A 144179-nucleotide genomic window follows, 5' to 3' on the forward strand; every position below is an offset into this window, starting at 1 on the left:
AAATAAATTGTATGTCTTAAATTGACCAAGTTTGTCTTTGTCTCATCCTGTATTCTCAATGCTTCCTCACCTTCCTCTTCATCATCATCATCATCATCATCATCTAAATCATCACCTGAATCATTCTCCCCTTCTGCTTCATTTGAAGAAGCATCTCCAAGGATATCTTTCTTTAGTTTTTCATAGGTTGCCTCATGCTCTAAGAAATCAGGATATGGCTTGAAAACATCCAAACCAACTTCCTGATCAAGTTCATCTTCTAGGAAAACTTCATGTGTTAACTGATCTTCTTTCTCTACAAGGTCCAATTCTGGATGCACAGCTGGATGACCCTCAAACTTAGCTTTGCGAATTGCTAAAAGGCCTTCAATTAAAAACCCAGTATTTTATATTAGGACAACAACCACATTGATTAGGCAAGTCAGATAAGGTCTCTCCAATGTTTAGGATACTGAATTCACATTACACACTCATGGATTACCCCAATTAGACAATAGTCAACTTAATATCTTATACAAGGATTGCATACCACAAAGCCATTAGATATGTTTTGAGATGAAAAAGAAGAGTTAGATGGTTTTGGTTCAATGATGATAATTTCTATTTTCAAGTAATTTGATTCGATATATTATATTGAAACATGATTTCATAACTAACATTTCAACTTCTATATAACTGTAAAGCGGAAAAATCGAACCCTAGTTGTTCTCCCCTCCCCAACTCCAAGGAGAGAGAAGGGAGGTCACTAGGGTTGATGGTTTTCACTTAGGAGAGACTTTACATTCAAAAGAGGGGTTGAAACCCACAAGATCCAATCCCACACAATGCAGGATTGGATTCTAAATGAGTTTCAAGGGTTAAGACATCAAGGATACCCTCTTTTGTAAAGAATGCAAATAGAATGATTGAACTAGGAATACATGTGAAGTAAGAAAGATTCGCTTATAAACAGAGATAGGGATACGGGATGAAGCTGTGGACCTGGAATTAGTAGTAAAATGTTGAGATGATGCTGTTCTGCAAATTTGAGTGAAAGTTGATGAGATGATGGTGCCCGGCGTGCACACGGTCCTCCGAAAAATCCGCAAAACGAAGGGGGATCTGTTCATCTCTGCACAAGGATTCCAAATCTTCAATTACAGCCGCGTACCTGCAACTTACAAATAGAAAAGAGAGGATGATTGGGGGGTTAGGGATTAGGGGTTTTCCTTTAGGTCAAACCCCGGTTTTGGAATTAACCAAGAAATGAGAATGCTGTAAATGTAAATGTTTGTAATGTAAACAAGTACTGATACCTTGTTGTAAGAATGTTTGTATTCTTACATGCGAAGGTGTAATGTATGTAGTATGTGATCTCCTCTTCAATGGTTGAATCCTTGTCTTGAATGCAACACCTAGCCTTGAATGGAGACTTAGAATGCTCAATTGCTTGAAGGAATGCTTGAATGCTTGAATGTTTGAATGTTTGAATGTTTGAATGTTGCTTCCGCCTTTTGCACACATATGTTTTTTTCTTCCTCCCTTTCTAGGAGAGGAAAAGTAGTTTATATACTTGTCAATTAGGGTTGAGAGACTGATTATCCCGACCTTAGGCCGACCAAGAAACATTATTTCCCGAATTGCAAACTTAAAGACCCGATGCCCAAAAGAGACCGGGCCCAAAATAGGGCCAGAGACCAGGGTGCTGGGCGCCATGGTCCTGGGGGACCAGGGTGCTGGGCACCCTAGTCCTAAAGGACCAGGGTGCTGGGCGCCATGGTCCCACCTCCCGGGATAGCAGGGTGCAAGGAGGGATCAGGCAAAGGTGCAGAAAAATGTAGTTTTTGGTGTCACAAGTAGGTATCGGGGTCTCCATTCAGGTTCAACGTTGCGTCGCCATCGTGAAGACCCAAATGCAATCAAAATTGCAAGTGTCGCAATTTTAGGACACTACAATAACTAGTTCTATAGCCCAATTTTCTTTCTTGCGAAGAAAGACCATGTCAGACAATATCAACGAACAACAAAATAAGGAGACAATTGCTAGATTGTGGTCTAACTTGAAAAGAAAAGGTGATGGAAAATGTTATTGTCCGTGCAAAATTTGTAAGGGGTTAAAGACTAGAAGACTTCTAATCAAAACAATGAGGAAACATTGTAGGCTGCATGGTCACATTGAAGGTGGACATGATTATCATCCATCGGTAAGTTTTCAATTATATCATTTAACAATTTATATACATAATAAATCACATGATGATGAGATCATGATCATGGTTTATTTATGTTTATCAATTTTATATAGGTCAAGCACCCCGAAGCACATGGTATGGATCAACACAACCTTGAGAGTATGGTTTTCAAAGTGGACGAACATGGAGGTGTGAATATCAAAGCTGAAGATAATGATCCCATGGAAGATGATGATCATGAGCCAGAAAACACAATTGAAGATGATGGTACAAATACATTGTTCCATGACTCATTTAGTACTCGTGCAACTAATTATGATGATGAAGATGACCTTGATGTTGTTCATGATGTCCCTCTACTTGAGAAGGCATCTGAGGCCCTTTACGAAGGCTCACAGGAAACTCTTCTCTCTGTTGTATTGTTGTTGGTGAACTTGAAGGTCATGAATGGTTTATCCAACATAACAATGTCACATATGTTAAGGTATGTCATATATGTCATAATAAACTGTGAATCATGTTGTACCATTAATATTATCTATATTAACAAATTATATTTTTTTGTTGTAGATTGATAGGTGAGTTTTTGTTACCACCATCAAATATTCTACCTCGCTCATATCGAGAATTATCTACCATTATGAAAGATATTGGAATGGAGTATCAAGAAATAGATGCTTGTCCCAATGATCATATTATATATCACAAACAACATGGATTTGGAACTGAATGCCCTAAATGTCATATCAGTAGATATCGAATAGATCAAATAACACAAAAGGTTCCTCGCAAGGTTCTTCGCTATATTCCCATTATTCCAAGTATGCAATGATTATTCAAGTGCACTGGCTTGGTACAATTTATGGATTACCATGCACGCAATAGAAGTCGAGATGACATTATTCAAATGTCTGTGGATGGTTCAGCATTTATGGATATAGAGGAAAAGTGGCCACACTTTAAAGAAGAACCTCATAATCTCAGGCTTTCATTTGCAACGGACGATGTCAATCCATTTGGAGAGATGAGATTTGTTTACTCAGTGTGGCCTGTTTTTGTTATCAACAATAACATTCCTTCATGGATGTCAATAAAGAGGGAGCACATAATGTTGGCAATGATTGTTCCAGGTATTTTATCATTTAAATATAGTCATCTAAATTTAATTATAAATATTGCAGTAAAATGGTCATAATAATTATGTAGTGTTTTTGTTCATTTGATTAGGTAAGTACCAAGTTAAAGATATGAATGTATATATCGAGCCTCTTATCGACGAGTTGCTGGAGTTATGGAATGGTGTCACTATGTATGACATCTCTAGACCAATAGGACAAAGACAATTTCAATTCCATGCGATGCTTCTATGGACAATACACAATGCCCTAGGGCTAACACATTTTTATGGTATGTTATAGTGTTTAAGTTGTGCATGAACATTATAATTCCAAAAATTATCATATTTAATCCAATTATACATTTTCTTGTAGGTCTTCAAACAAAGGGAAAATTTGCATGTCCTGTTTGCGGTCCAAAGATGAAATCTCATCATTCAAAAAGTTTAGGAAAGCAGGTGTTTGATGAGTATAGGCACTTTCTCCACAAAAATCATAAGTATCAAAATACTGAAAAACATCTTTTCAATGGGAAAGAAGAGAATACATCAAAGCCATGCAAAATAACACCTCACCTGTGGAAGCTGGAATATAATAGAATTAATCGTCAAGTTAATGCCATTCCATCTATTGGTTTGTCATAAAACATCTTTTCTATTTTGTTTTGTTTACTGATGATGTGATTGATGATTATGAAGGTTGTGAAGGCATAAATGACCACCTTCCTAAGGGACTAAAAATTTATCCCCAACAATTTAGTAGGCTGCCCTACTACGAGCAGTTACAAATAGTTCATTTGTTTGATAGTATGCAAATTGGAAAGAATATAACAGAGACAGTATGGAAAATATTGGATGGAAGGCGTGACAAAGAAAAAATTGTCAAAATATGTAGTGACATTCAGGATTCCAATCGTGCAATGATAAATGTCATTCAATCAAATAGCCATGGAGACCAGATTAATATAAGTGAGCTTCCTTGGTTATTAACAGACCAGCAAAGCAATGCTATAAAAGAAGTCATACGAAAAATTCGATTTCCCACAAGATTTGCTACGAACATAAACAACCTCATATAAAAGAAAAGTGAATTTGGGCCCACCATACGTAAAAGGTGGTACATCATATGTGAACTAACCCTAATCCACTATTTTGATTTCATATCATTGCTAGAATAGTTTTCCTTTGATCCATTTCTTGAAGTGTAATAAATGTAGCTTCAGTTCATTTCTGAATCTGACAGGTTTGTTTTTGCTTTAAAAGGCGGAATGACCAAGAAAAAGGGTTAAAAGATGAATTGACAAACCAAATGGTTGAGTGGTTTGGAAATGACACCTTTGACAAAACCAAGGTCCTTGAAAAAGCTGGCACATATCTAAAGTATGTGAGGGTCCAATACAGGACCCATTTGGAGAGGAACCTAAAGTACGAGCGTCCCCCCATGATTCCAAAGAGGGAGTGGAAGGACCTGATTTTGGATGCCAAGGAGAGAATTGAAAGGAAAAAAGGAAATACACCACTAGATGCCAGAAGAAGGTAAGGGATACTATTAAGAATGTAATTATGTACTAATTAATTACTCTTTATATTTATATCATCTAACATATTTCAAACTTTTTATAGACTGAGTGACACGTCAAAGGCAATCAAGGCAAGGCAAGAAAAGAACGGGCAACACAAACTCGGCTCTGGTGGTTACATGAAACTTGCTGCATGAATTGTAAGTATCTCATGTAAACGAAATATTGCATCAAAATATTAATAAATTACAAATGTTTTTTTTTTCAAACAATGCAAGCAAAATTCACGGTACCAAGCAAAAATGCAGGCCTCTGAATTCAATAGAGAGCCCATAGAAGATGACAAGATAATTGCCTACTAGCAAGGCTATTCAGTCGTGGTTGATTGGCTATGAGAATTGAGTGGGCATACACAACATTCGAGTGCATCTGTCACACAGGTAAATATGCTAAATCGAAATTGTTTCAAATTGAATACTTTACCAATAATCTAATTGATGTTGAGTTCCAACATAAAGTGACTATATTTGTTTTAAATAAGCAAGCAATGATAACAATGTGCATGTCATTGGAATGCAGCCTGCTAATCGTGAAACACCACTTGCTCATGAAGGTCCGGATGTGCATCCCAATAGTGGAGGTATTCATTTGCTATTCAAATTTATTTATTTAGCTATTAATACAATTAAACATCTTAATTTGTAATTAGAGTAGTAATTAATGTAGCCTTTTTTGTTAATATTTTAGAGCATGTAGTCGATGGTGAGAAAGTGGAGCATGATCTGGGTACACAACATCAAGAACGTGATATTCCCCACTCAGGTAGAGAGGACCACTGTTATTGCTTTAAACAAATAAAATTGCAATTGGTGTTCAACATTAATGTAACCTTTAGTATTTCAACTCCAGATGATCTAGAGGGTGTTCAACATGTTGAGGTTGAGGCTACACAAAATGATGTGGCCCCATCAGGTAAAGAGCACAACAATTATGTTCTCTAAATTAATGAAATACTTGTAACAATAATTTTTATTTTTTTAATTTAACCCATTTCTTTTTTATTGCAAAGGACCCCCCTTTGGTTTAGTGCCCTCATCCTCAGTATAGGACTAGGCATACATCAAGATCACGAGCATTTGGCGAAACATTTGTAGAGGGGGGAAATGATGAAGAAACCGATGTTCCACTTAGTCTTTTCATAGCTTCAAAGAAAAAACAAAGAAAGAAATGATTGTAATCTAAATTATTTGATAATGACTGATTTTTATGTGTTAGTGAATGTAATTATGTGCTAATTAATGGTTATGGATGATATATGTTAATTAATATTGATGAATGTTGCATGTTAATTAATGTTAATCAATGTTATGTGTTAATCAATGTTATGTGATATTAATGAATGAATGCTATATTTTATTAATGGTAGAAAGAATGAATGAATGAATGAATGTTATAAGATGTTAACGGGGAATTTAGGGTGATGTTAGGGGGGGGAGGGGCCAAATGAGCTTACACCTTCATGTGGTTGGCCCTATTAAGTAGAGAATATTAAACTATTCTCGAAACCAAGCGAAGCTCAACAAGATAACACACTTTCAATATTTCATTATGTTGCACAGTTAATCTTATTGAATAATATATATTGAATCTTAATTGTAGGGTCCAACAGAGCCAACATGAACAACAACACCACAAGTTGTTGGGTATAATGAACTCCCATATGGTCTTGTCTGTACACAAACAATATGAGTTGCTTCTAGTGTTGATATCCAAGGTGGGACTACAAAAGTTATGAATATGCCTCATCCTTGTAAGTTTTTTTATTACTTGTAAGTAATGAATATGCCTCACCCTTATAAGTTTTTTTATTACTTGTAAGTCATGAATATTTCTCTTTAGTTGATTAAAATCATTTCAGTGAATGCAAATCTTGATTATTATAAAGTGATATCTGCACTATCAATTCCAAATTGAAACCCTTCTAGTGCATGCATGTTGTTTGCCAAAATGCCATCTCAAAAGTATCAACAAACAAACATTGGCATTCACAAAATCAAGAAAGACAAACTGAAAATTAGCAGTAGAGCATTCAAGTAAACTATTTGTCAAGAAGCATAGTTGAAAAGGTGCAAAAGAAATTGGTTTCAAAATAGGGGTAGATCATTACAAATTGGCAACTTGGCATCACTTCTCTTCTTACTTCTCCTCAACCCTCTTGCTCTGCACTCTCACTTTTTTACCTGGCACCTGCAACTCTCACTCTCACATTCACAGTTGTCAGCTTCTTGCTCTTTGTTTTTGTGAGTTGAAACAAAAATAGGAGGCATATTTATAAAGTTGGTAGGGTTTGGGTGGGGCCCATAGGCTGTGACGGTTTGACCTTGGTCATGGAGTTTGAAAAAAAGTTCTGATTTTTTTAAATCACTTATGGGTTGTTGGGATGGTCAGGAGGCTCTTGGGAGTCCCTCAAACGTCTCAAGGATGTCCTAGAGATGTCTCAAAGATGATGGCATTGGATTGCACTGGAGTGGTAGGGGGACGTCCCATCCAATTCCCTGTATTCTAAAGGTGTCCCCATTTAAAAAACAAACAGTTTTGGGGGAGGAAATGTCCTTGTGGAAACAAGAACCCAGTGAAGACATTAAGAGGGCATGAAGGCACAACCAAGGGCCATTGAGTAGAAGGCAAAGGAAAAATCTTGGAAACAAGAGGAGGAGCACTTGGAGAAGAAGGTAGGGAAAATAACAGTTTGACCAATAGAGAAGCTGAACTCTGAGGGAAAACTACTAGAGATAGCAAGAAACTCTCTAGCCAAAGCAGGGGAGACAAAACCAACAATCTCTGCTTAGGGAGGAGCTCTAGACCCCAAATCTGAAGAAAGAAATAGAGCTAAAGTAAGTGAATTGGATAACAACAAGAATGTAAAGTGTACCCCTGATTTGCTAACCAAAATGCTCAAAATTAAATGAAAATCTTTAACCATGGTGCACCTAATCATATCAGCTTGAAACCATGCGCCTCATATTAGCCTCAAACCTATGCCCCTACTAGTAGGTGGTGGGGATAGAATATCATTCACTGTACATATCAATGATTGGATGATAATAATTTTTTTTTGATAAAAATTATCATCATCGGAATTACGGCGAATACCAAGCTTTCGACCGACGATGTAATCGGCGGACATACAACATTCTCATCTGTGAAATGCTCTGGAGTCGCCGCACTTTCGACTCAAACCACACAAACATCTAGCGATGATGTTGTATGTGCGATGACACTTCATAGTCAGACGATCATCGATGTCTTCGAATAGACCGATGACACAAGCATCGGACAAACAGCATCACCATCGGTGTGAAGTTCCAAATCGTCGTTGGCTTTGTGATGAAATCTACTGATTTCGATGATCGGAAGAGCATTCATGCCCATCGTCAGCAAAGTCCATGGGATTGTCATATTTCTGATGGGCAGGGCATCATCGAACAATCCGACGACGAGTCTTCGACAACCACTTTTGTCGGCACTCTGATGAAAATTAGTCACAAATCCGACAATTGGCCATCGAAAATCAGCTTCGAATGTACTAGTGTAAGAAATAAAGCCAAACTAGTGTGTGTAAGGGATATGCTCAAGAAGAAGAAGAAGACTATGGAGAAACCTTTGATCCAGTAGCTAGATTGGAAGGAGTTCAAATGCTTCTTGCATATGTAGCCTTCAAGGGATTCAAAGTGTATCAAATGGATGTAAATTATGCATTCCTGAATGGAATACTTGAAGAGGAAGTGTATATAGAGCAACCAGATGGGTTTGCCCTATCAAAAGATAGTGATATGGTGCGTAGGCTACATAAAGCCTTGTATGGATTAAAGCAAGCACCTAGAGCATGGTATGAATGTTTACACTCCCATCTTGTGAAGATTGGATTTGAAAGAACAAGTGAAGATAGCAATATCTATCTGAAGTTAGAAGGAGATCAGATCCTAATCTGTGAAGTGTTTGTTGATGACATAATTTTTGGTGGAGATGACAAGATGAGTCATGATTTTACAGATGAGATGAAGAAAGAATTTGAGATGTCACTTATCGAAGAGATTAAGTTCTTCATTGGACTTTAGATTCAACAAATGAAAGGTTGTAACTTTATCACTCAGTCCAAGTATGCCAAAGAGGTGTTGAAGACCTTTGGCATGGAAGACAACAAACCGGTTGGTACACCGATGGTGATCAGTTGTAAATTGTCAAAATAAGATGACTCAGCATTGGTTAATGAGAAAGATTACTGATCAATGATTGGTAAGTTGCACTATGTAGTACACAACAGACTAGATATTGCATATGCAGTGGGCATTACTACTCATTTCCATAAAAGTCCAAGAGAATCCCACTTGGTAGTAGTCAAGCGGATTCTTAGATATCTAAAGGGAATTGTAGACTATGGATTTTGGTATCCATACAGTAATGATTTCAATCTCAAAGTGTTTACATATGCCAATTGGGTTGGTAATGTGGACGATCGGAAGAGCACAACCAGTGGTGCATTCTTTCTTAGTGGTAGACTAGTCTCATGGATGAGTAAGAAGCAGAGTTGTATCTCTCAGTCTACAACAGAAGCATAATATGTAGCAGCATTTATGAACTGCACTCAGACAATTTGGATGAAGCATGTATTAAGTGGTTTCAAAGTTCCTATATCCGAACCGGTGAGCATCTTTTGTGATAACACAAGCGCAATTAATATTTCCAAGAATCTAGTATTGCATGCTAGAACCAAGCACTTTGAACTCAAGTATCATTTCTTGAGGGAGAAAGTTCAGAACAAAGAGGTTGTATTGGAACATGTTTCCAGTAAGGAGCAGTTAGCAGACATATTCACCAAGCCTCTACCAAAGGCTACATTTACCTATTTAAGAGGTGAATTAGGGGTGTTGCCCCTTCAAGAGGTGAACTAAAGGTATGTGCTCCACATCAATCAGGTATTGCATTGTCAAATCTTTTTAGGATTGGTGTGTTGAAGGATGCTATTCCTCAGGGGGAGAAGCATAGTGGAACATGGATGTTTGTGCCTCCACTTTGGCATTGTTGTCAAAGGGGGAGAAGATGTGAAGCAAAGAAGATATCTATAGTTTTGAAGACATAATATGGAAGAGACTGGGGAGAAGATGTGAAGCGGAGAGATACCTTTGTATATTGCCATCAATGCCAAAGGGGGAGATTGTTGGCATATGTGCAGAGCTTGATGACATGATGATATTGTATGTTGTCATTGATGTCAATATGCTAAAGAGTGAACCGGTATATTGAAGAAAGCAAACTGGCAAGAGAACCGGTATATGTGAAAAAGTGAAGCGGTATGTTTGTTCAAAGTGAATCGGTATGTTGGAATGTGAACCGGTATATGGAAAGTTTTGTATCAGGGTTTCATTTGGTATGACTACTGGTTGGTAGTCTTAGTTTCAGGGTTTTCGGTTGATGCATTTCAAGTCTATGTGATTCGACCGATGATATTCTATGATGGGTTAGCATTGAAATGGAGATCAGATCGTGTTGCCACATCAGCCTTGTGCACGTAAAGGATTTCCTTGAGGATCTTGCATGAAGAAGATTGATCCGATCTACCTCGGGAATATGCGAAGTCTCATTAAATGGTGGAGAACGTGTGATGGGTTATCAACTTCCATAAGTGGCAAAGAACAAATGATGGAGAACATCTTGAGATCTGTTCAAGACTATTTTATTCAATACAACATGTTTTGAATGGTCAGGATTGGACCGACTGTATTGATAACCTAAATGTTTAGGGTTTAGGGTTTAGGGTTTATGCTACCGACCTATCCATTTCCTATAAGGTCGATGATGATTTGCATTGTGAAGTTGTTGACAAATGTTATGTGTGTATCCAAGTGAAGAGATACTCAATTCTTTCTAGAGCGGAGAAGTGTGTTGATACCTGCAGAGTGTGATTGCAAAAGAAAAGGAACTAAAGTGGATTTGCCTTATTAAGTGCTGCTATCAGATCAGTGTTTTACCTGTTGACTTCTAACCATTTCAGTAGTTGGAAAATCTCTTAACCGAGTAGCTTTAACAGGCTTTCTGTAAATCCTTTAACGGGGTGACTCAAATCAATGAGTTTTTCAAACCCTCTTGCGAGGTAACCTTTAATAGGGTTCTAACCTTTAACCGCGTATTTAGCCATCCCTTAACTAGGTGATCCCTAGAAGGATCGATTCCTAGCATAACCTATTGTAAAGTCCTTAATCGGACTAGGATCCTAACAGAGCAGACTTTAGAAGAGTTTAAAGAACAACTTGTGGGTATTCATCCCCACTGTGGTTTTTCCCAGTTGGGTTTCCATGTGAAAAATCAGTGTGTCATGTGTGATGCTTTTTCATGTGATGATTAGTATTTTCTTTTAAGTGGTAATGCATGTTGATCTAGTGGTCTTTATACCTCTGTTGTATTACTTGTTTATACATATGGGTGAAATGGTAAGGAGATTATTTACTATTCATCATTATTCATCAGTCCTAAGGGGTCATATGACACTATATTATCCCTTATCACACCATAGGACCTATAACAACACTAAATAGTGTCCTAAGGGGTCATAGAACACCATATGACCCTTTAAAACACCATATGGTGTTGTTATGGATCATTGGTGTCCCAAGGGGTCATATGACATCCTATTACCCCTTAGGACACCATATGGTGTTGTTATGGGTCGTACGGTGTTTTAAGGGGTCATATGGTGTCTTAAGGGGTCACAGGACACCATATGACCTCTTAGGAAACAATACAGCCTCTAATGACACCTAAGGGGTCATATGGTGGGCTAATAAAATTATATATTAAATTTAAAGTTACGAATAGAACATCATACAATGAGACTCCAAGCGAACAAACAACGAGGCTTCACTAAAAAGCAAGTGTAAGAGCTTGACCTAACCCTAAGAGTACTACCTAAGTTCTAAAACATATGATGCTATTAAATTTGCAAGGTTATAAGAGTGATCTTGATTGTGACTATAGGAATTACACACTTGATTTATTTCATGGGTATGTACTCTTCCAAGTCGTTTGACAAGTGATGATCATCATATACTTGATTTATTTAGGTGACAGGCATTGTGTAACAACATGGGAACTCTTGCATACCCACCACTATCATTCTCCAGGACATCATCTATGTTACTCTCCCTCTTTCTCTTCCTACCTGTTGTTTCCTTCTGAAAAACATATTGCAGGTACTCTGACTCGTCATGTTGCTTTGTTAACACTATTTTCCACATCTGCTCTGCTCATTAAAAACACATTCGAGAAAAATATTGCTGCAGGTTTCCTTGTTTGTCACGGTAATACACCCGTGGTTCAATTTCAAACCCTATTCCTCCTATTCAATATACACACACAAATCCATCAGTCAATTTTCTTAGGAGAGCATACATGATAAAAATCAAAGAGGAAGTTGCAGACAAGAAATAAATTCACTTACTTCTATAGAAGTGCAGACACAGTTGCAGTGGGGTATGGAGGGAGGGAGGGAGAGAAGAAGAGAAAGAGGGATGGGGTATGGAGGAAGGGAGAAGGGGAGAGAGCAAGAGAGAGAGGGATGGGGTATGGAGGAAGGGATAAGGGGAGAGAGGGAGGGATGGGGTATGGAGAAAGGGAGAAGGGGAGAGAGGGAGGGAGAGAGAGAGGGATGGGGTATGGAGGAAGGGAGAAGGGGAGAGAGAGAGAGAGAGAGAGAGAGAGAGAGAGAGAGAGAGAGAGAGAGAGGCAACTTGTATGCATTTGAGAGGGGGAGACAATACACTTAAATGGGTATATATATACTTAATCTATTATATATATATACATATATATATAACAATACATATGTATATATAAATATTATATATTATATGTATATACACATATTATATATACAATATCATATTATACAATAGCAGGTACGCATTGTTTATAGTAAAAAGAGCGCATACGCGCTGCTTACACCATAAATACCCCGTACGCATTTTTTAAATCATAAGTACCTTGCACGTGCTTTTGACTGTTTAGGCTTGGAAATAGGCCTGGATGACAAGCTACGGTTTGGAAGTTTGATTTCCCTCCATTTCTCTCATTTTTGATGTGTTTTATTTTATCAACTTGGTTTATCAACTTTATCATCATCAGGTTTAAACTTCATCAAGTGGGTATTTCTAAAATTGCCACCATATTTTCACCCATTTTCCTAAGATTTCTAACCATATATTTTTTTTCAATTTGAACAACAATAACATATTATTATTGAATTTCTTTTACCAGTGTCTCCATAGTTCTCACAGACATAGGTGCACCATTTTTTGAATAAATTTTGATATACTTATCAAATTTAAAAAACTTTATATATTATTGTAGTGCACTTGATTCTTTACAATTTTTAAAAAATTGTATTTTCGATTTGTTTAGTGCAACTTATGCTTCACGCACGAATAGGTACCTAATTTTTCAGGATGTACTTGATTGGAAAAATCATAAAAAACAAAATACTCAACAAAAAATTATAAAAAAATACACATCTTCTAGTGCTCACTCTTAACTATCTGTTTGCCAAAGGATTTGTTAAAATACTAAATCTAACTATGACTTTTTTGATGCACACGTCAGACACTATGTTATGTTTTTCAAAACAAATCAGGGTCATTTTTTCGTGTGCGAAGGATTTGACCCCCTTAATCTTATCCAATTTTGAAAAAGTTTAGTAGTTTGGAAACTAGATTTAGAGTACTACAATATTTGTTCTTTGATTATCTTCATATCTTGAGTGGATGACTTTCAAATTTTGCCTCCAAGTTTAGGTTCACTTGATTTCAGAAAAAAAGTGTCCACTTATACCCCCCTTTTTTACCACCATCATTGTGCACTTATCCCTCAGTCATTGACCAGTGCTATTGATGGTCAAATTTTGGTTATAGAATCTGAGATATCAGTCTTAGAGAAAGATATGTACATGTTAATCTGACGTGCAAGGGAATTGAGAGGATTGGTAAGTCCTCGGTCGAACTTTTCATTACTTCATAAGAGGGAAAGTATAGAATTGATGGATAAACCCACACCGGTAGACCTAACTGAAGAAGAACTTCATGCATACATTCTTAATGGGTTTGTATCTATTTTGGGAACATTGAAAACTAGTTGGGATACTTACTTAGGATTTTTTAAGGGATCTTACCCGGATATATTCAAGTACATATAGATCCGGTATACACATTCTGATTTCATTCTTTCATTCATTTTCGCTAGCCTTTGTCATTGATGTCAAAGGGGGAGTGGTTGTTATGAAAAATGTTAAGGGACATCAGAAGTAATGTACAGCTTAGGAAGAGTAGGGTCAGGTTTGGGAGGAACCGAGACAACACTTCAGTGATCCATTTTTTCACATGAGTGTTGCCATCAATGCCAAACGGGGAGATTGCTAGCAATTGACACTCATCTGGTTTAGTTGTGTTGTCATTCATGGCAACACACATCATTTTGGGTTGGAATCTTAACCAGTACTCACCGGTATTGATGATTTGGCAATTGATATTCAAGTCATCCGACAGACAAGGGAAACCGACAAACTAGGAACTGATATATGAGGTTGACATGGGAGATTGATCTGACAGGTTTACACAGCAACAATCAGGGGCATCGGTCATGAAGTTTAATGTATTTATTTTTGTTTAGTCCGACATGTAAATAAATTATAATATCATTGTAAGCTAACATAAGACATTCATATTTATGATTGGGAAGGGTATTTAAGTCAGTCCAGTTAGGTTATCTAAGGTGATGAGCAATGTGCTCTAGGTTATTGGCCTTCCTACATGTGCAGGTCCCTATTTATTCATTTGGCCAGTGGATAGATATTGTGGGTCACCAATCCCACTGTGGTTTTCCCTCTTTGAGGTTTTCCACATTTAAATCTCTATTTTATGGTATATGTTCTTGTGGTGGCATCATTTCTACTTACTGTTATATTCTTTTGTGGTTATTGGTTGTTGGATTACTTTTTTAATAAAGTTAAAATTGAAATCACCGGTAGAACATTGATTCACCCCCCTTCTCAGTGTTCTTGGATTCCAATAGTATTTACAACAATATGTATTACAAATTTTAAGAGGTACAAAATAAAATGACTTACAAGATAAAAAATTATATCCAAATGAGAACACAGAGTTTCTTGTCATTAGAAACATAAATATCTTGTGACCAAGGTTGAAACAGAAGAAAAGACAACCTAACATACCATAGAACATTCTGGAAAATAGCCTAAGCATGGTTAACCTCAGCAAAATGAAAACCAAAAAAGCCTTTGGTAAGGATTTAAACACCATCATGATGGATTCTATGAGGGGTCCATGCATTGGCAACCTAATCATAGAGCATTCTTTTTTAAGGTGACTCTCCCAACAAAATAACCTATAAGTCTATGCTGCCCTAACCATTGACATGCTGAATCAAATTCTAGAATGGGTAAAACCACATCTATCATATTATCAAAAGCCATACCTCATGAAAAAAAATTGGCACAAATTTCTAAGGTTGATTGTTCAGTGGAGTAATTAATGTTGGACAACAAAAAATCAACAATAGTATCAGCTACTAGTATGAAGCTGGTTGAGGCCATTATCAAACTAAAAGTCTCACAAAAATTGTGTCATTATGAAATGACAAGAACGAAAAAGAATAGTATGTACAAGGATAATTGAAGGTTGTAGCAGCAAAGGATGGAGGAATTTTCATCATCTCGAACTAGCTTCTCACTTTGAGATGTGTTTTCCATGAGAAGCATTTTTGGTTTATTTTCTTCCCTTTCTTTTAGCTTTCATTGTTGGAGTTGATAGATTTGAAGAATGCATATTTTGTACTTTGATATTTGAAGGTAGGTAAGATGTTTTGTGTTTAACTCTATATAGATTGTTTGCCAAAGAGTTAACAATATTGTGACTAAGAATTATGTACTTATGATGGTTAGGAGATAACTTGATATATCCCCTTGTGTGTAGAGCTCAATATGGATTGTTGTCAAATAATTTGGTTCCTGTGTTTGGGAGTTCAAGGAGAAGAGAACTTGGGAATTCAACTTAGAACTACACCTTTATGAGGGTCATGAGGCAGCTTGATGGAGGTCAACCTAATTTAGTTTCTTCAGTGAAATATCTTCTCAAAATTATGTATTTTTAAAGTAATCAACATTTTTTTGATGTAAGTGTTAAGGAGGGGTCCCTTGGATAGGTAAAATGTGATATTTTAGAGGTTCATTTGTAGGAACAATTTAATATAGGGGGAATGTTAGCAAATGGTATTATAGGTAATATTTAAATCATTACATTGTTTAGATTATTCAAGTTATGTAAATGTAGTCATGGAGTAGGTCGTTATGTAGTTGAGAACTGTATTTTACCTATATATCTATTTGTCATTCATCAATCCATACTGAAAACATTTTTACCCTCATTTTTATCTCACAACAAAGAAGCTAGATGAGTAAGATTAATGGATGCTACAAATCATGTTTTTTTCTCCTTGAAATCAAGGGGATTCATTGGGTTTATAATTGAGAGTGTTAATTTGTACTTACATAATAATGGTAGATTAATTTATGATTTATGTTAGATACCTAATATTTGAGATCTATGAAAATAGTGATTGTAAACATTAAAAGAATAAAGGCCTTCATTAAAATGATTGAATAATTTACAATCTATATAAAATACCTAAACATAAGATAATATAATTATGTCCTACATTTAAAAAAAATGGTTCTTAATTTTATTTATGCATTTCATCCTCAAACCGATATATTATATAACCAACAAGCTTAGATTATCAACATCAATCATCCAACATTTCTCCTCTACAACTCTATAACATGAAATAAATTGTCACTTCAATGTTAAATCCTTTAAAATTTATATAACATATAATAAAATTTATTTTTTAAATGTACAAAAGTAACACATAATGTCTTTCCTCCCCGTGCTTGATGAAAAAGAAAGTACTTGGAAAGGATGAAGAAAATGAGAGGAACTATAAAGGAGCCTTTTAAGTTCCTTACTGAATAGTTGAGCAATGCACTCAAGTAGCCATTGGTTGGTTGGTTTTAGTTTTTTAGGTTATGTTATATTTTGCTAGGACATTTTATTGTCATGCTTATTTTGCTAAGACCTTTTTAAGTTGTATTTTTATGTGTTGTAAGTGTGTTGTTATTTGTTAATGTTATCAGTAGATTGTTAGTGTAAGGGGTCAGCACCCTTGTTTTATTGCTTCTAATATCAAAAACACGTAATGCCTTTCAAATGTCAATTTATAGATGATGTCCACTAAAACATTATTTTAATGAAATACAATCCATAAAAAAAAATATTTGTATAGCAATGGAAAGGTAAAAATGCATTAGACTAACTAATAAGACACATCTCAGCAAAACCTTGAAAAGTCCCAAAGCAAAACATTGATCAAAGACTATTTTTTTTTTTAAAAAGACAATAGTAACATTAAATTTATTGGATTGTGTAGAGGCGGAATTCTTCTTTCGAGATGTTCCTCCTCCGTGTGAGAGGAGACATCTACAATTCTCTAATTGTTTGGGAAGCCTCTATCTTATTCCATACTGAAGTATTTAACTGCATATCTAGCATCTAGGGAGGTCTGGAGGAGGAGGCTTTAATGTCGCCTTGTCATCTAAACCATCCTGCACAATAAACACCATACTCAATCCCCATGGCAAGTGATCATCATAGTGGCAGTGCAAATACCACGCCCCTGCACAAAACAAAAAACTCCATTACTTTCTTCACTTATGTCTATCACCCTCTACACAAAACCAGTTGAATTAGTAATAAAATATTTCAATATTACCTGGATTGTCAGCTTTGAATCTCAGTGCAACCCATCCGTTGATGGGCACTCCCACAGTATTGCGCAATGGAGGATCAATGATATTGAAATTAAGTGGGTCAATTTGGGCGTCGTAGTTTCCAAATCCCTGCCCAACAATATAAAAGCTGTAACCATGAAGGTGCATTGGATGGTTCTCTGCAAGCAAAATGCTTGTTCCCTGTAAAACCAATTGCACTGTAGAATTGAATTTAAGCACCTTCGCTTTAGTTGCCGGGACAGGAACCCAAAGGCTTGAAGTTATGTTTTCCCCAGTATAATTGAACTCAAAGGGTGGTCTTGAAGGAAAGTCTGAAGTGAAGACTCCTTCTATGTTAAAGTAATAAGCTTGGAGAATGGCAATGCTGGGCTTCACAAACGATATGTTGTTCATGCTTGCAGCGAATCTGAATCCATTTGGGCCTGCACAAGTCTGATTGAGGGTACAAGCAAGCAACCCAAGTCCCATTGTTGTCACCACATTATCATCTATTTGTTGAGGAACATCAATGGGGTATTTTGGTGTGGCAAGGCTTCTAAGAGACCCACTAAATTTAGTGGCAGTAGGAGTGTCGTTGTATGGCGGAAGAGGAGGGAGGATTGGGGATGAAGAAGATAGCATGGAATCTTCGTAACGTAAAATAGCTGTAGTTGTACTGTTGTTGAAATTAGCGGATCCCAAAGAAGTATATGATCTGGCTGCCATGAAGTATTCTCCTGGAGGACTGTTTGCAATGACAAGTATATCTGCTGTCTGGCCTGGTGTGATCATCATAACATCTGTATTATATGGCTTTGTGTATGCAGCATCCACGTTCACTACTGTAAAGTTATGATTTGCAATCTGGAAAAATAGTTCATTGTTCAGAGCTGCGTTGACGATCCTTACAAGATATGTTTGCCCAGCCCTAACATGAAAGCTAAAGGTTTCTGCATTCACCAGTATTGAAGGGTTTAGTCACATACCTGAGAATTATGAATCACCATTACTATTAACACTGTACATTATACTGTCCTGAAGCAGAAGCAGGGGACTCTGCCTAAAGATGTGGATGGTCACTTACAGAAGGAAAGTACTCTGATGAATCTGTTGATGGAAGCAAGTAGAAGTCAGGAGAACTGCTGGAAGTGGGTGGGGAAGGAGATTGATACCCTCAAAGAGGGGATTAAGGAGATAATTGATATCTTCACTGAGCCTAATAAAATGGAGAAGCTCATGATCATGACCCACAAGCTTTCCCATGATGTGGAAGTTATGAAATGTAATCATGAGCAAAGAATTGAGAAGGTTGAGCGGTCTATGGAGGAGATCAAGAATAACCTTAAGAATCTAGTAGACATAAGCAAGGAGGCCATGAGAAATAGTATGGAGGGGATGGAAAAGATAAATGTCATGGTGGTGAAGTACAGATCCAATCCTATTGACAGTGATTATCCTGGTGACAGTGACCGAAAGAAAGACCTAGGCGGTGAAGACTCTGTTGTGGGTGGCAATAAGGGTACCTCCAAGTTCATTATGGAGGACTCAGAGGAAATCAACAAGGTTACCATCCAGAGGAACAAGGAGCTGGTGCACTCGCTTAATTGAGTGTTTGTCTGTGCTTTGTTTTGTTGCCTGTTGTTTCTTTTTGCTTTTGAGTTCGGTCTGGGGTGTTCTCCTGTTTTGCTGTTGGTTTCTGTTTGGTTGGCTGATGACCAATTTTTGTAAAACTCTTGGTTTCGGGTCCATGTAAAACCCGTTTATCTTTATCAAAAACACTATACATTATATTTAATTATATATCCCTAATTATTCATCATATCGAGTCATATCTCTTGTAAGAGATGTCTTTCTTGGTTTCTTTTTATTTAAAGATCTTTGGCTTCATAAGTAATGTTATTTGAGCTTTTCAATTTTAACAATGGATAACAATTGGTGTCAGAATTAGGTTGTGGCATTGATTTCAAATATCATTACTGAATCATAAAGGGAAAATTGTAACATTAATCACAAAGATCATTACAAAAATTAAAAGGTTGTTTTGATCATAGAGGTCATTGCAAATGAAAAATAATTAAATTGGCTTCATCTTTATTAAGTCGAATAATACTAACAATTATATAAAATGGCATCATCAAATGATTTTATTTTTTTTGTCAGATCTTGTATCCATTGTTAACAATCTATAACAAGACATCTCACACATGTTCAACTACAAGAAAAATTTAGCAATAAATCATACCAAAGCACTTTCTTTGATAGACTTGTCTATTGGTGATACATTCATAGAATATTTGTGGAACGTAAACACTATAAGTTTTAGCACAAGAATGGTGTGAGGAATCATATGTTCTAAACCTAGCTATATAATCTAAGAATGAATGCATTGACAACCAATCATTTATCAATAGTCAATGGAATTTTAAATTGTATCATGAATGTAGATGAAACTATAGTTGATAAAGATCTTATATCCGTAACCTTTATTAGTCTACCAAAATAACTAAATAATTTCAAGACTATAGTCACATTAAATGGAAAATCAAGACAACCCTAAAATACAATAATGTAGAGAGTATTCTATTACAACATAAGGAAATGCTTAATACTTATAATGATGTTGAATCAACAATACTTTTCCCTTTATGTCAAAGTGCAAGAAAAACAAAGGAAAATGCATCATATTATGGATAATGATGGATAAAGGAAAAGAAGGGCTTGCTATTTACAGTTATTCTAGTCATTTTAAAGAGTACTATTTTAGAAAGAAGAAATATAATAATTAAAGTAAACAAGGAGGTATGATGGATGATGGTGGTATTGAAAATGATGAAATTCATGACTATTTTTAATAGATGCCTCAAAATATATTAAAATGATAATGTTTCGATTATCAATTTAGGTGCTCCTCACCACATGACTATTAATATTTTTTATTACGATAAGTAGGGAAAGGGCCCTCAAGCACATCACTAGTAATATTGACAACTTGAAAAAAATATTAAAGAAATCAAGAAGCAATATTACATTAGGAGATGGCTCACAATTAGATCTTACAGGAGTTAGCAAAGCTCATCTATATGTTCCACATCAAAGTAAAAAATAAAGTATTGATAATATTCTATTCGTTCTTAGATTGAATTTAATTTTTGAAAAAGGGATTTGTACGAAGCTCAATAGTGAGGGTAAAATTTGTATGTGATGGATAATGAAAGGAGGTTTATGTGATTTGAGGAAAAATTCTTTAGAGCCTTAATTCCAAGCTCTACTTCAATAAATCACTTATGGTATGAAAAAGTTAACCATATTAACCTTGAACTGCTAAAGAAAATTTTCAATAAAAATAATGTATGATCTTGAATGTTAGTGTACAAAAATTCTTATTTTTCCTATGTTAAGGAATATTTATTTTTTCCTACACACATTACTAGGCTTTCTTAGGTTAATTAAAATTTGTTATTATGAATACACATGAAATAATCTATTACTCTACATGTGTCACTCTCACTCACACTTGAGAATTTAAGAACCACAATCTATTTAGGATGTTGATTTTCATAACTATTTTTTTTATCTTCATCTAAGAATGTGCAACCATGTAATTTGGTATTTACCAAATAGGAAAAATAACTCCCACCTATTTTTTGATACTTGAATTTATTTCACTTTTCAAATGTATATGTCTCTATGTTCTATATGTATACAACACTTTGTCTCTTCTCTATTAGTCAAAAAGAGTAAAGCGAGCATTCCTTATACCCTCTTCCATTATGTCTACTAAGTTTTCACTTTTAAACATTTTATCTCCATTCCACCACTTTTAATTTTGATCATCTATTGACTAGAGTGCACATGATCTATGGTCAGAATTGTATCCTTGCTCAAACCCTTATTTATCATATAATATGTGGTATCAATTTTAATATGTGTTGTAGAGTTCATTTTATAGCTATATTTTTTGAGATATTTGAGACTAATAGTTGCCAATATTTTTTTCCAATAAATCTAACATGATATTCTCTTGCATCTTAAAATGAAAAGAAAAATTAAAATAATTTAAAAGAAAAACAAGTATCAAGAATACTCTAGTTTGTATATGTTGTTCTTGTGAAATATAAGTGATTCCAAATTTATGGTAATATTAGAGAAATTTTTTAGTTGTTTCATAATGTGTAGAAGGATTGAGAAAGTTGAAATTAGCTTTTGTTTCACCAAAATTAGATCAAAATAATCAATTGTAAACATGACATTTGAAGTGTGATTCCAAAAAGTAGATGATAGTTTAGATAATTTTCTCTGAAAAAAAACTTACCATTATGCTCAAAAGTCGTAAAAAACTTAAAGATTATTTATCAAATTATGAATTTTGAAGAAATTGGCCTTTCGGATAAGTTTTGTAGTCTCACACATTATACAAATAAATGTATATTATGATTATATGAGATTTGAAACAAATCATAGAGAATGTTACTCAATTGGCACCTCCACACCACCACAATGTCATTTATTTTTTAACAATGTGACCATGAGCAAGTGGCAACAACCTTGCAGCTACCTTCAATGATAGGAATAGGTAGCTCCACCAAGTTACACAATTCCATCTTGTTAGGACTACCAAGGTGCAATTGATGACACATTCAATTCCCCACTTATGAAAATTCTGTGGAAATATACTTTCAAATATCAAAGCCTTTTGGTAGGCAATTTTACACCAAAAAGCTAGAGAGTTATGGTTTAAAAAACGTAGTTTTAATGTAGAGTAATAATTTTTTTATCAATCCATAGTGGTTTTGGAATATATTAACTAAAAAAGAATATTTTCTTAGTATATTTAAATATTTTGATGATGATGTCTGTAAAGTAGAAAATTGGACCCTAGTGACTCCCCACCTAGGAGAGAGAAAGGAAGTCATTAGGATGATTTTCACTTAGAGGTACTTTAATTACATTCAAAAGAGGGGCTTGAATCCACTAGATCCAAATCCAAGGGAGACAAGGATGTGAATTCCAAGTGGATTGCAAGGGTTGAAGTTTGATTTACCCTCTTTTGTAAATGAGAAAGTTGACTTGTTGACTATGTGGAACAAAGAGAGAGATTGAGTGAAATCAGGAGCCACCGTTTCAAGATCGCGTTGTAACTTTGGATTTGAACTAATTAGATCGATACGAAGTTGACCTGCAAATTTGGAGAAAAGTCGTCGGGACCGTGGCAACAATAAACATGGTCCTCCACAAAATCTGAAACGAAAAGGGTTCTTCTATCTCTGCAAATGAAGCCCAAACCTACAATTACAGTTGTGCACCTACAACCTACACATAGAAAAGAGAGGGAAAAGGGTTGTGGATAGGGGTTTGCCTCAGTCAAACCCCAGTTGAGGAATCAACCTTGAAAGAATGTAATTACAAATACTTGAATGTAAAAAATAGAAATGTATACCTTGTAGATCTGCAACTTGTTGATGATGATTGCTTTGCTTCTTGAATGTAATCACAAGTGTTGCCTACAATGGAATGTAACATGATAAAACCCTAACACAGACACATGCTTGCAAATGAATGTTGTAATATTGCTCCACTAGATAAATGAAGAAGACTTGAATGCTTGAATGCTTGATGATGTATATTTTTGCCTATGCTTGCTTATCATCCTTTCGCTTGAATTTTGCCCCTTCACAAATGAGAAAACCAACTCCCTTTTATACATGCCTTAGAAGATTAATTCATCTCACCAAAGGCTGACATAGGGGAGATTTGGGATCCGAAAGTGCAGATAGGGCTAGGGGGGCCTATCTTGGGGCCATCCTAAGAGGGTGGGACAGGGGATCAATGCCCCTATCCTACCCTATCTTGGGGCCTGGACACGGTCATGAGGCTATCTTTGGGCTCAAATAGGAAGGGGTCAAGGGGTGAAAATGCAGAAAAGAGGTCTTGGTCAGGAAGGAGGGTGTTGTCGCCAAAGTGAGGACTTCGAGTGTAGTTAAAATTTCAGGAGGTGCAATTTTATGACACTACATTTAGCCCACACTTTAGTGGGAGTATGGCTTATGCCACTATTGTCGGTAAAGTAGAAGACATAGAGATGAAGATGAGAGATGTAGAGAAATACCACAAGGAGTATAAGATGTCACTAATATTGAGGAACAAAAGCCCCCAATCCTAGAATCTTAACTCACTCAAATATATTCAAGAGCACACAAAAACAAAAATGAACAAGACACACAAAACAAAAACAAAGTGCAAAAGACACATGACAAACACAAGATGACAAACCAACCAACCAAAGAGACCTCAATACTCAAATATCTCAACAACTAATTAAAACACAAAGATAAATGCCACAACATGAGCACGAGCAATCACATAAAAGAGAAAAGTTGACATCATCCATGAACCATCAATAGTAAAACTATGAGTTCATGAGAGAAAGAAGAGAGAGAACATGAATACACACTTTGGTGATCCATGAGAAGAAAGGTGAAAAAGAGAGAAACCATGGACACCTCACCCCTAAAACAAGGTGATCCATGGAGAGAAGGACATGGAAATCTAGCCCCCATACCCTGTCTAGGTGATCCATGTAAGGGAGGAGAGTGAGAACACTGTTAGTTCCACCCAACCTCAAGTGCGTGTGTGCAAGTGAGGTTCGGAATACCTCATAGGAGTCTATGCTTGATTACGCTACAACGTATTTATAATGTATAGTACAAGTGTCAAGAAAGGTGTGATATATTTCTCTAAGAGTATGTTCTCTGGTTCCGAGAATAATCACCCTGCATATGAGAAAAGTGGTGTCATCTCGCTCTAAGAGCTCATGCTCTGGTTTCGAGAATGACCCATTGTACAAGAGAAAAGAAAAAGTGAAGACGTCTCACTCTAAGGGTCTGTTCTCTAGTTCCAATAATGACCCACTATACGAGAGAAAAAAATAAGTGAATACATCTCGCTCTAAGAGTATGTGCTCTGGTTTTGAGAATGACCCATTGTACAAGAGAAAAGTGATGGAATCTTTCTCTAAGAGGCTTCCCTCTGGTTCCAAGAATGTCCCACTGTATAATGCATGAGAGAATTATGGTACAAAGGAGAAGTGTGGGTGCCCCCCCCTTAAGATGTCAACAAAGTTTAATGTTGATATCTTAAGGAAAGTAGAACAAGGATACCTACCTTCGACACCAAGAAGATATCCATTATGCAATAATTTCATAGAGCTATGCAAGAGAGGGAATACTCTTCAAGAAAGGATAATATAGTTGAAAAGAGATATTGTTCTGTAAGTGTAAAGGAGATCCTTGGAGGAGGAGAGATCTTTGTTCAAAAGACATCTACCCCCAAGAGGAGTTGTCTTAGACAAATATAACATCTTCTAGAACAAGAAAATGAAAGAACAAGAATGCAATCCTTCCTCCTAGTTCTAGATGAAAGAGATTCTTGATGAGGGATGACTTAATTTTAGCCCCCAGAGGGATGGGTGAATTTATCAAAGATGTAAATTACTAGGTGTAAAAGAGGTCATAGTGAAGGACTAACACCTCTTGTATAAGAGAGAATCCTTGAGCCAACAACCAACAACTATGCACAAGGAATGACATCAAGTAATATGACCTACACCATCCACTTAATAGGGAAAATTTGATCCCTAGAGAAAGACAGAGAAGGATCAATGCCCCCCAAGCTAAGGGACAATGAGATGAGCTTACACGATCTACTAAAGAGATTAAACATAAGAAAATGTGCAATGAACTTACATGAACACATGCAAGAAAAGACACTAGTAAAAGTAAAATGCATGTCTCAAGAAGTGATATTCTTCTAACAAATGAGAGAAAAAGAATCATATATTCCCCAAGGGGGATTAATCATAAAATCATACCATTGTAAGAAATGATAATCACATATGAAAAATGCAACCTCTAAAGGAAATAATGATGAATGAAAAAGAAACAAAGGGAAAGAAGCGAAAATCCTTGCCCACCAAGTGAGGAGAGCAAAGAGAAACATTAAACATATTTTCAGATGGTGATTATTTTCAAGTGATATGCCTTCCTAGTGGAATAAATCCTTTCAAAGAAGGGATACATACTTCTCAAGGGATCATTCCCTACTAAGGGGCATGTCATATTTGTGAATAATCGAAACTATAAAAGAGGTAATATTTCCAAGAGAATGAAGGAAAGAGAAGAAGTGTAGTACTCATTAAATATTCCCCTCTCCAAGCAAAGAGGAAAACCAAAGAATAGTTATATGCTCACATAAGAATAACAATGTACAACAAAAGAGATCTAATAATTAATAATGCACAAAGATAGAGATAAATGTATAGAAAGAAGAAGAAAAATGAACTTCATGTTGCTGCCCCAAAGTATGTTAAAGTGAAACAATACCACCACTAATGATAAAGAGATCTTGTTAAATGGGCTAATTATGCCATAGGGTGAAGAGAAACATAAAGGAAAAAGAAGTGCTACGGCACTATGTTTTTACCAAGAAATACAACTAGATCTGTTGTGAGACAAATTTGTGCAAGATCATATTTCAGTTGAACAAATTTTTTAAATGCATAATATTTTCCAAGAGAATGTGAATATGAATCATGAAAAATGCAATATTCAATACCTTTCACTTGCTTAAGATTTTTTTTTATTTTGAGGAGGAAAGGAAATGTTCTTGTCATATTTCAATCTCCAATAGATTCTTGTAGCTAATCTGTCATAATGGTAAATATTGTCTTCACATAAAGGAGAGGGTTTGTTAGGAGAAGAAGTTTCATTATCCACAATTCTAATTTTGCCACTATCTATGCCATCTTGAATAGACTTTTGAAAATCAGGGCAATCATCAAATTATGGTCATGGGTTTGATGAAATGAACAAAAATGATGCTTTGAAGAAAAAATATTCTTGCATTCTCTCTTGATTTATTGTTTTTGAAGATAATCTTAAAATTTTTGAAGCCTAAGGAATTCGTCCATAGAAAGAAGGGTGATACTTCCTAGGCCTCTTGTAGTAGTTTGTGTGAGAGGATTTATAGGGACACAAATTCCATGCTCAAATTTCCCAATTCTGTGTCATTTAAAACCTTATTTTGTAATTATATGAAAGCCACAACTATAAGAATGTTGCAATTGACTAGATGGAGGAACAAGATCATGTTTTTCTTTGAAATCTGATGTGTAAGGAGGCAAAAAAGGATTTGTAGATGAAGGAGGAGTATCATGTGAAATGAAAATCTCTTTTCCTTTATCAAGCTTATCCTTTTTGTGGATTGGGGAAGAACATCTTCATCATCTAAAAGCTCATTTTTAGTTATTTCTATGCGACGGGAAAGGTCATGAATAAAATGCATGACATAATCCTCCCTACATATACTTTGATGTTGAAGATAGGTCTTAGGAGAATAAGGAGGATCTAAAGATGTAAGAATGTTGATGTTTTGATTTTGCCCCCATTTCTCAAGGATACATGTAGACGAAGAGGATGGATCCATGTTACTTTCCAATGCTTGCTTCTTTTTAGAGAGATCATTAGTTAAAGAATTGGGTCTCATATCATACACACAAAATACCCTAGGAGAGGTACAAAGGTTAGGATCTCTACGTTTAGTATCTACAAAAGCTTTAAGGTAATTAACATAGGAAATGCATTTTGTTAACAATATCACCATAATGCAACATAAATGATACATGAAAGCTTTGATATATAACTGAAAAGAAAGTAATTTGGAAATCCTACCAACACAATATGACCAAGTGTTATGAATAAAGAGAAGCGATAGGAAATGAAAGAAACTCTTATCCGACACATGATTATAGTAATTATATGCAAAAATCAATGTAATCATATGTGAAAGAGCAAATAAATCCAATTTATTAATTGCCATTGAAAGTCTCTTTATTAAAATCTGAATTTGCTGGAAAAGCAGATCTAAAATTAGGACCTTTTATGAAAATCAATGTAAGATTTGAATGTGATGAATTTTGAATTTGTGTTTGACCTTAGAGAGTGTTAAAATTGATAAAGTATGCTGATTTTCTGGATTTGAGTAGAAAAATACAGTCAATTTCGTCTCCCAAAATTTTGGGAAAAAACGCCGAGGACCATGGCGAAAGTGCACACAGTCTGACCAACTTTTTAAAGAAATTTCAGGGATGATAGAAATTATGATTTTATTGCAGAATGCAAAAAAAAAGCCGATTTGGAGATTCTAGATCGGTCAAACATGCAGTGAAAGGTCAAAAATAGAAGAATCTTAAAAATTAGGGTTGTATGATTTAACCACTGAACTTTCAGATTATAGAGATAGATTTGAATTGCAATTTTTAAATAGAAATCAAATCTGAAACAAGTAATTAAAATTTTACACTTCACAAGCTTAATTTTCACAAAATGAAAAATTAGGGTTTTTATGCAATTAACCTCTAAAATTTTCAAATAGATCAAACTTGGAAATGAAAATTTGAAATTCAAATTGCAATTAATTAGATCTAATAATGAGAAATCATAATTAATATTCAAGACGTCGGGTTCACCAAAATGTAAAGTGGAAAATTGGACCCTAGTGACTTGCCACCTAGGAGAGAGAAAGGAAGTCACTAGAATGATTTTCACTTGGAGGAACTTTACATTCAAAAGAGGGGCTTAAATCCACTAGATCCAAATCCAAGGGAGACAAGGATGTGAATTCCAAGCAGATTGCAAGGTTTGAAGCGTGATTTACCCTCTTTTGTAAATGAGAAAGTTGACTTGTTGACTATGTGGAACAAAGACAGAGATTAAGTGAAATAAGGAGTTACCAGTTCAGGATCACGCTGTAACTTTGGAACTAAACTAATTAGACTAATACAGATCTACCCTACAAATTTAGAGAAAATTCATCGGGACCATGGAGACAATGTACATGGTCTTCCACAAAATCCGTGAAATGAAAAAGGTACTTTTGTCTCTACAAATGAAGCCCAAACCTGCAATTACAACTGCGCACCTGCAACCTACACATAGAAAAGAGAGGGAGAAGGGTTCTGAATAGGGTTTTTCTTAAGTCAAACCTCGGTTAAGGAATCAACCTTGAAAGAAAATAATTGCAAATACTTGAATGTAAACAATGGAAATATATACCTTGTAGATCTGCAACTTGTTGATGAGAAAACCAACTCCCTTTTATACATGCCTTAGAAGATTAATTCATCTAACCAAAGGCCGACATCGGGGAGATTTGGGATCCCAAAGTGCAGATAGGGTCGAGGGACCTATCTTGGGGCCACCCTAAGAGGGTGGGACAGGGGTGCCATGCCGCTGTCCAAGGGGTACAGGGTGCAATGCCCCTGTCCTGCCCTATCTTGGGGCTCGAATAGGGTCTTGAGGCTATCTCAGGGCTCAAACAAGAAGAGGTCAAGGGGTGAAAATGCAAAAAAGAGGTATTGGTCAGGAAGGAGGGTGTCGTCACCAAAGTGAGGACTTCAAATGTGGTTAAAATTGCAAGAGGCACAATTTTATGACACTTCAATGTCATTATAACATCATCATGACATCAACACATGCCATTTCCTCTTGTTTGAACCTTTTCCTAAAGAAACAACAAGGGACTCTAGCATTTCTTTCAACCTTGATGTCGATGCCTCCACCATAATATCTAAAGATGAATCCATATAATGTTTCCTTTTAGCATGCCTTCTATCAATTTCCTTCTGAATAGCCTAGAGAGTCACAAAGTTCTTAGAAATTTTATTTCTATGGACCATCATCACGTCAATCTCCCTTTTGAGGATTGTTTGGTTGTCTGGAAGCTCCTCAATAACCATTGGCATATCCTTCCAATCATTCTTATATTCCATCCTCTCGATGAGTCCCTTCAACTCCTCCTCCAACCCTTCCCACTTCTAAAGTTTTTTCTGCAAAATCATAGGCCGCCACCCAAACCCTCTTCCTTATGATCCTCTACCCAACCAAAAGCTCTTATGTCCACCTCAGCAAGGACCTCAATCCTATTAATTTTCTTCTTCACCACATTTATTTGGCCAAGAAACCAACAAATTATGGCTTTTTTTATTGTAAGCATCAAAGAGCTCATTTACCTTATTTACAAGGGATAGAAATTCCCATTTTTCTTGGGGACTTAGAAGTGGATGGGGGAGGAGAGCCAAAAGAGGAGGTAGAAGGAGTTGATTTTTCTAGTAGGGTTGTCTAGAGTCCATTCTTACCCTTTAGATGAGAAGGAAACAAAATCCTAATAAGCATTGTCATCTTCCTCCGACTCTTCAATAACACATTCAAGAATAGGGAGCTAGGGGGTTCTTATTTTTAGCCAGCCTACTAAGGTTAACCATGGTAAGGGTCCCTTTGAGCTTAAGGGTATAACTCATGTCTTTACCTTTAAGGTTATTTAAGAGTTCAACAAAGGACTACAGGGAAGCTCAAGGATTACTAGCCAGCCCACTAGTAGACATCATATTCAAATGAAAATTATATGGATGTAGAATAAGCCCCCAATGCAGGGGAAGGACATTTTTAGATTTAGAAATTACCACAAACTAAGAGATGGATGAAAGAAGCTAGTAAGGTAAATTTATCTTCACACCATAGGGAAGAGCTGAGTGGAATGTTTGAATCTTGAAAGTAGTGTGGACTCTTTCCGAACCCTAGGAAAGTCATCTCCATTGAATCCACTTTCCAGGTGAGCAATTTTCTCCCTTGGTTTTAGAATATTCAAAAAATCTACCTTGTAGTTTCCCTTAGGTTTATTAGTAAGCCATACATTATGTACAAGTAACATTAAATATTACTAACTAATTTTGAATGATATTAAATATTGATAATATAATGAGTAGACCTATTCTATGCAAATAAAATAATATATTATATATAAAAAAGCTATGACTTAGAGAACTCTAAAGATGTTGACATAAGCAAACATATCAAATGCTAAAAAATGACTCTTTTGTGTATTTTTCCATGTTTTACTAAATTACATTTTTGAAGACTTTCAAAGTGAAATTTGTCCTCAAAATTGTTGTTAGTCATTAAAATTGAATATCCAAAGGCATCAAATTAAATGGAATAAATTAGATCTCTTGGAGATCTTTCCATCAATGTAAAGAAGTCCAAATTTATATTTCTTTTGAAATTTTTTGTTTAGTAAGTTATTTTCTCATAGCACACTATTCATTTCAAACATAAAAGGCTATGGTGACTATTGATATTCATTTTAATTTTATATATTAAATTTTGGTTTAAATAAAAAGTGACTTTTGGAGGCAAACATCTCTTTTCATTAGAAAACCATTTTATCCATTCATATTTTCAATATATTATAGGATTATCACAATAGATATTGTTACTTGAATTCTCAACTAAATCTATAAATTCTATTTCCCCTAGTCCCGTTGATATTTCTTGTTGCATCCACTATTTGAATCCATATTAAATAAGCATCTAAATAAAAAATTAATCATATTTATTATATATTTTATTAAAAAACATTTTGTTGAGACTTTAGTCAGATTTAATAAAATCTATGAAAAATGTCAGTTATTAATATTATGTTAGTCTATTTAAAAAAAAACTATGTTTGGTAAACTTTTTAACATGACTGATGACATTGGCATGCCACACCCTTTGGTTCCACATGAAACTCTTTTTAGTTGGAGCTATGAACCAATGAGGCCACACATGGGGAACCTCATCCCACGGTTCAATTTATCAAACTCGTGAACTCAACGGCCCAATGAAAGAACAAGGAATGCAAACCAAGTGGCCCAATAGGGATTTAAACCTTGGTGGCTGCTTCACCAATGAAGTTTTTTAACTACAACACTACATGTTTGAAGACATATTATGTAAGTCTACGATTATGAAGATTAATAAATTTATTAGTTTTCTAAAAATATTTAAGAATTAATTGGTAAGGAAAAGAGAAAAGAAAATATAAATTAAGAAATAGAATTCAATAGTCAATAGAGACAACAAATTTAGATTCCTACTAATGGCTACCCACTCATCCTCTCACTCCCTAAATTCAAACCTCCATCTCCTTCCTTTCGTGGCTAATACCAATTATGTCTCCCTTGGTTATGGCTCTCTTATCTACATAATACTTGTAGACATTTCTAACTTAGAGCCATTCCCTCGCAAAAAAGTCTACTACAATGTCAATTTAAAACACTTCTATTGATTCTCCACTTAAAAATTTATTTTGTGGACTTTCTCTATAAACTCTTAAGGGGTTCCTCTATCCAACTTGTAAAATACCTCCCTTGTGCATCCCCTATTCTAGAGTGTTGAAGTAAATTTTATTTACTCTTACTTAAGTTCCACTTAATTAGATATTAGTTTTCATTATTTAATATTTCCTAAGTGCATTATTATTCATAGTTGAGTTAGTGATGGTTGGTTTCTACCCACCCTACCTATTCTTGCATCCTATTGAGACACATGGAATTTTATGTGCTCCCACCTCTCTTGCATCTTTCCTATATAAGAAAGGGCATTGTACAATTGTAGATATCTCAATATCATATATTGGTGATTTATATCTTTTCTCTGTTTGTGGAAGTTGTAGCGGTCGTTTCAATCCTGGCTTAAAGTTCATAACTCCGATATGGTATCAAAGCCTCTAGATTTTCTCTTCTTTCCATCAGAGGCATTCACCAGCCATTGAGATCTTGGCTATTGGAGCTATGTAATTATTGGAATTGGGAAATTTATTTGAAAAAATTCTATTTCACCTTATTATCAATTTTTTGATCATTCTCTGGTTCCTTAATACCATTTCATTTCCATTCTTCTGATTTGGTGATTGCTTAGGTATTTTATTTTATTACGACATCCAATATTTTACTAGGTGAATTATTTTATTGAATCTTTAGTGTTTTTTCTTTCAACTTGCAAAGGCTAGTGCATTCTTTGTCTTAGTTTTTCTCATGCATTGTATACAATCTATTGGCAGGCTTCATTCCATGATCCGAGATTGTGTTGCATCTTGTTGATTGTTTAAAACCACATTTGTTATATATGTTATTATAAGATTAGGCTCATGGGCCTATGGATGGAATCATTTGTGTGCTCAAATTCACCTTGGTGCACTTTATTTAATGAATGATATTGGTGCGAAGTTTATCATTAGTGGTTGTGATTCATTCTTTGGATCATTTTTATTTTGTGGCATGTGTAACCACCACCCTATCACCACCTCATTTCCCTATCAATGGGTCCTATATCACTACCCTCATCATCAAATTGGGTTTTTACTTAGTTTTTTAACCATGGGATATTTTTATTGTCATTTTGAAAGTTTATTTTGTGATGGCCTTATTTCTATATTTTTTAAGAATTGTCATATTTGTAAATGGTGTTTTCTCTTCATCCATCTTTAACTATTTTTAATAGGGGAAACTACAAAAATAGGCAATTTGGGAGCATTACTCATCTTTCATACCTTAATTTACTGCCTCATTTGTATGATTTAGATCCTCTACCTAGAACAACTAGTCAATAATTTTCTTGGAATTGCAAAATGACTCATGTCCTAGGAGCTAGTGGTGTGCATGTAAATGATGACATTATGGAGCCTATTGTTGATTTTGACTATCCTTATGCTCTTTGAACTAAAATTTGGAATTTCTATGGAGAAACTAATAGTTGGCCATTGTCAGATGACCCTATTTTTTATTGGTGTGTGTGTCTCTTCACCCTTTATAGAGAATACCGTATGATTTTGATAATATTAATAAATTTTAGACCTTGGATTATTTTGATATTGAGTTTTCTTACGAGGTTCTTGATTCTTCTTCTAAGATAGTTGATCCATCTTTACTTAAATTGACTCCTTATCTAGAGTCATTTGATTATTCCATCACTCGTAATCAACAAAAGCATCATTGTCTTTAAGACTTGGCTGAAGGATATATTGTGAGTTACTTGTTGTTATTTCTGGATTTGATTGTGTCTATGTTTTTTGCATCAACTTTTCAAATCACACTCGGTGATTCATCATCAAGATGATAGAGAGCAAAGGATGATTTCTCTACTCTTTTTCTCTCTATCATCTTGATGATGAATCACAGAGTGTGATTCGTAACGTTGATGCAAAAAACATAGACACAATCAAATCCAGAAACAATAGCAAGTAACATGATGGATTGTTACCCTTGATGGTCGCTTTGCTAGTATATTTTCTTATCATTTCATGATTCTTAATCATTTTAGGCATGGTAAAAGGATTTCAATTCCCTTTTATTTGTTTTCTTTCTTGAAGAAAATTCTAGCTAGCCATGCCAATAATCTAGTTAATCATGTGTTACATGAAGGATTAATTGTTCTTATCATGGAATATGCTAAGGCTAATGAGGTTAAGCGTTCCCTGGCTATCAAAACCCCCATATCGTCCACCAACCCTGAGGTGCAGGTAGTGTCGGCTAAAAATATGGAGGGAGAGGATAGTGGAATGGCCATGGATTAGCGGGATATTGAGATTTCAGAAGATCTTGACTACTGTCCCACTCAAGAGGAAGATCACGCCCACATGACCCCTAGGATTGGCAGTAGGAGGAGGAACAAACATCCTAGATGGGCGGCTATTAAATATAAGACTCTTGAAGCCAAACCACAGGATTCTGACTCACCAAAATATTAAAAAACTAAGTCGGTGAAGTCTGGTGATGACAAGGGAAAAGAACAGTAAATTAAGCTTGACATCCCTATTAATGCTGACCAAGTAAAACAGGGGATGGCCACTATTGATTCGAAGTTGGAGAAACTTATCAAGAATTCTATTAGTGGGCAAGAGAATTAGTTCCTGTGGGTTGGTAAGGAAATTAACATGTTGAAAGGGGGTATCAAGGGTATCATTGATACATTTACAGATAACCCTAAACCAAGTAAAATTGATAAGCTGATCCCGATGACATGAAAATTTACTAGAGATGTAGAGACTATGAAGACTGACCATGAGAGTATAATTGGTTATCTAGAATTAAGTGTGGAAGAAATAAAAGGGAGCTTGAGGAAATTAGTGAACATTAGTAAGGAAGCCATGAATAGTAGTATGGAGGGCCTCAAAAAAGTTAATGTGATGATTGCTAATCACAAAGCTCAGCCTTTATCCAGCATTCCGCCTCTGGAAACTAAACAGAAGAATAAATTATAGCATTCAAGTGTGCAAGGTATTGGTTCTCAGACTACGACTGGCCCATATACTAGAACCAGAAGTAGGAATCAAGAGAAGGGTACCTCAAGGTTCATTATGGATGATCTTGAAGACATAAATCAGGAAATGATCCAGAAGAACTCGGAATTGGTGCACTCTTTCCAGTAGGATGTTGGTGTTTTGTTTTGTGCTTAGCTTTTTTTTTGTATTTTTTTTATTTTGTGGACTCGGCCCCTATTTCATCTGTTGGTTAGCTGTTGGTTTTGGTTTGTTTTATGACTGATCTTTGTTTGTAAAAATTTGGGTTTCGGGTGCTTGTAAAACCCGTTTACCTTAATCAAAAACATGATGGATTGTGGAAAATTGATGTATTTAATATTGTGAGTTTTTCATCGCATGAGGTACATCTATTTTTCTTCTTGATTGGGATTCCTATTTCAAAAAAATAGGTTCGTTGCTTGTGGAGTTTCATATTTCATATTTCATATTTGGAGGATACTTTGAGGAGTTATATTTCCTCTTTGATGATATTTTATATTCACGTTCACATATTCATTTTTGGTGCTTTTTCTATATTAGTTTTTTTCATAATTATTGCCACCTCATCACCCTATCAATGGGCCCCATAGCACTACCCTCATCATAAAATTAGGTTTTTACTTGGTTTTTTAGCATCATAGGCTACTATTTATCATCAATTTGAAAGTTATTTTTTGATGGCTTTATCTTTTTGTTTTTTGAGAATCTTCATATTTTTAAATGGAGTTTTCTTTTCATCCATTTTTTATTCTTTTGAAGAGGGGGAACTAAAAAATGGTGAGATGGAATCATTACTCATAAAAAATGGTGAGATGGAATCATTACTCATCTTTTATGGCTTAATTTGTTGCCTCATTTGTATGATTTAGTTCATCTACCTAGCACACCTAGTCAACGATTTGCTTGGAATTGGAAAAATGATCATGTCCTAGGAATTATTGGTGTGCATGTAGATGATGACATTATAGAGCCTATTGTTTATTTTAAGTGTCCTTATGCTCTTTGGACAAAAATTTGGGATTTCTACGAAGATCCTAATACTAAACCATTTCCAAATGATCCACTTTAATATTGTTGTGTGCCTCTTCATCCTTGAGAGAGAATACCCTATGATTATAATACTATTAGGGAATTTGAGCCTAGAGGTATTTTGAGACTTCAGTTGAGGATGAGGTTTCTTTTGAGGTTTCTAATTCTTCTTCGGCGATAGTTGATCTGCCTTTACTTCCATTGACTCCTTATCTAGAGTAATTTGAGTCTTCCATTATTCCCAATCAGCAAGAGTGTCATTGGCTTTTAGATTTGGTTGAAGGACATATTGTTAGTAATTCATCGCATGAGGTATATATTTTTCTTCTTGATTGGAATTTTGATTTGACAAAAATAGGTTCATTGTTTGTGGAGTGTCATATTTCAGATTTGGAAGATACATTTAAGGGGCTATCTCTCCTAAGTTCGATGATATTAATTGCATTAATGTTGTCACATATTCATTTCTTGTGCTTGTTCTATATTAGTTTTTGCATAGTTATTGCCATGTCATCTCCCTATCAATGGGACCCATAGCACTACCCTCATCACCAAATTAGGTATTTAATTGGTCTTTTAGCCTCATGGACTATTTTTTATCATAGTTTTAAAAGTTTATTTTGTGACAACTGGTTATATTTGTGTGTTTTCGAAGAATCATCATATTTTTAAATGGCTTTTTCATGCATCTTTGATTATTTTGAAGTGGGGGAGCTACAAAAATTGGCAATATGGGATAGCTACTCATCTCTAATGGCTTAAATATTATGCCTAATTTGTATGATTTAGTTCCTCTACCTAGCACACCTAGTGAACGATTTGCTTGGAATTGCAAAAGGGATCATGTCCTAGGAGTTATTAGTTTGCATATAGATGATGATATTACAGAGCGTATTGATGATTTTGAGTATCCTTATGCTCTTCATAATGAAATTTGAGAGTTTTATACAGATCCTGATAGTCAGCCATTCCCATATTATCCTCTTTTATATTGTTGTGTACCTCTTCATCAAATGAGGATGACATTTATTCCAAGGTTCTCAATTCTTCTTTAGAGAGAGTTGATCCACCTTTACTTCCATTGACTCCTTATCTAGAGTCATTTGATACTTCCATATTTCCTAATCAACAAGATCACCATTATCTTTTAGACTTGGTTGAAGTACATATTGTCAATAATTCATCACATGAGGTATCTTTTTTTCTTCCTGATTGGGATTCCTATTTGAAACAAATAGGTTTATTGTTTGTGGAGTCTCACATTTCAAATTTGGAGGGTACATTTGAGTTGTTATCTCTCTCCTTTGATGATATCAATTGTATTCATGTTGTCACATATTCATTTTTGGTGCTTTTTCTATATCAGTTTCTACGTAGTTATCATCACCTCATCACCCTATCAATTTGTCCCATGGTGTTACCCTCATTATCAAAATAGGTTTCTACTTGGTTTTTAGCCTCATAGGCTATTTTTTTATTAGCATTTTGAAAGTTTATTTTGTGATATCTTTATTTTTGTATTTTTGAAGAATCGTCATTTTTGTTAATGGGGTTTTCTTTTCATCTATCTTTTATTATTTTGAAGAGGGAGAACTACAAAAATTGATGAGGTGGGATCATTATGAATCTCTAATGGATTATTTTGTTTCCTCATTTGTATGATGTAGATCCTCTACCTAGAACACCTAGTCAAGGATTTTGTTGGAATCACAAAAGGGATCATGTCCTAGGAGTTATTGTTGTGCATGTAGATGATGACAAATTATGGAGCCTACTATTTATTTTAAGTGTCCTTAGGCTCTTTAGACTAAAATTTGGGATTTCTATGGAGATTCTAATATTTTCTAGTCCCAGATGATCCTATTTGTGCACCTCTACATCCTTTAGAGAGAATACCCTATGATTATGATAATATTAAGAAATGTGAGACCTTAGAGTATTTTGAGACTTCAAATGAGAATGAGGTTGGTTTCAAGGTTCTTGATTCTTCCTTAGAGATAGTTGATCTTCCTATGCTTCCATTGACTCCTTATCTAGAGTCATTTGAGACTTTCATCATTCTTAATAAGTAGGCACATAATTATCTTTTAGACTTGGCTGAAGGACATATTGTTTGTAATTCATCGCACGAGGTATCTATTTTTCTTCCTAATTGGGGTTCCTATTTGACAAAAATAGGTTCATTATTGGTGGGGTCTCGCATTTAAGATTTGGAGGATACATTTGAGGGTTTATCTCTCCTCTTTGATGACATTAATTGCATTTGTGTTGTCACATATTCATATTTTTCACTTGTTCTATACTAGTTTCTACGTAGTTCTAGTTGGTAACTTTCTTGTTTGTTTGGGCATGTATTTTATTTGATTGTGGCATATGGACAAGGAGACATATATATGAGAAGTTTTTAGAGACATTATCATACTTTAGATTTTGCTTCGTACCAATTCCTATCCAGAATGAGAATCATACCTGCATCTATAAATGGTTTTGCTTCTTCCTAAGGGGAAATAATTTGTTTTCATGCATTAGAGGATATTTTATCTTCAATAAATTTCCATTATTGCAACTTACCATTCATTATTGGGGGCCTACCTAGTCTCTCTCTCTTTCTCTCCTATGTGGAGACTATTGATTCTATTTTCATGATGGATGTAGTTCCTAAGGGGCATTGTGGAATCCTCCATTCATCGCTAGAGGATTTACATTTTTCTTTTTTGGAGAGGAGTTTTGTCCCATGAGGTTTCCTCCTTTTTATCTTTTGTAAGAGATTAGTTGCATGATTAGGTGTACAAGAGTACCTAACAGGGCCTAGTTGTCATGACCCATATCATCATTATATCATATTGTATTTTACATTATAATTCTTCTCCCTAAGTTGCACTTAAGGAGGGCATTGGAGTAAATATTATTTAATCTTACTTAAGTTCCACTTTGGTATATATTAGTTGACATTATTTAATATTTCCTAAGTACATTATTATTTGTATTTGAGTTTGCAATGGTTGGTTTCTACCAACCCTAACTACTCTCACATCCTATTAAGACACATGGCATTTATCTTGATCTCACCTCTTTCCTATATAAGCCATATAATTGTACATTTATAGCTATCTCAATGTCATGCCATTTCTTGGTGATTTATACCTTTTCTCTGTTTGTGGAAGCTTTAGCGGTCATTTATACTGGCTCAGAGTTCATAACTCCAACATGGAGGTGGTGTGGCCAAGGAGATGTTGGACTTTATTTCATATTTTGGGAAGCTGGTACTTACTGACAAATTTAACCAACTATGGCCATCTCTTTCTACATTCCAATCCTTGATTTTTGAACAATGGAATTAATTGGTGTATGTAAAGTGGAAATTTATTATTGTTCTCGTAGTTTCTTTGTGATATTCTTTGATACTACAAATGATAGTTATGTTTTTATGTCATTGGGTGTTTGGAGATGGGGTTTGTGTGCCCTATCTCTTTTCCCTTAGACACCCTCCTTCAATCCCCTTACATATCCTATCAAGTTTTCACTTAGCTAAGTCAAGTTCCCCCACCTCCGTCTCTACTTCTACTCCACTTCTGGATATGAATCTATTGCTAACAAGATGGGCTACTTTATGAAAGTTGACCTAATGCCGGTATTTTCTCTCACACTTCCATTGCAAAAAATTTAGTGGATTTGGACCTCTCTAAACCAAATTTTGTTGAAATCACTCTTAAGATTGAAGAACTACAATTTAGATAGATCCTAGACAATAAAAGGATCTCGTCCAGGTGTAGATGTTGTTTTGCAATTGGGCACTTGACCTCATCTTATCCACATGACTCTGAGCTTCACTCCTCTCGTACCTGGTAGAAAGATGTTGAATGATGATATCTTATGGTTTTCTCGATAAAATCATACTCTACTATGGTCTCCCCTAGAAACTTAGTGCCACCCTCTCCAATGACACTTCTTGATCTACTAGATTGTGACAACTCAGCTTTAAAGGTCACTGCCCAGTTGTCCCATATCTAGTCAATTGATGTTGTTCCTATTTTAGTGGCCCTTTCTCCTACCTATATATCAGATTGTGTTATGGGTGTTCTTCTAGATCCTTTAGGAACTCTTTCAATTACTAGCCTTATTCCTTCCATGGTCCCTAATTCGCTCTCTCCAGACTGTCAGGTCTCCTTTCTAGGCTCAACAACTTGCATATCCAACTCATCTACTACTTTTGAGGGTTCTGGAAGTAGTGCTCCCCTTGCTTCTCTAAAGAAATATTTTTCATCTTGGAGAGTTGGACAACAAAATACAAAAGGTCACTTTCTTCTAACTTAGAATTCTCGGTTCGTTTTGTTGGGCCCACTTCTCGGTCCTAACTTTGACTTTTAGTAGTTTGTATTTTTTGTTTGTTTCTGCTTTGTGATGTTGTACATGAGTTACTTAGGTACAGGCTACAGCTCTACTATTTGGTCCCACAACAATTTCTCATTTTGGTGTTTATGATTTTATCTGTAATGAGTTGACATCCTTCCTCACTTACATTAATAAAAAACAACAAAACATAGATAAAGTAATGAAGGACAAAAGAAATATTTGCAAAATCATTGATCTGCAAAATGGCAAAAGATATTCAAAAGGATTAACCAATCATAAAAACATGACACAAAATTATAAATACAAACTAAAAATTAAAAACAAATCTCCAAACAAAACCGAAATCAACAGAAAATATTATTATTATGCTAAGAAGCATCTACAATGAAAGAATGGATTGAAAAATCTGTGTAAACAAAAGCTCTTTTTAAAAAAAACTGACATCTTAGTTGTTGCCAGTAGGTGTAGTTTTCAAGGTGCAAATGAATCGATTAATATTAGGTTGGCATTCTACAATTTGCATAACAACCCATAATCAATAAACATTGGCGAGAAGGATATGGTGCCACCAAGATTCCAATATGATAGAGTCGTTACACTATTCGTTTCATATATTGCAATATATGTTTCATCAGCAGTGGGCAATGTTCTTGGCACTGTGCCTGGTCTACAAGAGATGCCATGGCTGACCTTGGGACAATAATGATAGAAGTAATAGCTCTCAGCTTCTCTGCTAAGATGATTCTTAGGGTGCCGCCCCCATTCCCCTCTGCATAATCTCTAGTTTCCATTATGTTATATTTTATTTATGCTCGGTTACCTAAAACAATTATTTATATTATCCATTCTGGTTTACAAGTTAAGCTACTCTAAAAAGACACATGGAGGACTCTAAAATATCAAAGTAATAAGGAAAAGCTGGGAAGTAGTCAAAGTTTTAAAAAATAGATTAATCAAATCTTAATGAATATATATCTTTAAAAAATTAGAATTATTCCAATTCTATAATTGTTTTATTTATGTTCCCAACTACTTTTCTTACATTAAAAATATCTAAATTCATTTCTTTAGTAAATTTTTTAAAATGCTATTTGGTCAAAAGATTCTAATTTGTTTTTCTCCAATAGAATTTAGGCATTTATATGAAACCGCAAGTTTAGAAACAATTTTTAAAAGCTAATTTAAAAACAATTTAAAGAAATTAATTTAAAATTGATTTTATCTCTTCTCATGCAGCCAATACATGCATGATTAAATTTATAAGCATGTGTTATAATTTTAGAAATATCAATACATTCCAAATCTATATGCATTATACCATTAAAAAATAGAGGGTTCAAAAATAGTTGGACTCTGTGCATTCTAAATGCTAGATAGACTGTGAAAAATGAGATCAGACTTGGCCAAATGTCTTTCTTTGCATTTTCAAATAATTCATTAGTGGTACATTCTATTACATTTTTTCGCTTTTACAATTATGACAATCAAACTATCTATCTAACTAAATTTGAATCTATTAATTTTAATGCAATACAATTCTAAATCTCTTTAAATAAGTTTATATAATTTAACAATCTTTAAATTGATATTTCTCAACATATTTTACGGATTTTTTTTAAAATATAAATATGCTAATATAATTATAAATAATTAAAACAAATATCTAATCAAAAATATTAATACTGAAAATTTTCAAACAAAAGTAATATTATTTTATTTGGCTCTCAAAAAATTACAAAATATAAAATCCAAAAAGGTTAAAAAAGAGGGCCGCGGTTATTCTAGCTCCAAAACGGACCTTTGGTACTACGTGATAGCGACGTGGTAGTCAATCGTAGCCGTTTATTGCAAAATCGACGGTGTAAAACGCGCAACTAACAGGCATGTTAATAAATTCATACTGTCATTTTGAAGCCAAAATAGACACATCCCAAAAGAAAAAAAAAAGAGAAAAAAGAAAACTAGAAAATTCACCACAATCAAAGATCCATAATTTAGGACAATGAATTCTTTCAATCCATCTGTATGAATTCTAATATAATTGAATATACAAATAAATTGGTGTCCTCCATGATCTGGTTGCTGGAGTAGATAAATAAATACTTTAAACAATCTTTTTTATTAGCTGCTGCTTTCAACCTTCAATCATATACTTCCATTTCTTTGCTTACCTTTTGATACCTGCGTCTCGTTTTTATGGGCGTTGAAAGCTCAATTCTTCTGCCCTTCAATCATCCACTACATTATTTCCTCCCTATTTCGTTTTTCATCTTCTGTGAATGATATTTTGTTTTATCCTATTTCAGGACAAAAGCTTCAATTTGTAAGAGAACCTCTAATATATCTTTCGCCTGATAAGGTTGTCAATTTTTACACATGGTCTCCTCCTTTGAATAAATCATGCAGTTGATGTTATATTATTATTATTATTTTATGGATTTGACATCCACGACACTTAAAAATGTTGATGTCGTTTATAAAATATTCACTAATGGTGATTCCATTTATGAATTATTCACTTTATAACATTTCTAACTCCATGAGATTCAGTGAAACTCAATTCATTTGTTTGATGTGTATCAAAGAACCCATCATGGAGTAATCATCACTCTGAATATAATAAATTATTAATTTTACTCGTAAAGTGTGGAGGATGTTTAGATTGGGATAATAAGTGGAAGTTCTTAAGTTGTCCTTCCTTTTGGTATAATTCAAAACTCCATGTTTCACTTGGGTAGATTTCATAATGGACCTAACATCAATAGAGGGTTAATTAAGTGTATGTCTAAAGGGAACAATGAAAATATTATTGTTATCTGGAGATAAATCATTCTATTAAACACATCTTATCAAATTATTGCAAAAGTTTTTTATATCAAGATTAAATCTGTGATCCAAGTAATTCTTAGACTTGAACAAACTGGATTTATCAAAGGCAAACTTATTTTGGACAATCTCATGCTTTCTTGGGTGACTCTTGAATGGGCACAACGGTTAGGCCAAAATTCTTTGTTAGTAAAGTTAGACTTTGACAAAGCATATTACATAATTTGTTGGGATTTCATTCTCAAAATGTTACAATGGTTGGATTTTGGGCCTAAATTAGAAATATATATGGTCGTATGTTGTTTCGAGATGCCAATGCTCAGATTGTTATCAATAATTCCTTAACAACACCATTTGAATTACAACGGTCCATTAGATAAGGATGCCCATTATAAACGTTTTTATATATGCTTATGGTTGATGCTTTGGGTTATCTACTGCAAGAAGCCAATCATATGAAACTTATCAAAGGGATTCATATTCCACAAAATAAAGCTCTTATAAATTCTTATTTTGTTGATGATAACATGCACACTTTGCAAAATTCTAAAGAAGAGTTAGAGAACACCTTGGACTGCCGATTCTAGTTTTTAGTTAGCTCACAATAAGACTAATTTTATGATGTATCAATTCAGGTCTATTCCAAGGTGTATTATGAAGGAATAGAAGCAAATTAAACATGGGGAGATTACTACATATCTTGGCATACCTTTTGGTATAGGGGTCTCTCTTTCTGACATGTGGGACTGATTCCTTAATAGAATCCAAGTTAAGTTATTCAATTAGAGCAATAAATTTTTATTCCGAGCTATTTGTAAGTTGTTTTAAATATCCTATTATGATGTAAGTAATGTGTAATATTTTAATACTTTTGTTCCCTCACTAGAAAATTTAAGTATTATGCAACCTAAATGATCTCAATACCTTTTGATAACCATAAATATTGTTATCTCTAACCTTTACATCTAGCATAGATGGACCAGCAGTTAAACAAAAAAAAATCTATTTGTTCTTATAAAGAAAAAATTATTATTAAAATACAATTTATATATACATATATTTTTTAGACTCTAATATTTGGGTAACTTGTCCTATAAAATGTAGTGCATCTAGTAATTTTTTTAACATGATTGGTGACACTAGTGCAACATGCCTTTTTATACCATGCAGGCTTGGGGGAGACTAGACCTTGTGACCTAATGCCTACCATAAGAAGCTCTTGCTAATTGAGTGAGGCCCCCAACCCAAAATACAACTTATATTCAACTTTAAATGATCAAAATTTCATTTGAAAATCCTTCAAATTTCATGGGAAATACAACATATTTATTCTAGTTTCCTTTCATATTTGTGATAATGTAAAGTTGTTGATTTCAAGAAATATGGTTAGATGGGTGCATAATTTAAAACTTAATTAGGAATATATGATTACTTGACCTCTGGTTGGGGATAGGGAATCTCGGGCTACTCTTGCTTTTCCTTTTGTTGATCAACATTATTCTTCCTTGTGTAAGAGTGATACTTTGGATTGGGTTTTTATCCTAAAGGATTTTACTTTGTTTGAAGTAGTTATTAGTTGTTAGATGCTAAAAAGAATGGGTTGTGAGATCTTTCTTTGTGGAAAAAGATATGGAATAATTTTTTTTGACCCACATGTAATTTATTTGTTTAGCTCCTTAGTCAAAAGGAATGTCTTGTTGGAGTAAATTAGATTTATTCTATTTAATCTAATTAAGTTTACTTAGGATAGATAAGTTGTCACATGAAACAATCATTTAATATTGTTCATGTTAGTTATCTTAGGTGTCATTCTAGATAGAGATTAGTCAACATTACGCATTTAATGTTGTTATAGGTGTTGGAAAATGAACACTCCAATGAGAAATTGTAGGTGATTGAAGGTATTGTCATTGATGGCAACCTTGCAATCATGTGATACCAGTGGGCACCGGCACAGGCAGACTCTACACCGGCATGCAGAACACTAGCACCGAAAGGAAGAATATTGGCACCTTGGCCGACAACAATTTTGTATTAATGTATTTTGTAATTAATTGTAAAATATTTTTGTAAGCCAACTTGGCAGATTGTAAAATGACTCATATATGTATGAGATCATTGTAAATCATTTAATATAAGGACATGATGTGAAATATGAATAAAAGGTAGAAGACCTAATATGCGAATTATTGGTTAAGGGTTTATGTATGTAGCAGAGCTTAAACCGGTACTGAATCAAGCATAACAGATGCTAATCTGAAGCAGTACAAGACATTGGATTGGTATAATCCATTTATGTAAGTCAGTGTGACTTCTTTTGTATTTGAGCAGTGAGCTCTAGGCACTTGGCCTTCCTGCATGTGCAGGCCCCTATTGTAAGTAGTAATATTCTCTTATTAGCTAGTAAGTGAATATTGTGGGTCACAAATCCCATCGAGGTTTTTCCCACACTGGGTTTCCTCGTTAAAATATTGTGTTATGGTGTACTTTTTATGTTGTGGTTGTTATTCTTATTTGCTGCATTATTTCTGGTACCGATACACAGTTTTAATATGTTTTTCATGTTATAAGTTAATAAATTTATAATACCAATCAGATACCAATTTACCCCCCCCTCCCTCTCAATATCTTTGGGAATCCTAACAATTGGTATCAGAGCTTGGTCCTCTATTTTCAAAAGCCTAACAGCTTGAGGAAGATCTTGACATTGGTAGAGATGGAAAACTTGAGAAAGCAATTGGAAATAGCTCTTTCAGACTATGATGCAGAAAAAGTAAAGAATATCAAACTTGAGGATGATCTGAAAGCTGCACAGGACATTATTCAAGGACTTCAAGAAAATTTCACTATTGCAAGAAATAAAAGAAGAGAACTTTATGAAAAGATGCAGAATGATGAAGATGAAAAAGAAACTATTAATTATCTGGTGAACAAGCTAAGACAAGAAAACACTACAATGAAGAATGAGATGCACGATGTGACTATGATATTTTGTAAAGAAAATGAAAATCAGAAGAAGAATGAAGAAGAATTGGTTAGAAGACTGAATGATGCTTGAAATGAAAACACATGACTCAGTCATGAAAATGATATGTTGAAAACAAATCTGATGCATACACAAAATGACAGAACTGAACTCATGAGATAGAAAGAAATGTTCGAGAATGAACTAACAGCTGGGTTAGTGCAGGATCAAGGGGGGCCAAATAGTGGCGATGTGAAAAAAATAGCCTTCCTCACTCGCCTAAAAATGCGAAAATCCATGTTGACTTTTTGCTTGGCCTAGTAATTAACTATGCAAATCGGATATCCATTTTTTATTTGTAATTTTAGTTTAAAAAATATATTATATGTTACATATTATATAATATATAATCTATTATTATATTATATAATATGTATTATATAATATATTATTATATTATATTATATTATAATATAATAATATATTATATAATACAATATTATATAATACAATATTATATTATATATAATATAATGTATTATTATATAATATATTATTATAATATTATATTATATTATTATATTATATTATATTATATTATATTATATTATATTATATTATATTATATTATATTATATTATATAATAATATATTATATAATACGTATTATATAATATATTATTATATTATATTATATTATATTATATTATAATAATATATTATATTATACATATTATATAATACAATATTATATTATATTATATATAATATAATATAATATTATAGTATATTATATTATATTATATTATATATTATAATATATATATAATATAATACAATAATAGAATACAATATGTATTATATTATATAATATATTATTATATTATATATGTTATTTAAAAATAATTTAAGTATACAAATCGGATATCCGATTTTCTGAGACTTTTATATTTCGACAGTGACAGCCCATGAGTCATTTTTAACTCACAGGCCACACAATTTCATCAAAATCTAATATCTGCTCTATCCAATATCCGGTGTTTTGACAAAAAATTGCAAAAAAATAGATTCAGAGGTAAGAATTTTATCGTTTTGAATCATTTTCATTCATTTTTTGTATTTTTTGTTAATGTTTATTTGATTTTTCATTGAAAACTAGGTTTTTTAAAATCAAATACCTAATTGTTTAAATTTGTTAACTAAATTTAATTGTTTACATTCAATTAGGTTAAAAATGGGGGATAACAATGAAAACACTGACCAACCACAACTGCAAAAACCAAACCCTCATTTGCCAAACCCCCCCCTCAATTCAAGATTTGATTGCACAAAATTTGAATGAATTGAGGGGGATTGCAGAAGTATATCATAGGATCCCTCCTCTAAACCCAATGTTTGATCCTCTCACGTCGATCATAAAAAGTATGGAAACCATGACTGAGGAGCATGATGCCGCCCTTTTGTGGCAAGATTCTATGAGGGAAAAATATGCAGATGGCTTGTTGTATAAGGATATCAAGGATCTTGAGATATCCAAAGCCGAAATTTCCTCATTGTTTGTCAATCCCCGTACTAGTAAGCCCGTAGATCCCAAAAAAAAAACTTTCTATTAAATGGTGCACAAATGATGGGATTGTGAAAAACTTTTGGGATTGTTGGTGGATGGTTTTCGACAAACCACCCAACAACAATCTTGACATCCCCTTGTATTTCATAAAAAAATTATATGCTGAGTTTGTTTTACACAAACATGTGAACTACTTTGACATCCAACCTTTCTAGGGTGTAGGTTTAGGTATGCCCCAAAATAGACCTGGGGCAGTCAGAGTAGTGTAGGGCCCGTATGTTCCCCCTCCTCCTATTGATCCCCCACCTGCAGTGCAGCATCCTGATATCATTTGTGAGGCGGCTATTCACTCTTTGAGTAGCCTTTTGGTTTCTCAGGCTGCATCAGTAGCTCAACCTACTCTAGATGGTAGCGGTGCATCCAGTGGCGTTGACACATCATCCTCAGCTCCACACATATGCGTACCCCATAGTTGTGTCATGTGTGGGCAAGTTGGACAGCCCATCAATCCTCTTGTGGACAGTGCAGATTATGAGGTGCATGAGATGCATGATGCACTAGATGTTATTACACAAATTGGAGGATACCCTAGGGAGTCCTCACATGCTAGAGGCGAGGAGGCACCATCATCATACATTGATGATGTAGTGGTAAGATTTGTATTTTCACAGTTCATGTTATATTTTAATTAAATATTTATAAATTAGATAATATTAGGTACTAATTTTTATTTACATGGTCTATTTAATAGTTGATGACCGAGGATGAGTTGAGATAGATTCAGGAGGGCACCTTGTCATCCATTTCATTTGGCCTTGATGGCTTGATGGTACATATATTATTGCACCTAGTCGTTTGTATTTTATTGTACATACATGCTCATCATTTATATTGGTATTAATTATATTGTGTAGTAACTTTCATGTATATCTTATTTTACTCTTGTAGGGCACAAGCAACATGAGTTCAGGGCAGTGTGATTTAGGATCTGGTAATGCAGTAGGAGACAAGGGAAAGGTAATTGAATGCAAATATGATTGAATGAATAGTTTAAATAACTTATAGTGATTATACATGTCTAGATATAGATTGATAGTTTCATATACTTGTTGTGTATATATATAGAGAATTCTTGGCTTCACATCCTTGATGACTACACCCAGTATACCTGAAGAAGAAGAAGAAGAGATGCCTCAAGTAGATGTGTGTTTATTTTATATTTTGATTAGTAGATATAATTTGTTATTATCAGTGACAATTATATGCTAACTTGTATCAATGTCATATTTTTGAACATATGTAGGTTGTGTATGAAAATATTCAAAACATACCTCCTCTACTGAAGACATACATCAATCTGAGTCCTGCAAAGCTTAAGAGAAAACGTGGAGATGAGGTAAACATGAGTAGTTCAATTATAGTTCATTTTTATGTTAACTTTTTGAATGTGAATCATATAATATAACTAATATTAATTGTGGTTTGTTTTTCTTGTGCAGCATCCTTCAGAGCTGAGCAGTGTGGCGAAGAGGATCGATTTTGATGATCCATCAATAGCTTAGGATGTTATAGATAGTTTTGGGATGCTTACATGTCTAGTTGGCATGTATATTTTGTATATGGACATACATTTTGTTTCAGTTGGTGTTTATGCCATATTTGTGTATGGACATACATTTGTAATCATTTGACATTTTTATATATACAGAAGTTGATATTCGATCATATAAATTGTTGCTCATCTGTGCATGGTGTTATCATGAAAATCTTTAATCTTCATTCCAATAATTAACAATGGTTAATAATGGCTATTTAATGAACAATACAATTCATTTCATGTCATCGTAAGTGTTGTTTTTATAATGAACAATATAATTCATTTAATGAACAATACAATTCATTTAAGGAACAATACAATTTATGAACAATACAATTCATTTAATCAACAATACAATACAATTCATTCAATGAACAATACAATTCATTTAATGAACAATACTTGATACAATTCATTATTACCCTAAGCATGCTCCTATTTTCCCCCCCCACTCGATCGAACGCTTGGGGTCATACCCTACCGGTGTCATCCCTTGAGTGCCCTAAGTGCTCAAAATTATCAAACTTTGACGAGCCCTAAGTCAAAATCCATGGCACTTGTGAATGATCCGTCTGAACCTAAGGGGCCACGAGAGGGGTCCCTACAAAAGCCTATATCGGTTTTTCAAGTTGCCCTACGGTTTTATTAGGGCAGCAATTTTTTGGTTGGCGAAAAAATCATCAATCTCACTCAATGGAATGTTGTCGTGTGGTCGATTTCTCGTTCTGCTCATCGCGATGACGAACCATCAGCTCTGACATGTCTAGTTAGGCATTATTACCCTATGCATGCTCCTATTTTTCCCCCCCACTCAATCCAACGCTTGCGGTCATACCCTACCGGTGTCGTCCCTTGAGCGCCCTAAGTGCTCAAAATTGTCAAACTTTGACGGGCCCTCAGTCGGAATCCGTGGCACCTGCGAATAATCCGTCTGAACCTACGGGGCCATGAGGGGGGTCCCTACAAAAGCCTATCTCGGTTTTTCAAGTTGCCCTACGGTTTTATTAGGGCAACAATTTTTCGGTTGGCGAAAAAATCGTCAGTCTCACTCAATGGAATGTTGTCGCGTGGCCGATTTCTTGTTCTACTCATCGTGATGACGAACCATCAGCTCTGACATGTCCAGTTATGCATTATTACCCTACGCATGCTCCTATTTTTCCCCCCACTTGATCAAACACTAGGGGTCATACCCTACCGGTGTCGTCCCTTTAGCACCTTAAGTGCTCAAAATTGTCAAACTTTGATGGGCCCTGAGTCAGAATCTATGGCACCTACAAATGATCTATCTAAACCTACAAGGCCACAATAGAGGTCCCTACAAAAGCCTATCTTGGTTTTTCAAGTTGCCCTACGGTTTTATTAGGGCAGCAATTTTTTGATTGGCGAAAAAATCATCAGTCTCACTCAATGGAATGTTGTTGTGTGGCCGATTTCTCATTCTGCTCATCATGATGACGAACCGTCGGCTCCGACATGTCCCCTACAGACACCATATGATCCCTATAGACACCATACGACCCCTAACGACACTCATATTGTGTCTTACGGGGTCGTAGAACACAATATGACCCCTAACGACATGATTTGGTGTCTTAAGGGGTCCTATGGTGTCGTTAGGGGTCATGGTGTCCGTAGGGGCCATATGGTGTCCTGGGACACCATAGGACCCCTTAAGACACCAAATAATGTTGTTAGGGGTCATATTGTGTCCTACGACCCCGTAAGACACAATATGATCCCTAACGACATGATTTGGTGTCTTAAGGGGTCCTATGGTGTCGTTAAGAGTCATATGGTATCCATATGGGTCATATGGTGTCCCATGAACCCTTTTGACCTCTTAGCACACCATATGACCCCTAATGAGACCATATTGGGTCGCTTTGGGTTATATTATGTCCTAAGGGGTCATATTGTGTCCTAAGGGGTCCTATGGTGTCCCAAGACACCATATGACCCCTACGGACACCATATGACCCCTAACGACACCATAGGACCCCTTAAGACACCAAATCATGTTGTTAGGGGTCATATGGTGTCCTAAGGGGTCATAGGCCACAATATGACCCCTTAGGACACAATATGATCCAAAGCGACCCAATATGGTGTCATTAGGGGTCATATGGTGTCCTAAGAGGTCATAAGGGTTCATGGGACACCATATGACCCCTTAGGACACCATATGACCCCTAACAACATGATTTGGTGTCTTAAGGGGTCCTATGGTGTCCCAAGACACCATATGACCCCTAACGACACCATAAGACCCCTTAAGACACCAAATTGTGTCGTTAGGGGTCATATGCTCTCTCTCTCTCTCTCTCTCTTTATCTCTCTCCTCCTCTCTCTCCTCCTCCTCTCTCTCTCTCTCTCTCTCTCTCTCTCTCTCTCTCTCTCTCTCTCTCTCTCTCTCTCTCCCCCTCTCATTCTCTCTCTCTCTTTCTAAAATATAACTAATAAAATCCGATATCCGATCTAATCAGATATCAGATTTCTGCCATGTGGTAGTTTACTAGATAAATGGTGGCAACGGGAAATTCTTTGGGGACCACAAATTTTTGTAATAAAATCGGATATCGGATTTTATCAGATATCTGATATTTGTAGTCAAATTTTCAAATTTCAAATTTTCACTCGGGAATGCTTTGGTATTTGGCTTGGAAGTGACAAGCCTTGAAAGTCAACTGAAAAAACGTGTTTTTCAGTATTCCTTGATTTTCCAGACTTTACACTGGTGGCTGACGACTTTTTTTGTAGCCAAAATTGATAAAACTAAAAGGGTTTTTTAAGGACGTTCCCAGATTTCCAACAATATAAGGTTTGTCTTATTTCGACTTTAATAAATAATTATTATTTATTTTCTAATTAAATTCTAACAATAATCTTGATTGAAAAACACTCATAACTTTCAAACGATATAACATTTTTTCAAACCGAAACATGCGTCACATCCTATGCTTCATCTACTATAGGGAAAAATTAAAAAATTTAAATTTCATAAGGTTTTGACCAAGTTAAGGTGGTCAGACGTAGGAGTTTTTGAATTTCTGAAAAGCTGTAGTAAAAAATTCATAAATAATTATTTAATTTAAAAAAAAATTTAAAAAAATATGTGTCACATCCGAACATGAGTCTAATACTTATATTATAAATATTATAAAAAAATATTAAGATTTGATTGTGATTAGGGTGGTCAAACATACGTCTACTTCTTTTTTTTTCCTGAAATTTTAGTACCATTGCATTGAAATTTGAAATTTTCATCAAATAGGATTTTTTTTCTTGAAAAAACAACTAGTAGCTTAGAAACTACATTCAATTTTCTATATATTCTCTTCTTACATATTTTAAAAATAATGTTCACAACTTATTCAAATTTTCATGTCAAGTTGCATAACTCTGATTTTCTGAAATTTCATTGCCACTTAAGGGCTTGTTTTGGCACACCATGATCCTACACATACCTAGCTGCAAATCAACACAAGAAGAAATTCAAGAAAAGTTTAGAAGAACTTGTTGACATGCTGAATAATTAGAAACCTAATGGTGATACAAATGGCCTTGGCTTTGAAGTTGGTGAAAGCTCTAGTACTTCAAACAATCATGACCATAGCAAACCGGTAAGACAACCTAATGCTTATAAATTCAATGGGAAATGCTTTAACTATAACAAGTATGGTCATAGAGCAAATCAGTGTAGATCTAGAAATTATCAGAACACTAATACACCCTCCGGTCAATGCTCTAAGTGGAACAAAATTGGTCATAATTCAGAAAATTGCAGAATGAATGTAAGATGTTATGTTGGTGGAAGATTTGGACACCTATCTAATCAATGTAGAACACATACCAGCATAGGATATGGGAAAGCTATTAAAAAAAAAACAATGTGACTTGTTACACTTGTAACAAGATTGGACATATTGCAAAATTTTGTAGAAGTAAGGGACCACTGGCAAACAACAAAGGTCCTAGCTTGAAAGGTAAAGAAAAGGTTGAAGAGGTAAAGAAAGAATTCTCAAAACAATGGATCAAAAAGTCAGATTAGAATGTTGATGGGAATACTCCTCCATCGACAGAACAGAGTATCACTCCACCAGCAAGAGACTCTTCATCTAACTGAAGGAAAATCCTTTGGGGGTTTAGCAATAGATTGAAAAACATGTTATAATACCCTCGGTTGATGGTAAGAAGTTGAATTACTTCTATACCGGCAGATGAGTTAAGTTGTGACTTAGACCGGCAAGCATTAAATGTGGTGGTTGGAGAAAATAACATTATAAAGCAAGTGTTTTGGCTCCTTTTTCATTCACCGAGCATTCAAATCTTTGAGAGCGCAAAATTCCTAAGCGAAGGAATCCTTAGCGAAGAAGTGGATCAGTTCATCCAAGCATTCATCCTAAAGGCAGATTGAGGTATTTATAATCATGGCATCCTCATCCACTCCTGAATTTATTGCAAACCCTACTATGATTGAAGTAATCAAGCGCCCTAGACCTGTATTCAAGCTTGTTCCCGAAATTGCAAAGAAAGAAGATACCATAGGTGCATTTTCTCAAATTCCTAAGGGAGTAGTATATGCTGAAGACCCTAGGATATAGATACATTGTCATATAGAGGAATTAGGTGATGATGAGATCAAAAATATGTATAGGACTGTGATTTGTGATGAATCTGGAAATATCAAGTCGGAACATAAGATAGTGGAAATCCTAGGTTTTACTGAAATCCTTAGTATCCTAGATTTTCCCAAGGATATCATAAGAATTGTGCTAAGAAGAGTTCATGGGGAATTATTTTGGTTGGATTTGATTCATAAGATCACCAAGGAAGTCATTAAGGCAGTAACAGGGTTACCTTCCACTGGTAGCAGACCTGACAAAACCAAAAGAGTCTCAAATGACACAGTGATAGATCTAACCGGTGCTACTTTTGACAAAAGGTCTCTAAGGGTAAATGATGTGAAGGACATAAATATCAAATTTATCAGTATGATCTTAGGCTACAAAGATACACATGCAAATAGGTTAAACTCAGTGTCAAGCCTATGTATCAAAAGAGCATATGACATGGTTAACAATAATGCTAGAATAGATGTATGTGAATGTCTCAAAGATGAATTGATAGATAATCTAGGAAAGATAAAGGGAGATAAGAAAGGAACATTTAGATTTGGAAACTTACTTGTATGTTTACTACTATACATTACAAAACAAGTACCTGGTATTGGTGTAAGAGATTTTGGTTTTGACATACCGGTAGGAAAGCAACTATTGGATCTATTGAACAAAATGGGAGATAACAAGGAGAAAAACCTAAATGAACATTTTAGATAAATATCAGAAAGAAATTTGCTTTGTTATTAAGAAAGATGAAATTTGGATGAAGGCAGTTATCCCTAGGACTATCTGGGTAACTGAAATGGGCTATGAAATAGATGATAACATCATAGAAACATATGCAAAAGCCATCCTTGAAGCTCCAAAAGAACCCACTAAGAAAATCTTTAGAAATGTTGAAACAATTGAAAGTGGAATTAAGTCAAGGAAAAGGGTTAAGAAGGTTGAAGCAACAGTAAGGAAAGGAACCCGACAGGCAAAGGCAATTAAGGAAGATGTACTAAAACAAACTGGTATAAAAGAAAGTGAGTTGGAAGAACTTCAACCGGAAGCTCATCTTTCACCAGTTGGAACTTCCTCTGAGAATGATATACCAACGATATTTAAAAGGGTAGAAAGGAAAAGAAAACCCTCACCGAAACCCTCATCTACACCTAAGAAAACAAGGCAAAAGCAATAGGCAATGAGGCGTCCAGTGAAAAAGATGAATCCTAAGAAGAAGAAGGTAAAACAAGAGATTGCTCCACTGGATAAACTCTTAAGTGAAATAACTAAAGATGGAAATTTGAAAAACATAAGCAAACTGTACAATACACTTTTTGCTGACGACAAAGAAAGCATAGAGAACAATGTAATTTTACACTTAGATATATATAAGAAATTTTTTATGGAACTAGTTGATGAGATACAAAATGAACTATATAGAAGACTAGAAGCCAAACGGGTAGCTATTGTTGAGCTGGATAAGAAAATAAAAATTGAAAAGCTACTTGCAGTACATCCAGTCAACTCACCGGAAGAGATTGATCAATTGATTAGTGAGGCAAACCGGATTGTATTCTCAACAACTCACTAGCATGTAGCACTGATGGTAGGTAGAGTGAATGAAGTCTCTGAGGAAATAGCAGATGCATGGGATATATTCTTTGTAGAAAAAGAGAAACAGGAAGAATTACTAAGACACAAAACTATCAGAGTATATCAAAAGGACAAGGATAAGGGGAAAGGTAAGGTAGGTGGACCTCCCAACCTTAAAATAACTGATAATGTGCTCCCACCTCCTTCGAATACTCCACCAACACAAACTACACATAGTCAACTAGCCACTGAGAGTATGGAGACTCCACTAAAGGATACAAATCCTGAATCTGAAATTTTGTATGCTATAAGTATAGATACTCAAGAAGTAAATGTTGTCATTGATAGAGAAACCACTATGGATAAGAAGGAAGAAGTGACTACTAAGTCACCAGCTGCAGATGAGAGCACAAAGTCACAAAAACCGGTAGAGGTATGTACAGAAAAACAGGGAATGGATAGCACAGAGGCAAATACACAGAAACTGGAAGTACAAATAGACACTACATCTGAGAAACCGGTAGCTGAGAGCTTAGAGAAACCATCTAAGCCACTGGAACGAAACAAGTTAATGTTCAAGTTCAAACTGAGATAGTGCCATCGGCAAGAATTGACAAACCAAAACCTTTTCTGATAGAAATGCATACCCAAATAGATCCTCCTAAGAAATAGGGAAGCAAGGTTATCACTACAACTAGCCGTATGGAAATCATAAAAGCAGTTGGACAAACATCTCGTACTTCTATAGCAGAATTTTGGCCTACAAATGTAACAGAGGTCTTATTGGAATCAATAAAGAAACTTACAGAATGTAATGCAAAGGCCTATAAGGCTATTGATGATGCAATTCCCATTCTTAAACTGATAGCTCCTAAGTGCATTGTAGATAATACAGATTCTTTAGGTCAACTAGACACATTGTCTAAGTTCATCACCGGCAACATTTTGACTATTGATCAAATAAATGAGGACACATTTAAGGAGAGAATGATTAAGGAGAAAGAGAAATTCTCTGAGGAAATTGTAAAGAAGAACAAGGAGAAAATGGATACCTTATTACCGGAACTTGAAGAGATAATTTTTTATTTCAAGAAACTGTATAGAGACACTTGTAAAACAAATATTCTAACAGAAGATCTAGACAAAGAAATCAGCAAAGCACAAGATGAGATTAACAATATTGCTAACAATCTGATAGGCACATCAGATTCATTTTTGGAGATAGAAAAGAAAATTGCAGATCTTGAAGAGAAAATTAAGAAGTTTGAAAAAGATAAAGAGAAAATAAAGAATCTAGGTAGGACTCCACTAATAGCGAATGACAACCTTTGTCATTGATGTCAAAGGGGGATTAGTGAGATGAGAAAAATGATCAGAATAGGACATCATCAACTCAGGGGGAGCAGCACACATTTTGGTAAGACAATTTTGGCAAACCATTTTTGGATTTTTCTCATGAGTGTTGCCATCAATGCCAAAGGGGGAGATTGTTGGCAAATGCACACTCCAATGATAAATTGTAGGTGAGTGAAGGTATTTTCATTGATGGCAACCTTGCAATCATGTGATACTGGCAGGCACCGGCACAGGCAAACTCTACACCGGCATGCAGAACACCGGCACCGAAAGGAAGAATACTGGCACCTTGGCCGACAACAATTTTGTATTAATATATTTTGCAATTAATTGTAAAATGACTCATATATGTATGAGATCATTGTAAATCATTTAATATAAGGACATGATGTGAAATATGAATAGAAGGTAGCAGACCTAATATGTGAATTAGGTTAAGGGTTTATGTATGTAGTAGAGCTTAAACCGGTATTGAATTAGGCATAATAGATGCTAATCTAAAGCAGTACAAGACATTGGATTTGTATAATCCATTTTTGTAATTCAGTGTGACTTCTTTTGTATTTGAGCAGTGAGCTCTAGGCACTTGGCCTTCCTGCATGTGCAGTCCCCTATTGTAAGCAATAATATTCTCTTATTGGCTAGTAAGTGAATATTGTGGGTCACAAATCCCACCAAGGTTTTTCCCACACCGGGTTTCCCCGTTAAAATATTGTGCTATGGTGTACCTTTCATGTTGTGGTTGTTATTCTTATTTGCTGCATTATTTTTGGTTTACCAATACATGGTTTTAATATGCTTTTCATGTTATAAGTTAAGAAATTTATTATACCGGTTAGATACTGATTCAACCCCCCCCTCTCAATATCTTTGGGAATCCTAACAATAGGGTAGTCAAGTACCTACTCCATCTTTCTTGCCTATATAAGCAAGCTCATTTGTACAATGTAATATATCAATTCATTATCATTTCATAGCAATCTATTGTAGGCAAGTCTCAATCTTTTCTCTTCAATCTCATTGATCTTTATTTCTCAAGTTGCAACATTCTCATGTGTGTGGTTGGATAGTTTCTTAGTTCGATCCCTTGAAGTTTGGCCAACTTGATGATGGGATCCTAATCTCTCCAACATGTCTTGATTGGCAAAATCTTATAAAGTAGGAATTTCAAGAACCCTCTAATCTATTCTTTGTGGGTTTCATGAGGAAAATTATTCTAACCTTTTATTTGAATGTCCCTTGTCTATGGGTCTTTGGGTACATTGGTGGAGCTGTTGGAATCATCCTTTTTTCATGCTACTTCTTTGTTTGACTTCTAGGATCAATTGGGTCACTCCTACTACCACTTCATTTCTTGAGATGGCTCTGGATATTGGTCCTATTTTTCTTTTATGATAACTTTGGTTAGAAGGGAATTGTCCTATTTTGTAGGGACATTGAAACCTCATTGAGTATGTTTAGTATAAGATTTTAAATTTATTTAAAGACATGAGCTTGCTGCTAAATTTTATTTTGATCACACTATTACTCCTACTAATTACCCAATTGTTAAGAATTTGGGTGTTGGTAACTTTCTTGTTTCTACTATTTCAAAGCCCCAAACTCATCCTCCTTGAAAGTTTAACAAAGTTTTTCATTGGAAACCTCCTCCTAATGTTATTTTTAAATTTAACACTAATGGTTCCTCTAGGGATAATCCTAGTTCAACTAGGATTGAAGGTGTTGGCCATGATAGTTTTGACTCTGTTTAGTTCTTTTTTATCTATGGTTATTGGATTTAGTACCAATAATCAAATGCAAGCTCGTCTCTTCTTATTGCTTGGCAAAAAGCTTGTGCATTTTGTTGGAAGCATGGTAATGATGAGATGAATTCTATGATTTTAGCTTTAATTTTGAATATCAAGAATTCTAAGAGTTCTTCTTGACATCTTGCTTCTTTATTTGATCAAATTAATGATTTATCTCCATCTCCTTTCTTCATATCCCCCGAGAATGGAATTTAGTTGTTGATTCTCTAGTCAAATGGGCTTCAAACATCCTTAGAGAATGGAATGTCTATGAATGGGATTATTTTTCTCTTTGATCAAGCTAACCAATCTTTATATCTTCTTTAGAATGATGTAGGCTAATCACTCAACTTCATTATTGTATTTTTTAGGGTCATGTGTTCTTAAAGTTAGTTATATTGTGCAAGATCTTTTTTCCTCCTCCACGTTTTCCTTAGTGTGATAGCTATGACTATCTAGAAATCCATTTGTATTCACCTTAGAATTATTCCTTAATATATTTTATTCCTTTTTGCGCAAAAACAATTAAAAGTAAAATACTCCAATGTAAACATTGTTACCCCAATAGTTGTACACATAAGAACTAGCAATTCCAACTTGGTGTGTAATGGATATGTCGAAGAATTGTGAAACGTTAATTGGAAAAAATGTTGGACTATTTTTTGCATACATTTGTGCAACACATGAGGTCAATTGGTAGGCCATTATCAAATATTTTATTTGTGTAAAAAAGGTTTGAATGTAGAAGTGGTAGCTTCATATCAACTATGAATCAACTTATAGGGATCCAAACAAGATTGAAACAAAACCTCTAAATTAGGAAGATAATCAAGCTTCGTTGCCAATAGGCTTATGCTATGTTTGAGAGAGAGAGAGAGAGAGAGAGAGAGAGAGAGGAATATGGAGAGGAGAGGGAGAGATCAAGAAGGAGAGGAGAGGGAGAGATCAAGAAGGAGAGGAGAGAGGGATGGGAAGAGGTGAAAAATATAAATATAAAGTGGGAGAGAGTGGGAGATAATGAGAGAGGGGAAAGAGAGAGAGAAGAGTGGAAGAGAGGGGGAGAGGGAGCTTAATATATAGAGGGAGATACATAGCTAAATGTAGAGAGAGAGAGAGAGAGAGAGAGAGAGAGAGAGAGAGAGAGAGAGAGAGAGAGAGAGAGAGAGAGGAATATGGAGAGGAGAGGGAGAGATCAAGAAGGAGAGGAGAGAGGGATGGGCAAAGGTGAAAAATATAAATATAAAGTGGGAGAGAGTGGGAGATAATGAGAGAGGGGAAAGAGAGAGAGAGAAGAGTGGAAGAGAGGGGGAGAGAGAGCTTAATATATAGAGGGAGATACATAGCTAAATGTAGAGAGAGAGAGAGAGAGAGAGAGAGAGATGGGAAGAGGTGAAAAATATAAATATAAAGTGGGAGAGAGTGGGAGATAATGAGAGAGGGGAAAGAGAGAGAGAAGAGTGGAAGAGAGGGGGAGAGAGAGCTTAATATATAGAGGGAGATACATAGCTAAATGTAGAGAGAGAGAGAGAGAGAGAGAGAGAGAGAGAGAGAGAGAGAGAGAGAGAGAGAGAGAGAGTAATATGGAGAGAGACCAAATCATTATATGTCAAGCAAGAGTAAAGTGTGTTGTCTATATCATTTGTACAACTATAAAGCCACTCTAAGAATGGGGTCAATCTAGGAGAGTTTGATCGAAAATAAAAATATAACAATTAAACAAGTTACATCAATTTATTATCAATCGGTTCATTTTATCAATTTATAAATCACTTCCGCATGTCAAAACATTCTTTGTAATAGATAGAATCATTCTTTGTAATAGATAGAATCAATCTCACAAAACACATTTAACAAATAAAACTCTATAGTACACCAAACTTATGAACAATATTAAACCTAAAAGACTAAATCCTTTCATCCTTTTACATTTAATTTCTTAATTTTTAAAATAATAATTAACTTTTCTAATTCATGTTTCCAATGCTTAGCTATTTAGATTAATTAACAAAAAAGTTCCATCTTCATTGAGTTTTATTATAATAACGATAAATAAAATAATCAAACATGTTGAGTTGTAATATACAACTTTAAAATTATTAGGCATATGGTGGGTTGTACCTGGTTCCAAGTGTATCTACACAACTACATTAATAATTGGGACAAAAATGTAAGCCCTACAAAATGAAGTTGTTAGATTGTGATGGAGAAGGCATTACCGAAGGGGAAATGGAGTGACATAACACAATACATTTGTTACATCATCTTAAAACTCTTAAGTGTTTATTTGTTGTGATTAATAGAATATGATCTTACAACATGTCCAAGAAATAGCTCACTATCTCACGTATAATTTGTAATGCCAGTTTTGATATGATAGCATGTTATTTGAAATTGTTGAAGCCAATATTTCCATAAAAATATACTATTCATCGGACCTTCCAAGCGATAAATGTACAATGGATGCAATATAAATATAATAAAAACAACAAATAAATAAAATTACATGGTGCACTTGAAGATAGAACACCTATTAAGATATGGTTTCCTAGCTATTAGTATCATACTCATCGCTGAAGCTATTTCGCATAGAATATATTAAGTTTGGACATCTACAGTTGCTTTTGCTCTTGTTAAATTTCATCGTTCCTCTCTTAAATATTATCTAAATTAATATCTAAATTAATAGATGGCTTTGATTTATTGATTTGAATATAATAGAACTTTTTTTTTTCCACCATTCCTCTCTTCTCTTCTCTTCAATTTCAGTCAATATGTTTCTCTTGGCTTTTCTAGTGAAGATGAAGATGATGCTAATAGCGTTACTATTGCTGCTGAGTATGACTATAGTGGAATGCTGTAGGCGTGATGGAGAGAGAATCCTTGCATTAAGGAATCCCACTGGATACTTCCACAAGTGCTATCAGGAACACACTCAGACTATGGAAAGTCAGGGGTTTAATACCCACAGTGACGCACTTTGAATGGATTTCAAAAGGATGAAGATAGAGGAGGACCCATTGCATGCAGTTTTCAAGGCAGAGTGAGTGGACAAACATCCATTTTGTTGTCCCATCGTTTACATAGCATAGATTACATTATAGGAAATGAATCAATGGTTGTAGACAATGTAAACTGTCCATCTATGGTCTTGGATCGTTCATGGACAAATTGAGTAAGATAAGTTTTTGATATAATAATATTTTCTATTATGACAACAAAATCTATTTTATCAATGACATACTTATAGTGGATGATTATAATATTTAAGTTGTTAATAAATATATTTATGCATTTTTATATAACATTCATAAATTCATGTGTTGAAGTATGTCTACATATTGACTAACATTTGGTTTTCTTTTTATTTATGTACAGATTTGTTATTATTAATGATATATAATATAAATGTATTGCTAAACTAAATCTTACAACCACAAATACTACACCAACAATTTACCCCTGACCAGCTATTGACCACTCTCCCATATGGAAAAGATATTTATACCTGATTGGAATTCTTGTAGAATTGAGTAAGTATACTTAATCTAATACAAGTAAAAGAGTGATATTAACGTCATCTAAACATAGAAACTATTGCCTAAGCTTTCCCAGCAGCTGTCTAGAATGTATAAACTCTTTCCTAAAAATATACCCAGTCTTCGTTCTAGGATCCTAATTGCAACAACAAATTTTCTTTTATTCTATATTTCTATCATAACTTACTCTTCTTTTGTTTAGTTTTTTCTCTTAAAATCATAACTTTCTTGTGTAGCAAACTCAACCGGACATGCAAATTCTTTTGAATACCGTGAAGCTTTTCATTAGATTCTCATCTTGATAGTTCCTTGTACGCACCTGAACTGGAACATGGATATAGATCACCAGGTTGACCATTAATTGTAAAAGCGTCTGATACATTTGGCCCACCGCCTGTACGAATCGCCTCATTGATGACATCAATGGGATTGCTGTTCCACCATTCTCCTGTTCAACAGAATTACCCCTACATGAGCTCTAAAAAACTATTTACATTATGTAAAAAACATAAACACTGATATCTATGCATTTCACCTAAGAGAATAGTAACTTGGCCAGTGGGGGGAGGAAACGGATATGAAGTGCCCTTTTTAGGATAGATGACTATTGCTCCATAAACAGTAGCTCTCAGCCATGATGCATGACCGTGCCACCACAGAGTTCCTTCTAGATCAACAATTCTGAATTTGTATGTCATACTTCCTCCTGGTTGAATGGGACACTGCGTTATGTACTCTGGTCCGTCAAACCAACCTGTGTTTAACTGTCGCACTCCATGCCTGTTCGTTTACAAGTAGCTAATATCAGATTAAACTATACATTAAGCAACATATTAAATCTTGAGAATGTTAGTCAATTCTGAGTGTAACATTTTAAATCTAGAAATGTATTTTTAATGTGATCACATACATTAAGCAACATATTAAGCCTAGAAAATATCACTCAATTCTGAATATTTGACACTTTTAAACTTAAAAAAGTCAGCGTAATATGTATAGTTTAAGCCGTTCCAATTAAAACTAGAAGAAAATGTCAAAATAATTTTAAGGGTCTAGAGGCTCTGACCATACCAGTGAATGGTAGCATTATAGAGTGCTTTGTTGTGCACTTTAACAAGAAGATTGTCTCCATTATGAACATATAGGGTTGGGCCCGGTAGTTGTCCATTCACAGTGATTATCTCATGCTTGCTGCATAACTTCGTAACAGTAGTACTCTTTATCTGTCATAAAATTCCTAAGGATCAGTGATATGGATATCGGTTGAAAGTATCTGTGTGTATTGTAAATATAATGACCAAATAAGCCCAATGACCACCACCACGAATGTTACAAAATATATCCATAGTTTTATTAAACCTAATCTAACAACAGCCTTAGAGGTGATCCCATTTTACATTGTTACAATTATTAGTAAAATCTACAAATATGAATGAAGTGAATATCAATTGACATGAAACTATGTAGATCAGTCCCAGAACATCATCCCATAAACAGCTATAAAAACTATAAATATCATTATTATTGATCTCCCCAAATTGGAAATTTCTATCATACTAGTACGACCAAATGTCAATTACCCTCTCCACTTACATTAAAAGTGTATCTGTGTGTTCCTGCCCATATATTGACTGCAGGAAATGATAGCAAGACCAGTATCATGAGTAACCATTTTATCCAATGCACTGCTACTAGACACATTGTTGAGAATAATTCTCAACAGTTATTGTGTTGAATCAAAACATGCAGGTGCACACGATAAAAATGTGAAATATTAATCAGAGTAGGAGGTTGTAAACAGTTCAGCGAAGGCCCGATATGAGGCTCAAGGGTCGCAGTCACAACTGATTCTCAACTCACTTGGGATGTCCTGTCAACATACAAGCCTGTTAATTACTTAGCTGGCAAACCTTTTGGGTGTTGAAAGCAAATTTTAACTTAATAACTGTGATGAATAGTAGCCTCCCACCATATTCTTATCCATTACTGGAGGCATCGCAATTTGTGAAAATTTCACACCTACCATAAATGTCGAATTTCCACCTTGAAGAGCTTTTATAGATGATTCTTTGCACCTCTACACTAATCATAGATTGTTCGATCTTGATTCTACATACAATCTGTGTTCTCGAGTACACAAATAGTATTTCTTCCGATTCTTGTAATAACCTTTCATGCTTTTGACACAGAAGACGATGCTTCTTAATTATTTGTTGAGTTGTCTTGTTGAAGACCAAAAAGTAACATTTTGCATACCCAAAATAGGAATGTTTAACCCCAGACACTTATAGAGCACCATAGTAAACTATTTAAGGAATCGTTGCTTATTCATTGGCAAAATATATCCAATAAGATACGATCGTTTGATCTAAAGTTAATGTTGCCATGTGATAAATTAAATTGACATCTTTAATAACGAGAAAGTGAGAAATAATTGTGATGTGATCATCTGTTTTGCCCAAGGATAGGTAGCGATAGGCCTTGGGTTATGTGCTCAAAGTAATTATGGTCGTGATACATAACACATTCTACTGTGGGAAGGTGTTAAGGGTGCTTAAATTTGAAATCACTTTCTATCTTAAGTTTCAACCTTCAAAAATATAAAGTTAGGAACACAAAAATTTTAATATGAGAAATAGAAAGAGAAATAAAAAAATTCCTTCCACCAAAATAAAGGCATTATTTCTAGACTTAATAGTTTAAAGAGATGCAAGTTTTAAAAATATTTCATAAATTTAAAATGTATGACGATCATTTCACTAAATGCTAAAAAATAGTTCTTTGTATAAAGACCTAGGATGAAAGGGCAAGAAAATATTATCAGTACAAGTATAATGATTTTCTTGACTCACATGCTCCTCCAAAAAAGTGCTCGAAAAATGGTTAGTAAAATGTTTGAAATCCTTTCACCTAAATGTAAGTCATGGTACTCCAAGGAACCAAAAGTAACGTACAATTTTTAGATTGAATGCCAAGTCTTCTTATGTCAATAAACCTATATGTAAAATTTAGACAAAGTAGAGATTTATCTTGTCAAGAATGGAAGAATAAGGGCTAATAGTCTTATATAATAATTCTTGAAAGAAGTGATGAATTTCTATCACCAATCATTTCACAAAGTGTAAAGTGGTTCTAATAAAAATTTATAATTCCAACATTAGGCTATACTAATAGAAAATATGAACAAGTGTAAACTAGAGCTCTATAATTTCTTTTGAAACACCATTCAAGTTGTTTAATCTATGGAATAAACTAAGTATTTGATCATTTGAATAATTTTGTCTCTTACATTTTAGTGTAGTATCATACATTGATTCAACACCAAATGTATCCTATATAAGAAGAGATTTATCTCTTCTATGTCATTGTAATTGTCACGAATCATTTTATTTAATAATGTGCAATTTAAAGATGAAATGTGATGTTGAAATTTAAAATAGATTAGATCATTCATAATCTAGTATGAGGAAATATAGTATGCTTTTTACTTCTGCAATTGATATGAAATTCGACATTTAAATATTCTTTTGGGTTTGTCAATACTGATAAACTTTTGAGTGCAAGTAATGCAGGATGAGGTGAAGGAGGTTGAAGGTGAGAACACGAATCAGGTAGAATTGCTTTTAACTAAACGACTTCGATGGAAAAGGGAATCTCTCACACACCACATTAGGATTTATAATTTGCATCTTGAAAATATGGATGATTTAAATGACCTTATTTGAGTGTTTGTTCAAATTGAAATGATGAATTTGGAATGAGAAGTAGATTGATTTAAATGTTTATACATGTGCATTAATTGCATGATGTGAGTAGTGTTTGAATTAAATCTAAGTTGTGTGAGTGATTGTGAAATATTATGCTTTATTGTTAAAAGAGATAGAATGTATAAACGATTCAAAAATGAATATTGAGCCTAGGTTTAATGTTCTTTTTAGATATGTATAAATGTATGAAAATTGTACTTATGAGTTTACTTTTGAAAATTGAATAAGAGTATAATATATATATATATATGAGAAATTTATTCAATCATTTACATACATCAATATCCAATTATCGTGAAATTTGATTTCGTCAAGAATTTTGTTTATACATATACGTAATCATTTGAGATTAAAAATTTATATGCATTATATATGTGTGTGTGTGTGTGTGTGTGTGTGTGTGTGTGTGTGTGTGTGTATGAATTCTAATAATAATTTGATCATGTACTTGTAAATATGTATGTAATTATTGTATATGTATTTATGAAATTAAATTATGTAATGAAAATCTGATACATATATTTAATAAAAGAAAGGGTTTAATAAAAAATTTATTAAACAAAGTTTAATGTTTAATATTAATAAAAAGTCATTAAATATATATATATATATAATATAAATAAATTATAAAAAAAATCCATATTACAAATAAATTATTGTTTTATTAAACATGTTAATAGTAAAAGGTGGTGGGTTAAGGGTAAATGACTGTTTGAAGCCAAAGGAAGAGCTGCTTTGGTCAGTTTGTTAGTCGACTCCCTCCACCCACGGTAGCCATGGTCAAAACATTTACGCAAGCCAAGGCATGATGGGAGACTTAACACTCCCACTACCCTTGGTGGGTGACTTGGCATGCAACATGACTCTTCGATGTATAAGCTGAGAAGTCGGCAGTTAGTGTAAACGCCTCCATGATCCATGTTCAACTCAAGCAGCAATCAAAGCTCCAACTAAAACGGTTGCAAGTTTAAACAATAAAAAGACTCGAGCTTGCCACAAAACAAGGGTCATATTTAATTTAAAGACATGCGTGGAGATTTCAGTTATAACCAACTAATAAACATGACAATAGAAATAATGGTAACAGTAAATAAGGCCCAAAGGATAGCAACAAACATAGCTGAAGATTAGAATAAATAGACATATAAACACACACATTTTTTCATTCTTTCTCACAAGGAGAGGGGAGAAGAATAGTTGGATAGAGAGATAGTTGGATATAGAGGTAAGAATAGTTGGATAGAGAGATAGTTGGATATAGAGGTAAGAATAGTTGGATAGAGAGATAGTTGATATAGAGATAAGAATAGTTGGAGAGAGAGAGAGAGAGAGACTTGCGATCAAGGCGTGGAATCATTTGACGAAGAACGACAAAGTCAAAATCTTACAATCCACTCTAAGTTTCCAAGAGGTTAGAATCCTTTGTTTATGTTTTATTTATTTGTTAAATTTTGGTATAAAATGTGTAGAAATGGAAGTTTAGATAATCGATATGTATGTCCAAATGGGTAGCAATTTTTATTTTTTTATTTGAAATGCTTTGTAAACCATTGTGGAATAGAAGAAAAGAATTTAGAGAAAAGATGTTGTTAATATCGTATTTTGCACAAAAATAATTAGTTCTATTTCTATTTTAAGAATGTGTTTGCGTACTTTTGGTTATATATGAGATTAATTTCATACATGTATAACACCTTCTTTTGTATGTACTTTATTTAGTTCAAAGATTGATTTTAAGATTATTGCTTACAAAAGTTTATTGTTTTCCAAAATATGAAAGATTGTCTTTGATAGATATATATTAGACAAGTAATGATTAGTAAGGAAAAATGATATCTCTATTTTTGTTTTAAAAGAAAGATTGTATTCTCAATGGAATTTGTGTTTGAGGGAATCAAGCTAAGGTTAAGCTTGAGTTAGAAAATTTACCTTTTGGGACGGGTGCCAAATGTGGATGTTTTAGGGAGAATAATTGCTTTTTCCAACTATTATTTTGCTGTGCATGGCATATACTCAGCTGAGTTATTTTTTGAATTATCCATAGAAAATGATGGAAATTCCTTATTTATGCTCTATACCACATCCTAGTATGATAGCAAATGCTTTTTTCTTAGAATGAAGTAGGAAAAATGAAAATGCATATATTATCTAGGCATGCACCAGATTCCCTCTTGCTTTCGAATTCTTCAGTTAAACCAATTCGTGCAGGGTCGGGTATTCTTGATTGACCAAGAATTCTAAGGAAGCGTAAGCTTCAAGGTTGGGCGGAAAAAGTGCCTGATTCTTGTTCTCGTCTATCTTCAAAAGACAGAAGGAAGCGACTCAGACTAAAGATCAACGGATGCATCTTCTTGTATATTCTTAAGGCAATTTGGAAGCCTAAGTAGGAAATAAGAACTTCTTAGTATTGGATATTGTATTATTCATGTGCATTATTATGATATATCTATGAATGTAATTTATATCCATTTTCAATGTTTGGTTATATCTTGTATAAAATATGCTTAGAGATTGAAATTTAAGTTTATTTATGAATAAAGAGTAATTTAGGGTTAGATCCTAGATTGACTTCTTTATAGTAATTCCCCATCTTTTGATGCTTACATAAAAAATATAATGGTCTTATTATGACTCAAATTGGTCATAAAAAAAACTTATAGAGTCTTTCAACTATATAGGAAAAAAAAATTAAATAATAAAATAGAGTACATTTTTGTCAATAATTTCTTAAATCTATTAAGTAATGTTCAAATAAGACATGTCATTTCTATTTAAGTAGATTAGAAAATACATAAGATAATTATATTTGTAAAGGGGAAACATTTGTAGTATTCTGGATAGAAGGGATGACAATTCTCAAGAAGTTCCAACACTAATAGAAGAAATTAATACTAATCTAGAATCCTTGAGAGCTCATATTGGTATTAAATGAAGAGGAAACATAACTCAAACCTATTGGAGAGATTAGGAACCCATCTTGAAGACAACCGCACTTCAAGGGATCGAACTAGGAAACTATCCAAGCACACATGAGAATGTTGCAACTTGAACAATGATGAACAACAAGATTGAAAAGTAAAGCTTGAGATGAACTTGTTGTGAATGAATATGAATTGATGATCGATTGATATGATACAATGTAAAAATGAGCTTGCTTATATAGGCAAGTAAGGAGGGAGTAGTTACAACTACCCTATGACAAAATTAAATGCATAATAATGAAACATCTCTATCTAGAATGACACCTAAGGTAACTAACATGAATAATATTAAATAATTGTACCATATGACAACTAAGCTATCCTAAGTAAAATTAACATGTGTGAATATGTGCTAACTATGAACTAGTTAGGATATTTCCTTGTTCATGCCAACTCACCCCTTCAAGTGAAACTTATGGAGATGTTCTGGATAAAAATATAATCATGTGGTATTAGGACCTAACTCCACTTTCGGTCAAACATTAGAATGTGAAAGAAGTTAGAGGAGTGATTCTCCTTGACTAAATCTTGTGAGGGCGATTCAAGGGATACTTCCAGGGCTTCTATCCCTTCATTGCTATGAAATGGGATAAGTAAAGTGTTGGGGAATGTAAAACTATGATGAAAAAACAAAGGAAAGTGAATATAATAGCAAGTGAAATAAAATGGTCTATAATAGAATTAGGACAATAAGTACAAAAATGACAAAAAGATCCAATCGTGCACCTATAGCCAAAATCTGAGCTTGAACTAACATGATTAGGGTGTTGGGCACCTTGGTCTACTAAGCCACCAATATGGGGATCTAATTTTTGAGATAGCCTAAATAGTGGCCTAAAAATATGGATCAGAGAACATAGGACCAGGGTATGGGGGCATCCTAGTCCAAGGACAAGAGCGTGGGGCACCTTGGTCCTTGAAAACTAGGTTCAACTTTTTACATTGATTTTGCACTTGTTTTCTGAGGTCCTCCAAAAACTTCCTACTCTGACAAATATGTGTGACTACACTTGTAATTTGAAAATGGTATGGTTGTATCTATATAGCTGTTTTCCTTAGTCAATCCCCTTGTTTTGGTGATTTCCACCTCCACAAATAGTTGATATTGTAATTAAAAATGTGTGTGTACTCTTTATTCTTATGTGTTTGTAAGATTACTATGAGCTCAATGCAAACTAGAGTTTGCAAATGTATTAGAGAAAACCTTAAATGCTTGTAATGACAATGCTATAAATCACAATTGCAATGCAAATATAAAGAAATAATGTAAATCTGAAGCTCAACATAGAGACATAAGAACAACATGAAACCATACCAAATCCTAAGGAAGAGGTAGAAGCCAATCAACAGTCAATGATTCCCTTATTATTCTTTAATATATCCTAAAGCTTCTATGATTGATGAAGATCTTGATGAACAATTGATGAATGGATGAATTTTTAGATCTTATACTTTACACAAAATAGTACTTTCACTTCACAACAATCTCCTTCCAATTGTTGGATTAGGGATCCTCAAATGAGCAAAATAATTGTTATATATATGAAAGACTAAGTTTGATTTTGATAAAAGGATGACTTAGAATTGATGAAATTTGGCACCAAGCAGGATTTGGATAATTTAGAACCACCTTATTATCCTCCCGAAATTTGAAGATAAAAGTGCAAGACCAGGTAGTATACTACCTAGTCCTGGTAATATTTTTATGATTTTCTAAGCATGCGAGATAATGTGGTTCTAATGCCAAATCCAAATCGGTGGCTCAAACCAAGATGTGTAGATATGCGAAATATTCCTTGAAGATTCAAATTATGGTAAGATAAGATTACATCACTTAAGGTTACATAAAAATGGGTACACTTAGGATCAAGGGCCCAATTTTATGATATGTAAATTTATGAAAGAGGACTTAGGTTTAATTAAAATTAATAATTAAATGCCTAGATAATTCCTATAATGTATAATTAAATGGGACAGACTAAGGTGGGTGCTAACCTAAGAGTGGAATTGGACAATCTATTTAAGGGTGTACAATTTTTGACACTACAAGAGAAAAAATACTATACAAGACTAGTTATGAAGATGCAATATATGGGTCCCAAGAACTACGGAATGCTAGGTACATGTGCAAAACTAATCATGCAATTAATCTCTTACAAATAAAGAAAAGGAGAAAACCTCATGGGATAAAACTCCTCTCCAAAAAAGAGATAAAAATACAAAAATTATACAAATGAAGAATGAAGTGATGTATAGAGGTTCCACATTGATACCCTTAAGAACTACATCCATCTCAAGAATACAATTCAATTACCCCTCCCATGAAGAAAAATATAAAGACAACATTGCCTCCCAACAAACAAGTGTTATCAAAACCATAAAAGTATGTTTGACGTGAAAAAGGCATCCAATGGTGACAAACAACCTATCTACCCTTGGGAAGAAATAAATATAATTGTGCATGTAGAAGAAAATCCACATCCATAATGTAATGAGAAGTCTCAACATTGAAAGCTCGAAAGAAGAGTGAAATGCCTCCACAAATGTCTCAACAAGACTAGGAAAATCCTCAATAAAAGAAGAAACAAAGAATGAAAGAGACTCAAAATCATCCACCAATATAAAATATACAAAGAGAAGAGAAACCTCCTCAAGCATGTTCTCCAAATTTGAGGTAGAGGAATAAGAGGCCAAGTCTATAAAGCCTAAAATGAAACCAAATTCTGGAAGCCAAAATCTAAAAAACCAAATGATACCTATTGTATGCAATTCTTGGAATCCATATCAACTATCAACTCTAATGTAGCAAGGAATGGAGAAGTCATGAGAAGATCCACAAATCCATGAGGAATAATTCCATTACTCCCAATATTAGATGGAGGAGTCAAAGGAATATATGAGTCATCATCATCCTCAATGAAGTTAAAAGTATACACCCAATGACAATTATTAGCAAAACCCATAGCAAGAAAAGCACCATTAGAATCATAAATGTAAGTTGCATCTTCAATGAACTCAACTATGCTACCATCTCGTGTAACCTGGTAAATTGAATGTAGATCATGTGCTATCACATAAACATGAAAATAAATTATGTGCAACTCTAGTACCCAAGTCAATATCACTTACGGAAGCAAATTGTACACATTGATTGCTTGTAGTCAAGAGTTCAGGATATGGTGAGGGACCTAGAGAAGCTAGAATCATGCTTTCCCTTGAATTGGAAATTTGTTCCAATGTGCCAGAACCAAGAATCCAACCAATGTTCCTAAGGGAATGAGTGGTAATCAAGGCATAACCATCTCTTTTTTAATCAAGAGATGTATCCTCATATTTGAGAGTATGTGAACTTGGTGAAGAAGAAATAAAAATGTTATGTAGCTTGAGTAATTATTGCAACTTATGAATTTCTTTCTTAACAAATTCAATCCTTGGGTCTTCCATGAGATATACGAGAGAACAAAAGGACAAATTTCTAAGAGCCACCCTAAAATAGAGACTATTACAATTATCAAATGTCAAATTCTCTAAGTGAACAGACAATTTCAACTATGACAAATTGAAAAATAGCTTATTAAAGATATTAGTTTTCCACAATCCATTATTCTTCTCATTCCTTCTGGATTCGATTATATTTGAATTTTTGCATCAATGTTTTAAATCACACTCTGTCATCCATCATCAAGATGTTTTGATTAATAAAAGCGGGATAGGCCTATACTGTTATATATCTGCAAGGCGACACCTAGAGAACATGAGGGATGCACAACTAGAAAACTAAACCCCACTACAACAAAGAAAAACTCAGCAGAGCAACTCAAAAGCCAACAATAGACATAGAAACCTAGCAAAAATAGAAAGAGACAAAAACCCACAAAAGCAAGAACAACCAACTAATAAAGGCATAAAGAAATGCCCAACTGCATGGGGGAACCTTTTTCCTACCAATCTTGGCACAAACTTAATATTTTATCATAAAAGGACAAGTCTTCTTACTTGAACCAATCCTAGAGCCAGAGGAGATCAACGTGGAATCAAGGATATATTAGAGACCTCAAGGATTAGAATGTTGGGTTGTTGCAAACCCAAGGTGAATAAAAAGGTTTTAGGAAAGGGAGAGGGGAAGGAGAGGTTACACATGGCCCAATGAGGTTGGACATTTAAAAAAATGAATATTATACGTTTAAATAAGCAATGTTGACATGTAAGATATACACTACCACATAAGAATTAATAATATAAAGGACAAGAGATATTAATAGAAAACAATTGCTTGAAAATTATTAACTATGAATGCTTATATTAAAAGAATAGAGAAAAAAAATACCTAATAATATAAACCAAAAAAAACATAACATGAATAATATTAGCTATAAGAGGATTAAATGGATCGCTAGTTTATCTATTAGTAAGGGTGGATGTTAATGAAAACAAAAATATAAATTCGAAAGCTCAAAAATAACAAAAATAAAAAAAGATAATAATGAGTGCAATTAATTGTATTCTAATCCTTGAGCTCTCTAACATCTTTATGATAGAGTGTGATCCTAAACATTGATGCAAAAATACAAACACAATCGAATCCAAAAAGAACAACAAGAAGAATAGTTTATAAAGCTAGAACAAAGCACCTAAATCGATGATGACAGCTGGTAAGGGGCCATTGATAACGATTCACCAACATTGGAAGGTGTCGGTGTGATGGATAGATGGTCACCAAAAGAACTCCTCCAAATATTTGCAACCTTCGAAGAAAATATCTCAATCAAATAAAAATATACTATCACAACAATCGATGTAGCCTGAAAATGATGTCAATGCAGTCAACGAAGAAATAATTTGTAGCCAACAGTCCTATCACTTTATATATATCACTCCTACAAAGTTTAAATTGCCAAAAAAATGGCACCTCAATATTGTTAATTATAAACAAGGAGAGAAAACATAATACAATGAAACTAAAACAAAGATAAAGAAATAACACAAGGACGCGAGACAATGAGATTTATAATGGTTCACCATAAAGGCTATGTCCACTCTCAAACAGGGATATCTCTTGTATTAATCATTCTCCTATCTACTATATATATGGACTGCAGACATAATCATTTATAAAATCACCTTTAGCTGTGAAACTAAGAGTTGGGAGAAGGTGAATGGTCATGTGATCATTGGACTTCACATTCTTAACAATCTCCTCTGTGAAGTCCAACCACCACAGCAACCCCTACATCTCCATTTCTAATCTTACATTTGAACCAGACTCATGTATGCTTCGGATCAGCCTTCTCTAAATCAATTCAGAGTGAAAGACATAAAACAAATTTAAGTTCTTTGAAAGAACATCAATAGGCTTGGATTGGCCCTCCCGCAATCTAATCTCTAGCCACACTACTTTGATCAAAATGGAACTCTTCCTCCTCCCAGTCTTGGAACTCAACCCTAGCATGTTCTCTAGCCAACATTGCCATTTACTCCTCATGCTGAGCTTTTGCAATGATATCCACCATTTCTCCATATGCCTTTTGAATGATTACAGTGTAACTAGATTCTGCGCTGAGAACAAATTCCGCCAAGCCCAATATGGACGCAACACCCATAATCTGCAAATAAGAACTCACCAATCTCAGACAATTACTATTCACGACCTCAAGAAGCATGTAACCAGAGATTGAGCACGAGCCAATGCTAAATCGAGACCCCTGTTAAAACCAATAGATGATATCATAGTTGGGGCATGCATAGCCGCATTCTGGAAATGATCAGCTGAATTTGGATACGAGATACAAGCATCTCGAGAGGTAGCACCGTGATTTGGAGAATAAACAGAAGAAGAAATTGGGAGTGGCAGAGTGGCTTCCGCTGCATCCTTCTCAAACACCACGGACTTGTCTTCATGAATATGGGAAAAGCTGCTTGCTGCACCCAATGAATCAAAAAAGTCATGCATTAAGTCTTCACAAAGACTTTGTATCCCAAATCTCACGGTTGCCTCATGATGATGACCACTTAACCATTCAGAAACATTTGCAGTCTAGGTAAGTCGATCACCACCCACAACCCTCTCCAAAAACACTTGGTGATTCCAGGTGGTCCTATAGGGATACTAGAACTTCATTTTAGATTGTAAATAGGGCTTGGACTCTACCCCTCCCAATAATAGTACCCATTTCGTCAATGTTCAAAACCTCTTGATCCTCAAACCTGGAGATTGGACTCCCACTGCGCTCGCTTTCATGATGACTTTCTCTCACATAATAGTAATTTCAATCACAATGCCCATTTTTGTAAACAAAGGGCTCTGCAATGGGGCTACGCTCCCTTCCATAGTAGCATTCTCCTCTACTACGAGCTGGACTTCAGCTTGGTCATCCTCTTTACATTGTGAAGTGTTTGTGCAATTTGGGGATCGATCTCTACTACATTGTGCATACTCCCTTCTCTCATCTTTCAAATACCTCTCACCTGCTCCATTAGGGCCAATGACATCTACAGCGTTGGAATGACTATCAGTGCTTTTCTCGACAACAAACTCCATTGATTTGCCTTTTTCATCAATAGGCTCTTCAATCATCTTTGTCTCTGATGGAACGCACTCTTTGTCTTTATGATCCTTCCTATCTATGCGTCATCTATCATCTCTTGAAGAAGAATATTTGTGTCTATTGTCGTCCTCATCATCATGGGAGTTCCTTTTCATCTTTACCAAGGCCATGCCATCTACAGAGCCCTTTGAAGCCACAATTACTCCTAGGCTCCCTTGCCCTACTACCTCACTCCAATCAGCATCCTCCTCATCCAAGGAGGCAAAATTAGAAACAGATTCAACTTGGGTTTCCGATGGCATACACTCTTCCTCCCACATCATAGGGACCATCATCAATTCCAACCAAGGCATCATGGTGATCAACCTTCACCACAAGAATGGTAACAATTTTTTGGCCATTAATAGTTTGGCCAATACATGTCATAACTACCTCAAGAGAGGAGTAACAAAGAACCCCAACATCCTCCTTTTATTAATTAATAAGATACAATTGTGGTTCACCATTACTGGTTACATCCACTAGAAAGCAAAGAACACTTCTATTAATCAATCTTCGGTATTAAAGTACATCTATTTATACATTTATATTTAGGTATGAAATGAAGATTCTGGAAAAGATGAATGGTCATGTGATTGTTGGTCTTCACATTCCCAACAATCTCCTCCATGAAGGCCAACTGGCACAACCATGCATTGTGACATCCCTGCTTCCACTTCCATTCTCAAATTGCAAATAGCCTGCAAGATTTTAGCCTTGTGAATTCTTGTTCACAAACACTGCAGATAAGCCTTCTCCAAGGCACATCAGACTGAATAAAACTTAACCACTAAATTTGATAGTACCATTAATACCTACACTAATATATCCACAATTGATTATAACTCTTGTTCTAGTTGAAATCCTTTCTCTTGAGCAAGATCTTTTTGAATGTGTTTGTTGTATTCATCAAAAGAGGTTGCCCCAATGCACTATAGTTCACCTCATGTGAGACCTGGTTGTAGGATATTGGCCGCATCAATTGCCTCTTCTGTTGCACCTGTTCCAATTAAAGCATGGACTTCATCTATGAAGAGTATGATCTCAACACTTTGATTGATTTCATCCATAATTCTTTTTAGTCATTCTTCAAACTCTCCATGATACTTGGTACCCACAAAAAGTAGCCCCATGTCTAAAGAAATAACCCTTTTACCCTCAATTGTTTATGAAACATCTCTCGAAGCTATTTGCCAAGCAACTCCCTCAGCAATAGATGTCTTTCCTACTCCAAACTCACCCATCTCTATTTTTACATCTTCCACCAATGGAATATGGCAAAAGGCCTTTCCTCTATTTTCAAAAACCTTGTTCATTCCAAGCTTGAACCACTTCTCCAACCACACCCTCATTCATTTGTTAAGGCCTAAGGAGACTCGATCCCCTAGACCCCACCTTTTAGGATCATCCTCACAACCAACAATGGTAGTGGAAGTGTATTGAGTAGCTTGTTTGGTCACTTTGGCCCCATCACAGTTAGCAACAATAATCTTGTGTTCCCCTATTGATACCAAGACAGCAGTAGTACCTACAGTTTCTAATGCTATCGTCTTCTCACAATAGCATTGAATTCCTCCACTAGCTATGTAGTCAGTCATTTTTACACTCTAAACCCCCAGACAAAAACTCATTGTCCAAATTATGCCAGCAATTGGCATTTCAAAATCCTAAAGGTCACTTATATCGGTTTGAATTTGTGTGCCCACATTGTGCGGTGGAGCCACATTCAACTCTTTCTCCAATCTTCTCCTTATGTGCTCATGGGCCTTCTCAAAAGGTTGTATACCAATAGTCATGCCTCATGTTACATTCACCTTAGACACCATTAACACAACCCAGCCATTGGCATCCTTCTCAACTACCATATCTTTGGCAATCTTGGCATGAACTCTAGGAGACATAGACATAATTGTAAAAAAAAAAAAACAACGAAAACAAAACCCCCTTAGAATTCTAGGTCAAGGCCTCGGTCAATTCACCTTGTAGAGCTCTTGGTTGCAAACCGAAACTGTTAAGGGAGGTGGAGATCATAATATCATGCACAGCCTTGAGCCAAGGGCTCTCAATGGCCTCCTTGAGCTTTGTCATCCTTGTGCTCCTCAGATTTTTAGTCACCACGCACCTGCAATATCCTGAACTTGTTCTGCAATGCCATTGTGCTTTGAAAAGGCTTCCAGGAGAATGTCAAGAAGTTGCTTTTTGGTGACACTGGCCATCATTTTCCACATGGTCTCCACCTCTATCTCTGCTTCTTTTCCCAGGCCATTCTCGTCATTCCAGGACTCCACCACCATGTCGTTGCCACCATTTTCTTCAAACTTCACCTCCTTGGTGAATCCCTCTTTGCTAGGGTCGAATTCCCTTTGCCACAACTGGAGTGTGAAAATTCTATTGCAGTTACTGATTATTAATCTCCTATCTCATAAAGATTATTTAAGTGCAAAATACTGAAAAATGACATGGCCACAACTTCACAAATAAAAACACACGGAAAGGAATATGCAACACAGTGACACAATATTTTTGGACAATTGTTCCTAGAAAAACCCTGAAGCGAAAACTAGTACTGCAGATGAGGAATATATATTAACTATAGCAAATCAAGAGATACAAATATTGTTTGCCTCTTACTAGCAGAGCTTCAACGACCTCCCAATTTCTTCTGCTGAGATTCCACCCCGCTACTATCCCAACGCTATCACTGTGCCCTTGCTAACACTGCAAGACTACTTGCTAACACTGCAAGTTTCTCCACAAACTTCATATCCTCCAAATGACTCTTGACCCCTTTTTATACTACTCTCGTTGGAAAACCAACGACCGAGATTAATTCTCAATCAACAACTGAGATTAATAACAACTAAACAACCCTAACAAAATTGGTTTCAAGAAGTTTCTAAAAGAGATCAAATAATTAGCAAATAATTGTCCCTATCTAACAAAATTTGTTTAGAAAACAATTATTTACTAATTATTACATATGGAGAACCCGTTGTCCTAGCTAACCAAACTAACACTCCCTCTTAGTGAGGAAGTTGTTTTGCATGACACCCAACTTCTCTTTGAAGAAGATGAATTTTGCCTTCCCTAATGCCTTTGTCAGAATGTCTGCTACCTGTTGATCTGTAGGTATAAACTGTAGCTGAACAATCCCCCATTGTACACAATCTCTGATGAAGTGATATGTGATGTCTATATGTTTCGACCTATCATGCAACACCAGATTCTCAGTCAACTTGATGCAACTTTGATTGTCGCACTGTATCACTGTAGTCTCCACCTTCTAACCAAACAAGGCTACTAGCAACTTCCAAAGCCATATAGATTCACATGTCGCCATGCTAGCTGCTATGTATTCTGACTTAGCAAAACTCAAAGCCACAGACTTTTGCTTCCTGCTGAACCAAGAGAAAACTCCTGATCCCAGACTAAAACAACACCCTGAAGTGCTTCTTTTGTCTATTGTACTACCTACCCAATCTGCATCAGTATAGCCCATCAACCTAATTCCTTCACCTCGAGCATACCTAATCCCATACTCACTTGTACCTTGCAAATAATGCAGCACATGCTTTGTCATTGTCTAATGTACTCCCTTTGGCTCAACCATGAACTGACTAAGAGAGTTTACTACAAATGCTATATCTAGCCTAGTGTTGACCAAATAGATGAGAGAACCAATCAACTACATTAATTCGATACAATGTGCATAACCTTACCATCCCTTAACATATGAACAAGTGTGATCTACATCCTTCTCCCTAGATGTGTCTACCTTCCTCCAATTTGTGATCATAGGTGTAGACATGGCTTTGCAATCCTCCATCCCGAACCTTTTCAATATTTCTATGCAATATTTCCCTTGTCCAAGGAAAATCTCTCCATCTGTCTGCCATACCTCCATGCCTAGAAAGTAGTGCATAAGTCCCAAATCCTTCATCTCGAACTCTACTGCAAGGTCCCTCTTGCACTCTTCTATGAGCCCTAGTGAACCTGTTAGCATATGCCTCACTCTTCACAAAGCCCATTTCTAGCAAGTAACTATCAATGCACTCATACCATGCTCTAGGAGCCTGCTTGAGTCCATCCAAAGCTCTCTTCAATCTACACACGTGGGTCTTTTTGTTGTGTGATACAAAGCCTTCCAGTTGTTCTATGTATACCTCCTCTTTCAACTCGCCATTTAGGAATTTTGTCTTCACATCCATTTGATGGATCTGCCATCCCATCTGTGCTGAAACTGAGATTACAACTCATATAGACGTATACCTAGCCACTAGAGCAAATGTCTCCTCATAGTCTATTTCCTTCTTCTGAGAGAACCCCTTTGTCATGAACCTTGCCTTGTATTTCTCGATGTTACCATCTGCACCATGCTTGATCTTGTAGATCCAGCACGATCCAACCATAACCCTATCTGTTGGTCTAGGAACTACCTCCCATGCATCATTCTGCATTATTGAGGTATATTCCTCAACCATTGCATCTTTCCACACCTAATGTTGTGTAGCCTCCTAATAGCTAGAAGGTTCGCTATCTACCATCTAACTAACTAATGCAACATAGTCATCATACCTAGTTGGTTGTCTCTGTTGTCTACTACTCCTCCTAGGAGTACCCACTAACTCCTGAGTATTCTTTTTTGTCTGATGAACCTCATGGTTCCTACTCCCAACTGTAGAGGATGGAATGTCAACCTCCATGTCTTCTTGGTACATCTCTTCATGCACCTATTGCTCCATACTCTATGAACTCTCACTACCTGAGCCTATAGTGGTACTAGTGACTATACTCGAGCTTTGCTTCCCTTGACTTGGTTGACATATCTTTGGAGCTTCTCTCGGCTACTCACTCTGATGCTCTGCTGGCAAATCTCTGGACCTCCTAAATGCCTTGTCCTCCATGAACTTGACATCACGCTTGACTATAATCCTCCTGGTCCTTGGAATAAATATCCAATATGCCTTTGAGGTTTCACTGTACCCCACAAGGTACCCCCTCTCTGCAGTCTGATCTAACTTGGTATGTGTATCCCTTGGAATATGACAATATGCCAAACTCCCAAATATCCTGAAGTGACTAACATCTGGCTTCTTTCTTGTAAAAGCTTCCTCTGGTGTCATCTTCCCTAATACCTTATGTGGAACCTTGTTTTGTATGTATACTGTTGTACTACATGCTTCTGCCCATAAGTAGTAGGGCAAGTCCTGATCATGAAGCATAGCCCTTGCTGCCTTCGATATGGACCGATTCTTCCTCTCAGCAACCCCATTCTGTTGCAGGTTGTGAGGAATAGTCCACTCTCTCTTGATTCCTTCCCTGGTACAAAGCTCTTGGAATTCATTCCCTTTGTACTCGCCTCCATTCTCTGACCGAAGAACCTTTATCTTCCTTCCTATCAAGTTCTCCACAAGAGCCTTGAACTCTTGGAAGCAACTGAAAACCTCATCCTTGGTCTTCAAGAAGTATATCCAGGTCTTCTTGGAGAAATCATCAATAAAAGTAACATAGTACTCGTATCCTCTAAGAGACTTCGTCGACATTGGCCCACATATATCTGAATGTACTAGATCAAGAACACCCTCAGATCAAGCATCACTCCTTGGAAAAGATGCTTTTGCAAACTTCCCCAACACACATCCCTTACATACATCATTGTGCTTTGTGCTCACATCTGGAACACCTGTCACAATCTCATGAAGTAATTTAAGTGCTCCATGATGTATATGGCTCATTCTCCTATGCCATAACTCTCCAAGATCTCTAGGATTACTACTGCTCATGAAGGCCTTAGGAGCATCAAACTGCAACCTATAAAGTCGACCACTCCTAACTCCAATAGCTATGGGTGATTTCCAATCCTTATGCTTGATCAACACATGAGCCCCTCTAAAGAGTACATTGTAGCCTTTATCCTGAAGGAAAGATACGGAAATTAGATTCATACCTAAGCTTGGCACATGCAACACATCATGAAGGGAAATCAGCTTTCCATTCTCCCTCTGAAACTGAATAGTCCCTTTCCCAACTAGGTTGAGTTTGGACAAGTTCCCCATAGAGATCTAGATTCTGCTGTTCTCCTCCTTGTAATTGGAGAAATATTCTCTAACTCTTGTCATATGAAATGATGCCCCACTATCTATATACCAGACACTCTGTGAGGTTGAGCTAACCATACAAGCTATGAGTGCAAACTCATCCTCCATTCTACTATAGAGCTCATCTACGCTTGCTAAAGCTACCATCTGCTTCTTCCCTTTCTTCTCATTCTTCTTCCTTTGCGGGAAATTGCTGACATAGTGGCCAAATTTGTGGCATCCATAGAACTTGATCTTAGACAAGTCCTTCTTCTTCTCACTTTGTGGATTTGATCCTTTGCTAGACCCCTTCTTTGTTTTCCCTTTTCCTGCTAGGGCAACATTTTCTTGGTCCATCTTACCTTTCTAACTCTCACTATTGGATCTACTGACAAGACTTAGTCTAAGCTCCTCCTGAGTGAAGTCCCTCCAAAGTCAATCCCAACTTGGTAAGGTGTCTTGTCCATTAATAACTTGAACAAAGACATCCCACTACTTAGAAAACCCATTTAGGGCTATCCATACTAGCTCATCATCACCTGATTTATCTCCAACAGCTGATAACTCATCCTTGACAAGTATAAGCCTAGTGAGGTAACTTGTCACATCTTCTCCCTTGTTCATCCGAGTATTCCTCAACTTTTCTCTAAGAATCAGCTTCAAGTTAGTGGTCGCATTCTGGTACAGATTCAGGATGGCGTCCCACATTGCCTTCGTTGTATCCAAATCTGTGATATGTGGAACTATATTATCCTTAACACCATCAAGGATTATCCTCATTGCTTTGGCATCTTCCTTCTTATATGTTGCAAGAAGTATTGGATCTGTAGGTATAGTCACAACAGTGGTAACATATTCCTTGATACCATTCTCTTCTAGCAATAAAGAAATTTTGGCTTTCTAGACACCAAAATTTGAGGCTCCATCTAATTTGTCCTAATCTCTTAAACCTACTGAGGCCATCTCAAGGGATAAAAGAAATAATAATTCTAAAGAGGTCAAACTACATTTTATAAACCTTCGATTTTCTTTCCTTTGCCTAGGATAAACTTTTTCTACTTAGCTCTGATACCATGTGAAAATTCTATTGCAGTTACTGATTATTAATCTCATATCTCATAAAGATTATTTAACTGCGAAATACTGAAAAATAACACAGCTACAACTTCACAAATAAAAACACGCGGAAAGAAATATGCAACACAGTGACACAATATTTTTGGACAATTGTCCCTAGAAAAATCCCGAAGGGAAAACCAGTACTGCATATGAGGAATATATATTAACTACATCAAATCAAGAGATACAAATAATGCTTGCCTCTTACTGGTAGAGCTTTGACGACCTCCCAATTTCTCCTGCTGAGATTCCACCCCGCTACTATCCCAACGCTATCACTGCACCCTTGCTAACACTGCAAATTTCTCCACAAACTTCATATCCTCCAAATGACCTTGACCCCTTTTTATACTACTCTCGTTGGAAAACCAACGGCCGAGATTAATTCTCAATCAATGGCTGAGATTAATAACAACTAAAAAACCCTAACAAAATTGGTTGCTAGAAGTTTCTAAAAGAGATCAAATAATTAACAAATAATTGTCCCTATCTAACAAAATTTGTTTAGCAAACAATTATTTACTAATTATTACATATGGAGAACCAGTTGTCCTAGCTAACCAAACTAACATGGAGGACAATTCAAAACGAGGCCTGAACTAGAGTTGGTTTGGGGCAACTCTTCTGCCACATCATGAGGCTCATTATCCTCAATCTGGTCAAAGACTGGGGGTTCAACACGTTATCTTGGTTGTGGCCTATAATCAGCATCATCATTTATATCTTGATCACGTAGAATCCTAGGAAGCTTTCTGTTTGCAAAATACCTCTCCTTGCATCAAGAACAACATCTTGCACTTCGTCATCTAGATCCATAGGCTCATATTCTTCTATGAAATTGTCTGTACAAAGATTGTCTCCCTCTTCTTCCACTAAAATCTCACACAAAGGTGAATCAAATGTAAGATAACCAACTCCCACTTCATCATGAAAATCTCCAAAGCCACAAGACCAAGACATAAGAGCTTGACACCATTCTTCCCAATTTATTCTCTCTTCCATGTCACCTGCTGCCATCTTTCATCTCTACTCAAGCCAACCTAGACTCTGATACAAATTGTTAATTATAAACAAGTAGAGAAAACATAATACAACCAAACTAAAACAGAGATAAACAAATAACATAAGGACATGAGACAACGAGATTTATAAGTGGTTCACCATAAAGGCTACATCCACTCTCAAGCAGGGATATTTCTTGTATTAATTATACTCCAATCTACTACATACATGGACTGCACACACAGTCATTTATACAATCACATTCTACTATAAAACCGAGAGTCGCGAGAAGACGAATGATCATGTGACCTTTAAGCTGCACATTCTAACAAATATATCACAGCTTGGAGGAATAGTTACGATGTGGAGACAATTCACAGTCAAAGAAGATGAGTGGCGCAGGTCAAAGCAATACACGTCCCCAAAAAAAAAGCCTCTGTGATGTGCAGCCAGAGGAAAAGACCACAAAATCGATATAGATATTTGAATTATTTTGCAACCTAAAAAAATGCCACAGATCAATATAGTTATTTTTACCTTTCATAGCTTGCAGAAATAGATATTGCCTTCTTATCAATATGATGCCAACATTATAAATCGCACCATTTTACAAATGATCACACCAACTTTATACAACTTAAAGAAAGAGATATCGCAGTCCTTACAAAATCAGTCACTTTTGTTCAAAAAATACTACTACCTTTAGTGTCGCATCAATATTGCAAATCGATTATGTGATTAAATCACTCCACTAATCAAAATTGACTACAAAAACATTTTATCACGACAACTAGATGCGGTGGGGGAAAATTGATATCGCTTCTGAAGTTGGAGATAATATTCATATCGCTACAATCATATGTGAGATCGCAGGAGATTTCAATTTGAATATCACTACCGAAGTTGATCAACTACTAAAAACTACGAACCCGATAGGACCAAACAATTATAAATCTCTCCTTCAATCGCTGCAGGTATGAATGTTACTACAACTGACACCCGGAAAGAGGAAGATGTTGCCACTGTCAGGAACGACAACCGTGAGGCGATTTCTGAAAATTTTGAGAATTTTCAATACTGAAATGACGTCAACTCTACGAACTGAATTGTAGGAAAATGAATAACTGATCTCTTATCAACTTCTCAATTCTCTAAACAGGAAGGTAATTTTCTTGGACGAAGATCTGATATCATGTTGCAGAGAGATTAGGAGTTCAGTATGAAGTAGGTCACACTTCAAAGGATTGAACCAGGAAACTATCTAACTACATACAAGAATGTTGCAACTTGATCAATGATGAACAATGAGATCAAAAAGTAAAGTTTCAGAAGAATTTTCTATCCAAAGTAAACTTAACATGTTTGAATAGGTGCTAACTAAGAACTAATAAGGACATGTCCTTATTCACACCAACAAAACCATTCTGTCAAATATCAAAACATTTAGGATATCAAAATATTTGATTCTTCGGGATGATTTTTCAATACATTGCAATAGATTTTAAAGTCTTATTTTTTAATGTAAACCTAACCCATGAGAATATAAATTTTCACAAGTAGCCATTTTAATTACTAACAATTAACTAGCATTCACTTAATCTAGACTAACCAATTGATGCAATACTTACCAACATTCCATCTTCTTACATTAATCTAAAGAAGGTTGGAGCATTAGAGGTGTTGAATGAAACCCTTCTAGAGAATTTTATGAAGCACTTTCACCAATCCTCCTTGGTCACCTAGGAAACACAAGATTGACTCCATTAATTAAACACTTGATTGTAGAACATAAAAATTCCTATACAACATGAGAGAACATAAGGTGTATTGATACTCCTTGCACAATGAGAGAATAACTTTCCTCTGAAAATCCACGTCTTCTTTAGGTGTGTCAATATTCTTTCTTTGTGTTGCACGTGAGAGGAAAAATCTCCTTTGACTATCTCAATATCTCTCATCCAATGTTGTGGGAACAATCCCTCATTTGTTGTACAAAAGACCCTCAACCACTATAGATATATCAAGAGTACCCACATGAAAATCCAATACCACTCTTTGCTAAGGGACATAAATAGAAAAGAGTATCTTCACACAATGAATCACCCCTAAAAAAAAAAAGTATCTTGAGATGATAAAAGACCTCCTACCACCATTTTCTCCAACCTCCAATTAAGTTGTGCTTAGATCTAACCCACCATATGTAGCACTCAAACCTTCAAAAAATATGTTAATTGTCTCATTAATGGTCCCAAGCACAAACATTTTATCATATAATGTAATTACAAGTAAATATTTGTAACTCCAAAACTAAAACGCATTGACTTTTGTAAGGTGGTGAAAAATAGAGTTCCACCACCTTAATAAATAAAGCCACTAAATTCCATGGGATCACCTTACATTAAGGGAAGGTAATTGAACTTGATCGATGCAATATTAAGAGGACAAAATTCAGATTAGGTTAATTCTTCCCTTGTTAGAGTTGAAATTGAACTATAATTAGGGTTGATTTGGAATGCTAGATCTAGGTCAAACAATGGGAAATTGACATAAAACAACAGAAACGAAATATTTCAGATATCATATATGGAGTTGTAAACCTAGTTATGAGGGGGGGGAGGGATGGATCAGAACATGTGGCAAAAAGATCAAGTTGAAATGCTGAGATCGAAGGCAACAAGTTTCCTTGGTCCTCTAAATGTTAGGGGTAGACAAAATGGATATTTTCTAGATCAAGATGATGCATAGAATCCACTATCTAAAGGTCATTAGAAACTCTCAATATTGAGGAGAGTCAATCACAATAGTACTTCGCTTTTCGTGCCTACAAAATTTGAGTTAAACTATCATCGTCTGCACTACCTGATTCCTCATTTGCAGCTCTTGAGATAATTCCCTACATGGAAAAAGAAGGACATAGGTTTGGTTTATGTAGGTTTACCTTAAGTCAAACCCCAATTTAGGAATTAACCTTGAAATTTAATTGAAATAGAATTGAAATGGAATGCTTTCCTTTTAAGGGAAAGGGTAGATCTTATTTGAAAATGCTTGAAATTGATACCTTGATTAATATATGTATGCTTGAACTTGAATTCTTGATCTTGACTTCACCTTCTCCTTCAATGCTTGATGAATACTTGGATGCTTTGTCACATAGACTTGAATTGATTTTTCTATGGTGTAATTGATAGTTCACTTGTGATTTTCTAGTCCACCCAAATTACCAAATGAGGGGGGTAGGCTTCCTTTTATACCTAACTGTGCATCAAAATGTTTGAATTTTTGGAGCACGCCAACACGGAGCCAAATATACCACCCACATTAGGTGACCATAGTGAGGTCCTATTTTGGGTCCTAATTGGTATGACTAGGGCATCCTAGTCCTCTCAATCAAGACTCAAAAAGGGACAATGGCTGAATTGAGAGTTGAGAATGTAAACTTAAAGACGGCAAGAGTAGCATCAAAATAGGCATTGAGTGGTGGAGGCTAGAATGTCAAGGTGAGGGATCAACAAGGATGAAATTGTCTAAGGATAAATTTATGATGTTGCATTTAGCCCCCACTTTAGTGAGAGTATGAACCTATGTCCATACAGTAAAGTACAAAGTCACATTAAGAAACTTTCAGCAAGATACCACAAATACAAGACACACCAAGCCCCCAGGGACTTAGGATCTTATCAATATAATATCAAGAAAGAAAGGAGTAACACATGAAGAGGATAGAAAAAACATGACTGTACTTGGACCTAGTAAGCCTTGTGCTTATTATGATTCATGTAGGAATATTTTTTTTGAAAAATATTACAAAGCAAAAGGCTCAGTTTATAAAGTGATATGAACATTGAATTAAATTGACTTTAATAATGGGTACTACAACATGTACCAACATGTCATGGTGTATGAACAAAGTGTACAAACCAATTCTCATGGTATGTGCATGAAGTGTAACATTGAGCAAAGTGTATGCCCTCACATTAAAGCGAGTCTGTACACCTTACTAAGAGTTGTTGGCTAGTCGGTCAGCACCTCCTTGGGATTCATGACATGGCTTCCTCTCACCTCCCATGGATCCTTGTCTTTGGTCACTCTCCCATTCACTGATAGCTCAATCTTTTGGTGTAACAGCAGCGATGATTCCAACAATTAGCATCAGAGCATTGGGTTACGAGTTTGAATCCTAGGAGGTCACCCTGTGGTCTCCTTAAAAGAAGTTTGCGGAACCCCAGTCGGTGCTGAGGAGGGGATTGTTGGCTAGTCGGTCAGCACCTCCTTGGGATTCATGACATGGCTTCCTCCCGCCTCTCATGGATCCTTGTCTCTGGCCACTCTCTCATTCACTGACAACTCAAGCTTTTGGTGTAACGTCAACGATGATTCCAACAAGAGCAATAGCTTTAAGATAGCATATATGCATCCAAAAGGCAAGCACATTGCCACAATGAGATGGCCCCAAGAAAGAACAAATCAAAGGTAAATGGTCACATAACATATAGAAAAAAAACACATAAGGGATCTACTAGCTAGGGTCAATATGCACTTTTGATAAATAATGTATATCAAGATTAATCGCATTGAATTGACCTCATCCCCCAAAGGTGGTGGAACTACAAACATAATGGAAGAAGAGAACATAATATGAACAAAAAAATGTCTTTTTTATTCAACATGGAAGAGACCAAAAAGAGATCTCAACACTTTGCATTGTCCCCAAGAAGACAACATAAATGCATAATTATGAACAATAGCACATGTACAACATAACATTGATATGACATATAGAAGAATTAAGATACAAATAGAGGAATGTTACAACAAATTTGGCCTTTTTATTACCTTGCACCAATGGAGTATATATTGGTAGGATGTTTTAGAGTGGTTTCATCTCAACAAGATTTATAATGTAGATTCTAGGTTTTAGAGGATCATATAAAAATTTAGATAGTCAAATTTTAGTAATTAGCATGCTCCTATTAGAATTCTTTAGCTTTGTATCTAACTCTCTTTATCTTCCCAAAAATATATACCTATCTCTCTCCCTCTCTTGTCTCTCTCACCTCTCTCTCCCCTATCCAAGTATATCCTACCCTCTCTACCTTTCATTCCCTCCATACCCACATTTCTATCCTTGAATCCCTCCCTCTCTCTTCTTCTCTCTCACCCTCTTATTATCTCTCTCCCCTTCCTCTCCATTCTCTTGATCACTACCTATCCCTTTCATCCTCTCTCTCCCCATATAGAGGTATCTCCCTCCCTCCTTTACCTCACTACCTCTCCCTACCTCTCTCCTCACTCTAGGTTTCTCACCTATCTATTTTTTCACTCTTTATTTCTCTCCCTCCCTCTCCACCTTTCTCTCCCTCCCCCATTACCCCTATCCATTTATTAACTCTCTCTCTCTCTTCTCTCTCTCTCTCTAAACCTATATATCTCCTCACTCCCTAGGTCTCTCACTCCCTCTATGTCTACCTCTCCATACATCCCCTCTTACTCCTCTCTTTGTTCATCTATCTCTTCTCTTCTCCCTCCCCTAATCTCTCTTATTCTCTCTTCCACTCTTATTATATATCTCTATTGTCTAGGTCATCACCTCTCAATCCCACCCTCTCCCCCCTCTCTAGTTTTCTCCCTCCCTTTCTCTCCAACTACCAACCTCTACATATAGGTCTCATTACCCACCTCTCTATCTACGCCTCTCACCTATCTATATGTCCCCTCTATAGTTTTCTCCATCCCTCTTTACCCCTCCCCCTTAACCCTATCCCTTTATGAACTCCCTCCTCTTCTCTCTCTCCATTAACCCCTTTATCTCCTCCTTCTGTAGTTCTCGCACTCCCTCCATGTATACATCTCCATCCTTCCCCTCTTATTCATCTCTTTGTTCTTTTGTCTCTCCTCTTCTACCTCCTTCCCCTCTCTAGGTATCTTCCTCCCTTTCTTCCCCTCTCCATCTCTATCTAACCATCCATACATACCCCATATCTATCCCACTCTCCTACTCTCTATTATTCTCTCTTCCTCTTGTATTCTCTCTCTACTATCTAGGTCATCACCTCTCTCTCCCTTTTCTAGGTTTCTCACTCCCTTAGTCTCCACCTATCTACCTCTACATCCATATCTCATTACCCACCTCTCTCTATCCCATTCTATCTATCTCAATCCTCTCTCTCACCATCTATCTCTCTCACCTATCTATCTAGCCCCTCTATAGTTCTCTCCCTCTCTCTCCCCCTCTATCTCTCTCCCCTTTTACCCCTATCTATTTCTAAACTCTCTCCTTCTCTTCTCTCTCTCCCCTCACCTCTTTATCTCCTCCTTCCCTAGGTCTTTCACTCCCTCTGTGTCTACCTCTCCCTCAATCCCCTATTACTCCTCTCTCTCTTTATTCTTTCATATCTCATTTTATCCCTCCATCCCATTTCTAGGTATCTCCCTTCCTTTCTTCCTTTTTCCCTCTCTATCTCTCTCCCTCCTTACCCCCATCTCTCTCTCCCTTCCCTACTAATCCTTATTCTCTCCACTGTCTACTTCATTATCTTTCCATCATACTATCTCTTCCCCTCTCTAGGTTTCTCCCTCTTTCCCTCTCCACCTCTCTACATCTCCATCCATATCTCATTACCAACCTCTCTTTGTCCTCCTCCATCTATCTTAACCCTCTCTCTCTCTCTCTCCCTATATAGCTCTCTCATCTCTCCCTACCTTTCATTTCCTCCTTACCTTCATCTCTATCCTTCCATCCCTCCCTCTCTCCTCTTCAATCTCCCTCTCTTATTATTTTTATCCCCCATCTCTCTCCATTCTCTTCACACTCTCTTTTCCTCCCACCCTCTCTCTATCTCCCCCCTCTATAAGTCTCTTTATACCTCCATCTTTATCTCTCTACCTCCCCATCCATATCTACTTACACACCTCTCTCTCTCCAAGCTCTAGGTATCTCAGCTCTATATATCTCCCCTCTCTAGTTATTTCCCTCCCTCTCCAACTCTCTCTCTACCTTCTTACCCTCTCTCTCTATGTTCTTGAACTTCTCTATAATTTTCTTCTCTTTCTCCCTCACCTATCTACCTCTCTCCTCTCTAGGTATCTCACTCCTTCTATACCTCTCCCTCCCTCCCTCCTTAGCCCTCTCTTTCTCTTTGTTCTCTCTCCTCTTCTCTCTCATTCTCCTAAGTCATGAGAACTCCTCTTATATCCCCCTTTATCTATCTCACCCCTCTCTTCCCATCTATGTCTATAATATCTCTCTCCCCTTTAGGTGTCTCATCTCTTTATATGTACCCTCTCTAGTTCTCTCCCTCCCCCCTTACCACTCTCCTTTTATATACTTATTATCGGCTCTCTCTTCCCTCACCTCTCTATCTCCTTCCCTAGGTCTATCATTTCCTCAACCCTATTCCCTAAAACCTATACCCTAAAGATTTTTTCTATGAGTGCTTTGTTTTCTTGTATTCCATGCAATTTATAGTTGATGAACATACATTCCTACTATGTTTTTCATTACATTTTATGTTGTAAATAGTTTTGTGGAGGCTCTCTAAGTGAGTAACATATATTATTGTTGTATGGATCACTAAACACATAATTTAAACTTTCAAGTTTGCAAACTAAAGCATAATAGCCATACTATAGAATGTTGCCATTGTGATCTAGATAATTGAAATTGAAACTTTAGACTTTATCAAACTTGCAATCCAATCCTTGGATAAGATCATGGATTCAATCTACTATTATAAAAAATGGATCAAGGATATTCCTAAAGATAATTTGATTAATTTGAATCAAATTATGTTGTCAAAAACATGATGGTGCATTGGTGTTCCCCATTTCAATGGTCAAAATGGGTTTCTTCATTGCAGACATCTATTTCTAAGCGGTGCAGATCGTTTCCATATAATTGCTCCACTCAAAATTTAGGAAAGCATGGGAATTGTTGTCTAATAGTAAGAGTAAATGATAATTAACATTTTCTAAATATCAACTATGTGATAGGTGAGTTAACTATTGGTCGTTTGATTATTAAAGTACAAATTGAAAATCCTTCCTTAGTTTTTAGCAGAGTTTTTAATTATTAATTTCTTTTCACAAATATTTAAATATGCTTTTCATAAATTTAATATGTACTATTAATATTATTTAATGATCAAATTATTTTTTACATAAATTATATATTTTTAAATAGTTTTAATTTAATTTAATTTTGTTTTAATAAAAAGTATAATATATTATTAAATAATTTATAGTATAAATCCATTTTTAAATTAAAAAATTAATCATTTTTTAAAAAAATATTTAATTTTTTAATATATACATATGTTTCTTTTACACAACTTCTATGTCATTTCTCATCACATTGTCATTGCGATTGTGTTTCTCATTTCTTGTTTATGATAACATAGTCATTAATTAATAATTTATCAATATAACTAAAGTATATCCTAATATAATAGATTAAAATAGTCCACTCCAAAACAAAGAGATTTTGGGAGGAGGGGAGGTTACAGGGGATGAGGAGAAAGGCGATGGCGATGGGAATGATGACAGTGATGGCCATGGTGTGCGTTTTTGCCTAGTTGGTGCTGTTGCCCTCTTTTGGGCAGTCTTGGTTGTAGGCTATTTGGATTTTCCTCCTTGGTGCCCTACTCTGCGTCGAAGGGATTTTGTCTTATGTGCCACAAGTGATTGTATGATGGGCTCTTGCCTTCATATCGTCAGTCTTATTTGTCTAAACATATCTTTGGGTTCCTTAAGTTATTTTAGTGGAGGCTGCCGAGGATTAGGGTTGTTCACATTGACTTTGTTTGCGGGGGTGGATTTCGTCCATGCCTTTCACAGTGGTTTAGAGTATGCAGTTGATAGTGTTGAGGTGCTTATCGTTGGGTGGGTTGTCTTACTGCAACTGTTCTTCAAGTCTTGGAGGTGCTTCGACGGACAACAACCCCCATGCTCTGTTTTTGTTGCGACTTTGTGGCTTGTTCGATGGTTAACACAGGTGCTTCCTTTGATGTTTGTGGCGACTTCCTAGGTGGTTTGCAGGTGCATTGTTTATTACTAGGTCAAACTTGTAGGGTGTAATGAGGATGAGGATGCCATTGATTCCTCTGGCTCCTTTATGCCTCTCGTGCTTTGGGTTTCAGCCCTTTTATTTATTTTTTCTTCAAGTTTGCTTGCTGTTGTTGGGAAAATGTTATTTTCCTAGGTTCATTTGTTTGTGGACCTTGGCTTAGAGTTGATTTATGTTATGTTTGTTCTTGTTGCTCTTGTTGTGTTCGTGTGGACCCATCTTTTCAGTGTTATGGTTTTCTTCTGTGTTTTTTAGAATGAGTGTTTTTGAAAGGAGGTGGTGTGTGCTTGGGCTCTCCTTTCAGTGGATTCTTTGAAGGTGTTATGTCCTCTTCATGTTTTGAGTGGCCTAGTTCGACTTTTGGGCCTATGGTGCCCTCTTTGCTTTTGGTGGAGCCTTATTTGTTGTCACAAGTCCTACAAGTGGAAACTCCTTTTGAGGTGGAGTATGCTTGTGTGGGTGTTGGTTGAGGCCTTTGGGGCTATGGGTTCAAAATATTTCTTAGTGGAAGATGGTTTTCCTATTGGTGTGGATTTTTGGTTGTCAATGGTGCGTTGGAAGTGGTGGCGTGGTGAGGGTTGGTGACCCTACTCGTGTTTAACCAGAGAGAGCTCTTCTCCCTTCCTACTAGCTTGTGTGGGAGATTCTAACTTCTTCTGATGACTGTCATTTTTTGTGCCAGATGGTGCTTCTACCCCGTTATCCCTTGTTCTCTTGTGGTTCCTCTTGAGGGATGGTTTTCATATTTTCCTTCAAGATGGTTTTTCAAGTAAAAGGTTGTGGAATGCCTTTCAAAATCTATTGGTTATTTTTTTGTTCCCTTGGCTGCTTCGGTCATAGTTCAAGGGGAATTTCTAGACGGTTCAAGGTTCCTTCCTAAACCCCTTTGTTCTAATTTGATTCATTTTTTGTGATGGGAACCTTTTTCCCACCGGTTTGAGGCTCCGGTCAAAACCCTCAATTCAAAAAAAAAGAGCTTGTCCTTTTTTTAGTTTTGTGGTTCTAGTGGGCTCATTGCTTGTGAGTTTTCCCTTCGTGCACTTATGTGGCAATTATGTAAAGATTCAGGCATATCCTGCATTAATCAATCAAAACATATACTAAAATAATGCGTTAATGCTATTAAATGCATGAAATTTCCACAATTCATGATAGATTAGCTTTTTTATTTTTGGATTTGGTTGTTTGTTTGGTTTTTTCATCAACATTTCAAATCATGCTCCACGATAGATCATAAGAGTGAGAGCTAGAAAAGAAAAATGTAAAAATATAGTGAATCAAGCTAAATAAAAAATTCTCTCTCACCCTCCTCTTTTTATTCAACCTAATCTATTATATTTATGCCGATAGGTGTATTATAGTCACAAAAGATGAAAAAACTTTTGTCAATAAAGCAAAATTGATTCCATTTTCATTATTACAAAGTTTTTATTAGTATTTTCATTATTAAATTTTATAAAGGCAAGGTCATTTTACTTTAAAAGAAAAATAAAAAATCTGTCAATGTGCACCAAAACTCAATTTTATATGTCTCATACTATATAACTAAATTAACGATTAATAATTTCAAACAATGCTGTAAAACCAAAATTATTTAAATTATTAAAATTTATGTCTATTCATTTATAATATTTGTCAATCAATGTTGTGTGTTACATTTTCTAAATTTCCTTGAAGTACTATGAAAGATTTATTGAATCATTTCACTTCAAATTCATTATAATCAAACTCTTTATTATTATTTATGAATTTTATATACTCTCAAATTTGATATATCTTGACATATTTTACAGACTTTTTAAAATATAAGTATGCTAGTTTTACTTTACTCTTTCCTACCTCTCATCTCATATCATAGAACATGATCCCAAATATTGATTAAAAAAAACCAAACTCGCACAATTAAATCTAAAACATCAACAAACCAGCATTAAAACTATTCGTACGAGGAGAAAAATAAGGGTATTTTCTCCCCTACAATGAACAAACTCTAAGCAAGACCAACAAGCTTAGAATATCGCTTTCTTGCTCGATCACGCAAACGTTTGTTTTCACCTATTATTTCAAGTCGAAGAGGGAGATCATAATGCAAACGAAATATAAGACAAAAAGTGGACTCATGAATGGCAGCAAACTCAAGCAAAAATTCAAACGCAGATCCTGGGCCGTTGTATCTGCAAAATATGTTTCGTTTGAACCTTTTAACACGGCAATTTTGAGGACGTCGATTTGTACCGACTCCGCGCACAACTATTCCAACTCCACCAAAAATGCTCACCTAATATCAAATTCCCATTCGATATTGTAAACTACCTCGGAGAAAAAATTGCTCTGCACCCACTTTTGTTTTGCACTCGCTCCTATCTCTGCCAGCTTGATAGGAAGCTTGAAGAGTTTCTTCTGTGTTAATAGGTCAGGGATATATGAATTTAATGGCATCCTAAACAATGAGTGTCACGTCACGACTGTTGTTAATAGGATGTTTAGGAGGTGTGGTTATCTTGGTCGCAGCCATAGCCCTCCACATGAGCAAAACTCCATCAAACGTACACTACCATACTTTCAATGTAAACTCCTCATGATGCTCTCATTTTGCTTCTCATTTTAACTTATAATGGTCATTTTTTATTTAGCAATTGATGGCCTACTGGTTGCTTTTCTGCAAAATGACGAACTTTTTTCTTTTCTTTTTTTTCCCCTTAGTAAAATTTACTAATTATAATGCAGATTGAGGTGAGCACTGTTAAGAGGTTGTGCAAAGAGAAGAACATAGTTACAGTAAACGGGCAGCTACCAGGACCGACTCTGCATGTAAGGAACGGAGACACCCTGGTTGTGAAAGTCAACAACAGGGCACCATATAATGCTACCATTCACTGGTACATCTCTGGTTTATTCTATATATGAATTGCTGTTTGTAAATGTTAAATGTTCATCAATCAGCTAAATTCGAATCTAGAATCTTTTATTTGCTTCCTATTGGAGAGTCTTACAACTAAGCTACTGGTCTCTTAGGATCAGTCCGCTTTGGTTCGGGTGTAGCTTCTTTGCAAGATCCCCACTTAAGCAATTCCATAAAATGTTTGGGGCTTCATTGATCAATTAAGACTTGAATCTATAACCTTTTATTTGTTACTGGAGTGTTTTACAACTGATCTACTGATCCTTTTTTCTGTCGGGATGTGGCTTCTTTCTAACATCCTCTTAAACCACTCTAGAGAATATTTAGGGTTCCTAGCTTGACCTAATTCTCATACCATGTTGAGCTTTTCATTGATCAACTAAGGCTTCAATAAAATCTAGGACCTTCCATTTGTTATTGGAGTGTTCTACCACTAAGCTAGTCTACCTTTGGTTCAAGTGTGACTTCTTTCCAACATTGCTCCTTAGACCACTTTATAGAATGCTTGGGGTTTCTAACTTGACCACACTCTGATACTAATGTTGAACTCTTCATGTTCCAACTAGAACTCAAATCTAAGACCTTCCATTTGTTACTCTGAATCCTCTACCACTGAACTATTAATCCTGTAAGACAAACCGACAAACCCATCTTTGATCCCAATCTGACTTGTTTTCAACAATAGATAGTCAGTGTTGTACTAATCAATATTTATAGTTTTCTGTATTGACAGATACTTTATTCATGGCAGGCATGGAGTCCGTCAGATCCGTACAGGGTGGTCTGACGGACCAGAGTACATTACACAATGCCCCATTCAGCCAGGGGGGAGTTACACATACAGATTTTCAATAGATGACAAAGAGGGAACCCTGTGGTGGCATGCCCATGTCTCATGGCTCCGAGCTACTGTTCATGGAGCACTAGTTATATATCCTAAGAAGGACACTTCATATCCATTTGCTGAGCCCAAAGGAGAAGCCACTATTATCTTAGGTAAACACTTGGATATTATTTAAAGCAATATGCATTCATTAATTTTGCATTCTCTGAAATAGTTACATGATTGTGTGGAGCAGGAGAATGGTGGAATAGCAACCCCATTGACGTTGTAAATGAGGCTATTCTCTCAGGGGCTGGACCGAATGTATCGGACGCTTTCACAATAAATGGGCAACCTGGAGATCTATATCCTTGCTCCAATTTAGGTAAAACAATACTTCCTTAATATACTTCCCTTCGGCCCTTCGGGACAAAACTGAAGACAAACAAGTAATGCCATAGATGAAAGCTAACCTAAGATCAATCACTTAAGAGTTGTGATAGAATGATTGGAGATAGTGAATCCAACTTTAGCAACTCCAGACTGGAAATTCAATGGTCTCTGTTAAAAACTCCTGAATGGTCCAGTGAACCATATAAATTCTAAAATATCTTGACAAACCTTAGAGAATATTCATAAAGCAGAGAAAACGGGAAAAACAGGACTGGCGGTGTCATATTTGATTAGGAATGATATGAGAATTCTCTAATCTCCCTTTGTGGTAGGAAGCTTTAGGTGACGAAGTGACATTTTGGAGTCACTCAATGCTTTTTGGCCCCGGCTAGTAGATTTTCATACATGGATTGAAACAATTTGTCAAAGAACCTGTAAAGGTCAATAGAGGTTTCGCAGAGTTGAGGGCTTATTTGTGCTTCTATGTTAATTTGTGAAAGAAAGGCCGTATATAGTATTTAATGGTTCTTAGTTATGGGAGAAGTTAATATTAATTAAATTCTGGATTTTGGAGTCAAATTCAATGTTCAAGATTTGTTTTTGGATTGATATGTATTCTTAAGGGATATGTAATTTGTTAAGGAGGATGTTGTTTGTCGGTTCAAAAATAGATGGTGCTCTATGTTGAATTAGATATTTCAAAGAATTTCCCAGATCTAGTAATGGAATCATCCAATAATATAAATGAGAGAAAGGAAAGCATAACGATAGAAAATTAAAATTCTATTCAATAAGAATGTAAAATGATAGATAGATTCTAAAGTATAAATGATTTTATGTTAGAATGGTGGAAACTAATTAAAGGTAGACATTCATGTTAGATAGATCTAATTAAAGTTGGACTTGTATGATACAAGGAATGTAAATCAATCAAGATTAGATAATTGTCAATAAATTGTGTAAAAACTAGATACGTGATTGACCAACACAACTATCTAGGTGAGCTTATCTTAACTAAGTGCTTACAATGCAATATAGTTGTAAACTAAATGTAAGTAGAATAAGGAAGTTGGTTATGAATAGGTGAACAAATATGGAAAAAATTTGGGATATGAAAATATTTTGTTTGGGTGTCTAGATGTTGCTTCTAATTAGGTCTAATAGTCTCACGACATTAAAAAAATAAACGTGAAAATGTAAAATAGACAACATGATGACAAGGAACAAGGTTATCTCACTTCTTAGTTAAGACGGTTGCACTCAAGTCATCTAATAATGTGGAAGACAATAGGATTGGTTGTACAAAATGTTGATCTAGTCTAATGATCTAATTCAACATTTGATACTAAATTAGGTATTATTGTAACTATTGTCACCTACCATATATTTTAAATTATAGATTAGTCTTAGTCTCATTGGAAGATCTAGTAGGTATATTTGTCCCAAGAAAAAATAGAAAACTTTAGAATACTCAAGCCCTTATCTTCCAAATATTTCAACCAACATTTACTAAATTTGAGTGGTCATTAATTCTTACAAATGAAGAAGAATCTTGAGTGGCTTCTTATTATAAGGAGTTTGCAATGAACCAAATTTTATTTAAAGAGATTGAAAGTCTAAACAAAAATATATGAAATTTCTATTTTTAGAATCCATACTAACTAAATCTAAAAGTAAAAAGAAAAGAAAAATAATATATATTAGTTTTTGGATGGTTATTAATTATACTACATTTAATAATTTGTCTTCTTGTTTAATTCGTCAAGGTATGACATCTAATCTTTATTACTAAAGTAAAACTTAGATATAAATACATACTCTGTAATTTTTTAAAAAAATTTAATATTATAGTTATTTCTTTCTAAGCAAGGAGAGCTTTTAGTTTATTATTTAATGAGATATAGATATACAACTTTTACATAAATAATAAACTTTATAACAAGAGAACTTTTACATTCATACGTATGCTTTTTAAATATTCTTTTACTTTTGATAGTCTTTGGTGTTATATTGGAGGAAGCATACATGTTTAGATGGGTTATTCTTAAAGATAATCTAGTTTGATAATTACATGTTATTTGGCTAATGAAGGCAGGATGAATATTTACCCATTTGCTATATGAATGAAGTGTAAATTTAGAATTGATCTTTTGATCATTAAAGTAGATGATACTTAAGTGGAATTATTTAGATGTCATTTTTATATTGATATAGAAAATATATTGAAAAATAGAATATGAAATACAAATTATTTACAAGGAGGATATTCTTCATTATAGATTTCTTTAACAATTAATTTCTTTATTTCTTTTAGAGATATTTCAAACATTCTCCAAATTATAACAATTGATTTATCTTTATTCTTGTTATCTTTTATAAATTTTAAAAATATTAATATATTTAATCTCATAATCCATCTAAGTTTTTCACAGTTCATATTACCTAATAAGATTGTTTCTGAAATTATTGTGAATATTTTTCTGTGATTACATTTTAGATCACACCCAATGATTCATCATAAAAAAGAAAACGAAAAAATCAATTACAAAACATAGCCAACAAATCTAAAAACAACCCTATTAACCAGAAATCTTAGATAACTACTAATAGATTTATGGATGGTGATGGTTGCAGATACGTTCAGGCTTCCCGTTATGCTGGGGGAGACCTATCTCCTGAGAATCGTGAATGCTGCCCTGAACACACAACTATTCTTCAAAATAGCAGAGCATGATTTCATAGTGGTGGCAGCGGATGCTTGCTACACCAAACCCTACTCAACAAATGTTTTAGTCATCGCTCCAGGCCAGACAACAGACATTCTTCTCACCACCAATGCAGAAGTTGGACGATATTACATGACAGCCACACCCTATTCCAGTTCAGATCTAGTAAACTTTGATACCTCTGAAACTGCTGCAATTCTAGAATACCAGAATACATCTCCAACACTTCAATCTCCAATTTTCCCAGATCTACCCCTACCCAATGATACCTCTGTAGCAAAGTCATTCAGAACCAGTCTCAGAAGCCTTGATTCAACACTCTACCCAACAGACGTGCCATTAAGAATTCACGAGGATGTGATCTCCACAGTAGGATTAGGGTTGAACCCTTGTCCCCTAGGCCAAACATGTCAAGGTCCAAATGGCCAAAGGTTCACTGCAAGTATGAATAACATATCATTTGTTATGCCCACTGTTTCAATCCTTGAAGCTTACTACTCGGGCATTAATGGAGTCTTCACAACAGACTTCCCAGATAGTCCTCCCATAAGTTTCGATTATACTGCTCAGAACATACCCGCCAGTCTTTGGACTCCTGTGCCCGGAACCAAAGTGAAAGTCATTGAATTCAACAGTAACGTGCAATGGGTATTTCAGGGAACGAACATTGTGGCCGGTGAGGATCATCCCATGCATCTTCATGGCTATGATTTTTATGTGGTGGGAGAAGGATCTGGAAATTATGATCCCTTGCTCGATCCCGTTGATTTCAATCTTGTTGATCCTCCCAAGCGTAATACTGTGATTGTTCCAGTCAATGGTTGGACTGCCATAAGATTCAAAGCAGATAATCCAGGTAATGTTTTGGCTCATGAATTAGATTATAAAACTTTAGCATACTTAGAAGGTTTAAGCAATGGAGAAATGAATTGTGATTTTGTTGGTGCAGGAGCATGGCTTTTGCATTGCCACTTAGATGTGCATTTGTCGTGGGGTTTGAAAACAGTGTTGTTGGTAACGAATGGAAATGGAGTTCTGGATGCCTTGGAAACTCCTCCTCAAGACTTTCCCGTGTGTTAGGTTTAATCTTCCTAACACTGCTCCGATTGAATCTCTTCAATAAAAGTTCCACACATTTGTTCGACGAAGTTAGGCAAGTATTCATTTTACTGAGATTTTGCACAATGTGGGTCCGAGGCTCGCTTATGTTGGTTGATTTGTCAATGGTAGATCAACCTTTTCAATTTTTGTTTATTTTTTTATTAAAACATTATTCAATACTTTGATAAAGTCAAAATTCTTGTAGAAAAACTATAATTGTATCAACAATTTTCTCATTTAAATACACTAATCATAAAAGCTGTACTATTGTTGGAAAAGGCTATGTGAACAATTGAAATAGTATAATGGAATTTGAAATGTGAGTCAATGGAAGAACTGAAACAAAATGTTATAATTTTATACTAGTAATTAAATATTATTTTAAATGAGAAAATATGAAGTAACCAATCCATGTGCAAAGTTAGATCTATATCTATAAGTCTCTTTTATTAGTATTTGTGTGTATACTAAAATGTATATAATAAATAATTTTATGTAAGGTGTTAGGTTTATAATTGTATTCAATAATTTTACATAATAATGTTGGAAAATGTTGTTTTCACTTGATATAAAAGAAAATGGGTTTCTTAAGTCAATAACTTAAGAATGCTTCCAACCTCTTCAAGATGTGAAAATTGATTTTATAATTTTGAAAAAAAAATTATATTAAATATTTTCATTGGAATAGATATCATTACTTAAAATATATATAACTCAAAATGTGTTGCTAATGTGCAAAGCGAGGATGAGATATTTTTATTAGATTCTAGTTGTATTGAAAAGTATGAGTTTTATTTCATTGTGTGCATGAAAAAATAAATATAGAAAGAACTAAGAAAAAAAGGATAAGGGTTTTCTAAAACCCTAGTATCAATTGGGAGAAATCGATTTACTTTTGGTGGAAATTTATTTGTTTGTTTGTGATAGGAGAAATATTGCAATACATATATTTTCTATGATTCCTTAACATATTTATTTTTTGAATTATTTGTAAATGATTGGTTGCTTAAATGAAATCAGATTAAATTAGATTCATGTATTGGGGTTGTTTCTTTGGTAGAAGAGATTGTTTCTATTGTTTAAAGTTTAAATTAAAAAGAATTTTTTTAATTGAAATCAATAGTAGTTGTAGTTTTTTTTGTTTTAAAACTTTACAAAATGTTAAGAAAAAATGGAAACTATTTGAATGTCTATTTGATGTGTTGGATATGTACAATGAATGAGGATATTCTTATAATTTCAAAATTTGTATGTATTAAATTTGTAAAAAAAAATAAAAAATTGATGAATAATAGAACCTATATATTTGATAAAACTAAGAATTTCTTAAATTGCTATTTTTTTAATTTGGAACATCTGAATTAAAATTATTTCTTAGAAATGTGATTTTTCTATCAAATTAAAGTGTATTCCCCTTGGAATGCATATTTGTGTGTAAATTATAGATTTTATTTTTATTGGGCAATTTAGTAGGAGTAGATGGATCTAAGTGTTGCCCATCACATTTGCAATAGGGCATATTAAACTAATAAAATAAAATAAATTTGATATGAAATACATAATGTATAAGATAGGTGTATTGCAAAAAATTAACAAACACAAGATTAAATGAAAGGTATGTTTTAAATAGGACATCTAACATCTTAGATAAATAAGCAATAATCAAAATAATATTTAAAATGTTATATTATATTGGATAAGCATAACCATTATTAGTAGGAGACATGACTAAATACAATCATCATCATCATCATCATCATATATATATATATATATATATATATATATATATATATATAATAAAGGCATCATTAAAATTAAATATAATCCTCATTTATGTAAAAAAAAAAAATTGTGGTGTTATACAAGAATAAGTTTTACAAATGATAGAGAAATATTTATAAGACTGTGAAATATTGTATGATAAACTATTGTCATTTTGATATTGTATATGAGAATTAAACACTTTGTAAAGGAATATAGGAGGCTATGTTCCATCATATGACCTTTAGGGATGTTATTTCAATCATTTTTTGACTTATATATGGGTCATATAACCCTTAACTAACCTTAAACATACAATCATATCCCTACAAAAGCTATGATAAGGATAAAGTTATATAAAGAGAAAAGTGAATTTATGGGAAAAGGATAATAAGAATATTTGTGACAAGGTATAAGAAAAAGGAAAGATAAAAACTAAAAGGAAATTTGTTGTCATATAGGAGTATTTCCAAAACCTAAATAGAAAGATTCATGCAAAAAAGTATTTATAATCCACATGAAAATGAATAGATAAAAATACTATCAAGATGACACAACATACGGCCTAGGAAAACCCTCAAAATGAGAGAACTCAACATCCAAAAGCATCCATCTTTAATGTATTATCTGATGAACAAAGATCACAATACATTTATATAGTCTCCATGAGTAACTGTAAAGAATCAAGTTCTCCAAATGCACTACATATGAATAACCAAATAAGAATTGTGTAACCATATCCCAATCTAGGCTACCTCTCCTCACATGTGCAACCTACAATAAATGTTTAAAATACCCAACTAGCCAACAATCCAACCAACCCAACAACTACGTATGTGCTTTCTTTTAAAGAAATAAATGTGCATAAAACCACTGAGAAGCATGGCATAAACCATGTGATTAATACCATGATCTTATAAAACTATTTCTCTCCTCATGTATTTTTTGGTACTAAATTTTTCGATACCAGTTTTTTTCCCAATGTTATATACAAAACATAAAGTGGCCCCAAGAATATATAACCCATATGATGCATGCATCCATAGATTCCCTAGGTTCACCATAGATATATTAATTTTATCTTAATAAATTATTTTCATAACATTCTTCCACTTGTTGTATACATTGTATAATGGGTACAAACTAGACCTAAAACATCAACAACAAAAATCCATTTAGTTAACATGTACCATCAAGAAAATAAAATTATCCATGTGCTCCATCAAGATACTTACATCAATAATCAAGGTGACCACCATATTAAATATAAATCATCTCACCCTCCATCATGCCAATGCATGAAGATATTATTGCTCCTAAAGATATGCCACACTAAGTGTCACATAGAAACATAAGTCCTACCTCAAATTGATATCCAAATATTAAACCTATGCTAGAGTAATTAGGATATCACTGTTACCCCATTATTTGTTTTGAACAAAATTTAATGTGTATTTAATTTTGTTTCCCTCATTCGATTTGATCCGTCTTTATCCATGCACCTTTTCTTCCTTTATGTTTCACCTTTTCTGCCCCAATGAACCCGTCGATTGAACCTGCGTATTGGTTAGTTCAATCAGTGCCTTTGTGTGGGTCGCGACTTTGTTATGTTGTTAAGCGAGCGAGCGTGAATGTGTTAAGTTGGTCTTGAACTTGAACTTTTGAACCATTTCTAAAGCAGTTCAAGGTTCAAGGTTCAAAGTCTTCCTTTATGTTTGTTAAAATCCTTCGCTCATTCCCGGTGTTGTGTTGAGCCGCAAGTTGGAAGCTCTTTTGTTTTCTCAGGATTGAACTTGAACAATTGAACTTCTTGTGAAATGGTTCAAAGTTCAAAGGTTCATTCCAAGATTGGCCTCGAGGACATTAATAACACAAAAGGTGGCGCGGCAAAAGGAATATTTTTGGGCATCTTATAATTTAAAATTTTAATTTTGGAAAGAAATCATGAAAACTCAAGTCATTTGTGTGAAGTTGATGTGTAATTAAGAAAGTTGTCAGGTTCCCATAAAATCATCAGTTATCTCACACATTCGAATAAATCATTATGAGGCGTGTGTAGGTGTTACTCAGTTTTTTTGCTTCTTAACATGTGAATTCTCAAATTGTGAAAGTGGTAGTTGTTTTTGTTGGAGGAGCAAAAGACGCCGAAGGTAATTTCAACTCCATATTTCTTAGGGTTTCACAGATTTGACGATGGTAACAGGTGAGTTTTGATAATTACCCCTCCGCTGTGTTATTAGCTCAAAAAGCTGGTGTAGGAAAATTCTTTATTTTGGAATAGAATTTTGTTCTTTCTAGGAACTATTTGATGAATGTAAAAGTGGTCATTATGAGGCCAACTCTTCCAAAACTTGGTCGCACGTCATGCCTAGTTAGTATACTTCCAAAACTGGGTGACACTTCTTTGGCCCAAGCAGACTTAGGAGATTTCTTAGAAAGACCTAGAAACCCTGGGGCTGACTCGATGATGGAAAGAATAGTTAGAAGTGGCTTGATTGAAGTTGTTTCTTTCCCACTCCTTGTCTAGAATTAGTGATAGCATGTATGAATAGATATGATGCTGATAGTAGGTGCATTAGGACCAACAGTGGTGAATTGTTAGTAGAAATTAACAGAAAAATGGTGATGGCTGCAATGGGAATCCCTCATGAAAATTTGTATGAAGATTGCTCAATTGGTACCTCATATGCATTTTTCTCTGAGAAGAAAAGCACATATAAAAGTGTTATTGCAAGGAATTGGCTTGTAAAGGTTCAGAAAGGGGGGTCTGGGTTACCCAAGCCTCTTACAAGAGAGCATTTCATCACGGAGGTGCGGGATATTATAATATTATTGAACAGACTCAAATGAAATTCACACGCTTTCTATTGGGAAGATTGGATGTACTTTTATAGTCAGGTGTTGTTAGCTGGCAAGAAATATCTTGACTAGGCACAGGTTATTGTTGAAAGGCTCCATGAAGGTTTGAGTAACTTTGTTGGAATGTCTAGTTTTCACATGTCCTCTTATCTATTTTATATATTGGCTTGTACCAAAGAATGGAAAAGGTTGCATAATGAGCCTTGGGTGGATGACATGAAGGTTTATGATTATTACCCATACTTGCAACAACAAAGACATTCAGAAAATTTCACACAATGGAATGATATTTTTGCAGGAAGGATTGCTTTTAATCTGCAGGGAGACATAAATAAAACAATGTCAATTGAGGCCATGAGGTTGGTCAGTATATATGGAAGCTACTTTATCCAATTTCCCAGATTTACTTACATTAGAGTGGGGGGCTTTGAAGGTGAACCATTCAAATTGCCTAGGTATGCCTTTGATAGTTATGTGCTTATTTATGTGTGTAGACAGGTAGCCCACATTAACAAAAGGTTAGGGACAAAGGGTAAATCCAGAGTTTCCTTCCCGATTGAACTTGGATATTATAGTTGTAAATCTATATCTGATGCCTTTAACCTAGAATTAGAGTTCAAGAAAATGAATTTGCAGCCCTACATTGCCAGATGTAAGTTTGATAGCAGGGGATATGTTGTAGAACATCTAAATGTTGATGACTATTTATTCCATGAACCTCAATTAGAAGATTACTGGGGAAATTGTTGTGATGAATTTTAAGTGAGGAGGAGATTGTGGTCAAGATTCACTCTGTAGCAGGTTGTTACAATGAAGTTATCCATTAATGTTTAAGGAGTACAAGAAGAGGAAGGAGAAGATGTAATGGATCCTGAATTCAATGAAAGGGTTCAAGGGCAACCTATCCCTAAAATTGACTGGATAGGAGAGAAGAGGAAAATATTCAAGCCAAGTCCTTCAATGTCATAAGAAGAACGAAGAAGTGGTTAAGGGACCACAAATTTAGAAAGGAGTCGATTATCACTCCTAATGAATTAACAGTTGGTCCACTTGCTACCACACACATTCCCACTTCCTCCTCTAATGAAATTGTTGATGTTGCAGGTGCCACAAGGATAAAAATTGGAGAGGTTCAACCTAGAAGAGCAAAGAGATCCCCATTGAGTTCTTTAGTAGTTCGAATCACCTATTCAAGGAGCAAAAAGAAAAATAGGGAACCAGTGGCGGATCAAATTATTGTGGACATGGATTCTGGTGAAGAAACCTAGGTGATCATGGATCAACAAGTGTTAAATAACCTTCCAGTATAGGATACAAATGCAAGGAAATAACCTAAAAAATATCCAAATCTGATGAGCACTATGACTATTGTCAACCCACTTGATGATCAGACATCTCTACCCAAAGAAACTTCCAGTACTTCTCGATGGGTTGGAGCTTCAATTGGGAAAAAATATAGTATTGTTCCTATTACTATTCCCATGGAGGATATGGTAAGTAAGTGCCTTGGGAAAATATCCAAACCCAGGAAGCTCAAAACACAGGCAATGATGGAAGTTGATGATGAAACAGGCCACTGGGTAGTGGAAGTAGCTAAACCTATCTCAGATAGAGATCCAGAAAAAGCCACTGAGAATGATTTTATTGTTGAGAAAATTGATTTGAGAGTTGCTTCAAGGGTTGTGGATGCCAAACATTTAGAATCCTCCACTAAGAGAATGATATCTAGGACCTGGAAAGATGAAAAGGAAAAATGGAAGTTGAAACAAGTTGTAACTCATATGGTAGAATATATCAATGCCATACATCACCCGAGTCCTCAGCCCCTAACATAGATGACATTGTCCTTTGACCCCAAATCACCAATGAATCAAAAGCTATTGGATCAGGTCCAAAGAAGTTGCATTATAGCTGAAGTTTTTTATGAGTGGCTTGATTCCATAGGGGATCATGGCATAGACTACATTGCTAGCCTAATCAAGGTATATGATAACACCATAATTGTGAGTAAAGAGCTGGAACTAGAAGCTATCACACGGGATAAAGAAAGAACTAAATGGGTAGTAGTCTTGGCGTAGATGAATGATGTGAAAAAAATTGGCATCATGAAATTTCTTACTAAGAAGTCTGTAGATAACTTGGATAACAACGTGTTGTATGTATCAAGAAAGAATGTTGAATGGAGGAACTCTATGATCAAACAGGGTCATGAAGAATCTGTCAAGTTACTAAAAGGATTAAAAGAACATATTGATACGATGCAAAAGGATAAAAAATGCATCGATATACAACTCTTTAAGGAAGATGGATAGACAATTGAGCCAGCAATAGATATAGTCAAAACCTTTAAAGAAAGGGTGCATCTTGTTAAAGAAACAAAGTCTCTAACTACAGATGACTTTTCCAAAGTGGCAAGGATAGAATCAATGTTAGCAGTCTTCTTCGATCACTTGGAAGGACATAAAATCAAAGTTATGCAAGTGAACATGGACAAAGAAGTTTGGAAGCAGTGCATTCTACACATTGCACTCCCGCACTATCAAGTTATCCTTAATTTCTCAACAACACATTTGGAGTGGTGAAATTTATGTGGTACCACGATAAAATAGGACAAATCAGCAGCCTATTCTACCACGTTGGAGTCTTGATCAGTTTATGGATGAGTTGTCATCCTGTCTGTGGCCTTTGTTCATTTAAGTTTTAGCCAGTTTGAAACAAACAGTTTCGTTTATCTCTAGGGTAGAGTTTAAGAATTTGGGGTTATTTTCAAAAGAATTATTGGCCTAGAGGCTATAAATGTAATTAAGAAAGCTTTGTTAATGGTCCGAAAAACTTTGATTTGAATTAGCAAACTTAATTTTCTTTGAATTGCAGTGTAGACATTTGATATATGAATGGAATGATATATTTTGTATGGTCTTCAAATCTGTGCGTTTGAATGATAGAGCAATCTCTGCCGAGATGTATGCTTGTGTACATAATATTTTACTTCATTATCAGTTTTTCATAAGTCTGTGAATTCATTGTTTAAGAAAATTAGTGGTACATTTTTGTTTAAATGATTATAATCCCCCTTGTCCTGTGAGGCATGAGCGCATATCGATAAGAATTTATCCTACATTGAGTATGCTTGGTGAAATAAGTTTTACATTGAATTGAAATGTTCAAAGTTAAGTCTGTGGGCTTTACATTTATTCATAATTATCTTGTAGTATTCTTACTATGTTGACAAATGAATGTGAATGCCTTTCTCTCTTTCTGATGAAAAGTGTGTTTCTTTCTGAATTACTTGCATAAATATTCATTGAATATCTTATGAGGAGTTGCACTCTTATGCAGTGGGTAAACTGAAACTCGGTTCACCCAACTGTTGGTTTCATTTGCTTTTCATCAAGGGTATACATGAGTCATCTTTTAAATATATATATTAAAGGAAAGGCATATCTGTTAACCAACAATCACCTAATTAACTATTTAATTGGGTCACTTATTAATTAAATATTAAATTAAGTTAAACTTATGAGTGCTTTATTCAATTAGATTAGGCTAATAATAGCTCATTTTTTCTCATTGAATATGATGTGAGAACTTACCATTATCTAATTTAATATTTCTCTAGGGTTTATGTATAGGTTTTATTTGTCCTTTCTATAAGGATTCAATATATCATTGCAATTCCTAATATCTTGTGCACCATTGATGCAATTTTCAAGTTGTTGAGAAAATCAAGCTTTCTCTGTCTCCAGTTGTGATAGGTGTTTTTATTGCATGTGACTATTGAGCTTGTGGGATTAAATAAATAACTCGAACATGATATATAAGATTCCAATATATAAAATTCTATTCAAAATTTGAGTGATCTAGCCTTGACAAAATAGCAGCCAATAAAAAAAATTGAGATCTTTGACTCAATCTAACCTCATCATTGTATCTAGAGCAACCAAAAACATAAAGATTAGCTATAAATTTGCCAAAACTTGAGAAGTTGAAATCAAGGCAAAAAAAATAGCAACAAGATCTTTGGACAAGGATCCATGTCATACTTTTGTCATTTAATTTTGTATATCCATAGGTACAATAGATTTTTACTTATAGTTTTTAAAAATATTTCTTTTAAATTTTTTATAAAAAAATATGATATTTTGATTGATATATATTTTCCAAAAAATAGGAAAAAGCACTTGGTAAAAGGATCTATGTATGGAATATGATATTATTTGATCTTCTTTACATGTACTGACAAAAGTATGACATCTTGGCACTTGGAAAGGATCTATGTATGGAATATGATATTATTTTATCTTCTTTACATGTACTGAGTTTTTTGGCCTCTAATTTTTCATTTGAGGAGCTATCATGGATTTGGCCATTTGGTGGAATTTATTATGTGTTGCATTGATGTTTTGTCATTGATGCCAGCACTAGTTGCTTGGATGCTTTACCGGCACCCTTCTGGTCCCAGTAGGTTAAGTGGCTTTACCGGCATGATCCGGTAGGCTCCGATACAGTTTGGTGATGGAATTGACTTGTTCATGATGCTCATGTTCATATTTGGTCAGTTGGTTTTGGTTTGGTGATCGGATGCTATCCTGTTTGCTTAGGTGCTTAGTTTATGGTTCCGACGAGGGTTTCACCCATAGAGCTTTTCATGAAGATCTTTGATGAATTGCATAAGTGGTGTTGGTACAGCTTCTGGTGGAGTTTCAGGATGTTGTTGGTGATCATGTTCGAGACTTGGCAGATGGAGATCATTGTTGTAGCGTGTTGACCTATATTGGGTCCCGGTTGATCTAGGTTATAGACTGACTTTAATGTAACATGTGTATTGGACCTCTCGAAGTATTTTCAAGATGTCTTATGTGTTGGATATTATTTATTTGGTCTTAGGCCGACATGGGTTGTAATTATATAATTAGTTTATTATCTAGTGGTCAACCTAATTGTTTTTGATCGAGGGTTTGTATATATATATGTGTGTGTGTGTGTGTGTGTGTGTGTGTGTAAGATCTCATTGTAGATCATCATGGTTATTGTTAGAGGTCATGGTCAAGGAATGTAATGTATGGATAATGTAATATCATTCAGGAAGAGGATTTGGTCGATCATTGGAGATCGAATTGGGTTTATGTAAGAGGACTTAGTCCTTCGATATTGAGCTTAACCAGAATTGTACTCAGGCATAGGAGATGATATCTTTTGCAGTTCAACACTTCTTCAAATTGTAGTCTAGATTTCTATGTAGTCAGTGAGGATCCTTTTGTGATGAACAATAGGCTCTAGGTTGTTGGCCTTCCTGCAAGTGCAGACCCCACAATTGTAATTCACATAGTTACTGCAGAAGTATTATCTAATTGTGGGTAGGCTTCCCACCATGGTTTTTCCCTTTACCGAGTTTTCCACGTATAAATTTTGGTGTCACATGGATGTCTTTTATTTTGTGATTATTGTTTATGCTTAATTGGTTTAACTGCTATTCCGGTATTTGGTTTAAGCATTCTGGTATTAATGCTTTGGGTTCTGGTATTAAAGTTTAAATTGATAATGGTTCTGGTAATCTGTGACAACTAATTCACACCCCCTCCCCTCTCAGTTGTCTTTTGGTTATTTTAACTATCTAACAATTGGTATTAGAGCTTTGATCCTCTCTATAAAAAGCTTTACCGCTTGAGGAAGATCCTATGGCGACTAATAGTTCAAGTTCATCTAGTTCTTTTGGAGCTATCTTTCAGAGGGATATTTTGAGGCTTGATGGAATAAATTATATAGTATGGAAGATTCGGATTGAGACTCATTTGAGATTCTTGGCAAGGAGATTTGGGAGATCACACAAGATGGTATCACACCTTATAATCAAGGATCTGGCAATCCTCCTCTCGAAAACCTAGACAAGGAGCTTGAGAATGATTGTAAAGCAAGAGAAGCCCTCTTGTGTGCACTTTTTGATCAGCAAATAATGGGATTAACCGACAAATAATATGGAAAGGCTATATGGGATAAATTGGAGACTCTTAATGAAGGTGATCCTACAATGAAGATTGCTAAACTTGATCGTTACTGGGTGAGATATGAAAACCTAAAGATGGAAGAAGATGAAAGGATTACTGCATTCATGGAAAGGGTAAATGAGATTGTTATGGGAATTCAATGTTGTGGTGGAACTTTGAGCGAAGATGAAATTGTTTCTAAATTTTTGTGAGCCCTACCACTGGTTTACAAAATGAAAGCTACTACTATTATTGAGTTGAGAACAATGGCTAATACATCTGTCAAGAGAGATACTTTGGTTGGGAAACTATCTGCTTTTGAGCTAGAAGAATTTGGACCTTCTGGAGCTGTGAAGTCTAAACTTGTTTTTCATGCATCTACATCTACATTCGGTAAGAAAGACTAGAAAGCTTTGTATGCAAAGGAATTCGAAGATATGAAGAGATAAGATGATGAGTTTGAGCAACTGGAAGCACTATTTTCTAGAAGAGTACCTAAAGGACTAGTAGGAAGTAAGTATGAAGGAAAAGCACCTTTTAAATATTTTGCATGTAATAAGATTGTTCATTTTGCATCTAGATGTCCTGAAAGGAATTCAAGATTTGAAGAAAGAGTTAGAAGATCATTTAAGCCTAACCTTGGATATCAAAACAAGTACAAGTACAAGAAAAACAAAGACAAATCATGCTACATAGCGGATGAGGAAGGCATTACTGATTCCGATGATGAACTGACAAAAGACTCTGCTATTGGATCTGGAAATGGGAAGGAATGGGTGTTCCTAGCTATCAAAGAAGATGATTTGGAACTAGAAGAGAATGTACCTAAAGAGAGGGCACTTTCTGTTAAAATTGAAGACAAGGATGAATGGGTAATTGACAGTGGTTGTTCACATCATATGACTGGAGATAAAGAAAGTTTCTATCTTTGCAAGAATTTGATAGCGGTCTAGTTAGATTTGGAGATGATAAAGTATGTATGATCAAAGGAAAATGAACTATATCATTGGATGGTAAAAATAGTACTAACAATGTTTATTATGTTGAAGGTTTGAAGCATAATCTTTTGAGTGTAGGACAATTGGTAGATAAGGGATTTCAATTACAGTTCAAGGATGGAAAATGCAAAATCATTAACAGATCTAGTTTGGAGATTGCAACCGATACACAGACAAAAGGTAATATATTTCATCTAAACTCCAGTGAGAAGACATGTTTGATTACACAGATTGATGAGAGTTGGCTATGGCATAAAAGGTTGTGTCATGTGAATTTTGATTGCATTGTAAAGATCAGATCAACTAAGGCAATTAGGGATATACCTAAGATTATGAAGCCCTATAATCTGGTATGTAAAGAATGTCAAATGGGCAAACAGGTCAGAACCTCTTTTAGGAATATACAAGATAAATCAAATGATGTTCTTGATCTTATTCATACTAATCTATGTGACCCTGCTAGAGTTAAAAGTTTTCAAGGTGATAGATATTTCATGCTAATCATTGATGATTATTCTAGAATGATGTGGGTTACTTTTTTATAAGAAAAATATGAAGCATTTGAAAAGTTTAAAATCTTTAAGGCTAAAGTGGAAACTGAGACAGGATTGAAGATTAAATGTTTGAGGTCAGATCATGGTGGAGAATTAACATCCGATGATTTTAATAAATTTTGTGAGAAGCATGGTATAAGAAGACAATTTTTTTCTCCCCGGACACCTCAGCAGAATGGAGTTGTAGAAAGGAAGAACAAAACTATCTTGGATGTTGCTAAAACAATGATGATGGAAGCTAGTCTACCTCATGTCTACTGGAAAGAAGCAGTGAGCATAGCAGTTTATACATTCAACAAAGTACATATCAAAGGAGAAACTGGTAAGACACCTTATGAATTATGGTTTGGCAATACACCTACAATTAAGTGTTTCAGAATTTTTGGTAGTAAATGTTATATCACGACAGATGATATCATTGGAAAATTTGATCCTAGATGTGATGAAGGCATATTTCTTGGTTATTCTAATGAAAGCAAAGCATATAGATGTTATAACAAGAGATTGCTGAGAATTGTGGAGAGTGCTAATGTCAAAGTAGATGAGCTGAAAAGAAGTCAAATTAGAATTTATGAGAAGGAATCGACAATGGAATGATTATATCTGAACTAGTAGCACCTTTACCGGAATAGAGTGTTGAACTAGTTACTTCGGCAGTATCAGAGAATTCCACAGTAACTGAAGAACAAGGAAGAGGAACAGAGAGTCAGAAGACTCCTAGGTATGTGAGATTGAATCATTCAAAAGATTAGATCATTGGGGATAAGAGCAATGGAGTGATTATAAGAAGAAGACTGACAACTAATGAAGTATGTTTAATTTCACAAGTTGAACCGGTATCAGTAATTGAGGCATGTAAAGATGAATATTGGTTGAAAGCTATGGAAGAAGAATTAGATCAAATTGAGAAAAATTACACATGGACCTTGGTTTCTTGGCCTAAAAATAAAAATGTTATTGGAACTAAATGGGTTTTTAGGAATAAATTGAATGAGGATGTTCAATTTATAAGGAATAAGGCTAGATTAGTTTGTAAAGGATATTCTCAGAAGGAAGGAATTGATTATGGAGAGACTTTTGCACCTGTAGCTAGGATTTCTTGCATATACTGCTTATAAAAATTACAAGTTTTATCCAATGGATGTTAAATGTGCATTTTTGAATGGGGATCTTGATGAGGAAGTTTATATTATGCATCCTGATGGTTTTTCACTATTAGATGATACAGATATGGTTTGCAGGTTAAGGAATGCTTTATATGGATTGAAACAAGCACCTAGAGTCTGGTATGCATGGTTGGATAAATATCTTTTGAAGCTTGGTTTTACTAAGGGCAGTGTTGATAGTAATTTATATTATTAAATCATTGATGATGATATCCTGATTATTGAAATATTTGTTGATGACATTATTTTTGGAGGTGAAGATAGTTATGCATAGAATTTTTTAAGAATATGGAGAAAGAATTTGATATTTCTATGATTGGTGAGATGAAATTTTTCTTAGGTTTGTAGATTACTCCGACTGACAAAGGTATTTTCATCTGTCAAACTATTTATGCTAAGGAATTGTTGAAGAAATTTGGTATGGGAGATTCTAAACCGGTAAGTACTCCTATGGTTACAAGTGAGAAATTGACAAGAAAACATGTTTCTGCATCAATAAATCCTACAAGATACAAATCTATGATTGGAGGTCTGCTTTATTTGACTCAGACTAGGCCTAACATTATGAATGTTGTTTGTATTGTTTCAAAATTTATGAGTGATCCTAGAGAAAATCACGAGATTGCAGTGAAAAGGATTTTTAGAAACTTACAAGGTACATCAAAATATGGCTTGTGGTACCCTAAGGATGATAACATTAATTTATGTGCATATATAGATACTGATTGGGTCGGAGATGTTGATGACTGGAAAAGCACTTTTGATGGAGCTTTCTTTCTTGGAAAGAAGTTGGTTTCATGGATCAACAAGAAACAGTCATGTACTTCTTTATCTACTACTAAAGCTGAGTATGTTGTTGCTACTACTAAATGTACACAAGTTTTATGGATGAAACAAATGTTGAAGGATATAAAGGTGGATTATGATGCACCAGTAGTTATTCACTGTGATAACTCTGTTGCTATTGATATATCAAAGAATCCGGTATTTCATTCTAAAACAAAGCACATATCTATCAAGTACAAATTTTTGAAGGAAAAGGTGGAAGCAAATGAAGTTAGATTGGTTTATGTGAACACTAAAGAGAAGATTGCAGATATTTTCACTAAACCTTTTCCCAAGGAATCATTTGAGTACCTGAGAGATAGATTCAGAGTTTCTACCCCTCCGGTAGAGACTTGATTGATGCGGTTGGCATCAGTCCAATATGCATTATCAGAGATACTATTCATTCCAGCACTGATGTGGGATGCTACTGCTCAAGGGGAGTAGTCATCTTTATGTTTTAGTGGTTTATGTTCATGCTTTATATTTTTGTTATATTTCTACCATCGATGTCAAAGGGGGGGAGTGATATTGATGTGAAAAAGATAAAACAAAAAGAAAAAGAAAATTTCAAAGCAGGAGAGATATGAATAAGAAAAGTAAAGGGAGATATATTGTCATTCAGAACTGTATGTGGGAGATTGTTGGTTGCCTTCCAATGGGGGAGACTTGTTTGGTATTTCTTGGTACTTAGATATTTTTCACATCTAGTGTCACCATCAATGCCAAAGGGGGAGATTGTTGGCCATTTAGTGGAATTGATTATATGTTGCATTGATGTTTTGTCATTGATGCCAACACTAGCTATTTGGATGCTTTACCGACACCCTTTTGGTTCTAGTAGATTGAGTGGTTTCTAGTTGATTTCGATTTGGCATGATCCGGTAGGCTCTGGTACAGTTTGGTGATGGCATTGTCTTGTTCATGACACTCATGTTCATATTTGGGCAGTTGGTTTTGGTCTAGTGATCGGATGCTATCATGTTTTCTTAGAAGCTTAGTTTCTAGTTTCGGCGAGGTTTTCACCAGCAGAGCTTTTGATGAAGATATTTGATGAATTGCATAAGTGGTGTTGGTGCAGCTTCTAGTGGAGTTTTAGGATGTTGTTGTTGATCATGCTTGAGATTTGGTGGATGGAGATCATTGCTATAGCGTGTGGACCTATACTGGGTCCTGGTTGATCTAGGTTATGGACCGACTTTAATAGAACGAGTGGATTGGACCTCTCAAAGTATTTTAGGGATGTCTTATGTGTTGGATATTATTTGTTTGGTCTTAGGCTGACATGGTTTGTAACTATGTAATTAGTTTATTATCTGGTGGTCGACCTAATTGTTTATGGTTGAGGGTTTTTATATATAGATGTAATATCTCATTGTAGATCATCCTGGTTATGGTTAGAGGTCATGGTCAACGAATGTAATGTGAGAATAATGTAATATCATTCAGGCAGAGGATTTGGTCAATCATTGGAGATTGAATTGGGTTTATGTAAGAGGATTTAGTCCTCTGGTATTGAGCTTAACTAGAACTATACCCAAGCATAGGAGATGCTATCTTTTGCAGTTCAACACTTCTTCAGATTGTAGCCTAGATTTCTATGTAGTCAGTGAGGCTCCTTTTGTGATAAGAAGTGCGCTCTAGGCTATCGTCCTTCCTGCAAATGCAGGCCCCTCAATTGTAATTCACATACTTACTAGTAGAAGTATTATTTGACTGTGGGTAGGCTTCCCACCATGGTTTTTCTCTTTACTAGGTTTTCCATGTATAAATTTTGGTGCCATGTGGATGTCTTTTATTCTGTGGTTATTGTTTATGCTTAATTGGTTTAACTGATATTCCGGTATTTGGTTTAAGCATTCTGGTATTAATTTTTTGGGTTCTGATATTAAATTTTAAATTGCTAATGGTTCCAGTAATCTGTGACAACTGATTCACACCTCCCCCCCTCTCAGTTGTCTTTTGGTTATTTGAATTGTCTAACACTTTACATGTAGTGACAAAAGTATGGCATCTTAGCACTTGGAAAGGATCTATGTATGGAATATGAAATTATTTGATCTTCTTTACATGTACTATGTTTTTTGGGTTCTAATTTTTCATTTGAGGAGCTATCATGGATTTTTTTGTTCATCCTTCTATTGTCATCCTATCAAAGGTTCATTATGTTATGAGTCTTGGCAAAAACGTATCATGACAAATGTTAGGTGGCTTGATTTTTTTCTTATATATATGGAGTAATCCCTAAACTAGCCACATGAAGGGGTGACTACACTTGGAGGATTATCATTAACCATGTTGTAGGAGTAATTTTGTCTAGTGTTGATTTTAACACTATGTGTGCTTTATCATACATTGATTTTCCCAACACACTTTGGACTATATTTTGGGAGATCTATGGAGACCCTCATATCTCTCGATTTATAAAGGATCTTGCAAGACTTTTATTATTTCTCCTTACACATGTAGATTGTCTACCCTTTGATCATGACACTTTTGAGATGCTTGAGTTGATTATGTTAGGACTATAAAATTTTGCTTCTGGTTCTATAACCTAAGTGGGTTTCATTTTTTACCAAAGGGAGATTTTATTTGTTTGTTGCCTAAGCTTAAACAAAGGGATTTTTTATTTTTCTACAAAATTGTGATTTTATTAGGATACAATTTGTTTATTTCCTAGTATTCGCGACCCCATAACCCTTGTTTTAGTTGCATGTGATTAATTTTGTGCCTAAAATTTTTAACCCCATTTCCCCATTGGTTGCCATTTAAGTTTTACCTCTTATTCTACAGGCTTGCGGAAGTATTGTCTGGTCACCGGTAGTGAGTTCCCGCATCCCTGCGGGATGGCATGTGTTCATGAGGTCTTTTGTTGTGGGTTTGCGAAAAGGTGCTAAGAGACTGAAGAGTAGGGACTTGTTTCCCCTGTGGTCAAAATAAAGGATATGCAAGCACACGGAAGTAACTATCCATGATAGTTGAGCAGAGGTAAGCGCTTGTAGCCCCACAAAGTGGGAGAAAAGGGGAATAAAAAAACTATGGGTAAACGGAATATGAAAATCATTTGCAAATTATGGAGCCTACGATCCCATGAGGAGTGAGAGAGGATAGAAAAGTGCATGGGTTGGTGGATGAGTGCAAGATAAGGAATGATGAGGCTCTTACCTCTACAAAATGACTTCATGGGGAAATGAGAAGGTCATCGGCAAGCAGAATTTAAAAACACCAATACAGGGAACCTGTAGCCCTGTGAAGGTAAAAATAGAGTATGTCAATGAATGAGAGGGTGAGTGAAATGGGATTGTGTTTGCCGATAGTGCATCCTACTCCCCTGTGAAGATGAAGTTGATAAAAGTAAAAAAATTGTGCATATGCAGATTTTTGTAGTGACTTTTTTAGGAAGGATTCAAAATGTCGGTGGTGTATGTAGTTGCAAGTATTGGTCAAATCATTGATAATGCTTCAGGTTGACATGTCTGAAATAAGATTTGTTGTACCCTGATATATGAAATGTGTGATCGAGAGACATGAAGATCATTGCAAAATCATTTGTCCATTATGATTTCCAGATGGATAAGTAAATCTTGCATGCATATGGATAAGACTGAGAAATTCAAAACTATGGGGAGTAGGATTAAATGACTATATGTAGCATAAAAGCGGACTTCTAAGCTGGCAGTGAGAGAAATGAAAGTTTTAAAGCACAAAGCGAGAAAGTATAGCCTGCAATTACAAATAAGCTATTTTTAGAACCTCAACTTTCTTATAAAGAGTGGTAGACTGAATCCTGGATTAGCCTTATTGTCAATAATGTTTCAGTTTAGTTGTTTGAAGGAGGTTCAAAGAATGGAGATCTTATTGGCGGGGCATGATTGTGCATCTGTGAGTTCTAAATTTTATGATATGGGATGGATGAGTTTTCAGCAAACTATTTATAGCCAAAGGAGCCTTGAGAATGTAATGGATAACCAAAGGAGACTTGAGAGCCCTTTTTAGTTGCAAGGAACCTCTCAAGTGTTATCCAAAATTTTCCCTACACCACCAATTACACAGAGGCAGTGGAAGAAGAGTGGAAGATATTATTTGGGGGAGGTGGATGGTTCAGATGCAGCTTTGGTATGATCTTGCAAGATTATGGAAACTATAAATTTTCCTCTACTTACAATATTCATTTGTGAGCTCCTCTTTCCACTTTCATTGTTGCCAACCTAAGACTGTAAGCTCCTCTTTCCATTTTAATGGCTTCCAGCCTATAAGTATGAGTTACTCCTTTAGTTTTGGGGATTCTCTACTTCTTTTGTTGTATGATTCCTTCTAGAGGGTGTAGAGTTCCTTTGTTGGTGTCAACGATGCAAATCATGCTTGCATTGTGATAGATACATTTTGATGGTGGCATGACACAAAAAAGTTAGGCGACAACAAGAACTCATTCTTCATCTAGGCGATTATGATGCACATGTCTTTTTTTATGCTTTCTTTCTAAACTGATTAGGTGCTCCCTCTCTTGTTTGTAAGGTTAATGTGTCAATTTGCAAGGAGGCCAAATGTAAACAACTTGTATCTTGTGCATTCCTTGTGTTATAAAAGGAATATCAAGGCTATTGTAAAGGGTTCTGAATCTTTTTCCTTAGCAGAAGGTCGGGTAGTTGTGGGCTTATTTTATCTTAGGTTTTAGAGTTCTACTTACAGAAAAGAAGTATATCTTCTAATTGTAAATTTTCAATTAGTAAAGAAAGAAAATTCTTCCATCATTGCATGCTCAGTCTCCTAATTTATTTTCTGATTTCATACAAGCTAATGTGTTAAGGATGGATTAGTTTGTTTTTTATGTGTTCATATCATTTTGTGATTGCACTTACGAGTTATTCTCAAGGAGAACATTAAATTATGTATGTGAGTTATAGTGAGTTCGGTAAATATTTGTAGGATAAATAAGAATGGATGCATGTGATAGTATAGGAAAATTATGTTGATGCCAAGCATGAACATGAAGAAAATTCCCTAATTTGAGATCTTTTACAATGTGGGGTTTTCTTTTTCTCTATGGGCTTCGACTCTGTTTCCATGGATAGGCATTGGTCATACTGTCTATTACAGGGGGTTTCAAAATCTCTTGATTAAATTGGTTTACATTTTCTGTCATTTTTTGTCTTGAAGTGGTCAAGGGGTTATTGTCTTTTCCCTTGTGCATGCTTGACATCCCTTGCATTTTTTTGGGCATCACCAATGTTGTTTAATTTCTTAGATAGATTTCTAATGTTGTGGGATTAGGGATATGGGTGTGTTAAGTTCATGTAGGGTCCCCTGTTTTATCTGAGGAAAATCTACCAATGAACAAGTATGTACATCTATGAGGGTTTTTTGAGTAATATCCTGTATTTATTGGTCTAAGTAGGAAAACCCTCTTGAAATTGGTAGAGGTCGAAGTGAAGAAGGCCTATTTAAGCCTTGTTACTATTGGAATTTCCTATCCTCAATCTGTTGATAGTTTTGAAGCCACATCAAAAGTTCTCTCCCTAGCCTTAAATGTGATGAGATTATTAGGAGTGGGGGTTGCAAGAAAAAAAACCAACAAGATTGGCAAAACTGTTGGGGAGTCCTTGCTAAATCCATTGAAAAGAAAAAGTCAAGAAGTTGAAGAATTTGAAATTTATTTCAGATTTGGATCTTTCAGCTTGAAGAAGGTTATATTTGCAGCTGATCTAAAGAAAAATGGGTGACTCTGTTGGTGGGAGAAACCTAGAATGAAGATGAGCTTCGAACAAATTCCAGTTGTTTGAAAATTTTCCTTTACAAGGAGGTGGCAACTCTGTGAAGAAAGAACTTGATATTTGAAGAGGATCTTCAAAAGTATCAATAAGAAAGAAAGCAACAAAAACTGCAATGTTCCAGGTATTCTTCAAAATTTATGTGAAAATGTTAAGTGTTCCCTTCAAGCTAGTTAAGCACTGAAATAGGGAAATAGATGGTCGTTTTTGGTGCTTCTCATATAATTAATTGTATTCATTATACAAAGGGAAGCATGTACATTGTATCAATCTATGATTGAGACCTAGTTAGATCATGTATTACATAATTTTAATGTCTTATGTTGTAAAAGAATTCTAGTAAGAGCATAAATGTCTAGGATGTATTAGTAGTATAATCATCCTTGTATGGGTCTTGATGTGACCATACCAGGTAATAAATCTCAGTCATGTAATAGAAGGAGTTTCAATACTGAAACATATAGAGCCCTTGATTTTGAAGGCATTCATGGTTACCAGAATGCTATCCCACCCGAGGTGAGAAGTAAGCTACCAATATTTAATGGTTTAAGTTTGGAATCAACATCCAAGCATCTTCAGTAGTTTAATGATTTCATTGATAATTATGAAGTTGATCTTGAAGATGTGGTTATGAGGTTGTTTTTATAGTCTTTGAGAAGTGATGCCAAAGAGTGGTTTTCAAATTGGCCATCAAGGTCAATCAATACTTGGAAAGAATTTAAAGATGTCTTCAATGATCAATTTGTTGAAAGAGTATGTGAGTTATCAGTCTTTACCAAGGTTATGAATATTTATATCAGGAATGGTGAGCTAGTTCTTGAATTCAACCTCAGATTCATGAAGGCATTGAAGAAGATCCCTGAGAGTTGTAGACCTCAAGATGCAATGGCTTTGGTGGTGTATTTGGGTGCATATGATACAAAAATGAGTTATAGGTTAAGAAATGAAGGCCCAAAAAATCTACGTGAAGCTTTCCAAATTGCAATGAGCATTGAAATGGTTTCCAAGTATGGAATGATTAGAAAACTCAAACTTGATAAAAGGGCTTCATATGCAAGTGAAAAGTATAGTTCAAAGATTAATAATGGCATTCCTAATAATTACCAATCTATTTCCCCAAGTTGTATTTCATCCCAAAGTGTTGGTAATGGTTTTTCAAATGTGATGTCGGGGCCAAATAATGTTGAAGTACACATGGATGAAGTGAATATATTTTAATCGGTAATTATATCCATTGTTTCCCTACCAGATACATATTAGAATCCTTCAAGTCAAGTTGAGTTTTAGACCATTGATCAGCAGTGTACAAATATTCTTGACTCGCATGCACATATCCAAGCATTGATTGACACTTGAGCAAGAAGGATTGCCAAAAGGGAACAAGTTACACCAGCAACAATTCAGTTGAAGCCTTATGGTGTGCCTTCACTTCATAATATGATGAATAATATTTGTTTCCATAATGACTATCTTAGTTCATCTGAAATAGAGTCACTAATAACATCTGAATATGAAGGTGATGTTGATGATATTAGCGAGAGTTCTGAATTTTCCTATGATGATTCTTCTTATGAAACTAATTGTGAGACATATTTTTCTGTCATTAAAGATGATGAAATGATTGAAGTAGATATAATTTAGGAAGGAATGGAACCTGATACAACAGAGGAGGATTAGTTGATAGATTGTCCAAGTGAATCAAAATAATTTTCAGATTTTTACAAACCCCTTGTGGGTGTTAGGATTCCCACAGATACTGAGGAGGGGGGGGTGAATCAATATCTAACCAGTGAGTAGAATTTCTTAACTTAAAACATGTAGAACATATTATAATAGTGTATAAAAAACACATGAAAAACACACCATAACACAATATTTTAACGAGGAAACCTGATGTGGGAAAAACCTCGGTGGGATTTGTGACCCACAATATTCACTTACTGGCCAATAAGAGAATATTACTTACAAGAGGGGCTTGCACATGCAGGAAGGCCAAGTGCCTAGAGCTCACTGCTCAATGGGAAGTATCACTGACTTACAATGATGGATTATATAAATCCAGTATCTTGTACTGCTTCAGAATAGCATCTATAATGCCAGATCCAGTACCGGTTTCTGCTCTACTTCTTACATAAACCCTTAACCTATATTTTGCACAATAGGTCTGCCTTATTACATTCTACCATAATAATCCTTACTTGTTTTTTTTTGGCTCCACTTAAATGTCCTACAATGATCTCTTATATATATGAGTCATTTTACAATGTTGCCAAGTCGGCTTCTAAAGATTTTACAATAATAAACAAAATATATTATAACAAAAATCCTGTCGGCCTCTGTGTCGGTATGCTTCCTTTCTCTACCGGTGTTGGTGGTCTAAGTGCCGGTGTAGAGACTAATCTTGTTAGTGCTGGTGTACTGCCTTGTCGGTGCCATAGGATTGTAAGGTTGCCATCAAATGACAAAACCTTCAATCACCTACAATGTCTCATTAGAGTGTGCATATGCCAACAATCTCCCCCTTTGGCATTGATGACAACACTCATGAGAAAATTGAAAAGTGTATCCAAAACTTGTAATCCAAAAATGTTTCCAAAAATATGTTACCAAAAATATAAGAACTCCCCCTGAGTAGATAAGTCTTCCGCCAATTATTTTCTCATATTACTATCTCCCCCTTTGGCATCAATGACAAAGCTTGTCAAGATGTCAGTAGAGTTGTAGTCTCAACCTTGTAACGGGGTGGTTACAATTTGAAAAAGATCTGCCAAAATCAAGTTTATACTTTCCATAAACTTCTTGTTGTCCTTTATTGTTGTCTCTATTTTTTGAACTATACCGGTGAGGTGCTACATATGCTCTGTCGGTGTTCTCTGTCCTTGTACTAGTGTCTTAGATATTTCCTTCCATAATGATGCTAGATAGTCCAGTCTTGGACTCAGACTTAGTCTCAAATTATTTACCTTATTTACTATTCTCTCCTTTTCTCTTTCAAGCTTAAGTAACTCTTCCTCAAAACTTGTTATCCTTTGTTCAAAAACTGATAATGTATCAAGTGAGTTAACAAAATTGTCAGCAAGTTTATTTATTTCATCCTGTACCTTGCTCATTTTCTTATCTATGTCTACTATCAAAAAGTTTGTCTTACAAATGTCTCTATACAGAGTTTTGAATTCCTTTAGTAAGTTACATAGTTCTGGTCCCTAGTACACTTCTTTATTTGATCTTCAAAGAATTTTTCTTTTTCAATTTCCAACTTATCCTTCAATGCTTCTTCCTTTATTTTCTCAGCAGTCACTATATTTTTAGTGATGTATTTACCCAAAGTGTCAAGTTGGCTTAAAGAATCATTATTGTCTATGTTATAGTTAGGAGCTATCATCTTCAAAATTGGGATTGTGTCATCTATAGCTTTATAAGCCTGTCAACTACAATCTGTTATCTTTTTAATGGTGTCCAAAAGTACTTCAGTTACATTTGTAGATTTGTAACCTGCTGAGGAGAAACCTATATTCTAAATTCCACCAATGTATCAGTTGCTGATGGCTCACTAGCCATATCTGTCTTACCAGTTGTGTCCTGATATATCATAATATTGATTGTTTGAGTATCAACATCTACTATGTATAAAACTTCAGGATTAGGATTAGTATCCTCTATGTCCATACTCTCATCTGTCGATTGATCTTTAGTTGTTGTTACCGGTGGGGTAGTCAGAGGTGGTGGGAGTAAGTTGTCTTTTACTTTGATGCTCGGAGGTCCCCAACCTTTCCTTTTCCTTTGTCCTTCTCCTTCTGGTGTACCTTTATTGGTTTGGGCTTACTGTACTCTTCCTGTTTTTCTTTTTCAACAAGGAATATATCCCATGCATTTTTTGTTTCCTTTGTTATCTCTTTTATTCTTCTAACCATTAATCCAATATGCCGGTGTGCAGTAGAGAATACTGACCGGTTGGCTTCTACAATTAAGTCATCTATCTCCTTAAGTGAGTTTACTAGGTAAACAACAAGTACCTTTTCAATTTTGATTTCTTATCAAGCTCTACAACAGCTTGTCTTCTTGCTTCCAATCTTTTGAACAGTTCATCTAGTAGTTCATCTACCACTTCCATTAAGAACTTCTTATAGATGTCCAAGTGTAAAATGACACTGTTTTTAACTTGTTCTTTCTCATCTACTGACAATGTATCATATACCTTTCCTATGTTCTTGAGTTTCCCTTCTTCTGTGATTTCATTTAGCAATTTTTCAAGAGGGGCCATGTTTTGTTTAGTCTTCTTCTTCTTTGGTGTCAACTTTTTCTTTGGTGTTGTCTTTCTAACCAGAGACCTCACTGCCTATTGTTTTTGTCTAGTTCTTCTAAGCGAAGGTGTAGATCCCTGTGAAGGATCCCTTTTCCTTACAACTCTTTTGAATGTTGCAGGCATGTCATTGTCCGAAGAAGTAGCTACTGGAAATAGGTGAGTTTCAGGCTATAGAGTTCATAACTCATCCTCAGTGATACCAGTTTGTTTCAGTACATCTTCTTTAATAGCCTTAGCCTGTCTAGAACCTTTTCTCACAACTGCTTCAATCTTTTTCACTCTCTTCTTAGATTGAATTTGATTTTCTATGGTCTTGGCACTACCAAATACTTCTTCCTTAGGTTCATTTGGTGCTTCTAGAAGTGCTTTAGCATAAGTCTCAATGATATGATCATCGGTCTCATAGCCCATCTTTGTTACCCAAATTGTTCTTGGGTTGACTGCTTCCATCTAGATCTCATCCTTTTTTATCACAAACCATATTTCATCCTTGTATTTGTTTACAATCTTCTGTGACAATCTAATCCTTTTCTTCATCCTAGCCTTTAGTGCTTGAAAATAGTCATGAATATTCTTTTCTTTGTTTTCACCCATGTTGTTGAATAGGTCTGTTAACTGTTTTCCTACCGGTATATCAAATCCAAGGCTCTTATTGCCTATATCGGGAACCTGTTTGGTTATATGTAGCATCAAGGATACAAGTAGATTTCCAAATCTAAAAGTTCCTTTCTTATCTTTCTTGATTTTACCTAAGTTATCAATCAACTCATCTTTTAACCATTCACATGCATCAATTTTCACATTGTCCTTAACCATGTCATAAGCACTCTTAATGCATAAACTAAAAACTGAGTTAAGTCTGTTTGCATGAGTTTCTTTGTACCCTAAAATCATGCTAACAAATCTCACATTTATATCAGTCACATCATTAACCCTCAGAGACCTTCTGTCGGATGTTGCACTAGTTAAGTTCATTACTAGGTCATTTGAGACCTTCTTAGTCTTGTCTAGTCTGTTACCGGTGGAAGGTAACCCTGTTACAGCTTTCACAACATCCTTTGTAATTTTGTGAATTGAATGAAGCCAAAAGAATGAACCATGTACCCTTCTTAAAACTATCCTAATCACTTCCTTGGGAAATTCAGGAATGTAGAGGATTTCAATGAATCCTAAGGTTTCAACAATTTTATGTTCACATTTTACATTGTCGAAATTGTCACATATAATAGTTTTATACATGTTTTTAGTTTCTTCATCTCCTAATTCCTCTATGTTGCAATGGATGTATATTATGGGATCTTCTACAAAAACTACTGCTTTTGGAATTTGGGAAAAAGCACCTACATTGTCATCTTTCTTAGCTATTTCGGGAACTAGTTGAAATACAAGCCTAGGGCATTTTATAACCTCGACTACTAGGGTTTACTATGAATTCAAGTGCAGAGGAGGATGCCATGATGATAAATACCTTTTTATGCCTTTGGATGGATTGATTGCTGAAGGGTTTTGCCTCTTTGCTCGAAATGCCTTAGCTCTGCAAATTTCGCGCTTTTTGAATGTTTGGAATCTCAGTGAAGTGAAATGGAGCCAAAATCACAAATTTATAATGTTTATTTGCCATCTACCACATTTAATGCATGTCGGTTAAGTAGTCACTTAACATTGTCTACCGGTATAAAAGTAATTTCCAACTTCTCACCATTAACCGAGGGAATTATAGCATATGTCTCATTTATTGCCAAACTGTCAAGAAAATTTCTTCAATTTGATGAAGAGCTTCCTACCAGTGGAGTATTGCTCTGTCCTACCGGTGAAGCACTACTCTGTCCTATCGGTGGAGTGTTGATTGGTTCTACCGATGGAGGAGTATTCCCAACAATATTTAGGTCTAACTTTCTAATCCATTCTTTTGAGAATTCTTCCTTAACCTCTTCAACTTTTTCTTTTCCTTTCAAACTAGAACTTTGTTGTCTGTCAGTGATCCTTTACCTCTATAGAATTTTGCAATATGCCCAATCTTGTTACATGCAGAGCAAGTCACATTATTCTTTTGAATAGCTTTACCATAACCTATGTCAGTATGTGTTCTACATTGATTAGATAGGTGTCCAAATCTTCCACAAACATAACATCTCACATTCATTCTGCAATTTTCAGAGTTGTGACCAACTTTGTTGCATTTTAAACATTGACTGGTGGGTGTGTTGATATTCTAATAATTTCTAGATCTACATTGATTTTCTCTATGACCATACTTATTACAGTTAAAGCATTTTCCATTGAATGTATAAGCATTAGGTTGCCTTACCGGTTTGATATGATCCTGAGTGTTTGCAATATCGGAGCTTTCTCCAACTTCAAAGCCAATTCCAAAAGTGTCACCTTTAGGTTTTTGATTATTCAGCAAGTTGCCAAGTTCCTATGAGCTTTTCTTGAATTTCTCTTTATGTTGATTTGTAGTATCTAGTTCTCTTTCTAAGATCTCTTTCTGTCTCATCAGTTCATTTGATTCATTCTGTGTATGCATCATATATGTCTTTAATAGGTCATTTTCATAGCCAAGTCTTGTGTTCTCATTTGCTGCATCACTTAGTCTTTTGGTCAATTTTTCTTCATTCTTCTTCTTATCTTCAATTTCCTTACAAAATCTCATAGTCATATCCTGCACCTCATTCTTTGTTGTCATGTTCTCTTGTTTCAGCTTGCTTATCATATCATTAAGTGATTCCTTTTCATCATTCTCATTTTGCATCTTTTCACATAATTCTCTTCTCTTGTTTCTTACAATGGTAAAATTTTCTTGAAGTGTCTGAATGATATCCTGAGCTGCCTTTAGATCATCTTCAAGTTTGATGTTTTTCAATTTCTCTACATCATAGTCTGAGAGAGCTACTTCTAGTTGCTTCATCAGATTTTCCATCTCTACCAGTGTCAAGATCTTCCTCAAGCTGTTAGGCTTCTGAAAATGGAGGACCAGGCTTTGATACCAATTGTTAGGATTCCCACAGATACTGATAGGGGGGGGTGAATCAGTATCTAACCGGTGAGTAGACTTTATTAACTTAAAACATGTAGAACATATTATAACAATGTACCTGTAAGCAAGAAATAATGCAATAAATAGAATTAGAAGCAACCACATGAAAAACACACCATAACACAATATTTTAACGAGGAAATCCGGTGTGGGAAAAACCTCGATGGGATTTGTGACCCACGATATTCACTTACTGGCCAATAAGAGAATATTACTTACAAGAGGGGCCTGCACATGCAGGAAGGCCAAGTGCCTAGAGCTCACTGCTCAATGGGAAGTCTCACTGACTTACAATGATGGATTATATAAGTCCAGTATCTTGTACTGCTTAAGAATAGCATCTATATTGCCAAATCCAGTATCGGTTTCTGCTCTGCTTCTTACATAAACCCTTAACCTATATTTCGCACAATAGGTCTGCCTAATTACATTCTACCATAATAATCCTTACTTCTTCTTTTTTTTTGGGTCCACTTAAATGTCCTACAATGATCTCTTATATATATGAATCATTTTACAATGTTGCCAAGTCGGCTTCTAAAGATTTTAGAATAATAAAAAAAAAATATTATAACAAAAATCTTGTCGGCCTCTGTGTCGGTATGCTTCCTTTCTCTGCTGGTGCTAGTGGTCTGAGTGCCAGTGCAGAGTCTGATCTTGCTAGTGCTGGTGTAATGCCTTGCCGGTGCCATAGGATTGTAAGGTTGCCATCAAATGACAAAACCTTTAATCACCTACAATGTCTCATTGGAGTGTGCATAAGCCAACAGTGGGTATGTGCAGGATCATGGTGTGCCAAAAGAGTCCCTTAAGTGGCAATGAAATTTTTAAAAATTAGAGTTATGCAACTTGACATGAAAAATTGAATAAGTTATGAACATTATTTTTAAAATATGTAAGAAGAGAATCTATAGAAAATTGAATGTAGTTTCTAAGCTACTAATTGTTTTTTGAAAAAAAAAAATCCTATTTGATGAAAATTTCAAATTTCAATGCAATGGTACTAAAATTTCAAGAAAAAGATAAGAAGTAGGTGTATGTCTGACCACCCTAATCACAATCAAATCATACGATTTTTTATAAGATTTATAATATAAGTATTAGACTAATGTCCAGATGTTACACATATTTTTTATAATTTTTTAGAAAGTAAATAATTATTTATGAATTTTTTACTACATCTTTTCAGAAATTCAGAAACTCCTACGTATGACCACCTTAACTTGGTCAAAACCTTATGAAATTCAATTTTTTTTAATTTTTCCCTATAGTAGATGAAGCATAGGATGTGACGCATGTTTCGGATTCAAAAAATGTTATATTGTTTGAAAGTTGTGAGTGTTTTCAATCAGTCTATCAATCAGGACTTTTGTTAGAATTCAATTAGAAAATAAATAATAATTATTTATTAAACTCAAAATAAGACAAGCCTTATATTGTTGGAAACTTGAGAACGTCCTTAAAAAACCCTTTTCGTTTTATCAATTTTGGCTTTAAAAAAAAGTCGTTAGCCACCAGTGCAAAGTCTAGAAAATCAAGGAGTACTGAAAAACACGTTTTTTCAGTTGACTTTCTAGGCTTGTCACTTCCAAGCCAAATCCCAAAGAAAACCCGAACAAAAAAAATGGAGGGAAAAAATTATGTTTTAAAATCGGATATCCGTTTTGAGAAAATAAAAAAATAATTTTTAGTAAATTGAGCATAATTTTTACGTTTTATATCAAAATTTTGATTTTTTATAGGCGTTGGAAAAGTAATTCAGAGCTCTATGATATGGAATAGGTATATTTTAAATTATTTATTTTTAAAAATAATTATATTTTATTTAAATTCATCCTTCATTTTTAAAACATAAAAAGCTCATGACTTTTTCATATGATTTCCCTATTGCATGAATTTTTTGTAACAATCATCTCAAAAGAAACTAAATAAGTAATTAATAATAGAAAATTTAGAAATTTTATTGAATTTGATAAATTTTGATAAACCATTTTATCTATGTTTGTTCCTTTCTCCACCTCTCTCTCCTAAACCTATCACTCCTCCCATTTGTTTCTTCCTCCCTCTCTTTCGTTCATATTTATACATCTCTCTCTAGACCTATATCTCTAATTGTCATTAAATACCTCATTCATTCTCTCAAGCTCTACAAGGTGCTTATATTTCTAACTCTTCATAATTTCCTCCTCTATGTCACTCTCTCTTCCCTAAGATATAGACTAGTCTCTCTGAATTTCCTTCTCATCTCTAGCAACAAAATTCAGAGGGGACGAGGAGAGCCATAGGGAAGTATCAAAAAAAGGAGAGGGGGGGAGAGGTGAGAAGGAGAGAGTAACTGGGGGGAAAAGAGAGTGTGAGAGTGAGAGCTAGAGGTAATTAGGTGGTAGGAAAAGAGAGAGAGGGAGGGGGTGATTGGGGTGATGAGAGAATGAGAGGGAGAGTTTGAGATTATTTGGGGGTACGAGGAGAGGGGGAGAGGGGAAAGTATCAACAAAGAGAAAAGAGAGATGGGGATAGAGGTGGAGAGAGACATAGAGAGTAATTAGGGGGTGGGGAGAGGGGGAGAGGGAAGTATCTATAAACCCATAGGAGGATAGAGGTGATTGAGGGTAATTAAGGGAAAGAAATAATGTGAGAGAGAGTTGGGTGTAATTAGAATATAAGAAGAGAGGGAGAAGAATAAGTATCAACAAAAGGAGAGAGGGAGAGATGTGGAGAGAGGTGAAGAGAGTGATAGAGAGGATAATTGGGGGGAGTGGAGGGGAAGAGGGAAGTATTAACAAATAGATGGACTAGAGAGAGGGTAATCAGGGGGCTCTCTCCCTATCTCTCCCCCCTCTTCGTTTGTTGATACTCCCTCCCTCTCTCCCGCCCTCCCCTTCCCCTAATTAACTTCTCTCTAGACCTCTCTCTTTGAACCTCTCTCCTCATCTCTCCCTCTCTTCCTTTTTTGATACTTTCCCATCCCCCCTCTCCTTCCAACCCCTAATTACCCCCAACTCTCTCTAATTCTCTCTTCCCCAAATACCATCTCTCTATCATACCTATCCTCACCTCTAACTTTACCATACAACCCCATAGGTCTCGTTAGGGGTCATATTGTGTCCTTACAGGTCATATGGTGTCCTATGAACCCTTAGGATACCATATGATGTAGTTAGGGGTCATATGGTGTGCTAAGGGGTCATATTGTGTCTTAAAGGGTCATATGGTGTCCTATAACCTCTTAGGACACCATATGACCCCTTAAAACACTATATGGTGTCTTTATGGGTCGTATAGTGTCCTAAGGGGTCATTTGGTATCCTATGACCCCTTAGGACACCATATGGTGCCATTAGGTTTGTATGGTGTGCTAAGGGGTTATAAGATATCATATGACCACTAAGGACACCATATGACCCCTAAGGTGTCGTTAGGGGTCATATTGTGTCCTAAGGGGTCATATGGTGTCCTATGATCCCTTAGGACACCATATGGTGTCATCATGGATTGTATGGTGTCCTAAGGGGTCATATGGTATCATATGACCCCTTAGGACACCATATGACCTCTTAGGACACCATATAATCCCTTAGGACAATATATGATCCCTTAGGTGTCGTTTGGGGTCATATTATGTTCTAACAGGTTATATAGTGTCCTATGACCCCTTAGGACACCATGTGGTGTCGTTAGGGGTTGTATGGTGTGCTAAGGTGTCATATTGTGTCATAAGGGGTCATGGGGCATCATATGACCACTTAGGACACCATATGACCCATTAGGTGTCGTTAGGGGTTATATTGTGTCCTAAAGGTTCATATGGTGTCCTATGACCCCTTAGGTGTTGTTAGGGGTCATATTGTGTCCTAACGGGTCATATGTTGTCTTATAACACCTTAGGACACCATATGGCATTGTATAACCCCTTAAGATACCATATGGCATCGTTAGGGGTTATATGGTGTGCTAAGGGGTCATATCATATCTTAAAGGGCCATAGGACATCATATGAGTCATTAGGACACCATATGATCCCTCAGGTGTCATTAGGGGTCATATTGTGTCCTAAAGGGTCATATGGTGTCTCAGGAACCTTTAGGCCACCATATGATACCTTAGGACACCATATGATGTTGTTATGGGTCTTATAGTGTCCTAAGGGGTCATATGGTGTTCTATGAGCCTTTAGGACACCATATGGTGTCGTTAGGGGTCGTATGGTGAGTTAAGGGGTCATATGGTGTCCTATGACCCCTTAGGACACCATATGACCCCTTAGGTATTATTAGGGGTCATATTGTGTCCTAATGGGTCATATAGTGTCATATGACCCCTTAGGACACCATATGGTGTCGTGGGGATTGTATGGTGTGCTAAGGGGTCATATTGTGTCCTAACGGGTCACAAGACATCATATGACCCCTTAGACACCATATGATCCATTAGGTTTTGTTAAGGGTCATAATATGTCCTAAGAGGTCATATGCTGTCCCATGACCCTTTAAGACACCATATGACCCCTTAGGACATCATAAGGTGCTGTTATGGGTCTTATGGTGTCCTAAGGGGTCGTATGGTGTTCTATAACCCCTTAGGACACCATATGACCCCTTAGGACACTATATGAAGCTATTAGGGGCCATATTGTGCCATAAGGGGTCATATGGTTTCCTATGACCCCTTAGGACATTATATGATATTGTTAGGGGTCATATTATATTCTAAGGGGTCATATGGTGTCTTATAATCCTTTAGGACACCATATGGTGTCCTAACACCATATGACCCCTTAGGACACCATATGGTGTTATTATGGGTTATATGGTCTCCTAAGGGATCATATGGTGTCCTGTGACCCCTTAGGACACCATATGGTGTCATTAGGGGTCGTATGGTGTGCTAAGGAGGCATATGGTGTCCTATGAGTCCTTAGGAAACTATATGACCCCTTAGGTGTTGTTAGGGTTTATTTTCTATCCTAAGGGGTCATATTATGTCCTAAGGGGTAATATGGTGTCTTATGACCCCTTAGGACACTATATGACATCGTTAGGGGTCATATTATGTCCTAAGGGGTCATATGGTGTCTTATGACCAGTTAGGACACCACATGGTATCGTTATGGGTTGTATGGTGTTCTATAACCCCTTAGGACACCACATTATGTTGTTATGGGTCGTATGGTCTCCTAAAGGGTCATATGGTGTCCTATGACCCCTTAGAACACCATATGATCCTTTAGAACACCATATGACCCCTTAGGACACTAGATGATGTCATTATGTGTCGTATGTTGTCCTAAGGGGTCATATTGTGTTCTATGACCCCTTAGGATACCATATAGTGTCATTAGGGGTCATATGGTGTACTAAGGGGTCATATGGTGTCTTATGACCCCTTAGAACACCATATGACCCTTTAAGTATCGTTAGACGTCATTTTGTGTCATTAGGGGTCATATAGTGTCCTATGACCACTTAGGACACAATATGACCCCTTAGAACACCATACAATGTCATTAGGGATCATATGGTGTCCTGTGACCTCTTAGGACATAATATGACCCCTTAGGTGTTGTTAAGGGTCATATTGTGTGAAAACTGGTCATATGGTGTCCTACGATCCCTTAGGACACCATATGGTGTCGTTAGGGGTTGTATGGTTTTTTAAGGGGTCATATTGTGTCCTAAAGGTTCCTAGGACATCATATAACCCCTTAGGACACCATATGATCCCTTAGGTCTCATTAGGGGTCATATTTTGTCCTAAGGAGTCATATGGTGTCTCATGACACCATATGACCCCTTAGGATACCCTATTGTGTCGTTATGAGTCTTATTGTGTTCTAAGGGGTCATATGGTGGTATATGACCCCTTAGGACACCATATGGTGTTGTAAGGGGTCGTATGGTGTCCTAAGGGGTCATATGGTGTCCTATGACCCCTTAGGACACCATATGATCGCTTAAGTGTTGCCAGGGGTCATATTGTGTCTTAATGGGTCATATGGTGTCCTATGACCCCTTAGGACACCATATAACCCCTTGGGACACTATATGGTGCTATGGCTCATATGGTATCCTAAGGGGTCATATGGTGTCCTATGACCCCTTAGGACACTATATGACCCTTTAGGATGCTACATTATGTCATTAGGGGTCGTATGGTGTCCTAAGGGGTCATATGGTGTCATTAGGGGTCTTATTGTGTCTTAAGGGGTCATATGGTGTTTTATGACCCCTTGTGACACCATATGGTGCTGTTAGGGGTCATATTGTGTCCTAAGAGGTCATATGGTGTTCTATGATCCCTTAGGACACCATATAACCTCTTAGGAGACCATATGTACTAAGTTTCAAATAAGGAGAGATATAAGGGTGAAGAGAGATGAAGAGCTAAAGAGAGGGAGAAGAACTAAAGGACAAGGACATAAATAGAGATATAGATATTAAAGTGTGTGAAGTGAGAGGGAGAAAAACTAAAGGACCAGAATGGATAGAAAGAGGTAGACATATCAAGATATTGAAAAGGAGAGAGGAAGATAGAGATAAAAAAATGAAGATAAAAGGAGAGGGAGATGAATAGATATAGAGAAAGAGAGAGATAAAGAAAAAGATAAATAAATAAAGAGATGGAGAAAAATGGATAGAGAGGGGTAAAGAGAGTGAGATAAAAAAAAGGAAGAGATAGAGAAATATAAATAGTGCAAGAGAGTGAGAAAGAGAGAGATTATAGATAGGGAGGGAGAGAGAGAGAGAGAGAGAGAGAGAGAGAGAGAGAGAGAGAGAGAGAGAGAGAGAGAGAGAGAGAGAGAGAGAGAGAGAGAGAGAGAGAGAGAGAGAGAGAGAGAGGCACTATAGAGAAGGATGGAGGGAGAGAGCCATAGATATATAAAGAGGGAGTAAATAAAGAGATAAAGGTAGAGAAATGGAAAGATACTTCAAGAGGGTGATAGAAGAAGAGACAAAGAAGTAGATTAATCATGTATAGAGGAAGATATATAAAGATAGAGGAACATATAGAAAGAGAGATTGATAGGGAAAGAGATGGCTATGTAAAGATAGAGATAGAGATAGATATGGATAGAAATTGATAGAGAGAGTAATACAAATGGAGGGATAGATGGAGTGAATAAGTGAGAATTAGAGATAATGAGATATAAATATACATTAAGATAGACCTATAGGGATATAGAGATAGAGGGGACAAGATAGGGAGAGAAAGGAGGTGATAGAGACAAGTAATATATAAGTATAGGTAGGATAAGACGGATGAGGGAGATAAATAGAGATAAGAGAGATTATTAGAGAGAAATATAGAAATAGGAGTGACAATGATGGAGTGGGAGAGGGAGAGATAGGAATAGAAAGATGGAGATATATGAAGAGATGCATCTAACTTGGGAATTTATTTATCTAGATGGGATGAGAAAAGAAGTGACATAAGTAGAGAAGAAAGAGATGGATAAAATATATTTATATAATTATAGAAAGACAAGTGATAGACAAAGGAGGTGATAGGGAAAAAATGAGACTTTGTATGCAAAATTTGTGAGTATTTAAAGTTTTAAAATTGAAGGACTAACTTAAAATGATTATAATTAAATTTCTGGTCTATAATATCTTAAAATTACCTTATCCATTTGATAGGTCTCTGAATTACCTTTTCAACGCCTGTAAAAAATCAAAATTTCATTAAGAAACACAAAAGTTATGCCTATTTTACTAAACTATACTTTTTATGTTGAGAAAAATGAATATCCGATTTGAAAAGTATGACATCACAATAGTGACATCACAAATCAGATATCTGATATTAACAGATATCTGATTTGGTTTTGTATTACCAAATCAAATTCAAATTTTGGCCGACCCAAACAAAAAGTCAAAGCGGATTTTAGCGTGTTTGGAAAAGTTTAAAATGCATTTTTTTCTCCATTGCCACTTTTTGGTCCCTCATGATCTTGCATGTACCCATACAAATGATGAATTAGGAGAAGAAAGTCACACAGTGTCCTTCCATATAGAAACTGAAGATAGTTCTCATCATTTTATGAATCCATTATATGAGGATGAGACATGCCTAGATGGTGGAAGTGTTATCTCATTATGTGAAATGGATAATGATCCTGATGAAATTGACATATCTGATTTGTTAATGTTTGATGGCCTTACACACTATTGTGATACTAAATATGATAGAGATCAACATGATGCATACAGGCTTGAATGTAGTTTTCACAGTGCTAAAGGATGCCTTGATGTTGATCAAAAAGATTTACACACCCTTGCCCAAGATGGTTTGTATGAAGGAGATGGGATTAATAATGAGTATGCTTATGAGATGGGAGAGAATAGGGATGAATTTAACAAGGTAAATCTTGATGATCCTATCTATGTAGTAGAGCTGGAGTGTTTTCAATTTTTAGATCAAATTGATATTAATCTTATAAGATACAATAGTGTTAATGGTAATGAAGAACACCACTTTGAGAATGAGTGTGCATTATCTTGTGGGTACAAAAGCTTTATCTTAAATTGTCATACATCTCAAAAGGAGCATAAATTGTTAATATCCTTTAAGGTTGAATATGTTGACAATGATGAATATTGTGATTGGATGAAGGGTATTACTTACACTGTGTATGAGAAAATATCAGTAAATGATAGTGTCACATTGAGCCTATTATTATGCGATGAAAATTACACATTTGATCGAGGAAAAGATTGAATTTTCTTTTGGGTGGATTTGGACCATCAATGACGAAACAATTTTGAAAGCCCTATAGGTTTTGACTCTATAGCACAATGAATAAAGTGCTTGGTCTTCATTTTTACCAAAGATCTGAACCCTTATCTTGCTTGTATCTCCCAAGTGTCCCCAACTAGAGATGCTATTAGGACTGTAAAAAAAAAAAATTGGTTTTGTAACCTAAGTGGTTTGCATTTTTTACCATCAAATTTTATCTTTTAGTGGGGAGATTTTATTTGCTCGTTGTGCCTAAGCTTAAACAAAGGGATTTTTAATTTTCTTCTAGTCTTGTGATTTTCATAGGATCCCATTTGTTTATTTCCTAGCAGCCGCAACCCCATAACCCTTGTTTTAGTTGCATGTGATTAATTTTGTGCCTAAAAGTTTTAACCTTGTTTCCTGCTAGTTGCCTTTTAAGTTTTACCTCTCATCCTGCAGGCCTGCGAGAGTACTATCTCATTACCAATAGTGAGTGCTCGCATCCCTTCAGGATGGTATGTGTTCATGAGGTCTTTTTTGGGGGGTTATAGAAAGGTGCTAAGAGACCGAAGAGTAGGACTTTGTTTCCCCGTGTGGTCAAAATAAAGGAAGGATAAAGGATGTGTGGGTACACCAGAGTAACTATCCATGACAATTGAGCAAAGGTAAGCACCCGTAGCCCCACAAAGTGGGAGAAAAGAGGAATTAGAAAACTGTGAGTAGGCAAAATATGAAAATCATTTACAAATGATGGAGCCCGAGGTCCCATGAGGAGGAGTGGGAGAGAATAGCAAAGGTTGAGAGTTGGTGAGAGATAAGGACTGATGAGGCCCGTACCTCTACAAAATGACTTCATGGGGAAATGAGAAGGTCATGGGCAAGCAGAATTGAAAAATGCCAATACAGGGATGTTGATATTAACCTGTGACTGAGAGGGGAGGTGAATTAGTCAAAACAATTTATATAGAGTTCAAAATTTCAAGCTAACCGGTCTGCAACTACCATTTTCAAATTAACTTAAATTATTGCATTAATCATGAAGACAAGAACATTGAAGGAAAGAGATTTGCGTGCATCAAATAAAAATCACATAATACCAGTAATTATACGTGGAAACCCTCAGTTAGAGGGAGAAAACCATGGTGGGGATAACCCACAATCTCTTTTATTGCAGTGAAAAAGAGTTCCCTGTTAAGAGCTTACAATCTTGTTCCTTCTGAGAACATCACCCTGTTAAAGATGACTTCTATCCTATTAAGAATACCTTGGAATCTGTTAGGATTCACCTTGCAAAATTATTTTACACTTCCTCTATGGGGTGACCTTGTTAGGGGACTTTACAAACATAACAGGTTAAGGTTCACCCTGTTAAGGGATTTAATCTCTTGCAATTATTAGAGAGAAACAAATCATTGATATGATGATGACACTTTTTTGTCATATAGATTTGTTCTGTGTCTCCTTGAATCTCTGCTCAGTGATGGATTTACCGATTCATGAGGAACCCTTCTTCACTTCGCTTGTTCTTTACCTTGCTCTAATTTTCAACCTCAATTCACTTACAACTCCATTGACACTACAAAATCAAGATGAAAAACATGTATATAGTTGTCTTCAATCTTGGCGCGAACTTTCCCTCCAAAATTTAAACTCAAAAAATCATTTTATGCGCTGATTTGTTCATTCCTCAAATCTCGCCGATTATATTGGTGGGACTAACTGTTCATGCCACAAATCTCATCGATTCTCTAGCAAGCACTTTGACTTCAACTGGCTCTTTCTAAATTGGTCAAATATACATGTTAGCAAGTCAAACATGCTAATGAATATGCGTACTTGTCCTTTTCATTTCACCATTGTGATCTGCTACCAACTGTTTTCTTTATATTGGTGAACCTACTTTTCTCATCTCAACTACCAGTTGCTTCCTATAAATCGGTCTCTACTCACCGGTGGAAATCTTTAGTCCCATATTCCTTACCAATCCACTATAACCCTTTTCTGATCGCTCATGATGACATTAGAACTAGTATTTCCATCAATGACAACTTCTTAAGTACCTCAAACTTCATCATGCCCACCATGATGCCAACAATCTCCCCCTTTGGCATTGGTGGCAAAATATCTAGTTGGATTGAACTAGATTAGAGGAATAATGAGTATCTTCTTTTCCTGCTAATTCTCCCCATGTTCTCAGCCTTCTCTGTCGGTACTGCCTTTTCTGCCAGTACTTCTCTGTCTCTATCTCTATCAGTACTACTCTGCCTTTCTAGCAGTACTACTCTATCGATATACTTTTTCTCTATATCCCTTCCTCCTCATATGTGTGTAAAGCGGAAAATTGATCGAACCCTAGTTGCTCTCCCCTCTTCCAACTCCAAGGAGAGAGAAGGGAGGTCACTAGGGTTGATGGTTTTCACTTAAGGAGACTTTACATTCAAAAGAGGGGTTGAAACCCACAAGATCCAATCCCACACAATGCAAGATTGGATGCTAAATGCGTTTCAAGGGTTAAGACAGCAAGGCTACCCTCTTTTGTAAAGAATGTTGATAGAAGAATTAAGCTAGGAATGCGTAGAAAGTGAGAAAGATTCGCTTATAAACTGAGATAGGGATATAGGATGAAGCTGCGGACCTGGAATTAGCAGTAAAATGTCGATACGGTGCTGTCCTGCAAATTTGAGCAAAAGTTGACGGGACGATGGCGCCCGGCGTGCACACGGTCCTCCGAAAAATCCGCGAAACGAAGGGGGATCTGTTCGTCTCTGCACAAGGATTCCAGATCTTCAATTTCAGCCGCGTACCTGCAACCTACACACAGAAAAGCGAAGACGATTGGGGGGTTAGGGATTAGGGGTTTGCCTTTAGGTCAAACCCCAGTTTTGGAATTAACCAAGAAATGAGAAATGCTGTAAATGTAAATGACTGTAATGTAAAACAAGTACTAATACCTTGTTGTAAGGATGTTTGTATCCTTATGTGCGAAGGTATAGATGTTGTTGTTTGTTGTATTTTGTAGTATGTAGTAAGTGATCTCCTCTTCAATGGTTGAATCCTTGTCTTGAATGCAACACTTAGCCTTGAATGGAGACTTAGGATGATCAATTGCTTGAAGGAATGCTTGAATGCTTGAATGCTTGCGTATTGTTTCCACCTTTTTTTCTATCCATCTTCTCTACCCAAAATGAGAGAGAAAATGTAGTTTATATACTTGTCAATTAGGGCTGATAGATTGATTTTCCCGACCTTAGGCCGACCAGGAAATGATAATTTCCAATTTGCAAACAAAAAGACCCGAAGTCCCATAGGAGACCGGGCCAAAAATAGGGCCAGGGACCAGGGCACTGGGCGCCATGGTCCTGGGGGACCAGGGCGCTGGGCGCCCTAGTCTTGAAGGACCAGGGCACTAGGCGCTCTGGTCCCACCTCCCGGGACAGCAGGGTGCAAAGGAGGTTCAAGCCAGGGTGCAAGAAAAATGCAGTTTTTGGTGCCATGAGCAAGTTTCGGGGTCTCCATTCAGGTTCCGTGTTGCGTCGCCATCGTGAAGACCAAAATGCAGTCGAAATTGCAAGTGTCACAATTTTAGGACGCTACATTTAGCCCCCACTTTAGCGGGAGTATGTATGCTCATACTTCCGGTAAAGTACAAGGAAACGTCATTGAAAGACTTTCACCACGTCAAGGAGGCAAGATACACCAAGCCCCCAGTGGACTAAGGATCTTACAACTTCGATTAACAAAGTAAAAGGGAAGATCACGAGGGAGAACCATGACTGTCAGTAGTAAGGTTCCCTCACTATGAGTCATGCAAAAGAAATACCAAAAATTTTCAAGGCAAAGCTAAGTTCGCCAAGAAATTTTCAAGTATCCTGAAGGGATAGACAGGGTGTATGCCCCCCTACGTTAAAGCGATCGCACACGCCTCAACAGGGGTGATTGTTTTAACGTAGTGATACACATAAGAAATGAGAAGGGAAAGGAGCATGTTATCACAAAGATTTAGCCCCCAAGTGTGAGATAAACCCAAGGATAATAGACACAAACACAAAGCACGAGGTGACTTCGCTTTCCTCGGGGTCAGTATGTTGTATGATAAGCCATGTATATATATCATATGTATGTATGCATAATTGTTCTTCATTCCCCAATCAAGGAAGGTCACCTAGAAGAAGGGAACACGTGTGTCTTTTGAGTTAACATGAGAGAGACCAAAAGAGATCTCAATGCTTTGCATCGTCCTCAAGTAGACAACACTAAGGACAACAAATAGAAAAATGAGAATAACACATAGAAGAAGTAACAAAAGAGAGGAGGAGAGAATCTGCTATGCTAATGAAACTAGTCTAGCACGTCATCTACCCCCCGATCTTGCTGATCAATGTTTCGGGAAGGCAGGGAACACGCTAGAGGAGGAACATCCAACACAGCAGATGGAGCTATCACAAGATCCAAACAAGGGCTATGTTCATGTCCCGAGCCACATTGTTCTTGTCTAGGAGCTAGGATAAGTGCTTTAGAAAATTCATTAGATAAATGGTTATCAATATCAACAAGTTCATATTCACTATCAGAAGCAAGAGGAGTAACATGTTCATCATGAATAACATTTTCATCTATAGCATCATCAAGATTTATAAAAATAGGATCTTTAACCCGTACAGGATCAAGACCATCATGCATCTTATGTTTAGGAGATTTTGGAGAAAATGGAATAATGCTTGTTGAAGGTGTTTTTGGAGATTGCAAAATTTGAGAAGCAGCTGCTTGAGCTCTAAGACGACGCTTTCGTCGGCGTTCACGTGCAGAACGATTTCTTCTAGTCTTAGTAGGAAGTGGAGAAGATTGAGGAGGAGGAATGTTCTCATCCTTATCACTTGGGTGTTTAGGTTGTGGTCTCTTAGGCTGGATAATAGGAGAAGAAGAAGGTCTCTTCTCTCTATAAAAAGAAGGAGGAGGAACTGCTCCATATAAAGGAGGAATTTTTGGTTTAGGAAGAAGACCAAGTCCATCATGACGAGGAGGTATAGGTCTACTTTTAGAAGGTTTATTAGGCATAGACATAGTCACATCCATAGGGATGGGTTGGGAATCTTCTTGAGGAAAGACATTAGTTTTATCTTTCAAAGGAAGAACTTCCTTCTCAAGAATGATAGGAATATCAAGTTTAGGTGTTCTAGGTTCACTTAAAGATAGGATCATATCTGTTTTCCACTTTTGATAAGATTTGAAAAGATGATCACTTCGTGGAGGAAGAGATTGGAATCGTTTAGGCCAAAAATAATCAATAGGAACACTAGAAGTTCTTTCAGCAGGTTTAAAGAGACTATGATTGATAGTAACAACTTCACCATTATGGGGAAATTTCAAACACTTATGAATAGGAGAAGCAATAGCTTTCATGGAAGATAGCCAAGGATAGCCAAGCTTCACACGAAATTGTTCGGACGAAGGAATAATAGCAAAGCTCACATCAAGGGATTTGTTATGGACCTCAATAGGCAATGTAATAGAACCAATTGCAGGAGAAGAAAATGCATCAAATAATTTCACAACCACATCTATTTTGTCATAGATCACTTGATTCAATTGCAAAGTAAAAAGAAATTCTTCAGTAATAACATTAACCATGCACGAAGGATCAATAAGCACTCCACGGCAAGGTGTATTCTTGACTTTTGCAACTATGTATAAAGGACCATCAGGTGCCCTGATAGTTTCACTAGAATCAAATGTGATGGAAGGTTCTTTAGGGTTTTCTTGCTGCTCTACAAAGTTAATCACATTCGGAGTCATAGACACAAGACCATCAAATGAGAGAGAGGAATCATTAGCCTCAATCGCATTAGAGGTATGGGAAGGTAATGGATCAGTAAAAATCTGAAGATTTTGGTTAGGAGGAGCTACAGATGTGTTGCCTTTATCATTCACTCCAGAAACAGAGATAGTATTATTATCAATCAAATCTTGAATTTTACCCTTTAAAGAAAAACATTTTTCAGTATCATGCCCAGGCTGACGATGAAAGTGACAAAAAGATTTGTTATCAAAATAAGGTGAAGTAATCTTTGCAGGATCAATTTGCCTTATAGGAGGAAGAGTAAGCACATTTTGTTCCAATAACTTATTCATAATACTATGCAATGATTCATTCAAAGGAGTATACTTTCTTTCTTTCTTGAAAAACTTAGAAATAGGAGGCACACCTGATGCTGCATTCACATTGTTATTGATGATGTTTTCATTGAATTTGATGGAATCTCTATTCGGTTTAAACTTCCCAAGTGGTTGTTGACTGCTATCACCCTTATCACTCGGAGCCATAGGATGTGATTGTTCCATTTGACTCACAGTCAATTGATAATTGTGAAGAGTTGCACACAACTGTTGGAAAGAAGTAAACTCAGAAAACAGAAGTTTGTCTCGAATATCTTTTTGTAAATTAGAAATAAAGATTCTTTGAATATCATTGTCAGGCACTGGAAAAGAAATTTGAGCATACAAATGCTTATATCTACCAATGAAATCAGTCACTTTTTCTTTAACACCTTGTTTACAATGCATTAAATCAATCAAAGTAACTTTAGGACTTACATTGTTTTGAAATTGTTGAATGAAAGCATTTGCAAGTTGTTTGAAAGAAGTAATAGAATAAGAAGGCAATGAGCAATACCATTGTAGGGCTTTGTCTCTTAATGTTCTAGTAAACAATTTTGCAAGCAACCTTTGGTCATAAGCAAAATCGGTACATATTGTTTGAAAAGTCTTAACATGTGTTAGAGGATCTCCTTTACCATTATAAAGCTCCAAATGTGGGATTTCAACATGTTTAGGAGGGATAGCTCGAACAATGTCAAGAGAAAGTGGGCTCGCAACATCAAATGTGGGCACACTAAACTTGGATTGATTCATAGAGGCAATTTGTTGTTGTAAAGAAGAGACAGTTTGTGCAAGATTGTTAATGGTCGCTTCAGTCGAAGAATTCATATTAGATGTGTTAGATTGAGATGGAGGTGTTATGTTATTGAAAGAAGGTAAAGAGTAAGGTGGCGGGACACTATGATAGTTAGTCATAGGAGAGGATTGGAAAGGAGGAACACTACAAGGAGGAATGGAATGGTTGAATGAATTGCCCCCTTGTGTCATGTTCATTTGCGGAGATGTAATAGGAACACTCATTGAAGGGATGAATGAAGAAGTTGGATTGAATGAAGGAATAGGGTTAATTGAAGAAGAAGGATTGCCCCCATGACTGGTGATCACAGGCGGAATGTCTTGTATAGAAGTAGTCATTATGTTTGATGTAAAGGTAGGTATGCTAGCAATAGAAGTTGTTAAAGGAATAGAATGATTGTCTTGAGTAGGAGGTTGTGTATAACCTAAAGTTTCAGCACAACTCTTCATAGGCATCACATTCGAATCCACAATGTGCGCAATACCACGCAAAATATCAATTCCATTCTTATCACTTTGAAGCATATGTTTTAGACCCTCATTTAAAGGAAGAGCTTGACTATCGGGGTATTCTTGAGACATCCATTGTCGAAAATCGTCAAATTGATTATCCAATTTCGCAAGTTGTTCTACAGAA

General features: G+C 35.5%; 2 protein-coding genes across 2 annotated transcripts; one reads left to right on the forward strand and one right to left on the reverse strand.

Annotated features, from left to right (window-relative positions):
- Positions 1 to 17469: 17469 nt before the first annotated feature.
- LOC131036209 (laccase-12-like) lies at positions 17470 to 79895 on the reverse strand. The gene is made up of 14 exons (XM_059213003.1): positions 79753 to 79895; positions 79578 to 79654; positions 78890 to 78963; positions 77537 to 77786; positions 74496 to 74749; positions 74306 to 74433; positions 71960 to 72098; positions 71694 to 71871; positions 71207 to 71535; positions 63154 to 63305; positions 62618 to 62862; positions 62402 to 62530; positions 17697 to 18644; positions 17470 to 17600 (listed from the first exon to the last, which is right to left on the reverse strand). Exons 1-14 carry the CDS (start codon positions 79893 to 79895, stop codon positions 17470 to 17472), a joined length of 3177 nt encoding a protein of 1058 aa, XP_059068986.1.
- A 15162-nt stretch (positions 79896 to 95057) lies between these two features.
- LOC131036204 (laccase-12) lies at positions 95058 to 100859 on the forward strand. Its single transcript, XM_057968048.2, has 6 exons — positions 95058 to 95240; positions 95401 to 95552; positions 96327 to 96571; positions 96655 to 96783; positions 99426 to 100373; positions 100467 to 100859. The coding sequence occupies exons 1-6, from the start codon at positions 95121 to 95123 to the stop codon at positions 100595 to 100597; spliced, it is 1725 nt and encodes a 574-aa protein (XP_057824031.2). The 5' UTR covers positions 95058 to 95120; the 3' UTR covers positions 100598 to 100859.
- Positions 100860 to 144179: the final 43320 nt, after the last annotated feature.

This window comes from Cryptomeria japonica, chromosome 10 (assembly GCF_030272615.1).
Source record: "Cryptomeria japonica chromosome 10, Sugi_1.0, whole genome shotgun sequence".
NCBI lineage: Eukaryota > Viridiplantae > Streptophyta > Pinopsida > Cupressales > Cupressaceae > Cryptomeria > Cryptomeria japonica.

Excerpts from the sequence above, each read along its gene's own strand:
- LOC131036204 (XM_057968048.2), top strand. The coding sequence starts at position 95,121 with ATGAGTGTCACGTCACGACTGTTGTTAATAGGATGTTTAGGAGGTGTG. Across the intron at positions 95,241-95,400 it reads TACACTACCATACTTTCAAT|ATTGAGGTGAGCACTGTTAA; the intron begins GTAAACTCCTCA and ends ATTATAATGCAG. Across the intron at positions 100,374-100,466 it reads ATTCAAAGCAGATAATCCAG|GAGCATGGCTTTTGCATTGC; the intron begins GTAATGTTTTGG and ends TTGTTGGTGCAG.
- LOC131036209 (XM_059213003.1), bottom strand. The coding sequence starts at position 79,895 with ATGGTTGAGGAATATACCTCAATAATGCAGAATGATGCATGGGAGGTA. Across the intron at positions 74,434-74,495 it reads TGGCTCGTGCTCAATCTCTG|ATTATGGGTGTTGCGTCCAT; the intron begins GTTACATGCTTC and ends TCTTATTTGCAG. Across the intron at positions 71,536-71,693 it reads TCCTCCATCTAATATTGGGA|GCTTTATAGACTTGGCCTCT; the intron begins GTAATGGAATTA and ends GTTTCATTTTAG.